This window comes from Calliphora vicina, chromosome 3 (assembly GCF_958450345.1).
Source record: "Calliphora vicina chromosome 3, idCalVici1.1, whole genome shotgun sequence".
Taxonomy (NCBI): Eukaryota; Metazoa; Arthropoda; class Insecta; order Diptera; family Calliphoridae; genus Calliphora; species Calliphora vicina.
In genome coordinates, this window is record NC_088782.1 from 27,347,871 (window position 1) to 27,487,036 (window position 139,166).

Sequence of the window (139,166 nt, forward strand, 5' to 3'; positions counted from 1 at the left end):
CAAGGTCTCTTATCAGTCATATTATCATAATGTCCTAATATATCACGACTCGGCAGCTCGGCTTAACCGACTATTACGCGTTCGGCGCAGGTCTCTGCTGGTTGGTTACGATAACACAATAAACATAGCATACAGAGTAGTATTATTTTAGAACATTTTTTGCTTGAACAACAATAAAAACCATTGCGAAATATTAGGACATTATGACAATATGACATGATAAGAGACCTTGTGAATTGACCAATTAATTTGAAAATATTGTAAACCGCAGTTTTTCTAAGAGACTTTTACGCATTCAATAAAAATGCGCAGAGTGTTTAATGGTCATCGAAATCAATGTTTCTTTGCTATTTCGTTTGCTTGGTCAGAAAATTTAGTGAAAATGATTAGATTTCCAAAAAAAATTCATTCGCTACGAAATATCATAATTATTCTGAATGCCAATCACGGTGGTTAATAAACTAACCACCAGAGTTAACTGTAATTGTAGGTTCACAAGACCTATATTTCGAAATAATGTCTTAATTCGGAAAATGATAAAAAACAAAACATTGCAGAGACTCTGACATATCATGGCAATTGTCCACCACTACATGAAAATCCATCCATTGTGAATTTGGCTAGTGTGCTATATAATTCGTTGTATATCTGCCATAATGTACAAAATATCCAAATGAAAAGGGTTTGTTTTGTATGAAAGAATACTTGGATGGATGCCTGCATATTTAGATAGATGAAAATGTATGTGTTTATTTGGGTATGTAGATAAAATGAGAGATTTTCTTGTGTTTTTTTTTCTTTTTTTTATATTTTACCAAAAAAGAAAATACTTAGCAAGTAAGAAGAGATAGTTAATAGCTAGTGTAAAGAGTATAAGCAAAAGATTTATTTCAGACAAAAAACAAAATGTTGGAAGAAAAAACCAGCAGACACATACAAAAAAAAAATAACAAATTTCTACACGCAACATACAGACAGGAGATGAAAATACCTGCAATCAACTGCAGTGATTTTAAAATTGCAGTAAAAATTAACAAACAAAACCCCCTTCTAGTCTGTCAGCTAAACATACAGCCAGCCAGCTAGCCAGCCAGCCAGCCAGCCAGCCAGCCAATGAGTCAGTCAGTCAGTTTGTCTCACCAGCGGAAACATCTAGTTAAGCCAAAAAGATTAAGAAGAGTGTAGCATACTAAACACAAAAAAAGAAATGAAAATGAAAACGCAAGCTTATTTACAAATGAAAAATTACGAGAGGGGTCTATTTAAGAGAATACACACGCAATAACACACAGTTACACAATACATATGAGTACTAGATCTGATAGTCAGGCAGCCAGACAGACAGACTGATGGACAGACGAGGGTTGTAAATATAAATATAGCTACTTGAGGGTCCTTATTATAAGACAAGTGCATGTACTAAAGGAAACTTATTATCATCAAAAATGTTTAGTATTTAAGTGTGTATGCAAGCTAGCAAGTATCATCTATGTATGTTGTTATACAGCACTGTGCGTGCTCATAAAAATATGCAACGAAAATAAAAGTAATAAATTTTAATTTATAAATACATACTAACAGAATTCGCTCACGCATATTTATGTACATAGCTATGTATGTATGTAGTATTGTAAATTAAATTAATATTTGGAATATTTGTTGGGAAATTGTAGATATTTAATAAATAATCCAGTAAGCACAAATATGTTACAAAATAATAAATACAAATATTTATTATTTTGTAACAAATTATAATGTGAAATTTACTCGCAAAATATCTAAACTATAGCCTGCCCATTATTTTATGAAATTTTTCCTTGTGGCTTGCTTAATATAAGTACATGGAAAAAATAAGTTGTCAAAATATTGTTTTAAATTTCACTATTTTAAAAGTCAAATTACTCCGATCTGAAATAAATTCTGAATATATGCTAAACAGTTTTGAACTCTCTGGGGTAATGGCATTCCGCCCTATTAGGGCAAGATCGAGCACAATTCCAAAATTTACCCATTTTTTCCAAATTTCCAAGTGCCCCTTTTAACAAAATGTGAAATTTCACTATTTTAAAAGTCAAATTACTCCGATCTGAAATAAATTCTGAATATAAGCTAAACAGTTCTGCACTCTCTTAACCAATGGATTTCCACCGTATTGGGACTAGATCGAGCACAATTCCAAAATTGACCCATTTTTTCCAAATTTCCAAGTGCCCATTTTAACAAAACTCTAAATTTCACTATTTAAAAAGTCAAATTACTCCGATCTGAAATAAATTCTGAATATATGCTAAACAGTTCTGAACTCTCTGAAGTAATGGCATTCCACCCTATTTGGGCAAGATCGAGCACAATTCCAAAATTGACCCATTTTTTCCAAATTTCCATGTGCCCCTTTTAACAAAATGTGAAATTTCACTATTTTAAAAGTCAAATTACTCCGATCTGAAATAAATTCTGAATATAAGCTAAACAGTTCTGAACTCTCTTAACCAATGGCTTTCCACCGTATTAGGACTAGATCGAGCACAATTCCAAAATTGAAAATTTCAAAATTTAAATCGCAGGTACGGAAAAACTATAAGAGATATTTTCATAATTTTTTCACATTTTTATTCCTTATTATATTCTCAATAATTCCGAATGAGATGATCAAAATTCTGAAATTTGGTTAACAAATATGGATATATTTTAAGTAAAAATAAGCTTTTATTTTAATATTTACCAAAATATGTTAATTTTGTTCCTACATTTCTTGTTCTAGTTGCCTGAGACACGTTAATGGCCTGGCGAATTTTTAATAACTTTAAAATTTTTTGACCAATTTCTGTTTTTTATGTCTCATTACAACGACAATTACGTACACATTTCTATTCTTTTATATTAAAATACAAAAGTAATTTTTTAATGGCAAAATTTTTGCAAAAACTGAAAAAAATGCATTTTTTTCCCCTTATAAATGCAACTCAAAACTTCAGAGGGCTTGCGGCACGTCCAACCGATTTACCTAAAATTTTTTCAGGATGATTTTTTTACTAATGTTCACCAAACTGGGGGGTGAGAATATCCAAAATCCAACTTTTGTTTATTAAGGGCCACCCTACTGTATATACAGCTTTCAACACTTTTCTCACAATCAATGACTTTGACCACTTGCTAAGCGGTCGCCATTAATTTTTTACAAAAACAAAACTTGCCGTTATTTGCTTTAATGTTTTCTTCAGGGACCGTAACAATTATGACATTTATAATAAAAATCACAACATAATTGTTATTTTCTGAGTTTTATTTTTTTTGTCAGAAATAATTGTTATTTTTGATTTTTATTTTTTTTTGTCAGGAATATTTGTCGGACTTTGAGTTTTATTTTTTTTGTCAGGAATATTTGTCAAACTTTGAGTTTTATTTTTTTTGTCAGGAATATTTGTCAGACTTTGATTTTTATTTTTTTTGTCAGAAATAATTGTTATTTTTTGATTTTTATTTTTTTTGTCAGATATATTTGTCAGACTTTGATTTTTATTTTTATACCCTTCACTGTGAGTGGCATGGGTATAAGTTTGTCATTCCGTTTATAATTTCTACATTTTTCATTTGCGACCCCACAAAGTATATATATTCTGGATCGTTATAGATAGCGAAGTCGATATCGCCATGTCCGTCTATTGAAATTAACTGTATGTTGAAATCAACTTTCCGTAGCCCCCAAATAACTTACAAACATGATTGATACGTCAATATATCGGGAATTCTTCCGGCTCGGTTGCCATTTAAAATCGAGAAAATCGGCCCACAAATGGCTGAGATAACGGGACAACCTCGATTTTTGGTCTATTTTTGATCTATATCTGGATAACTAAGTCATTATGACAAAAAAATTTTTTTGGAAACAAAAAAATTTTTGACAAACAAATTTTTTTGGTAAAAAAAAATTTATGACAAAAAAAATTTGTTGTTAAAAAAAATTTATGACAAAAAAAATTTGTTGGTAAAAAAAAAATTTATGAACAAAAAAATTTTTTGTTAAAAAAAAAATTCGGGTTAAAAAATATTTTTCCCGATTTTGACCCATTGTAGGTCAAAGCCTTATATACATACATCGTTGCAATGGACTTTGAAATATCTATCATTAGATATCCATAATGCCTATATTAATGACTTAGTTATCCAGATATAGATCAAAAATAGGCCAAAAATCGAGGTTGTCCCGTTATCTCAGCCATTTGTGGGCCGATTTTAAATGGCAACCGAGCCGGAAGAATTCCCGATATATTGATGTATCAATCATGTTTGTAAGTTATTTGGGGGCTACGGAAAGTTGATTTCAACATACAGCCGAATAGACGGACAGACGGACATGGCGATATCGACTTCGTTATCTATAACGATCCAGAATATATATACTTTGTGGGGTCGCAAATGAAAAATGTAGAAATTACAAACGGAATGACAAACTTATACCCATGCCACTCACAGTGAAGGGTATAAAAATAAAAATCAAAGTCTGACAAATATATCTGACAAAAAAAATAAAAATCAAAAAATAACAATTATTTCTGACAAAAAAAAATAAAAATCAAAGTCTGACAAATATTCCTGACAAAAAAAATAAAACTCAAAGTTTGACAAATATTCCTGACAAAAAAAAATAAAAATCAAAAATAACAATTATTTCTGACAAAAAAAATAAAAATCAGAAAATAACAATTATTTCTGACAAAAAAAATAAAAATCAAGAATTTAAAAAGCATGTTATTTTATGAAATTATAGTTGAAAACAATCAAAATGGTATGCTTGACTTGACTCTCCGATATTATCCTGTGATGGCTTTTTTCCTTAGAAATTTCAAGAATAATTATTATTTTCGGTCCCTGGTTTTCTTTATCAAATGCCAACAACAAAAAATGCATTCTTGAAAGTGCAAAAAATTACTTTTTGCGCTGGTCAGATTATAATTTGTAAAGCACCTTGCATTGCAATTGAATAAATTATTAAATTATTGTTGTTTTTTTTTCTTAAACAAATAAATTACTACACACATTATATCAGATAGTCTCTACAAAGAAAGATACTAAAAAAAAGGAGAAAATAAACGAGATGAATTTTATTTTCTGACAATCAAAATAAAACTCCTCAAATGAGTTTTTTTTATGACGGTTATTTTAGACGGGAAAAATAAAACTCCTTAAATGAGTTTTTTTATTGACGGCTAATTAAAACTCACTTTTTAGGAGTTTCATCAGAACATTTATGTTTACGTTAAAAAATAACTGTTAACTGTGGAGTTGAGATATTTTTTTTTTATTTTAGACGGGAAAAATAAAACTACTTAAATGAGTTTTTCTTATGACGGCTAATAAAAACTAATTTTCATGTTGAAAAATAAATGAATATCACCATAGATTCTGAAAGAGCACTTCAATACGAATCTATTGGTATATGACAGTATAGGTCTCAAATTGACTCTAACATGGAGAGTTTTTGAGTTTAAATTTTCTGGATAACCCTTATTTACGGCCCCTGGCTACTGCTAAATCAGGCCAATATATAGTTGAACCTGTGTGGTTTTTAATGAATGACATTTTCTTTATTCATTTCTATCTTTTATTTTTAATACTACACAGAGAAAACAGATTCGTGATAGCAACCGAATTTGTTGCCAATCGAATGATTCGGTTGCACACATAGAATTTCTCAGTTCTAACAACAGAAAGTCAGTTGATAAAGAAGAATTTCAGTTGAGGCAACCAAACTTTAGTTGCCCCTTCCAAAATATTGTAGCCACAACTGTAAAATTCGGTCACTAAGACAGAATCATTCGATTGGCAACAAATTCGGTTGCTATCAGGAATCTGTTTTCTCTGTGTACATAAAACACTTAAAACCGAATTGGGTGTCGGAAATATTATTATGACCAGAAAGAACAATCTCTGACATTTACTTTTTAGAGATAACTTCATTCAAATGATGGCATCGACAACGATATTTACGCACAATTCAATATCCCCAATTTTAGATCACTCTTTCCAGCATTTCTGGAGAACGTGAGATTTGTTGCTGGGCTCGGAAGGTCAATTATGCAACAAATAAAAGTCTCGCATTGCATGAAAAATATTTCTCACATGACGCTGGTTTTCTTAATACAGCTGAATGTTGTTGCAGAATCAGTCTTTCCATGATGAATTGACCAATAATACGTAAAAAAAAAGAATTCGGAGCATTACTCCATAAAGATAGTTGTCAAACTCAACAAGAGCTTGCTAAATCATTGGGAACTACTCAAGCAGCAATTTCATACCGTTTACGAGCAACTGGTTTCATTCAAAAGCAGGGAAATAGGTATCAAACGAATTAAAACCGAGACCTTTAAAGATGATTTTGCATTCCGAAATTATGCATGAACCCTAAAAAGAAAATCATCTATGCTACGAATCATTACTTGCGATGAAAAATTGATCCATTACAGTAACCCGAAGCCCGTCCAACAAGCCAAATCGACACAAAACCAAATATCCATGGCGCTGTATTTGGTGGGATCAAAAGGCTCCTATCTATTATGAGCTACTGAAATCTGGCCAGACTCTCAAAGGGAACCTGTACGGACTGCAACTGATATGTTTAAAGAGAGCATTGGCCGAAAAACGCCCGGAATATGTGACCAGATATGAAACCGTAATATTCCATCATGACAACGATTGGCCACATTTTGCAATACCCAAATTTAAATTTAGAATGATGAGGTTGGGAAGTTTTACCTCAGGCCATGCACCGTCCGAGTACTATATTTTTGGGATCGATGCAGAACGGGAATTAAAATGCTTCCAACCATAAAAATGTTAGTTTGACAGGTGACAGTTTAGGATTCGTATAAATAGAGCGTAAGTTTCGAGGCCTAAGTTCTAAAAGTTTTCGAGCAAAGCGATGAAGCTATTTATTACCTAGATTGCTTTGGCTGCATCTGTAAAATTCAGCCCCATTTATGTAAAATTGTCATGAAAAATCATGACAAACCTGTGCTTAAACCTATTCGGCAAGCCGTGGTAAGCATTTGACCGATAATATATTTCATACATAACTTTATGATTCAATAAAAATCTAAACAAAAAAACTGTTTTTTTCAATTTATGTCAAATCTAGGTGACAACCTTTATTAATTTTTTAAAGGATAAACACAATTTCCTTTTTCATTTCCTTTTCTCAAGCTCCTCAACCTTTTCTTTTGCACAAGTATCCACTGTACCTTATAAATAAGTAAATAAATGTAAATATTTATACAATAAAACAAAATCACTCAACACTTAAGAACTTGCATAAACATCATCATGACAATTTGACAATGTTTTTTTTAATTAACTCAAGCGTAGACAATCCTTTTCAAATACTCATATTTAGTACATAATTAAAAATTTCATTCATGACAGTCATTTCGAAATAAAGGAACTGAAAACAAACTCTCAAAAATATGGAAAAAGGAAAAGTTAACAGCGACTACGACTAGCTAAATGTATGAAAAGAATTTTTACAATTTACAAACAAATTATAAGATTTTTGTTTTGTTTCCATTTTTTGCTGTTTCGTTGATTTTAAGCTGTAAATATGCAGGTCAACATCAACAAAAATGGTAATAGCAGCAGCAACAACAAATAATTACACACTCACACATTGTTTACGTATAGTACATAATGTAAGTACAGCAAAAATAAAGTAAAATCCTTGTAATTTTGTCATACGAGGTAAACACGTAATTTGTTTAAGAAAAGTGTGTTTGTAAAAGTGTTAGTATTGTACATACATATATTTATACATATTTATGTGCGTCTGTGATTGTATATGTTGTAGTTGTTTTTATCCTTTTGGCGACATGAGTAAATAAACACGACGACAACAGCAACGAAATCAAATAAACAAACATTCCCCAGTACGTGTAATAAGAAAAATAGAAGGAGAACATGTAAGAGCTTTTTAGCCGGCAGTTTCGAATTTGTATATTACTTACCTTAGACATCTAGGAACAAGTCCTTGGAAATAGCCCTTCACTTGCTAGTTGACTGTATCGAGAAATAACTTGCTTAGAAGGAGTCTACAATTGTTACCTTATTGCATACCGAAAGAGCTTGTAATAATGTTGCATCGGACTTTATTATAGTGACTGTCATGATGGATCTGAATATTGATTACAAAATCTGCAATTTCATAGAAAATTTAATGGAATCTAGTCATAACTGCCATGATGGGAAGGAAATACTTGTGTACCTAAGTTGACAAGACTTTGGACAGGCTGGGGAAGTTTTATCTCCAGGACTTGACCATTAACAGCTAGCTGGGGTGAATCCCAACAAGAAAACTGTCTAAATCCTTGGTGAAATTATAAAGTAAGCGTGAATCCAAAGAAGACTGAATTCACCTTATTTTCAAAATATAAAATTGTTAACTTTGTAACTCCTTGACATAAGAGGGGAAGCTTCAAGGTCTCGGAGAGGGCTGAATTCTTGGGTGTAATCTCTGGTTGGAAACTCTCATAGAACATTAATACTCAAAATATTGTTACGAAATTGTACTTGAATTCAAATATAACGATTTTAACGGCTGATTTAAAAGTAGCATAATGCTTTCAAGTAACAGTGCTGTTAAACTGTAACATATCTGCGGGCATTGTTAAATAAAAGCTTTCAGTTGATTTCATTGTAAGTTGGCAACGCTGTATTCGAGTTCGAATAATCAGTTAAAGAACACTGTAGAAAGTACACCACAGATGGCGTATGATCTAGAATATTCGAACTTTGACATTTAAAGAGCTTTCTAGATGGTAACGCAGTGGCAGAGGTTGCAGTCGTTAGTGAGTTCATCAGAGACGCTTTTCGAAGAAACATCATCTAAGTGCCTTAAAGTGTGTTGTGTTTGTTTCAAGTAAATTCGTGTACATTATAAATTGTGTCTGTAATTCTGAGAATTTATAAACGTGTATAAAAAACATTGTGTGGCTATTTAATTCTGTTGTTGTTGTACATTTTAAAGAAATAAAGAGTTGTTACAATTTTTAAACTACTAAACGGCTTTTATTTGCAATCAAAAGTATCCGGTTTATTTAAAGGAAATAAACCAGCGTTTTGAAAAGGTTAAAACGTAACAATATAGTGACTAGGGACTATGTGTCCATATACTCGTGAAAGAGGGATTTTATAAATAATTGTGGGATGCGCTAGGTTCCAATTTGATATTCAACACATTTATTATACCAATACTAATGAAGGGTATAATTATTTGGTGGAAAGATGACTTTTGGATGAGTTTTAAAGATGATTACGAATTAGTTTACAGAAGCTGTGATCATCATCACTGTGATGTCATTGCAACTGATGGCGAGGCAACTGACTATGAACTCGGCAGTCAGACTATTGATACCAGACAGTCATTCCAGGATTCTGAAGTTGTTTTGAAGAAACAGATTTCTTCTTTACCGCACTGATATGGTTTGTAAGAATATGATGTAGAACAATCAGTAATAGTATATACTGATTGTTATACAAAGGGAGATATATGGGCGGTTACTATGTGGAACAATATGGAGTCAGATCCCCTTTTAAAGCTTAGTACTCTGTTCATATTTGCGAAAAATGATGGTTGTTTCGTGCGAAAAATTTTATATAAAACAAATAGCTGTTGGTTTTAATTTCGTGCGAAAGAAATGCTGTTATTTCACAAAAATAACAGGTACTACTTTTGCGAAATTATTTCGCAAATATTTCATTCCAAATATTTTATATGTAGTTTGACAGCATTTCGCACAAAATTTTGAACAGAGTACTTAGCTTAAGTAAATAATATATACAAGAGTGACGACGATATTGGTTCCAAGGAAAGCAGATGTTTCAAGATACTGTATTGAAGGCGGACTGGGAAAGTAGAAATGCAGGGAATAGACCTGATGGATATGGATATCGACCATATTGATTAAACGTGAATTTTATGTTCTCCCAATGACGAGGCATGTTGGTGTATCAAAAGGCTCCATCAGTACGATTAGGCGACAACATCACATTGGTAGCTGAAAGACATCATTATAGAGAGGAAACCCAAACCAATATAATACAAAGGAGATTCTGAACCTAAATTGACCAACACTCAGCTGACTAGTTAATTTAAAGCTGAATTCTCACCTGCTCGCATAGGTATATCTAACGATACGATCTCTAAAGCGTTTGAATAGGAAGATGAAACGTTGGAACATTAGCTGTACCAATTTCCTGCATTTTTTGTTAAAGTAGAGACGAACACTTTCATATGGACACTATGACAACCTTGGAATATCTTAGGAATTCAAATTGAAAATCACTGAGAAACTATATCAAGAGGACTAAGTTTTTAACCTACATAATCCTATTTCAATAGGCTTATGGATATAGAGAATAACACTTTCGTGAGAGCGCACAATATGCCAAAATGTATACCCGGATAGGTATGGGTCATTGAAGAGCGTCTCTGCTCAACCTAAGGATATTCATATCCATGATTAGGCGATGCTGCACTCTGAACCAAGAGAGACAATTTTTTCATTGTGACAATCGAATTTGTTGCCAATTGAATGATTAAGTCTTATAAACATTCTTGCTGTGGCTGGAAAATCTAATATGAAATGACAAGGTTTTGGTAGTTCCAATCGTAATTTATCTTTAACAACTAGCATTCTGTTTGTAGAACCGAATACGTTTGCTGTAAGGGTTTCGTCTACAATGTCTACTACAAAGTTTGTCAGAATGAGGAAGAAAGAGGACAAAGTGATTCACTTAATCTGCTTCTGTTAACTTTGGAAGATAACAGGTGCAATGACTAAAGAATCTAACTAAAATGTACCACGTATTAGTTTACATACTCGCAATTGAAGAATATGGAATCAACCACTTTGTTGTTACCGAATGGAATTGAGCTATTTCGAGGAGAAAGCAAAGGATGCCACAATTTACCTTGAAAAAGGGTTTTAAGAGAAAGATGATTCTCTCAAAGCATCATACATGCAGTGATATCATGTATTATTCACATCAGTAACACTAAATAATGACTTGCTCTATAGTTTGTTGTACGATTATCCAGTCATCAATCCCCAAATGGAGTAATGCTTCATTACTCCATGAAGATTGTTGTCAAACTCAACAAGAGCTTTCAATATCTTTGGGAGCTACTCAAGAAGTAATTTCAAAGCGTTCGCGAGCAGCAGGATTCATCCAAAAGCAGGGAAATTGGGTACCATACGAATTGAAGCCGATTTTGAAAGACGATTTTGCATGTCCGAAATTATGCTTGAACGCTATAAAAGAAAATCATTTTTGCACCGAATCATTACTTGCGCTAAATAATGGATCCATTACAATAACCAGAATCGTAAGAGATCGTATGTGATCGCACAACCAGCCGAACCGACATCAAAGCCAAATATCCATGGCGCTAAGGTAATTCTCTGTATTTGGTGGGAGCAAAGGAGTGCTATCTATTATGAGCTGAAGAAATCTGACCAGAACATCACAGGTATCACTTGTATCGAACGCATCTGATTCGTTTGAAGTGAGCATTGACCCTAGAATATGCTGTCAGACACAAAAACGTAATATTCAACGCTCGGCCACATGTTGCAATATCTGTTAAAAAGTATTTAGAATGAAGTGGTTGGGAATTTTGCCTCACCCGCCTTATAGTCCAGACCGTGCCAGTCCGACTAGTATTTATTTCGATATTTAGAACAGAGTATCCGATATTAGCTTGATTCGTTCTTGGCATCAAAAGATGAGCAGTTCTTTTGGCACGGAATCCATATGTTGCCAGAAAGATGGGAACATGTCATAGCTAATACTTTGAAATAGACCAGAAGAAAGAACGGAGCATTGCGGAATACCCGAATTAATCTTGAACTCATTTGTATAGTGTGACCTTTGAGAAAACTCAATAAAAATCGACAGACATTTTTACCAACACCAAAGGTAATGAGATCAGATCACTCAGTTTAACCTGCTTTAGATAGAAGTTCACTTACATACATATTTCATAATAATTCTACTTTTAGAAGAGTTTTCTCATCGACAATCAGAAATGTTAGCTGGCAGTCTTTAGGATTGCAAAGACTCACAATATAAATTATATGGTTACAAACGGAATATCGAACATATTAACCTGTTGGCTAGTAGTAAAGGGTAAAACCATCTTACGGTAATGCTGAATATGCATGAATGTACGTTAGTACAACACTAGTCTGTGTGGCATATGTAGCTTTTTTCTCTAAAAACCAAATCTTATTTCCCAATAAGAGTTTTGTTTAAAATAAAATTTCCCAAAAGTTTGCTAGTGTAGTACTTTACCCAAGTATTGTCAACACTTGGTGCTGTGTAGAAGCAAAAAAAAGAACTTTAGTTTTTGGTACAACTAGTGAAAAACGCTTTATTATAATGGTAACAAATGTCCTGTTTTGGCACTTTGGCTATAAAGAGTTTTTGTGCAAAACAGAAAAAAAAAACAAAAAAGATTAAAGATTTACATGTTTTAATAGTTTTTGTTGTGGTTATTGTAGTTCTGTGTAATATTATTCATGTGTTTTATTTTTGTGTTTTTTATTTTTCTTATTTGTTGTTTAATTTAATTAAAGGCAGAAATGTTGTTAAAGGAAACTAGAGGAAAATGTTTTTCTTCAGATTTACTTGTACTTATTGTTTGTTTGTGTAGGTTTTATTTCCACATTTTGTTTTCCTTTCTTCATTTTTGCTTTTCTAGCATCACATTGTGATGACACTTAAATTGCTTTAATGTATTTACTACATTGAAATAAAACTTTTTGAATTTGTTTAACAAAAGTTTATCATTATGAGAAAATGCTGATGTATATGGATTCGAGATTTTAGTGGGTTTTTGCTGTTTATTTGCGAATATTTATTTAGTTAAAATGAAAACGAAAACTTTTGTTAAAATATGAATTAAATGTGATGAAAACAGGTGGAATTGAGAACATGTAAAGCTTACAGTATAATACTGATACGTAAAGCCAACGTAAAGAAAAGTCTTACAGAATGGAAGACGGAAAATAGGCAGCAGTATCCCTAATGATAATGAGTGGACCAATTAATTTCATAGACATGCTTTAGCTCATCAAGGAGGGTTTCGCAACGATATAAAATAAGTTTTAGATAAAGCCTCATTTTCTCAATCTCTGGCTATTAATACCCTACACCACCATAGTGGGTAGGGTATTATGCGTTTGTGCAGATGTTTGTAACTCCCAATAATATTAGTCTAACACCCACCTTAAAGTATACCGATCGACTTAGAATCACTTTCTGAGTCGATTAAGCGATGTCCGTCCGTCCGTCTGGTTGGCTGGCTGTCCATGTAAACCTTGTGCGCAGAGTACAGGTCGCAATTTTGAAGATATTTCGTTGAAATTTGATACATATTATTTTTTCGGCCCAAGGAACTGGCTGAAATCGGTCCATTATTTCACCTAGCCCCCATACAAATGTCCTCGCGAAATTGGACTTTATCGGTCATAAATGTTTAATTTATATATGTATCTCCACAAATTCCGCTCCAAATAAGTTTTATATACACAAAATTCATGTCACCAAATTTTGTTACGATCGGTCCATAATTAGTCATAGCTCCCATATAGACCCGCTTCCGAAAATCACTTTAACGTGCATAAATCGCTTAAAAATGTTGGTAAACACACAAAATTCAACATAGTTAACTTTAATATAGACATAAATCACATGACCTAATTTCATGGTGATCGGTCCATAATTGGTCATAGCCCCCATATAAGCCCCACTTCCGAAAATCACTCAAAAATATAAATTATTTAAATTTTAAAAGAAATTTTTTTTTTGCTCTTTTACTTAGTATAGGGTATTATATGGTCGGGCTTGACCGACCATACTTTCTTACATGTTTTTATGGTGACGATATACTGACATTACGAAAAACGATAACCAAAGATTGAGAAAATGGGCGAAAACTGTTAGTTTATCGCTACGAAAACCCGGACATTGGGAAAATGTGATTTAAACTTTATAATATCCCCTCCTTGATGAGCTAAAACATGTCTATGAAATTAATTAATCCAGTCCGCCTTAAGTTTTACAAATGTTATTAAGACCTAAACCAATGAAAGTATATTCTCTCCAAAAAATTTGACTGTAGACTGAAGACGTATTATTTTATATTTAAATTGAAACTATGCTTAAAAATAACTTGTTAAATCTTTAAGAAAATTACAAATGTACGAGTATCTATGTGAATGCATAATAAAAAGCTCTACAATAAGAACCATGTTATAAAAAGTATAAATATTTTATTATTTTATTTATTTCAATGTCTACTCTAAACATTTTTGACAGATTCTTAGTTTCACACAGTATTGTATGAGCAGCACATTTACATATGTCAAATATAAGAAATGCTTTAAGACAAGTTCTGCAGCGTATTTTATTTCACAATAAATCCCAATAAACCACAAAAAAATTAAGCCAAATAAATTGCTATTGGCGACCAATATTCGAATTATAAGGAATGTACATTGTTTTGAGAAACCCTAAATTTATAAGTGAATGAAAAAAGTATTCATTCAATTATGTGCCAGGCCCAAAGATTCGGACTTTAATCGGGATCTCGTAACAGCCTCTGAATAAGGTCTTTCGAACAGAAATCAATGTTGTAAGTTCACATATAAACGCCCGGCGGATCACATTCCATAAGTATTGTAATTGTAATTTCCATTGAAATAAACATTAAGCGTCGAAAGAATCATTCAAATGCCATGGTTTTCTAAAACAATGCATCTGCTCTCCTCGTAATTTACACCATCTAAGGAGTGAGATCGAAAAAACCTTAAGACACGTTTTTCCTTAAAACTTTTAACCCAAGTATTATTTGATTTTTTTTTTGTAATCAAGTTACCTTTAAAAGTATGCCAGTTATCAAGTTTAATGTCAATTATATTCTTACTAAAATTATTAAATATTTTCAACAAAACCCAACTTGGTGCTACAAAAAGTTGGCCAAACAATCAAAGGTCTGCCGTCAAACTGATTTCAATGTTATTAAACAGTAACGGGCGAACTTGTCCTTTAATAGAAAACCTGGTTCAGGTAGAAGGAATGGTCCGCGTGATGTTTCTAAAGACAATAAATAGAAAGCATTTTCAAAAGATCTCCAAACACATCCGGTAGGAAAGCAGTCCTGTTAGCTTATTACTCGGACTATTTGTATACGAAAAGTTAAAGCCAATGCAGGTTTAAAAAGTTCCTGACAGGAACTCTACTAAAAATTTAGAGGCCAAAGACAAAGCATGGAAATTGATGTCGAATTTTATAAAAAAAAATATATGTACCTTCTGCATAATAGATGAAGAAACCTATGTTCTGGAAAATTTTTCGCAGCTTGCGGGTAAATATTTTTATGTTGATGATGTACGAGGGAATGTTGTAGAAAAATTTAGGACTCAAAAGCAGGAAATTTTCCCAAAGAGTTCTTGGTATGGCAAGCAATATGCAGTTGCGTCAAAAGACGCCAAACATTTGCTTCAAAGGGCTCTATAAATACCGAAATTTACATAAAGGAATATTTACAAAAGTGCATGCTTCCATTCATAAGACTTCTGAAGGTGTCCACTTTTTTTGGCCAGATTTGGCATCCTGTCACTATGGTAAGCAAGGTCTTGAGTGTTACAAGAACAATAATGTGGTATTTGTACCAAGAGAGGTAAATCCTCCAAACTGCCTGGAGCTAAGGCCAGTGGAGTGATATTGGGCTATTGTTAAAAGAGAATTGAAGAGCACAAAAAAGGTATCCACAAGTGTGGTACTACCTGTTCAAACAGAGTGACAGAAAGCATTATAAAAACCTTAATGGAAGGGTTTCCGGAAAAGGTTCATAAATTCATCACTTCAAAAAATCATGCTTCAAAAAAATCAAAATATTACCAAATATTTTCATGCAGAAACATAAAATAATTAACTATGGATCGCGCAATGTCCTAAAAATACACATCAGAGTGCCCAGTAGTTAAATTAAATAGTTAATGTTTTAAAATTAGAATGGTTCTTCTGAGAAAACGATGAGTTTATTAATTCTAATATCATGGGATGAATACTAGTCTTTAAAGCCTGAACCATGCGACTTGAATTTTAAAATCATCAAAAAACTTTATTAAATGAAGTCACAGTCATTTATAACATGTGATAATGACTGTGACTTAATTTAATTATAATTGGAGGATATTTCGGTAATAAAATCTCCCATAAATCGAAATTGCAATGATAACAAATATGAATGTTTTTGATACATTTAATGAATTTGTGATACTTTAAAAAACTCTTAACTTTTTTGAAGCTAAATATTTTGAAATTGTAATTTTCAATTGCTGATAGAGAAATTAAGAAGACATACAGTTAGTTTCTCGATGTTGAAAGAAATTAGTCGGCAAGTTTGATGATATTTCAATAAGAAATTTAACAAAAAAAATTTATGTCGAGACAATTTATTGCCCATTGACGCCAAAAATAATATTTTTATTAAAAATTAGGATAATGTGCATATTTTTTTCAAGTTAAATATAACAAAACATGCATTATCAATAAAATATGCAAAAATATGCTCTAACAAATCGATGCCATTTTACAGCAAAATGTGTGATTCGGATAGATAATTAGACGTGCGAGAAAAAACATGCATTTGCATATAAATCCGCCCCCTATTCATCACTATTGATTAGAACTATAAAAATAATACTTTTTGTAAATTGTAAAATCAAAACTGTAGATTTAGTGGTTTCTTTTGTATTAACATTTATGTATGTTAAGATTTTTTCGATCTCTCTCCTTATGTCCAAGTAAAAATGGAATACAATTCGCATGTATGGGGCGGTGATTAAAATAAAAATAGGAAAGTGAATAAAACATTAAGGGATATACCATATTATTAGCAAGTAAACATAAAAGTATAAATATTATTTAGAATGTAAAGCCAATACAAGAAAAATTCTGTTATTTTAAGCAAAAATTACAAAAATATCCTTTCATAAATGAATCCGTTAACCGGTTTCCGAATTCTGTTTGTGAATATTCTAAACCTATCCTAGACTATCGCACAAACTCTGCCGCATCTATTAGAGTATCCAAACCGAAACCGAAAACCGGTCAACCGGTTTTTCATCTTTATAAACTCGACCGATTTCGGTTTTCTTTAACATTTCGGTTTTTTGAAAAACCGGTTTTTAAGACGGTTAACCGGTTTAAATGAAATATATTTTCATAAGCACATTTAACCATATTTTTGAAGAACTTTGATCCCATTTTTAAAAATATTGATTAATTATATAGAAAATTGTAGCATTTGACAATATTGCTTTAAGAATTCAAAAATTTTAAAGTAGCGTATTTTTCATATTGAATAAAAATTTAGTATAAACCGGTTAACCGGTTTTTTTGAAGACAAAAACCAAAACCAGTTAATCAGTTTTTTTAAAAGATAAAAATCAAAACCGGTTTTTTCAAATAAACACCTTTTCGGTTAAACCGGAAACCGGTTTCTTAATTTTGCCGGTTTTTTTGGACACTCTAGCATCTATGCAATCATTGAAAATTTGACTTTGTTAGATCCGTGCATCGTTCCTAGCCATTGCCAAAATTTGAACGAAGTCATATTCCATACATAATGGACCTTTCAAATTAAAGTTCTGTTAATACTGCTCACATTGCTTGTTTTAATTAATTTCAACTTTGTCCCGCTCTTATTGGAAAACCATTTTAGAATAAATTCTCTGTTACTAACAATATAAGACAATTTATATTACATGGTCACAGATACTACTCCGTCTATAATATTTCCCAAAATCTATCCCTCCAGTACCAACAAAATGCCGTGCAATATTAGGATGCATCGCCGACATAAATAATCACCCTTATCGTGGTTGACGTAAACGTCTTACGCCTACGACTGTTTCGTACTAGATTAAAGATAAAATGCAAACTGTTTCTTTAATCTAGTACGAAACTGTCGTAGGCGTATGAAGTTTACGCCAACCACGATAAGGGTGAATGTTTGGTCTTTCTATTTAACATACTTTCATGAAGTAACAAATAGAAGCGGTAAATATTTTTACTGGCTTCATCTGCAGAATACTTTATTTAAATATTTAATAATAATTTAAATATTTAATAAGCTAACTGTTTTCCATTAAAATAAAAATAATCAAACCAAATATCCCTTAAAACTTGCTAAGTGGAAACAAGTATTTTTTTATAAAACCCATAATCTGCCTAAAAGAATAATGATAAATTATAAATACAACTACACTGGGCACCCAAAGTCGTTAAACATTAAATATACTTGTATGCTGGGATTTGCAATAAAATTTCCCGTCTGGCCAAACATTCAAAATTGTACGAACATTCGCTAAGGCGAATAATTCTCTCAAAATATCTTCCAGAATCAAAAATATTTTCATCGGTTTCAAAGTGTGAGAGACGGTTTGTTTGGTTCAGAATTGGCGATTTTCACACGGAAGACAAATAACGCCCAAGCCTGCCAGAAAAGTTGGAAGACCAAGAATTGAAGGCATTACTCCATGAAGATTGTTGCCAAACTTAACAAGAACAAAATCATTGGGATCTACTCAAGCACCAATTTCAAAAAGTTTTCTAGCAGGATTCATCCGAATCGGGGAAATTGGGTACCATACGAATTGAAGCCGAGACATTGAAAGACGATTTTGCATGTCCAAAATGCTGCCTGAATGCTATAAAAGAAAAACATTTTTGCACCGATTCATTACTTGCGATGAAAAATGGTGGGAGCAAAAGCGTCCTATCTGTTATGGGCTGCTGAAATCTGGGCAGACCATCACAGGGAACCTGTACCGAACACAACTGATTCGTTTGACGCGAGCATTGACCGAAAACGCCCAGAGGTATGCGACCATACATGAAACCGTAATATGCCATCATGACTATTTTCGGCGTTCCACACAGACTCTATATCTATCCATTTCCAGAACTTCTCATAAAATGTTTTCTACAAGAAACTTCCGCTAAAACTTTAATCCCATTGTCATTTTCCCTAGTAGGTATTGTCAACTGGGTTAATAGGAAATCCCATACATATGTATGGATGTTCAATATGTATGTATTTGTGTTGCACAAGTGGATGCAACAACAATAAGTGTAATGTAAAGAAAAATATCCGCATTTCTCTTGATATGCATGATAAAATCGTAAAGTGAAGAAGCCAAAATCTTTAACAAGAATAAAAAAATATAATAAAGTTTAAAAAAAGTGTCTATATGTATTGAAAAACAAGAAGGAAAGCAAGTATGAAGAGAAATATTAAAAAGTAAGTAGCGTAAAAGTTACCGATTTTCACACGCTATTACACACACAAACAAATGTATATGCACGTATGTATATGGATAAAAATGTACCTGCAGTTCATGGAACTAGTTGGAACCGTCTTCACCAAAAAACAAGATGTTTGATGTTCCTTGCTTTGGTGTCTTGAAAATCTTTTGTTGGATGAATATCTTTCAAACGATGCATAATAATTATTAGTAGTTTACGTGAAAAATCAGACACGAAATGTTGAAAAAGGTCTTCAGTTCCCTACCACCAGTAGTATTTACTTTAAAATTTGATCCTTACTAAAAGCCAATTTAGTGCTAACCAATTGACACGCTCTGCATTACTTAGGGTTAGAAATGTAACTAGTGATAACTTTAACCGTACATTCGTTAATAAAACGAATTATTACACGTATAATTTGGCAAGTACTACTTCAAAAACTACAGAGAACCACCTACACATATATTTACTTCCTACCAGTTTTACAAGTAGTCAATGTTTGTCTATTTTCGCAGTAATTTTCACTAATGTCTAAGTACTTGGCTGACTCCAATTGACCCTACATAAATTACAAAATTACCGGGACAGTCACCCAGACTGCCGGGTTATGTACAAAGAACATATATATATAGAATAGGTATGTATGTGTATGTTTGGTTTCATATCTCTAGTCTGGCTGTTGTGTATTTTATTGTACCCAAACGTGGGTCGTGCGACTATTAGTTAGGGTTAGTTTTTAAAATTTTAAAAATTTTAAAATTGTTTTAAAAACATCTATGTTTGTAGACAAATTCGGCAGCATATACCCTGTACAATAATTTTTAATTAATTTAGTTGCCATTTGCAGTTGTGGCAAAAGACATCATGTACGCTAAACACAGAAATATATAATAATACAACTCGGTAAATATTGGTCCAAATGGAAAAAGGACGATCATCTGTGATCACTTATATTTTCAACCAAAAATCGATTTTTTATATGAAAGTTAAGTAAAACATAAAAGTGGCTATAACTCGGTAAATATTGGTCCAAATGGAAAAAGGACGATCATCTGTGATCACTTATATTTTCAACCAAAAATCGATTTTTTAAATGAAAATTAAAGTGCAACATAAAAGTATCTATAACTCGGTAAATATTGGTCCAAATGGAAAAAGGACGATCATCAACAACATAAAAGTGGCTATAACTCGGTAAATATTGGTCCAAATGGAAAAAGGACGATCATCCGTGATCACAAAATTAAGTAAAACATAAAAGTGGCATAAGTCGGCAAATATTGGTCCAAATAAAAAAAGGACGATCATCTGTGATCACTTATATTTTCAACCAAAAATCGATTTTTTTTATGAAAATTAAGAAAAACATAAAAGTGGCTATAACTCGGTAAATATTGGTCCAAATGGAAATTGGACGATCATCTGTGATCACTTATATTTTCAACCAAAAATCGATTTTTTTATGAAAATTAAGAAAAACATAAAAGTGGCTATAACTCGGTAAATATTGGTCCAAATGGAAATTGGACGATCATCTGTGATCACTTATATTTTCAACCAAAAATCGATTTTTTATATGGAAATTAAGTAAAACATAAAAGTGGCTAGAACTCGGTAAATATTGGTCCAAATGGAAAAAGGACGATCATCTGTGATCACTTACATTTTCAACCAAAAATCGGTTTTCTATATGAAAATTAAATAAAACATAAAAGTGGCTATAACTCGGTAAATATTGGTCCAAATGGAAAAAGGACAAGGACGATCATCTGTGATCACTTACATTTTCAACCAAAAATCGATTTTTTAAATGAAAATTAAATAAAACATAAAAGTATCTATAACTCGGTAAATATTGGTCCAAATGGAAAAAAGACGATCATCTGTGATCACTTATATTTTCAACCAAAAATCGATTTTTTATATGAAAATTAAGTAAAACATAAAAGTGGATATAACTCGGTAAATATTGGTCCAAATGGAAAAAGGACGATCATCTGTGATCACTTACATTTTCAACCAAAAATCGATTTTTTAAATGAAAATTAAATAAAACATAAAAGTATCTATAACTCGGTAAATATTGGTCCAAATGGAAAAAAGACGATCATCTGTGATCACTTATATTTTCAACCAAAAATCGATTTTTTATATGAAAATTAAGTAAAACATAAAAGTGGATATAACTCGGTAAATATTGGTCCAAATGGAAAAAGGACGATCATCTGTGATCACTTATATTTTCAACCAAAAATCGATTTTTTATATGAAAATTAAGTGAAACATAAAAGTGGCTATAACTCGGTAAATATTGGTCCAAATGGAAAAAGGACAATCATCTGTGATCACTTATATTTTCAACCAAAAATCGATTTTTTAAATGAAAATTAAATAAAACATAAAAGTGGCTATAACTCCGTTAATATTAGTCCAAATGGAAAAAGGACGATCATCTGTGATCACTTATATTTTCAACCAAAAATCCATTTTTTATATGAAAATTAAGTGAAACATAAAAGTGGCTATAACTCGGTAAATATTGGTCCAAATGGAAAAAGGACAATCATCTGTGATCACTTATATTTTCAACCAAAAATCGATTTTTTAAATGAAAATTAAGTAAAACATAAAAGTGGCTAGAACTCGGTAAATATTGGTCCAAATGGAAAAATCTGTGATCACTTATATATTCTACCAAAAATCGATTTTTTATATGGAAATTAAGTAAAACATAAAAGTGGCTATAACTCGGTAAATATTGGTCCAAATGGAAAAAGGACGATCATCTGTGATCACTTATATTTTCAACCAAAAATCTATTTTTTATTTGATAATTAATTAAAACGTAAAAGTGGCTATAACTCGGTAAATATTGGTCCAAATGGAAAAAGGACGATCATCTGTGATCACTTATATTTTCAACCAAAAATCAATTTTTTATATGAAAATTAAGTAAAACATAAAAGTGGCTATAACTCGGTAAATATTGCTCCAAATGGAAAAAGGACGATCATCTGTGATCTCTTATATTATATGAAAATTAAGTAAAACATAAAAGTGGCTATAACTCCGTTAATATTGATCCAAATGGAAAAAGGACGATCATCTGTGATCACTTATATTTTCAACCAAAAATCGATTTTTTAAATGAAAATTAAGTAAAACATAAAAGTGGCTATAACTCGGTAAATATTGGTCCAAATGGAAAAAGGACGATCATCTGTGATCACTTATATTTTCTACCAAAAATCCATTTTTTATATGAAAATTAAATAAAACATAAAAGTGGCTATAACTCCGTTAATATTAGTCCAAATGGAAAAAGGACGATCATCTGTGATCACTTATATTTTCAACCAAAAATCCATTTTTTATATGAAAATTAAGTGAAACATAAAAGTGGCTATAACTCGGTAAATATTGGTCCAAATGGAAAAAGGACAATCATCTGTGATCACTTATATTTTCAACCAAAAATCGATTTTTTAAATGAAAGTTAAGTAAAACATAAAAGTGGCTAGAACTCGGTAAATATTGGTCCAAATGGAAAAATCTGTGATCACTTATATATTCTACCAAAAATCGATTTTTTATATGGAAATTAAGTAAAACATAAAAGTGGCTATAACTCGGTAAATATTGGTCCAAATGGAAAAAGGACGATCATCTGTGATCACTTATATTTTCAACCAAAAATCTATTTTTTATATGATAATTAATTAAAACGTAAAAGTGGCTATAACTCGGTAAATATTGGTCCAAATGGAAAAAGGACGATCATCTGTGATCACTTATATTTTCAACCAAAAATCGATTTTTTATATGAAAATTAAGTAAAACATAAAAGTGGCTATAACTTGGTAAATATTGGTCCAAATGAAAAAAAGAGGATCATCTGTGATCACTTATATTTTCTACCATAAATCCATTTTTTATATGAAAATTAAGTAAAACATTAAAGTGGCTATAACTCGGTAAATATTGGTCCAAATGGAAAAAGAACGATCATCTGTGATCACTTATATTTTCAACCAAAAATCGATTTGTTATATGAAAATTAAGTAAAACATAAAAGTGGCTATAACTCGGTAAATATTGGTCCAAATAAAAAAAGGACGATCATCTGTGATCACTTATGCTTTCTACCAAAAATCGATTTTTTAAATGAAAATTAAGTGCAACATAAAAGTGGCTATAACTCGGTAAATATTGGTCCAAATGGAAAAAGGACGATCATCTGTGATCACTTATATTTTCAACCAAAAATCGATTTTTTATATGAAAATTAAGTAAAACGTAAAAGTGGCTATTACTCGGTAAATATTGGTCCAAATGGAAAAAGGACGATCATCTGTGATCACTTATATTTTCAACCGAAAATCGATTTTTTATATGAAAATTAAGTGAAACATAAAAGTGGCTATAACTCGGTAAATATTGGTCCAAATGCAAAATGGACGATCATCTGTGATCACTTATATTTTCAACCGAAAATCGATATTTTATATGAAAATTAAGTAAAACATAAAAGTGGCTATATCTCGATAAATATTGGTCCAAATGGAAAAAGGACGATCATCTGTGATCACTTATATTTTCAACCAAAAATCGATTTTTTATATGAAAATTAAGTAAAACATAAAAGTGGCTATAACTCGGTAAATATTGGTCCAAATAAAAAAAGGACGATCATCTGTGATCACTTATATTTTCAACCAAAAATTGATTTTTTATATGAAAATTAAGTAAAACATAAAAGTGGCTATAACTCGGTAAATATTGGTCCAAATGGAAAAAGGACGATCATCTGTGATCTGTGATCACTTATATTTTCTACCAAAAATCGATTTTCTATATGAAAATTAAGTGAAACATAAAAGTGGCTATAACTCGGTAAATATTGGTCCAAATGGAAAAAGGACGATCATCTGTGATCACTTATATTTTCAACCAAAAATCGATTTTTACTTTTTTGAAAATTAAGTAAAACATAAAAGTGGCTATAACTCGGAAAATATTGGTCCAAATGGAAAAAGGACGATCATCTGTGATCACTTATATTTTCAACCAAAAATCGATTTTTTATATGAAAATTAAGTAAAACATAAAAGTGGCTATAACTCGGAAAATATTGGTCCAAATGGAAAAAGGACGATCATCTGTGATCACTTATATTTTCAACCAAAAATCGATTTTTTATATGAAAATTAAGTGCAACATAAAAGTGGCTATAACTCGGTAAATATTGGTCCAAATGGAAAAAGGACGATCATCTGTGATCACTTATATTTTCTACCAAAAATCGATTTTTTATATGAAAATTAAGTGAAATATAAAAGTGGCTATAACTCGGTAAATATTGGTCCAAATGAAAAAAGGACGATCATTTGTGATCATTTATATTTTCAACCAAAAATCGATTTTTTATATGAAAATTAAATAAAACATAAAGTGGAGATAACTCGGTAAATATTGGTTCAAATGGAAAAAGAACGATCATCTTTTATTTTTAACCAAAAATCGATTTTTTATATGAAAATTAAGTGAAACATAAAAGTGGCTATAACTCGGTAAATATTGGTCCAAATGGAAAAGGGACGATCATCTGTGATCACTTATATTTTCAACCAAAAATCGATTTTTTATATGAAAATTAAGTTAAACATAAAAGTGGCTATATCTCGGTAAATATTGGTCCAAATGGAAAAAGGACGATCATCTGTGATCTGTGATCACTTATATTTTCTACCAAAAATCGATTTTTTATATGAAAATTAAGTGAAACATAAAAGTGGCTATAACTCGGTAAATATTGGTCCAAATGGAAAAAGGACGATCATCTGTGATCACTTATATTTTCAACCAAAAATCGATTTTTACTTTTTTGAAAATTAAGTAAAACATAAAAGTGGCTATAACTCGGAAAATATTGGTCCAAATGGAAAAAGGACGATCATCTGTGATCACTTATATTTTCTACCAAAAATCGATTTTTTATATGAAAATTAAGTGAAACATAAAAGTGGCTATAACTCGGTAAATATTGGTCCAAATGGAAAAAGGACGATCATCTGTGATCACTTATATTTTCAACCAAAAATCGATTTTTTATATGAAAATTAAGTGCAACATAAAAGTGGCTATAACTCGGTAAATATTGGTCCAAATGGAAAAAGGACGATCATCTGTGATCACTTATATTTTCTACCAAAAATCGATTTTTTATATGAAAATTAAGTGAAATATAAAAGTGGCTATAACTCGGTAAATATTGGTCCAAATGAAAAAAGGACGATCATCTGTGATCATTTATATTTTCAACCAAAAATCGATTTTTTATATGAAAATTAAATAAAACATAAAGTGGAGATAACTCGGTAAATATTGGTTCAAATGGAAAAAGAACGATCATCTTTTATTTTTAACCAAAAATCGATTTTTTATATGAAAATTAAGTGAAACATAAAAGTGGCTATAACTCGGTAAATATTGGTCCAAATGGAAAAGGGACGATCATCTGTGATCACTTATATTTTCAACCAAAAATCGATTTTTTATATGAAAATTAAGTTAAACATAAAAGTGGCTATATCTCGGTAAATATTGGTCCAAATGGAAAAAGGACGATCATCTGTGATCTGTGATCACTTATATTTTCTACCAAAAATCGATTTTTTATATGAAAATTAAGTGAAACATAAAAGTGGCTATAACTCGGTAAATATTCGTCCAAATGAAAAAAGGACGATCATCTGTGATCACTTATATTTTCTACCAAAAATAAATTTTTTATATGAAAATTAAGTAAAACATAAAAGTGGCTATAACTCGGTAAATATTGGTCCAAATGCAAAATGGACGATCATCTGTGATCACTTATATTTTCAACCGAAAATCGATATTTTATATGAAAATTAAGTAAAACATAAAAGTGGCTATAACTCGGTAAATATTGGTCCAAATGGAAAAAGGACGATCATCTGTGATCACTTATATTTTCTACCAAAAATCAATTTTTTATATGAAAATTAAGTAAAACATAAAAGTGGCTATAACTCGGTAAATATTGGTCCAAATGGAAAAAGGACGATCATCTGTGATCACTTATATTTTCAACCGTAAATCGATTTTTTAAATGAAAATTAAGTAAAACATAAAAGTGGCTATAACTCGGTAAATATTGATCCAAATGGAAAAAGGGCGATCATCTGTGATCACTTATATTTTCACCCAAAAATCGATTTTGATATAAGAAAATTAAGTAAAACATAAAAGAAGCGATAACTCGGTAAATATTGGTCCAAATAATAAACGGACGATCATCTGTGATCACTTATATTTTCAACAAAAAATTGATTTTTTATATGAAAATTAAGTAAAACATAAAAGTGGCTATAACTCTGTAAATATTGGTCCAAATGGAAAAAGAACGATCATCTGTGATCACTTATATTTTCAACCAAAAATCGATTTTTTATATGAAAATTAAGTAAAACATAAAAGTGGATATAACTCGGTAAATATTGGTCCAAATGGAAAAAGGACGATCATCTGTGATCACTTATATTTTCAACCAAAAATAGATTTTTTATATGAAAATTAAGTAAAACATAAAAGTGGCTATAACTCGGTAAATATTGGTCCAAATGAAAAAAGGACGATCGTTTGTGATTACTTATATAATCAACCAAAAATTGATTTTTTATATAAAACCTTTTTATTAAAACTTTTCACCCAGCCCGAATATCTATATCCTATGAACAAATAGATATTATGTATGAACGAATTTTATATATTTTAAAAATAAGCTACTCATGGTTAAATAAACATTCAGACATACACTCTTCTATCCGTACAAAGTGTTAATGTGCATATGCCACACTCTTGCATCCACATCCACACAATACATGCAGCAACCAAAAAAAAAAAAGTATGAAGCAACAACAACAACATTGTGTGGTTGTGTACTTACTGCATACTCAACTTTTTAATGCCGCCGTAAAGAACATTGACAATAAAATACACAATATTTTTTTTGTGCCGTGTTGTATTCGAAAATGAAACCATTTTGTTTTTGTCTTCCATTTTGTAAACTTTCTGTTGTAAAATTCTGGACAGCAAATTTCTGCAGTGGATGCAACAAACTCGCACACAAAACCCTCGAAAAGGAAAACAAACCAAAAAAACGAAATATATTCATAACAAGGATACTTTGAGCAGCTGATGCTGTTCCATTTCATCTACAGATTCTTTTTTTAATTTTTTTTTTTTGAAAACATGTTCATATGCTTTATAGCCTAAAGGAGCCACTGAATGGTGGATGGAGTATGGAGAAAAATGAGCACCGAAACTTGCACTTTTCATTACAATATGTGGGAAATGAGCTCTACATACTACATGTTGTTATAAATATTATCTTTCAGCAAACGTATGATCGCTGAGAGAGGATGAATATAAACAGTATTTGTCAAAGTGTTAACTACACTTTAGCACTTTTTCCTTATTAACTTAACACAGAACAGAATTCGAACTTGTTTTTTTTCGACACTTTTTAGGGTGTTGAAAACGTCATTAAGACCCTTCAATTTAATCATTCATTTGTTAACGTTTATTCCGCACTGAACACTAGTCGTACATGTGGGGGTAGAACATACAAATTTATGTGTATGTTTTACATTGTGTAAAAAAAAAACATATTTAACCGGAAATATTAACAAGTAAAACAAAATGGTGTCAGACAAAAAATCACTTTTATCAAGTGGCTGGCTTTATTTTTTTTTTTTTGCAATATTATCATTTACGTCCTTTTGCGCCATAAACCCACCTCCTGCTGATAACCTGCAGTAAACTTTATAACAGCTTTTCTAGGGAAATTATTAAGTAATAAGGAAACTATTAATTAAAGAGATGTTGTCAGATTCAAAACGAACATTATCGATTTAAATCATGATGATTTTATTATAATTATAATTAAGTTGTTTGCATAATGATGTTATTTTTTTTTTATTAAATACATCTTTTCATTAGAATAAATCATTGAACACAACATAAATTATAACTACAGCTATTCATGGGAGTATGTATTTGGTTGCAATTAGGTTGTTTGAATGAAATTTTAATGTAAGACTACGAGAATGATTCAATGGTTCTATGATACTTGTAGTTAAGTCATCCCAATTACGAAGTTACAGAAGAAAATATGGAATTTAAAGAAACAGTTGTGTTTAAGTAATTGAAAGCTCACATTTGTTGGACTTTGGTAAGTTGTTAAAAGTATTTAATCCTTCCACATGGGATGAGGTAACCGAATAAGACCATAGAGTGGTCTCTGGTTCTAAAGTCAAATTTTTTGTTAACACCGTTTCCAAAATTTTAATACCATTCAATAGTAAACATATTGAATTTGGTGATACTTGTATCAGGATTGTTTACGGATGTGATTAGTGATATTATGTAAACTGCTTAAGGGTTGCTCGACAACTGGGCCATGAAAAGTGTTCTTGGGGTAAATCCAAGCAAAACAGACCTTGTACTTTCCACGGCAAAGACCAAGATTCCTAGCTTCAGACTTCCGCGTTTGAAAATCTGCGAAATATCCTTTTCAAATAATACAAAATCTCTTGGTATTATCCGGGACTCTAAATTATCATGGAAACTGAATACACAACATAGGGTTAAGAGAACTTAGTCTCAACATAGTTAAATGGATGTATAATGCTGTAGTACGTCCAATTCTTTCTTTTGGATCTTGGTGGACTGCAACTAGAAGAAAATATGTCGTAGACCAACTAAGGAGTGAGATCGAAACAACCTTAACTCACGTTTTTACTTAAAACTTTTAACACAAGTATTATTTGATTTTTTTTAACAAGTTACCTTTGAAAAATATGTCAGTTATTATGTTTATTATTTGTTAAAACATTTGAATTTACGTACTAAAATTATTAAACATTTACCCAACTTGTTCCTACAAAAAGTTGGGCAAACAATCAAAGGTCTGCCGTCAAACTGATTCCAATGTTAATAAACGGTATAGGAAGAACTTGTCCGTTGATAGAAAACCTGGTTCAGGTAGAAGGAATGGTCCACATGATGTTTCTTAAGCCAATAAATAGAAAACATTTTCAAAAGAGCTCCCATCACATCCGGTAGGAAAGCAGTCCGGTTAGCTCAGTAGTCGAACTTTTTAGTACGTAAAGTTAAAGCCAATGCAGGTTTAAAAACATACAAGGCTCAAAAAGTTCATGCTAAAAATTTACAGGCCAAAGACAGATCACGGAAATTGAAGTAAAATTTTATAAAAAAAAAACAAGTAAGAAAGTATGGTCGGGCTTGACCGGCCTACACTATATAATATATATAATACCCTACACTAAGTAAAAGAGCAAAAATATTTTTCTTTTAAAATTACAATAATTTATATTTTTGAGTGATTTTCGGAAGTGGGCCTTATATGGGAGCTATGACCAATTGTGGACCGATCACCATGAAATTAGGTCGTGTGATTTGTGTCTATATAAAAGTTAACTATGATGAATTCTGTGTGTATACCAACATTTTTAGCGATTTATGCACGTTAAAGTGATTTTCGGAAGCGGGTCTATATGGGAGCTATGACTAATTATAGACCAATCGTAACAAAATTTGGTGACATGAATTTTGTATATATAAAACTTATTTGGAGCGGAATTTGTGGAGATACATATATAAATTAAACATTTATGACCGATAAAGTCCAATTTGGGAAGGACATTTATATGGGGGCTAGGTGAAATAATGGACCGTTTTCAGCCAGTTTCAATAGGCTTTGTCCTTGGGCCGAAAAAATAATATTGTTACGTTTTAACCTTTTTAAAATGTTTGGTTTATTTCCTTTTAATAAACCGGATACTTTTGATTGCAAATAAAAGCCGTTTAGTAGTTTAAAAATTGTAACAACTCTTTATTTATTTAAAATGTAAAACAACAGCAGAATTAAATAGTCACTCAATGTTTATAAATTCGCAGAAATACAGACACAATTTATAATTTACACGAATTCACTTGGAAAACACAACACACTTTAAGGCACTCAGTTGATGTTTATTCGAAAAGCGTCTCTGATAAACTCACTCACGACTGCAACCTCTGCTACTATTTGTAACACTGCATTACCATCTAGAAAGCTCTATTTCTACAATGTTCTTTAACTGAATATTCGAATTCGAATATACGGTCGCAGCTAACTGCGTTGCCAACTTACGATCAATGGTCAACTGAAAGCTTTTATTCAATGTTAATAATGCCCACAGATATGTTACAGCACTGTTATTTGAAAGAATTAGGCTACTTTTAAATCAGCCGTTAAAATCGTTATATTTGAATTCAAGTACAATTTCGTAACAATATGTACCAAATTTTATCGAAATATCTTCAAAATTGCGATGCGCACAAGGTTTACATGGACAGCCGGCCAGCCAGCCAGACGGAAGGACATCGTTTAATCGACTCAGGATTCTAGGTCAATCGGTATACTTTAAGGTGGATATTAGACTAATATTTTTGGGCGTTACAAACATCTGCACAAACGCATTATACCCTCCCCACTATGGTGGTGTAGGGTATAAATATATCTGCTACATAATGGATGACGAAACGTATGTTCTAGAAAATTGTTCGCAGCTTCCGGGTCAATATTGTTATGTGGCTGATGCTTGAGGGGATGTTGTAGAAAAGTTTAGGACCCAAAAGCAGAAAATTTTCCCAAAAAGTTCTTCGTATGGCAAGCAATATGCAGTTGCGGCAAAAGAAAACAAACATTTGTTACTAACGGCTCTATAAAATACCGAAATTTTCATCAAGGAATGTTTACAAAAAAGGATGCTGCCATGCATAAGACTTCTTAATGTGTCCACTTATTTTTGGCTTGATTTGGCATCCTTTCAGTATTGTAAGGTCTTGAGTGGTACAAGAACAATAATTTGGTATTTGTACCAAGAGAGGTAAATCATCCAAACTGCCTGGAGCTAAGGCCAGTGGAGAGAAATTGGGCTCTTGTTAAAAGAGAATTGAAGAGCACCAAAAAATGTCTCCAAAAGTGCGGTAGATTTAAAACGGAAATGAACTACCTGTTCGAACAAAGTGACAGAAAGCACTATAAAAGCCTTAGTGGAAGAGTTTCCGGAAAAGGTTCATAAACTCATCACTTAGTTCTATAAAAATAATAGTTTTTGTAAGTTGTAATAATAATTTAATAAAGAAAATCAAAACTATAAGTTTAGTGGTTTCTTTTTTATTAACATTTATGTATGTTAAGATTTTTTCGATTTCATTACTTAATTCAATAGTAAACATATTGAATAGGGATAAAAGTTGTCGCTTACGCAGACGATGAGGTGATACATGTATCAGGATTGTTTCCGGATGTGGTTAGTAGGCCATGGAAAGTGATCTTGGAGTAAACCCAAGCAAAGCGAAACTTGTTTTCTTCACGACAAAGACCAAAATTTCAAGCTTCAGACTTCCTTGGAATCCCCCTTTCAAATAATGATAAATAAATATGAATTATCTGTTACCCAAGAGGCTTTTCTGATGATTCCGTGAAAATTTCATCAAAATCGGTCCAGCCATTTTTGAGTCCATACGGAACACACATACACACATCCATTTTTATGAAATATAGGGCATTAGCGGTATAATGTAAATATTTCATTTTTACACCCCCTCCGCCCACAGACCGATTATTAAAAATTTGATTGTACAGTGTTAACCACTGGGCAATTCTGAAGATTCCCTGAAAATTTCATCAAAATCGGTCCAGCCGTTGTAAAAATTTGATTTTGCCAAACCACCCGCCCACAGACAGAAAATCATTAAAATCGGTCCAGCCGTTTTTGAATTCATTCGGAACATGTATATTAGATGAAACATGTTTGTATGAGAAAATTCGAAAATCTTCTCTACGAATGGACCGAATGGACTTAATGTAGTATTTTAGGTGTCTAAAACCATATTCAGAAAATTTCCTTTACAATGATACCAGTTTAGCTAATCGGTTGGAATATCTCAGAGTCTAACGGAGTCTAACGGACATAGGTAGAAACATTTTTTGTATTTTATATATATAGAAGAAGAAGATAGATATAATATGTACCTATAAATAAATTCGTTATTAACTAAATAAAATAATTTTTTTGCGTTTAGCTGGTGTAGTATAAAAGTATAAATTCCCAAAACCAAAAATTTAATTTATGAAAATAAAATCAATGGTTTTAAAAAAGAACTTGTGTGTATTACAGTTTATCATGGAGCATTTAAATGTAACGTCTGTAGTCCTTATTATAAATACACATGTGCATATCCTCAACAACTGTAGCCATCTAGCGGCTTGTCATTGAACTCAAAATTACACTTGAGTCATTAATAAAAAACATTTCAGGTTTTTTTTATATTTTCATTTGCATCAACACATAAAAAACATAAATAATTTTTTCATCAAAAAGAATACACCCTAAAATGACTCAACATCTATCGATGAAGCTGGTTTATTTTAAATGCAATTTCATTTGATACCTGCATATTGAATTCATTTCTTACACATTGTTTACACTTACCTCTCAAAGTTCTGTTTTATGTTGTTTAACGAGACGTTTACCAACACTGTTCGCTCTTTTCGTAATGATGAGGCAAAAAACAACAAAGACGGCAAATTGTTTTAAGAATACGGCGAATTTGACTTTTGTTTACTTTTTCTTATTTATTTGCTTGTCTGGTATTTGTTTTTGCTATCTTGCTTTTGTTGTTGTTTCTTTTGGTTTATTTTTCTTTTTGTTTTAAAGGAATTTCTTTCTTTATGCTTATGAAATTTATTTTAAATAACTCACAAATTTCAAAATCAATTAATTGATGACACAAAACAATTGTTTTTTATTAACACTTTTTATTTGTAGCACTTTAATGCACTGCAGTTATTGTTGTTGGGATGTTTTGCACAAAACCGGTGTTTTTTTGTTCTTTTATTATCTTTGCACACACACTTGTTTCACGTACAACAATTTAATAATTAGCACCACCAACTCTATATTTCCAGCTTATTTTGTTGCAATCTATTTAATTCCAATTAGAATTTTCACTTATTTTTTTGTTGTATCACTTGTAGCTTACAATAGTAAACTTCTTTGTATGTTTTTTTCGGTTTAATGTAAATTATGAATAATTTATTAAAACAATTTAATGACCGCAAACAGAAAACAAAAGAAAGAATGACAAACGAAACTAAAGATGACTGCAACACTGTTGCCAACTGTTTTTCTAAAACATCGAAATGCACTTAAAAACCGCCAAGTTTTTAGTTTGTCCCAAAGTATTTAAATAATTTGAAAGATATCTGAAATTATTTATAGATTTTTGGTAATTATTCGAACTTTTTTATATATATAATTTGAAAGTAAATTTTTAATTAGGCTTAAGTTCATTTTTATTATAATTTATTTGTAATAATTCAAAGAATATCACTGAATAATAAAAATGAATTTAAGCCTAATTAAAAATTTACTTTCAAATTTACTTTCAGATATCTGAAATTCTTATTCTGAAATATAACATTTCGGGAAATATTATAAAAGCAAAATAATATCAAAATTCAGATTACTGCGTGGTGCAGAGTCCTGCGAAGTAGACCAATTTTTAATCTATATTTCAACTTTAGACACCATTTTCTCTAATCGCATAGCTGCTTTCAAAAAATTTAAATTTCTTTTCTATGCAAAGGGAATTTATAGCCTGGAAGTATAGGCCATTGTTAGCTGTGACCTTTTCCCATCTTTCTGGGAACATATTGTTACGTTTTGACCTTTTCAAAACGTTGGTTTATTTCCTTTAAATAAACCGGATACTTTTGATTGCAAATAAAAGCCGTTTAGTAGTTTGAAAATTGTAACAACTCTTTATTTATTTAAAAATGTACAACAACAGAATTAAATAGTCACTCAATGTTTTTTTTATACACGTTTTTAAATTCGCAGAAATACTTACACACTTTATAATGTACACGAGTTCACTTGAAAAACACAGCACACTTTAAGGCACTCAGTCGATGTTTATTCGAAAAGCGTCTCTGATAAACTCACTAACGACTGCAACCTCTGCCACTATTTATAACACTGCCATCTGCACTGTAGATTGCTCTTTAACTGTCAAAGCTCGTATATTCTAGAGCTTTCTAATACAGACGCCATCTGTGGTGTACTTTCTACAATGTTCTTTAACTGAATATTCGAATTCGAATATACGGTCGCAGCAAACAGCGTTGCCATACTTACGATCAATGGTCAACTGAAAGCTTTTATTCAATGTTAATAATGCCCACAGATATGTTACTGTTTGAGAGGCACTGCATTATGCAACTTTAAATCAGCCGTTAAAATCGTTATATTTGTATTCAAGTACAATTTCGTATGGATTCAAAATCAACAAAAAAAACTGAAAATTGTAGAATCTTGCCGTTTTGTAATACATTTTTCATACCGTACTTAAAATTCAGTCGTTAAAATTTTCAAATATTTGTCTTAAATAGCTGGCTGCCATGCCAAGTCAGATGCATTTTTCAAATTATTTTTTTGACTTACATAATTTAAAAATCTCCAACTTTCATATAAAAGTAGCAAGATTTGATGAAAAACCTCTAAGTTGGCAACACTACTTAATGTCGAATGTACAGAGTTGAAATAATTTGTAGTCATTCTTTCCATTGTTGTTGGGGTGATGTGGTTGGTTGGATCTTTTGAAAACGAACAACAAACAATTTTGAAAATTCAAATTATTTTTTTTTTAAAGTTCGCATAAATACCACGAACGGTTTTTTTGTTGTTAGGAATGAAAAGAAGGAAGGAAGGAGGTGGGAAGCAGCGAGCGTGACGGCGCTGCGGCAGCACAGCAGTCAGAAGACGAAGCAGGATGATGACGGCAGCGACACAAAACGACGACGGACCCACCCGGTCGGACCGTAAACAACACAAAGCTGGTCGGTGTAAAATCACCCGCCGCTGAAAAAATTTTTGGTGAATAAAAAATCTGGGTGAATTTTAGAAATTCCACCACAAATACCGTTAGGTGAAATAATAATTCAAATGTTGTCCTAAAAGTAGGCAATGTACTTTATTTTTGTTACTAATTTGAACTGTCAAAGTTGACTGACTAGTTTTGTTTTTGGGTTATTTGCATTTTTCGCCACAACAAAAACACAACTAATTGACGACAGACAGTTCAGTTACACTGAATAAAAAAAAATCATCTTCAGCATTTCGTTCTAGGTCACATTTCAGGGCACACTTAGAAAGGTGACTGCGATGAAACAGCTGATTATTTTTTTTATTCAGTTTGAATTGTCAATTCACTTGTGGTTGTTGTGGCGAAAAGTACAACAAACCCAAAAGCAAAAACAAAAACAGGCAACTTTGACAATTCACCTACTTTTTAACAAAAACAAAGTACCTGTTGTTTTTGTATTGTTGTAGTGATGCAGTGACCTTTCTAAGTGTGCCCTGGTCACATTCTATAAATTCGCATTGTGCATTAGCTTGCAATATGTTGCCCTGCATTATCTACCTTAAAATTCTTCTTGGTTCCAAAGTAAATTAATAAAGTAGCGACAGTACTACAACAAATACAACATTTACAAAAACCACAAGCAATTTTGTTTTTGGTTTAAGGTCTGAGCTGTCAAAGTTGCCTGTTGTTGTTTTTGCTTTTGGGCTTGTTGTATTTTTCGCCACAACAACCACAAGTGAATTGACAGATCAGACCAAAGTAAAAAAAATAGTCAGCTGTTCTACTGAGTCTACTTTATTAATTTACTTTGCTTGGTTCGTTACATTTTACTGCAGCGAAGTTGGTAGATAAAACGGTGTTCTTTGAAGGCGAATATATAAATTCGCCTGCGTGTGTTATTTGTTATTATAAAGAAGAGGCAAAAGCAAAAAATTAAAAAATAGTAAATAGTAAATACACAACCCAGTTGTAGTGGCAAATTGAAAAATGTTGCCATTGTTACATGAAACAAACATGCAGGAGTTTTCATGTAGCAATTCTGTACGGAAATACTTATAGTTTTCCTCCAACACTTCTCTGTAGTGAAATAACGTTATTCATAAAGTTAGAGAGCTTCAAAACATCATAAAGATGTTCTTTACCCTAGGTCTCCACGTAGCAATTTTTATACCCTACACCACCATAGTGGGGAGGGTATTATGCGTTTGTGCAGATGTTTGTAACGCCCAAAAATATTAGTCTAACACCCACCTTAAAGTATACCGATCGACTTAGAATCACTTTCTGAGTCGATTAAACGATGTCCGTCCGTCCGTCCGTCCGTCTGGTTGGCTGGCTGGCTGGCTGGCTGTCCATGTAAACCTTGTGCGCAGAGTACAGGTCGCAATTTTGAAGATATTTCGATCAAATTTGGTACATATTACTTTTTCGGCACAAGGACCAAGCCTATTGAAACTGGCTGAAATCGGTCCATTATTTCACCTAGCCCCCATACAAATGTCCCCTCGAAATTGGACTTTATCGGTCATAAATGTTTAATTTATCTATGTATCTACACAAATTTCGCTCCAAATAAGTTTTATATATACAAAATTCATGTCACCAAATTTTGTTACGATCGGTCCATAATTAGTCATAGCTCCCATATAGACCCGCTTCCGAAAATCACTTTAACGTGCATAAATCGCTTAAAAATGTTGGTATACACACAAAATTCAACATAGTTAACTTTAATATAGATATAAATCACACGACCTAATTTTATGGTGATCGGTCCATAATTGGTCATAGCTCCCATATAAGGCCCACTTCCGAAAATCACTCAAAAATAAAAATTATTAAAATTTTAAAAGAAAAATATTTTTACTCATTTACTTGGTGTAGGGTATTATATGGTCGGGCTTGACCGACCATACTTTCTTACTTGTTATTGCTAAGCTCGAGCAATAACGTCGGCAGAACAACAGCAGAGTGAATGCTGATTGCTTTGGGTGGAGAAAATACACAAATACATAATTTTCAACGCGAGAAGTTCTATGAAAAACTGTGGCTTTGAATGCGTTTTTTTCACTAATTTCTTTGTTTTTTTCTTTCTTTTGGTTCTAAAATAAATTAAATATATATGAATTAATCGAACCGAATCATAGAATTGATTTACTTCTTCAATTTAAAAAAAAAATACCGATTGATCTCCAAAGCTTATGGTGAATGTGATCAATCGGGTTCAATGTGCAAGAGATGGTTTGTGGGGTTCACACATATTTTCATGCATATTTTGAATAAATAAAACATTCAAATGATTTTTTTCGTTCAGTAAAAATTTGTTGTTTATTTCTTTGTTTGATTCTTTTCATAATTTAGGTTTTTTTGTTACTTCTTTACATTATTTATATAAAAAAAAAACATTTGTTGTACGTTATTATAAATATTTTGTATATAATTAAATTTGCTACATAAAAAAATAATTATTTCTATAAACTGGAAGACTTTGTTTTATTTAATCAAAATTTCTCTAATTAATGAATTAGTTTGTTTGTATCACATTTAAAACTATTGACGAACACAATTTTATTTTGTTACATTTAACTACATATTATTAGTTTTGGCAAATAGATAAAATAGTACATAATTAATAAATATAATTTACACAAAAAATAGTAAGTACCTATAATTTATACAATTTTGAAAATGCTGTAAGTTTACTATACAAAAAATTTTATCCAGTTTTATACACAAAATTTACTTTTTACAAGACAAAAAAAACGTACTTAAAATTTTTAAAAATGTTAAAAAAAAAGCAAAAATAATTGCTTTTTTAAAATCGAAAATGTGGCTAGAATTGAATGCAAGTTGTTTTTGTGGTTAATTTACTAATAATAATCTTCTACTATAGAAAAAAGCGCATCTTGCTTTTTGAGCAGAGCCTTAAGAAGAGGGATGATGATGTTAGTGTTTTTGTTTTTGGAAATGATTGAGAACTAAATGTAATTTATTAACTAATTGGCTAGGCTACCACGCCCATTTGGGTGTAACTTTGCCAAAATTCCATTCATCGGGATGGCCGGCATGCTCTATATCTGCCATATTACTTTGAGCCGCAGACCATCGAAAAGGTCCTATGCCAGATTGACGCATGGCTAAGGCCTTCATGTCATTTCTAACGGGCCTGCGCTCTGTAATCATTTCCAATTCAGCCAATTCGGCAGCATCGTCTATGGTTACACTGAGACGATCATCCAATATGGAGGAATTTATGGTGCCCTCTGACTGTGAGGTTTCCTCGGGCACCGATCTCACTTGCATGTGCTGAAGACGCATAAACACCGGCCCGGCAAAAGCATGATAGTCACTTACTCCCAAACGAGCATTGTAGGCAAATAGTTTGATATCAATATTACCATAGGCCACCGAAGACTCTTCACCCAATAGATCACCACGAAAACCATGAGTTCTTAGAAATTTGTCAACAGCTTCTAGGTTTGTCAGCTCCTCGTTGTCGCTGGGTGTGAGATTGACGGGATACGTGTCACTTTGTACTTTACTAGCTTCTAAAATCTCGTCAAAATAGGGTGTTCCATTAGCTAACCAGGCGGTGGTATTGTCGTTTAAAAACTGTTCGGTAACATCCTTCATGTGCAGGCGACCCGGCAATTGTTCGGCTATCCAAACTAGTCCCTTGAAACGATTCAAACGCTCTGTAATGGCGGCCTCATCATTGGGATTTAAGGCTACCGGTTGGTCAGCTAAGTTCTCATCTTCTTCCAGGGTCTTGTATAGATTATCCAAAGGTCCCAATTTATTCAAGTCCACTGTTATCCATTGCTTGGAACCGGTGAAAGGATGGCGCGACATGGCCTTAGCCCAGGTTTTACGATTTTGTGCTATACGATTGGCTGCCATGACACGGGCCGCCAAAGGCATGGCTTCATTAACATTCACCGTTTTCCACAAAGCTAAATTTTCATTTTTCATACCCACACCAGCCACAATCGATTGCACCTGTCTTCCCTTAACCACATAGAAATCATCTGTGGAGGCCAATATTCCAGGATAACCGGTAAAAGTTATATCCACCCCAGGCACAGTATTGGTTCTTTGATTTGGGCCAAAATGATAATGAAACTTGTAGCGTTTTTGAATCCTCAACATGGAGGCATAGCTCCCAGCCGTGCTGTGACCAAACAACAATTGCCAGGTAGGCGAATCGTCTGCCTGAAAGATTTTCGTCAGCATAGTAGCGCTGGGTAAATTGAAATTCTTAGCCCCTTCCGCCCCAGTTGTTTCATCCTCCTCCGTATGATTTACCCCCGCAACGACATAGTTTTCATAATAGATTCTCAGATCTTGTATATCGGCCGCCGAATTCATTAGCAGAAAGTCGGGAAATGGTATTTCCTCCTCCAGATCAGAACGTGCTCTCTTTGCTCCTTGTCTGTAGCCAGTTTCTAGACCTTCCAATTGATTGAAGTACAAACTGATTTGATGCCAATAGTGATCGTTCTCTTGTCTTAAAATTGCATTCTCCTTAATCTTGACATAGTTCTCCGTCAACAGATCACGCAGCCAAGTACAAAAGTTTTGGGCTTCTTCGTCGCGTTCGCATGATGATTGAATTGTGCTGGAAGAAGAGATATATTTGTTAGTAAAAAATGGATTTTGATATGTTTGAAGGTGTAAAACTTACTTTAACCATTGATGGTAAACCTGTTTCCAGGTTAATGATCCTTCTATAATGCCAGCACCATAGGCCTGTACCCAATCGGGAAATGTGCGTTGAGTTTCGATTTCAATTTGGGCCCAACTGGAAATGAGAAGAAACATACAGAATTTATTGGAATGTAAATTAAGTTAAATGTAGCTTCATCTTGTTTTAATTTTATTTTTTTAATTCAGCACTGGTTAAAGTTCAGTTAAATTTGTATTGAGTTTAATTCAGAAACACGATCGGATACAAATTTTATTGTTTTTCATACAAACATTAGAAAATTGTTTTCCGTTCATATTTCTGAATCTGACCCTAAATTGATTTTCTTCATATTTAACTCACCCATTCTCATAGATGGAATCCTTGTAACATATTCTAGCAGCACCTTTTGGAATGTTAAGAAGATCATTTTGTTGCTTCCAGTATTCGATTTGGAAGCCAACCTTTTTGGTCCAAAATGCCGTAGCACAATATGTACCATCATATTCTGGACGTTCAATGTAACTAATGAAGAAGGCACCAATCACCAGCAAACCAGCACCGATTAGAATGTATGTCCCAATACGGGTCTTTTGCCATGATGCGCCAACAACTTTTAAAACTGTACCCGCCGTTTTGAAGCCGCTAAAAACACAATCAACTCAAGAATTGCTTATAGCAAAGAAACACTTTAACTCTCTCTCTCTCGCTTTTGGATGAGCTGCAAGTGTTTCGTAATCAATTTAATTCGAGTATAACTCTATATATAAGGAGATTCCAATTTGTTTGTTCTTTTTTCCTTTTTCTTCTCAATTATTTCAAATAATTCAAATCAGCTCTGGCCGCATAGGAGTGTCGTTGTGCAGACAGGATTTCAATGTTTGTATGCTTAATGTCCTCGACTACAACGTACTGACCCGAACAGCTGCCGTAGTGGGTGTCTACTTTCTCTGTTAAAACGACCTTGTTGGTCATCGGAGAAGGTCTTTGTGAGGGGATTTTGATGTTTTGATGTTGCTCTTCCCTTTCGCTCTTTTTCTTTTTCTCTTTCCTTTTAATTTAAATTAGGGGATTTTATGAAGTTTCAAAATTATGTTAGATTGAGTTTTAATAAGTTACTAAGTACTTTGTTTTGGAGGGTTTAGTTTAGTAGAGTAGATTTTTGTTAAATTTTCTTTTAGTAAAAATTCCTGTAGTTGGTTGTTTTTATTATAGGAAATTAGTTAAAGGATTTCTTCGGTGTTTTCAAGGCCAAAAAATTGTTTTAGTGTAGAAAAAAGTTTTGTCTTTTATCAGGAACGGATTTATTTATTGCATAAATTTCCCTGTAAAGAAAAAATTAAAATTGGAAAATTAGTTTACAAATTTTTTCAAGATTTTTTTTTATTGTTATAATGAATTTTTGATTCTTTACTCTTCTGAATTAGATAATATTTGGTATACATATATTCCATGGCCATACAAAAATTATAGTTCTTCAGAATTTTGAAATTCGCTTTATTTTTTAATAGATTCGTGCTAAATACCTAAAGTAAACTTTAACCCCATTTTCTCAATCTCTGGCTATTTTTTATCGTGACGATATACTGACAGTTTTCATACAAAAATTATATTAGTTGGAAATATATCGTTACGAAAAGTTAGATTTTTGATACCGATAGATTTTAAAATTGTTATCTAGAAATCGATTTCTCATCAAAACAGAATATATCATAGAAAATCGTTCTTGGACAAAGGATATTTCAAAAAATAATTCTTACATTTTCCATGAGCCATATGCACGATTAAAAATATATATAAAATTCAGAATGGGCCAAAAGAACTGCTCATATTTTGAGGCCACAAACGAATCAAACCAATTTCGGATACTCTTCTGAAGTGAAGAGCGTTCTGCATCGATCGAAACAATCGTATGGTGCAAAGTCTGGTCTATAAGGCGGGTGAGGAAAAATTTCTTTCTAAATGGTTTTTAACAGCTATTGAAATATGTGTCCGAAAATGTTCATGATGGAATGTTACGGCTTCATATTTGGCCGTATATTCAGGCCGTTTTCTACAAATTATCGCTTCAAACGATCAGTTGTATTCAGTACAGGTTCCCTGTGATGGTTTGGCCAGATTTCAGCAGCTCATAATAGATAGGATCCTTTTGGTCCCACCAAATACAGAGCATTACCTTAAGCCCATGAATATTTGGCTTTGCTGCTGATTCGACTGGTTGGCGGGGCTTCACATACGATCTATTACTCTTCGAGTTATCGTAATAGATCCATTTTTTATCGCAAGTAATGATTGGGTGGACAAAATTATTATCTTTTATAGCGTTGAGTAGCATTTCAGACATACAAAATCGTCTTTCAAGATTTCTCATTTTCAATTCGTTCGCTCTTGTTGAGTTTGACAACAATCTTCATGGAGAAATGCCCCCAATTCTTGGACTTCAAAATTTTTTGGCTTGCCTGGGTGATCTTTGTCTTCCGTGTCAAAATCACCACTTCAAAACCGCACAATACATCTCTCGCACGTGTAAACCGATGGAACACAATCACCATAAGTTTTGGTTGGCAATCTTTTTTCAAATTAAAAAACTAAAGCAAAACTTCAATCATATGACGCTTTGTTGGCACAAAATTGGACATTTTCGGAGCAAAACAAAACGTTGTTTACACTATAATGTTGAATAACTAAAATAACCCTTCCATATGATATAAGTTATTAAAAACAAAAACCCCGTTCAAAAGATACGCCATCTATTGTAAATCCCTCATTTTTAAGTCATACAACCAAAATTTTTAATATATTTGTCTTTATAACAGATAATAATTATTAAAATAATATTGTAAACAATGCGAATTAATATTCTGAATTCGCCGTGGTTTAATGTAGGTCTTTTGTCAAACTTTGCTTATGTTTACATTTGTTAATAAAAATAAAGCAAGGGAGCAAGGCGAATCAATTGATTTTTATATTTCTTCTAAATTTTAATAAAAACAAAATGCCTGTTGTTTTTGCAACTTGTTAATTCGCCTTGATTGTACACAATTTAGGGATATGTATTTTAAAATATCCTTGCTTAAATGTATTATCCATTTTACTTCGGAAAAGCGTTTCGGGTGATACCCTCAGAAATATAAGTTTATAAAAATCGAACTTTTTTGATTATTCTTCGAAATAAATTTTAACTCTAACTTAAAAGTCCTAACCATAATTTTAAATCTTTAAAATCTTACCTATTTCCTTTGAAACTTTATATTACATTAACGTACACTGAGCAAAAAAAAAATATTATTTCAAAATACTTTTAAATTAGCTTTCAAAAAACAAACCTTCTTTAAAGACACTCTTGCCACCATTAAATCATAGTTATAAAATGTGAATTACTTTTTATTATTATTTCCTGATTAACAATTCATTTGATTTACTATTTTATTTACCCTAACAACCGATATGAGTCTATAAAATTTATGAGCCCCAACCCTTAGTATTATCTAAAATTTTAAAGAAATTATATACATTTGTATTGTTCAAGCTTGAGGAGTCTTGATTGTTTTATCAAACTGTCTAAAATGTTTAAATAGAAAAAAAATATATAATCTTTGTCTACAGAAAAATAAATAAATTAAAATATATATAAAAAAAATAACAAAATCCCACATATCAACAGCAAGTGCTGAATTCTTATCACTTATATGCATGAGAAAAGAACGCTAGATAATTCCTAAGAATTCTAAAAGTTACAAGAAATGTTTGTTATAAGATTCATATTTCAAATTATGTATTGTTGTTTTTATTACGAATCATAGATAGATAAATACTGTCTAGATTTTGGCATAAACTTTTTAGATTATTTGATTAATCGAAAACTAAACAATTAGCAAAGTTTAAAGGGATTAAAAAAATATATTTTATTTAGTTTTTTTTTATCTATTAACAAATATTAAAATTTATCTTTCTTCTAACATTTTTACATTCAAAACGTGTGCAAACAAAAGAATTATTTTTTTTTCAATTTTAATAAATTATCATTTTTTAATTATTTCCTGTGCTAAAAACACCAATTGAACATAAATTATTTTTTTATTATTTAAAGAAAACAAAAAACAATTACCTAAATATAAATTATTATAAAAAAAAATATGAAACAGAAAATGAAAACAAATTTCTAAGAAAAAAAACACTTAATGAAATATTTCAATTTCCAATTGTTTATTTATAATAATCTATATTTTATTGTTGCTGTTTTTTTAATATTTTTTTTTAATAAAAATCCATGGAAAATTACTCTGGAGAAAAGTAATTGATTAGGCATAAATAATAATATTTATTAGAGGAGAGCATGTGTTAAAATTTTTGAAATATTTTCCATTTTCAACAAAACTTATTAAGGCAAGAGAATTCTTTTTAAATGTTTGCGTACAGCCAGTCATTAAAATACACTTATTATAAAATACAATTGTATTTTGAAATAAATTTTAATTGTTGTTTTAATAAATTTTATTTACATACAACAATAGCGTTTGTTTTCTTTTATTTTATTTGTTTGCACATTTCTTTTTATGAAAAAACATTCATCATTTATTTATTATTGTTTAGAGCAATACATAAATTATTTGTGTTTGAAAAGTTAGTGCAGTAATTAACCCTTTAAGGGGACTCAAAGTAGGGGCACTCAATGACCCCAAACATAACTCTAGGGTTGTAAACAAGGGATATTGTGGAACAAGGTATATCCATCTATCGATGCTTCTTGAAAGTTATATTTCAACAATGAATGATCAACAGCTATGTTAATAATATTCACAGCTATGTTAAAAATGTCCACAGTTATGTTTACTGCTGTTAATCGTCCGGTAAACAACATCTCAGTCCACAATTAGAAGTCTCCAGAAATAGAAATGTTGAGAAACATTTCAAACCAGTCGTTAGAAACCGTTATACATATTTGAATTAAAATATAATTTGAGATTTGTTTGAATTTAAATGTAATTAAATATTGCTACAATTTTTTAGGTCGTTTTTACAACTACGGGTGTTTTAGAAGTGTGGTGAATGAGGTTTGGACAACTTAAGAAGGCATATTAGAAGGTCTTCCGTTGTAGGTCTGTAAGGATACCTTCCACGTAATGCCTCATAGAATGTCTACATGGGAGCCTAATTGAAGGTCTGCTAAAGCAAGCCTTTAAAGATCGTTATTAGGGAAAATATTCTTAATGAATTCAGCATAAAACCTAAGTCCCGGTCCACATTGTGAAACATTTGCTGCAAAACATTTGAGTTTGTTAATGAAAATGGGAAAGAGGAATGAAAAAGGGAACTTTGTTTAATGTACATGAAGTTTTTGTTGAGTATGTCATTCACATTTATTCGTTCGTATTCGTTCTGTACAGAAATGTCAAAAACTGAAAAGCAAAAACTTCACTGTGTGGACACGAATGCAGTTTCAAAATGTTTCACAGTGTGGACCGGGACTAAAGAATGAACTTCAAAGTATCATGTGTGGTTTAATATATAAAAAAACTACTTCACCCGAACTTCACAACATCAATTTTGTTCCTTCTTCTGGTTTCATGTAATGGTTTATAATAAAGAGAGCAAAATAAAAATAGAACATCTTCTGAGAGAAGTAAGAGTGGAATGAGTATCGGATCTTATAGAATGTGTAAACATGGCTTTGGGAAGGCCTACAAAGTAAAGCCCTAGCTATTGCTGGGATGTTTACGATGAAATTTAACTCGTATTTCATCGTCATTGGCTGTGGCGCCAATTTGCAGTTAGGCTGTAGCTATGTTTTTAAATGTTGCCAACCTTTTGTAGCATTTTGTATCTGGCAATGCCTTAAACAAATACAAATTAATATTAAACAAATGTTTTTAAGGCGAAATGGTTTATTTACAAAAATATTAATTTTGCTAATAAAAAATAAGCAAGATAATAATTTTTAAATTGAAATTAATATTAAATAATGAATTATTTATGAACTCAAATGACTTTGTGGAATTGCGGTGAAATAAAAACTTTGTAATATCTCATTGTCTGTATTCCATGCTTGCCCCCTTAAAAGGGTTAAATAATTGTTAAATCTCTATATGTTTTATATTTGATTGTTGTTTTTAGCTTTTAATTTATTTTCTTTATCTATTTTCCATACAAACATCAACGGAATAATTGTATTTTCTTTGCTCTCTTTTGTTTATAATTAAATTTAATTCGTTGCTTTTTTATTAATGTTCGATTTTTAATTTTGTTTCCGATATTTTCTGCACGGGTTTCCCAGCGGTAGTTTTAAACTTTGTCTACATTGGCATTCAAATGTAAACAGATGTTTTATTTCGGAAATCAAAGCGAATTTGCCAGACATTTACTGTAAACGAAAATGACATTAAAAACCAACAACAACTTTGAATGACAACGGTGTTTAAATGGGTTGTTAAACGAGGTAATAAAATTAGGACTGCATCCTAAAAGATTCAAAGAAATTGAGTTAAACAAATAATTAACTTGAATAAAATTTAATATATTTTCACAGCTGCAAAAGTTTATATGCGAAGAAAACTTTTTAAAAATATTGAAAAATCAAAAAAAATCCCCTTTTTCTACTTTTTCAAACTATTGACCTACTTTTGCATGGCTTCAATTCTTGATAAAAATTAAATTATTAATTAATTGTTGTTATATATAATTTAGTTATCATTGCATTTTTAACACTACTTCACAACCCCCGGAGTTTGTTTTGATCATTTCAAAAATATTTAAAACTTAAAATGAAAATCGAACACAATTTAGGAATTCCCATATTTCACTGTTGGAAATTATTTAGCACCACCAACCACTAACTACCCAGGGAGATTTTCCTCTTAAAATGGTAAACAACATTCTTTTTTTGAATTGTATTTAATTTTAAAAACAAAAAACCTTATAAAAACAAACATGATTTTTTTCCTATAGAAAATGAAATAGAAATTTTGTTTATAAAAAGTAAAAGAATTTTGTTCTTATTACAATATATGATTTAATTTTCTATAAACAAATCAATATCTGTTTTTCGATCATTTCAAAACAAATTCTATAATTCAAATTAGAGAAACAACAGATTAATGGTCATTAATTTCATATAAAAATTAAAATAATTGCGTTTTAAATGTTTCTACATGAAAAATTAATTCAAATTATTGTTATTCTTACAATTAATACTGTTGTTTTCAGTTTCCGTTGTCTCCTCGTCCCTTGAAAGAAATGTAAAATTCTATTCAAATTTGCAAATGTAAATAGACAGAAATTAATATAAACACAAATTAATTATGATAAATTCTGATGTTTATGATCCATTTGATGGGGCGAGAATTTAATTTATTATTAGAACAAGAAATTATATCGATTTATAATTTCAAGTTTAAGGCGATTACTTTTATCTTGAAATAACACGTGTAATCGGTAAAAATTAATCTAGAAACAACATCCACTATTAGGTATCTAAGCGTTCATGTGATTGAAATATTATTATTTCCAGCAAATGCTTATATGATTTAACATGTAATTTGTAAGGGAGAATATATAATATTGTTATGGTTTTACCTTTTAAAAACGGTGGTTTATTTCCTTTAAATAAACCGTATTCTTTTGATTGCAGTTTAGTCAAATGTACACAACAACTGTTTAAATATTCACACTGTGTTTTAAAACACACGTTTACAATTCACAACTTATATATATTGCACACTGTAAGGCAGTTAATTTATCGTTACTTAACGATGCTTCAAATTAGACTGACTGATTGGTGTTCTCACAGCCACCTTATATACACTGCATTGCCATGTAGATGTGTCCAGCGCCATCTATCGATGCTTCTTGAAAGTTGTATATATACAATGATCAACTCAAAGCTTCTATTTAATGCAATCTAGCAATGTTAATAATGTACACAGTTATGTTTACTGCTGTTAATCGGCCGGTAAACAACATTGTTCACAATTAGAAGTCTCCAGAAATAGAAATGTAGGGAAACATGATGTAACTTGATAACAGCCGTTAGAAACCGTTATATTTCAATACAAATACAATTTCGTAACTATATTGACTTTGTATATAGATCTTTTCGAAATGAAACGAATTTAATAATAAGGACTTTGTATAAAGATCTTTTGTGAAATTCAATTATTTTAGCGTTTTATTTGTAATTTTTTTTTTTATTTAAAGTAAGTTTAAATAGAATTTTAATCAACTTTTTATTTAAACAAAACTGTTTCAAATTAGAACTTACATTTCAATAACGGTTTTGCAGTCTAATAAAATATTGAATTATTTAATTATTTTTTATTACTTTTAACTTTATTACAATGACAAATCCAAAAGAATCATCATTATATTAATAATAAAATTTAAGTCACAATTTCATTAAAAATTAAACATATTTGGTTATACATAAATATGTATGTATATTTTTATTAAACAACTTTGAAAGCATTAGAATGGAAATTTTCCACTATTACAAATTGCAATTAATAAAAATATACTTTGTCATAAATTGTAATGAAATGTCAGTTTGTAGCGATGACGTCAAAATATAAATTATTATATCAAACCATAAAAGAAATGTCAGTTATTTGCACTGTAACCATACAATTTCTAACTACATTCAACATAATGGTCAAGTTAGAGGAATAATTAATTGAAAACGAACAACATAAACAAAATCTCCTAAATCTAGCCGATATCTTGAAAACTATATTCCTTAGTTTTCAAAAACATGACCTTTCCCTGTCTATACTTGACAAATATTTATCATAACAATTAATGAGGTTTGTTGTCAAAACAAAGTTGTCTATGCAAAATCACTAAAAATTTTTCATAACGAAGCAATGTTGACAACAATTTTGATGTTTATCATGATAAAAAAATTTCAGTTATAGACAGGGGGTAAGACAGGTACTGACAGGGAAAGACCTCGTAAAAGGATTCAAAGACAAGATACATAATTAAATAACTGGAGAGAATAGTTCTTGAACTGTTAACCGCATCCTAATGAGGCTAGTATTAGTTGCTATCGTCCCGCTGGAAATCTATTATTTCTAAAAAAACACACTGTTGTATACTATTTGCCTCAGGCCAGCCGAAAAAGTTTGAAGACCAGGAGCTACTCAAGTAGAAATCGACACCAAAGTCAAATATCCATGGCGCTATTATGACCTGCCAAAATATGACCAGACCATCACAGGGAACCTGTACCAAAAGCAACTGATACGTTTGAAGCGAGCAATGATTATTGCTTGATTTTCAGAGTTTATTCTGAATAATTTTGTCAAGTAATTAGGCCAGTAGAGTCGGAATTTAAGAATTATGATGCTAGTTCTTTCTTTATGCTCTTACTCGTTCCTAAGAGGCATATTCTAGAAACTAGAAATATTCGATATTTGGGTTGTTAAAAATGTCATAAAAGTGAGTTGCAAAATCTTATCGTGTAAACTGAACTACATATATTGAACAAGTAAGAGAGCTCTATTCGGCTGTGCCGAATCTTATATACCCTTCACCAAATTTTACTTTAAAATAAATTTTTTTAAATATTTTTAGGTAAACAAAATTAAATTTTTTTTTAATTGTTTTTCAAAATTTTTTTTTTGAAATTGTTTTTTAAAAAAAATGTTTTCCAAATTTTTTTAAAAAAATGTTTAAAAATTTTTTTTTTCGGGTTAAAAAATATTCCCGATTTTGACCCATTGTAGGTCCAACTTACTATAGCCTTATCTACATCGTTGCAATGGACTTTGAAATATCTATCATTAGATATCCATATTGTCTATATTAATGACTTAGTAATCCAGATATAGATCAAAAATAGGTCAAAAATCGAGGTTGTCCCGGTTTGCTGATTTTAAATAGCAAACTTCTCGAAAGCATGTCTGACAGAATTATTGGATCCTGAAGATATCTGGGGTCTTCAGAAAATTGATTTCAACAGACAGACGGACATGGCTTAATCGACTCCGCTATCTATAAGCATCCAGAATATATATACTTTATAGGGTCGGAAATGAAAAATGTAGAAATTAAAAACGGAATGACAAACTTTTATATACCCTTCTCACGAAGGTGAAGGGTATAAAAATTACCCAATAAGCACCATAGCCCCAAAAATTCAAGCACTTGACCATTTTGTTGGAATTTGACTTGAATGCAAATGTAATTATGTTATAAACATGAAAAATATTTGAAAAATTAAAATTTTTTCAAACACATGTGGCTTCAATTTATGTTTCCTTTTTACTGGAGAATGCTATTGAAATAAAGTGTAAAGCAACTGTAATGCAATTGCTTGACTATAATTCAAGGCTTGAATTACACTTGCTTTCCACTTGAATTCCAGTAAAAATGCTTATTGGATAATAATACTATGTCTTAGCTCTTATAAAAATCAATTGTACGATAATGATTTAATTAATAGAGTGATTAGCTTATCAAATACTAATATGTATACAGATTCCAAAACCTTAATTAACATTTTTCAAATTCATACCTTTTAGTCCCGGGTTCAGGAGTTAAATTAAATTTCACAAGTCACCCCATTGAAATACTGGAAATAAACAAATAAATTAAAGAAAATTAATTAATTTATAATAAACATATAAATAAAAAATTGTGTAATAAAAATAAATACATATATTTTTTGTTTAGTCTACTACCCAAAAAAAAATTCCAACTATATTCTCATATAAATCAAGGAAATTAATTAAATTTCATACAAATGCAATTCAATTTCCTCAAATTTCAATTTATGTCTGGTTCCCAAAACGTTTAAATTAATTAAAAATGTATTAAATCTCTAAAAATAAACGAATTGAAAAAAAACCATCTCCAATTCCCAGGGTAATAAGGCAAACAATCATATAAGAAGATACAGTTTCAATTCATTAACAAACAAATTTAAATGTTTATTTAGCAAATTTAAAAACACAACAAAACAATAATAAAAACGCGTTGCTAAAAAAAATATCAGCATAAAATAAGTTGTACTACGTCTGGCGGGTATTCGAATGGATATTCGAAACTTAAGTAATTTAGCTGCAGAACAAAGCGCACGCGCTCAGTATACATTTCAGCAAAAACACAAAAAAGTAATAATAATAACAATTTAAATGTTTATATTAAACCAAATAAAAACAACAGATTGAAGCAAAAGGCTTAAAAAATAATGGGAAACATAATACGAATATTGTATGTTATGGGTTTATCTAAAGATTCTGCAGTATGGGAGGTCTTGTGTATAAATTTGGTACAATAAAATCAGAAAAAAATAAAAAAAAAAACATAATAACAATTTCTCTTAAATAGAAAAATTAAGATTTTTTCTTTAGCCGAATGAAACGTTTTTATACCCACCATTAAAAAAGATAGGAGGTATTTGATTGATGGCAACATTTCGTTTGTAACACATCAAAATATTTGTAGCAGACCCACATTAGTATATATATTCTGGGTCCTCTAAAGATTCAAAGACGATCTAGCTATGACCACACGTATGGTCTGTCAGTTGAAAACACGTTAGAACCCAAACGAAAGAGCTAGCTTGCTGAAATTTCGGTTCATGATTTCAGCATGATTTATGCGGCAATCCTCATAAAATTTTTAACAAAATAGTTCTAATTACTCTGAAATTATACTGTAATGACATGTTTCCACGGCAGTCTGAATTACCTAATTCGCGTTTTGAATTACGATTGCGAATCAACCTGTTTACACGACAACATTCGTAATTCAGTTTGACATTTATTTATTTATTTCTTCTTCTTGTTTTTTTTTTCTTCTGTTTACATGTTTTGTTTTTTTGTTTATTTTGTTTGTTTGGTGCGAATTTTAAATTTGTAATTTGGCAATGGATAAAAAAAGGTAAGTAAAAACATAAAATTGTAGCATTATTAATTAAACAAATATAATTTAATTATTATTTTCATTATTAGAAAAAAGAAAAAGTGCAAGCAAGTGGGACCAGGGCAGCGATCGGGCTTTATTAGAGGTGTGGGCTGAAAGAATGGCAGAGCTGCGTGGCTTTAACTTTAATCAGACTTTTTATTTCTTTTAATTTATTTATTTAATACAAAAATCTTTTTCTTTATTTTGTTTTGTTTTAACATTTTTGTTTGGACAGCTGATTTTGATACATAAATAATCGATAAAAATTAGAGATGACAGTCATTCGTTCGTAATTCATAAGGTAATTCAAACTGAACTACGTACGAACAAGGTAATTCGCACTTGAAATTTTGTATGGCGAATCATGTAATTCAGTTCGTAATTGGGTTGAATGACGAATGAGAGCGTGAATGACGAATAATGCCGTCGTGTGAACATGGTATAAAGTATGGCGAAAATCGGGCAACATTTGTCCATAGTCCCCATACAAGGTCCCCCTCAGAAAACGATTTGAACATTCATAATTGTCTTATAATAATTAATATCGTAATGAAATTCGACATAAACAAGTTTTATATGAACCTAAATCTTTCTACCAACTGAGTATCGGTCCATAATTGACCCTACCCCCATATAAACCCAGCCGAATATAACACTCTTACTTGTTAATATCTAATATTTGAAATATATTTATTTAATGTCGGGACGGCGCGTACGCCATTCCCGGCTATCAAAAATTTCACGCACGAGTTATTCACATTAGGAATAATCGCGGAGGTCAACTAAGTCTTAAAGTGCAATGATCAAGCCTCACTCCGGGGGAACTGCCTTGATGATCACGGTAACCCCTACGCCAGGTAAGTATGCTGAAATCAGCTCAAACATGACTATTTGCATTAAATATTTTTTAAACTAAATGGGAATTATAAAGAATAATATATAGGGGCAAAATTAACGAAAAAATAAGGGTTCAAGGAATGATTTTGGTGTGTATAAAATTCACCCTTATTTAAGGAAAAATAAAAAAGTGTTTACTATTTTTTTTTTATTCTAGGGGCTTAAATGTTTGTGGCGAAAAAACTCAAATTTTAAAAAACAATTTAGAACTAAACATAAATCCTATTAGATTCTCTCAAAATATTGATATACTTTAGCTATTGGTCCAATTTTATGACCCATTATAATCAAAGGTTCGAATGAATTAATTCCTATTTAAATTTCCAAAGCAAATTGTATCTCTTTACCATTCCATTAATGCATCCAATATTCAAGAATTAATTTTAAGCACCAAAGTCCCAAAAATTCAAGCACTTGAACATTTTGTTGGAATTTGACTTGAAAGCAAATATTATGTTTCCTTTTTACTGAAGAAAGCTATTGATATAAAGTGTAATACAACTTTAATTCAATTGCTTGACTATAATTCAAGGCTTGAATTACACTTGCTTTCAACTTGAATTTCAGTAAAAATGCTTATTGCCCAATGTTCAAGGGCTTGAATTTATTGGGAATACATTCCTTTAAGAATTCAATTTTTGCTGAATTAATTCCTTAGTGCAGCATACAAGTTTTCTGCAATAAAATCCATTACAAAATAGCTTTACAATATGTATTGATGATCAATTTACTAAATAATATTTCTGTTGTCGCAAAAGAATCTTATTGATGTAAAATTTGTAATCCCCTTTAACTAAATGTAGGGTATTTAATATTAATTATAAACATTTTCTTGCCATAATGCTATAAATAACTCATTCATAGTTTCTGTTTAAAATATTACGACGTTTTTCTGTTTTTTGTTCTCATTAAAATACAAATATCTTTAAACTGGGTCATTTCTCCAAACATTGCGCTGACATATGTTTGACCTTTTCATGATGTCTGAGGCCAAGACAACACATGGCCTTGACTAAGTGAGTGAGTTGTAAAGAATATGTACCTACAATATTTGAATAAACAAAATTTTCATTTCAAATTTAAAGCAATAAAAAGAAAACCAAAAAGAGACATTAATTATGCATAGAGATAAATAAAATTTATGATTGATTGCTAAATATTTGTATGGCAAAATTTTGTTAATAATTATAATGAAAAAAAATCAAATTCTTTTAAAAGAATTAATAAATAAATTTAATAAATTTTTGTTGCTTATTGCAAAGGAAGTGAGGTTTTCAAAAATTATTATTATTCTATATAAAATTAACAAAGACAAAGAAACATGTGACCTGAATTTATATCAAAACCCACATGAAATTTACCTCAAGAAATTGTTTATAATACAGTAAATAAACAATTTAAAACAATAAAATCAATAATTAAATGAATTTGCAAGACATTTTCTAAGATGAAAAATCAAAATATTTAAATAAATAAATAATTTTGCTCTTTTCTATTAGACTAAACATTTTGGAATATTAGAAAATTAATATTTTCTAAATAAATTTTGATTTTTTGTTTATTTTCTTAATCTTAAATGTTTATCTGCGAAGAGTTTGTAAATATAATGGTCATGTTATCTGTCATTTTGACAACTGCTGCTGATTGAATTGGAAATGTTATTGACACTTTAAGAGAGTTCAATAGAATTGTTTCGTATGGAATATTTGACAGACAGTTGGTTTACAATAATGTTTATTGAACCATAACAAAAATATAGAGAATTAACATGATTATCAATATTTTTTATGGTATTGTTGGTCTTAGCAAGGTAATGCTGTATTGAACTCCAACTCCAGAAGGAATTTCCAGTGCTGTAGACTTGCTAATTTAAATATTTATATATAATGTAAATTATCTTTAAAAAAATATCTCTCTGGTTCCATCCAGGATCGAACTGGAGACCTTCTGCGTGTAAAGCAGACGTGATAACCGCTACACTATGGAACCACATGATTTACACATAATTAAGAGATCTCTCTAGGATTTGCTTACAAATTTAGATGTTCTAACAATTTTGAATTCAATTTTAATTTAAGTAGGTTTATAATTTTTAGATAAAAATATGCTCTAAAGAAAAAGTGGACTTTTACTAGCTTCATTCTCAACAAGAGCTTGCAAAATCATTGGGAGCTACTTAATTTCAAAACGTTTGCGAACGCAGGATTCATCCACAAACGTGGAAATTAGGTACCATACGAATTAAAGCCGAGAGACCATGAAAGACGATTTTACATGTCCGAAATGATGTTTGAACGCTAAAAAAAAAATCGTTTTTTGGACCCATTACGATAACCCGAAGAGTAACAGATAGGACGTGAAGCCCGTCCAACCAGCCGAATCGACAATAAAGCGAAATATCCATGGCGCTAAGGTAAAGCCCTATATTTGGTGGGACCAAAATCTATTATGAGCTGCTGACATCTGGCCAGATCATCACAGGGAACCTGTAACTGATTCGTTTGAAGCTAGAATTGGGCAAAAAATTACCAGAATATGCTTCCAAACATGAAACCGTAATATTCCATCATGATAACCCTGTTAAAAACTATTTAGAATGAAGCGGTTGGGAAGTTTTGCCTCACCCGCTTCATCCGACTACTATTTGTTTCGATTGATTCGTTCTTGGCCTCAAAAGATGAGCAGTTCATTTGGCTCGAAATCCATATGTTGCCAGAAAGATGGGAAAATGTCATAGCTTTCAAAATAAAAGTTAAAAATTTTAAAAAGTCCCGCATTATTAAGTCATACATCTAATTAATTTGGTACTTTTTGGGAATTCGAACCCTAATTGGGTAAAAATTATATTTACTTTGGCTATTTTTTTCATAAAATATGAATATTTTTGATTACGGGCTCCCACTATTGTATTTTTATTATCTCAATGGGGAACAAAATGTACCAAAAAGGGGATAAAAACGGAAAAATACATTTTATTAAGCCAATTTTTATTATATTTTAAACATTAGTTCATCCAATACAAATGTAGGGTGTAATTTGGAACTCATGTTCGAAGGTGTAAATTTGGCCAAATCTGGATAAACAGTTTTTGGTACTTTTTTAAAACATATTTTTTCTTGAGCACATGAAAACGGATTTGAATCGTTTGAGACATATCTGTGACACAACAAATTTCGGCAGAATTAAGTATTTTAAAATTGACGGATATTCAAGAGGGAAAAGAGAAATTGGTACTTTTTCATCTAGTGGTACTTTTGTAATATTTTAAATTATTTGACCATTTATTGACAAAAAAATATAGCTAATAAGGTTCAGAAGTAAGAACCATGAATAGGGCTTAATTGTATTAACATGGCAAAAAGGGAGACTCAATTGTATATTTAGTTCTTTCTTCTAATGGTACTTTTTGAATTCTCTATAATAATGGACCTAGAAACATTAAATTAAGCATATATGACCCTAAGTGAGTGAGTACTAAGGGGAAGACATTATTTATAAGGTGTATAAACAAATCATTATTACATAAATCAAATTAGTTTTTTTTTAAATTCTTTCACGTCTAGATAGTATCCATATATATGTGGGGTACACTAATTTATGCTATTTATATGTAGCAAATATGTGGAATATAATTTTTTTTATTAAAAAAAAGAAAAATAAATCATTGTTTTTTATTGTGTTATATATTCCGACATTCCTGAGGAATCATTTAAATGGACTTTAAACAGAATTATTTTTTTTTTGGCAAATTTCTCAAAATTAGTGATTCACTTTTAATGAACATTGATTGTACCTGTTGAATATATCGACAAAAGAAAATATACAAATTTGTTTCTTATACAAAATTATCTAAATGAAAATAAACTATAATCAAATGATTAAATTAATTATGTATTTAAAATTGTGCAGAAAAAAAAACCGAAATCAGAATCTAAAAATAAAACCTAAATAATACTAAACAAAATAAAACAATTAGTAACATATTTAGATGATTCATATCATGTCATAATGTTCTAATATTTCACAATGGTTTAAAAATACTACTCTGCGACGAACACCTAAGAGCCGGATAATCCAATCCACCGAGTCGTGAAATATTAGAACATTATGACAATATGACATGATAGAATAACTTGTGAATTTACTAATTATATTTTTAAAGTTATAACAAATAAAACATTTAATTGGATAACTGTCAAATGAGCAGGGACAGACATATGCTCGACCATGCTTGCCCTCTGTCATTCCTCTAGAGGGCTCATGGCATATTTGGCACATCGCTATAGATATTTGGCTAGATTTTTAAAAAATGTTTTTAAACAAAAGAAATCCATCACTATTGCTGATTTTCTTTTTGTTAGAATAAATTTCCCTTTTTTTAGGCAACAAAAAGTGACAATGAAATTTCAAAAAAAAAAACTGAAAAAGTTGTTTTTTTAATTAAAAAAGCTTTATCATCCTAAACATGTATGGTTTATATTATTTGCATATAATTAAACAAAAGTATTTATATGTATATAAAAATAAATAATAATCGTAATAGAATTAATATTTACGTAGGCACTTCTTTAATGGACCTCCTTTTTTTAATTTCTTTCTTTTTTTCTTTCTATTGTTCTTAATTTAAATATGTATTTACGTTTAATACTATATTATAGTATAAATTGCTATGGGTTTTCATGTACCCTAAATAAAGTAAAACATTAAAGTAGCCAAATTATTTAAAACCATAAAATATTTTAAAAATAAACAAAATTATTCAAAAATTTAATTATACCTACTACTCTGGTACTTTTGTTGTGTGTTTGGAAAATAAACAACAATGAAGAATTTTAAAACAAAATATTAAAAGAAAAAAACACCAAAAGTAGATAATAAAAGTACTATTGGGCGTCAAAGAAGTAAATTGTTTTAAATGAAAATGTCTGGCCATAAAATTAGAAAAATATACATAGAACAATGTATGTACAGAGTAAATAAATATTCATACTTAATTCAAGTTCAATACAAAAACTATTTGTGTATTTTATCGAGAGTATATTAACAAGATTTACATTACAACGTTTTTATTTTAATTATGGAGATTTACAAAAAAAGATCTTGTTTATTTTTTCAAAATTTCAGTTTAGGTGTCATGAGACAGCATATAAACACTTATTATATTTCTCTCTTTCTATCAGAACACAAAGGGATTTAATTTAAAAACCAATAATTTAGGTACCAATAATTATTATTCCTTTCTCTTTCCTTGAGGCCACCTGATGCTGGCTTTTTATATGTCAAAGTTGTATACTTTCTGGTGTTACCATATTAGACTCATATTGTTTATTGCTCAGAATATCCCTCTATTAACAATTTATGATCCGTCCTATTGGATTATGTATGTGTAGATTGTCTTATTATGGCATCTAATGACTTTTTGTATCAAAAACAAAATGGAAGATCAATTTTTTTTGTTACCTGAAGAATTTCTTGATTCGTTTTAAAGTCATATTTTGGTACTACCTGGAAAGTTATTCGAAATCCTTTCAGACATTTTGAATATTTTAAACGTAAGACTTTTTATTTTCTATTTAAAACAATTTTAAATAGAAAAAAGTTTCAGCATAAATTTGCATGATTTAATTTCAATTCATATCATTTATAAGTTCCTAAATAACATCTGTGGACTTTTGACAAAACAATTTAAGAGAAATTTTCATATTTTTTCAGGAGAGCTTAAAAACTGTTGAATTTTTCGATAATTATTTTATGACAAATGTCCTTAAAGAATTTCGAAAGCTTTGTATCAATTACAAATAAATCTACACAACTTTTAATTCTGTTAGAGTGTACATTTTACATGGGTTTTGTTTTTGTTAAAATTTGTATTACAATAACAAAACACATGTAAAATTTACACTCAAAGTACACGCTAGTACGCACATACAATTTTCTGAACATAAGCGAATTCAGTTAATTGTGAATAAATTCGAAAATAATCCATCGATGTTTATGATCGATACCTCATTTTGTTCCTATTACATGTGGCTTTGCAATACAGCAATAAATCTAAACAATTTCTGCCGTTTTCGATTTTTCATGATTTTTTTAAAACAAAAAAATTTGCTATTTTCACATAAAAAATATATTTTTTTGCTTGAATTTGTTATTATAACTCCGAAACTACTAAGCTGATTGAAACGCAATATATACATAAGTGAAAATTTGTACATAGGATGGGGAAAATGTTTTCAATATTTAATCAATCGAAAGAAGAACATTAATTACTCAATTTTATGTATATCAAACAAAAAAGTTAAATTTTGTGAAAGTAAGCGAATTCACTTAATTGTGAATAACTTCGAAAAGATTCAATCGATTTGTATGATCAATATCTCATTTTGTTGCTATTATATGAGGCTTTGCGACAAAGTAATAAACCTGAACAAGGTCTGTCGTTTTCGATTTTTTATGAGTTTTTTAAACACAAAAATTTGCTATGTTCACGTAAAAAATATATTTCTTGCTTCAATTTGGTATTATAACTCCGAAACTACTGATCCCATTAAAATGCAATATATTAACAGATTAAATGCTATGTAAACTTCAATAATATCGGTCTAACCCTTTTTGAGTTATCATAAATTATGTGGAGAAACATCTAACAAAATTCACAATTTTAGAAAAAAAAATCTATCCAAAATGTTTTACCATTTTTTTACTTAGGTAACCATGATTGTTGTCAAGACAAAGTTGTCTGAGCAAAAGCATTAACCATTTTGTCATAACGAAGAAATAATATACTAATAAATGGAGACTATACCTGATAATTTTTTTGTCTTCACAACCATTTTGACGTTTATCGTGACAAACATTTATGAGGTACATAGATATATACCCCATGTCTATACTTGACAAATATTTATCATAACTATTAATGACGTTTGTTGTCAAGACAAAGTTGTCTGAGCAATACGAAGCATTGAGCATAACGAAGAAATAATATACTAATAAATGGAGACTATACCTGATCATTTTTTGTCTTCACAACCAATTTGACGTTTATCATGATACAAATTTATCTGGTATAGGCAGGGGGATAGGCAATTTTAACGTTAACAGTTTTTTTTTAAATATTATTTGGCTTAAAATTAACACCCTGTCTATACCAGATACATTTTTATCATGATAAACGTCAAAATTGTTGTCAAGATAAGATATTATCAGGTATAGTCTCCATTTATTAGTATTATTGCTTCATTATGACTTATAATAATAAAAATGTTCACTGAAAATACTTTTTCATAAATTTGCATAAAAAAATAAACATTTTATTTGAAAATAAAACGTTTTAGCATTTCCAAAACAATATAAACTAAGAGTCTATGCGAGTAAGGAGTGAGATCGAAAAATTCTTAACACACGTTTTTCATTACATTTTTTAACCCAAGTATTATTTGAATTTTTTTTTGATCAAGTTACCTTTGAAAAACATGTCAGTTATTATGTGTAATGTCAATTATATTAATTTTTTTGTTAATCTGATTAAAATGAGTGACCAGAAAAAAGTGCGTACTGAAATTATTAAATATTTTCAACAAAACCCAACTTGGTCTTACAAAAAGTTGGCCAAGCATACAAAGGTCTGCCGTCAAACTGTTTCCAATGTTATTAAACAGTACCGGGAGAACTTGTCAGTTGATAGAAAACCTGGTTCAGGTAGAAGGAATGGTCCACATGATGTTTCTAAAGCCAAAAAAATAGAACGCATTTTCAAAAGAGCTCCCAACACATCCGGTAGGAAAGCAGCCCGGTTAGCTCAGTGCTCGGACTATTTGGTACGAAAAGTTAAAGCTAATGCAGGTTTAAAAACATACAAGGCTCAAAAAGTTCCTGACAGGAACGCTACTAAAAATTTAGAGGCCAAAAACAGAGCACGGAAATTGAAGTCAAGTTTTATAAAAAAATATTCTTGCTGCATAATGGATGACGAAACGTATGTTCTGGCAGATTTTTCGCAACTTCCAGGTCAAAAATTTTATGTTGCTGATGCTCGAGGGAATGTTGAAGAAAAGTTTAGGACCCAAAAGCAGACAAAATTTCCCAGAAAGTTCTTGGTATGGCAAGCAATATGCAGTTGCGGCAAAAGAAGCCACTCATTTGTTACAACGGGCTCTATAAATACCGAAATTTACATCAAGGAATGTTTACAAAAAAGGCTGCTTCCATTCATAAGACTTCATAATGTGTCCACTTATTTTTGGCCTGACTTGGCATCCTGTCACTATGGCAAACAAGCCCTTGAGTGGTACAAGAACAATAATGTGGTATTTGTACCAAGAGAGGCAAATCCTCCAAACTGCCCGGAGCTAAGGCCAGTGGAGAGATATTAGGCTCTTGTTAAAAGAGAATTGAAGAGTACAAAAAAGGTGTCCAAAAGTGTGGTAGATTTTAAACGGAGATGGACTACATGTTCGAGCAAAGTGACAGAAAGCACTATAAAAACGTTAATGGAAGGGTTTCCGAAAAAGGTTCAAAATTTCATCACTAGTGATTAAAACTATAAAAATAATTTTTTTTGTAAATTGTAATAATAATTTCAATCAAATAAAAAAAAAATTAAAGCTGTAAGTTTAGTGGTTTCTTTTTTATAAACATATATGTATGTTAAGAATTTTTCGATCTCACTCCTTAGTATTTGTTTTCTATCTCATTATTTAAGAATCTTTACAACAACCACGAATAATTCCAACAATTTTGACACTAATTTTATGACCCACATTTTGAATGCAAAAAAAAATTTTTTGTTAAGAAATTCACCATAAAACAAAAAATGACACAACCAAAAAAAAAACACTGCAAAACACAAAACAGAATCTGAAAAATACATTTTTTTATACAATTTCATAAAATTATTTGGTAGACAACAAAAGACAGAAAAAAACACAACGAACGTATCTACAAGTACGTAGTTCTCAGAATAAACGAATTTTACACGATTGGCAATAAAAAAATGCGGAAAAGGAGAACGCAATGAATGTAACACAACATAACTACAAGTATTTAATAATCCACGTGTTAGATTACACATGTGCTGACGTTTTATTTCGCGACAGTTTTTTGTTAAATTTGTTATTTTTTATAACAAATTATAATTAATTGATATTTAAGCAAAAAATGGTTGATGAACTTGATAAGAAAATACCAAGAAACCAAATACAACAAAAAATACACAAATTTTACCTCAACTTTAGAAATTGAAATAAACTCAACACGCACGTTTAGATGTTTAGAGAGCACGTACTGAACTGAATAAAACTTTTCAAATCCCCAGAGTTTAACATAAAATATAACAAATATAGAAACTTATTCAACAACTACAGCTGATTTCAGAATGAGTACAATTTACTTGGTGGTATTTAAAATTTAAATGAGTATAAAACGATCGATTGTTTAATAATTACTCTCTCACACTTGATGAGTTGGAATTAAACAGTTTTTTTGTAATGAAAAAAACTCTTAACAATATACGACTACCTATAGATTTTTTTTAAACATAAGTTCCAGTATTTTTTGTGATAAAGCTATAATTATTAGGTAATTGATCATTTTAACACATGTATGCGAAAATTATTACAAAAAAAAACAAATGACAACAATTTTTAATACGTATATCATTAAATGAAGGTGAACCACTCACTCACTATTAATTGAGACTGTTTTATTTCACGTTCTTACAACCAACCACCCCATGCGATCACTCTATTAATAAATTAATTGCGCGCATAAAATGACGACTAATTAAAGCGTAAAATTGTTGTAAAAATCTAACAAATCAAATGCGGAATTTAAGTGTAAACAAAGTATGTTTGTATGTATATAAAAAAATGATCGTGAAAATTACTAAAAAAAATCCTTCACCCAAAGCATTTAAAGAGAAAACTGAAACTAAACTATTTCTGTTTGTTTGTTAAATAAAATATATATTCAAAGAACATGAACCACTTGAGTTTGAGAAGAAAAAAGTTCATTACACTTTGAAGTTCAAGTGAATTTGTGCAAATTATTTTATTTTTTGGAATCTCAAGCATCTGTTTGTAGTTATTAGTAAAATGCATGGAATTACCAGAAATTTTCAAAAATTGTAATAAATTTATTTAAAATTTATAGTTTTTAATATTTCTATTTGATTCATTACCCTAGGGGGAAGGATACTAAGACAGAACTAGTTATGTAACTGGTTCTTTGGGGGTAGTGTTTTAGTTCCAACACTTTATATAAAAAGAAACTAAGAACTAGTTATGTGACTGGTTCTTTGAGGGTGCTGCTTTAGTTCCAATACTTTATTTAGCTTCTAATCCAACTTTCAATTTGGCGTTGGATTAGAATATAAATATCTCATCCAAATTAGCTTACTTGCTCTGGTTTGGATATTAAAAAATTAGATTGAAATTTATGGATATTATTTTTACTGTCAGTTTTGAATTATTTTGGTTGGATCTTTAGATTTTCATTGACCATCATGTTTTTTTTATCAGTTTTAATCAGAACTTCGAATTAGTTAATTTAATTGGAGCTTTTGTTCACTAAAACCTCAATTCAGAATTTCAAAATTGCAACAATACACTTCATAAAACCAATGCCAAAGCTAAAGAATATTTCCATATTCATACACAGTTTTTAAATAGTAATAAACAAATTTATGTGTGGAAATTTTGTTTTATAAATTAAACAATTGTTTAGGAATATGGGGGTTGTTATTTAGCTTAATTCAAAGTCTTTTTTTTGAATAGAATTAATTTATAATTGAAGTAATTCATAGTAATATTCATTCAATCTTTAAATGATTGAATATTTGTCAATTCAAATAAAATCCAAATTTAATGAAAATATGTAAGTTTTCATTGTTTAATTTGTATTTGTTTTGTTTTTAATCATTTACTAAATGAATAGAAAACTGTTTCTAAAACCTATTTGTAATAAATTTAAATTGAAGAACTATTTAATGATTCAATCAGGAATTAGCTCTTTAACCCCCTGGTTATACCTGATAAATTTGTATCATGATAATCTTCAAAATGGTTGTCTAGATAAAAAATTATCAGGTATAGTCTCCATTTATTAGTATTATTGCTTCGTTGTGATAAAACTGTTGGTGCTTTTGCTTGGACAACTTTGTCTTGACAACAAATGTCATTTATTGTTATGATGAATATTAAAAGAATAAATTATCCAAGGATCAAATTCAAAACGTTTGAACTGCTAAGGAATTAAGCCAATGAATTAAGTCGTAATGAATGCTCTAATGAAACTGTTAAGAGATCAAATTGAATTAGATTTTGAAAATTTAAATAAATGAGTAATTTTTAGACTTAATTAACATACAAATCTACTATTATGCCCACTGCGCATCATAAAATACAATGTCTGTCCATCTTCAAGTTAATTAAACTCTATTAAAATCGTGTAATTACATGCAAATATACTATCCAGCCCACTGTAAAAAGTCAAAGTCTGTCTTCAAATTAATTAAAATCTATTAAAAATCGTGTAATTAAGTACAGACAATTAAAATAAATGTCGGACTGTCTTATTTTGTCTGTCTTTAATGATTTAATTGCTACAAATAATTTCGAACAATTTCAAATTCAAAATGATAAACATAAATTTCACTCAACATGCATTTCTCTGATTCAATAAATGAGTCAAAAGCATCAATCATAAATAATGAGTTTCTATAAAATTAAAATATGAAAATCTTTAATTTATCTATTTGTATATACAGTCGAATACAGTTATAACGAACTGAAAAGGAAAGATAAATTTAATATATTTCTATAATGATACATATTACGAATTATAATATTACATTTGAACTCTTGGTCATTCCTTTATGAAAATTTACTCATCTATATCTATTAAAAATATTCGAAAATTTAGTATTACTTTTGTTCGAAAAACTACGATTTTCAGTGTTTATTAATAATATTCATTATAACCTGTATTTGACTGTACTGTTTATCATTGCAAATTATTTATATAAAATTTGACTTTTAATATTTTATTTATTTTTTTTATAATTTCCAAACATGTGTTTTCACTAGATTTTTGAAGTTCACGGCTAATTGGTTTAGTATTGAAAACAAAATATTGTGGTTTATCGATTATTCCGCAGTAGTTTTTTTTTGGAATATGTAAATATTTTCACTTTTTGGACAACTGTCAAGAAAAAAAGATTATAAAATGCACACAAAACTTGTTAAAAATATGACGTGTGTACAATTAATAAAATTTTATAGTTAAATTTTGAAAATTCCATTAAATTTTCAAATAATTAAGATTAAATAGGAACAGCAAAGATTACGAGATACACCAGCATTGTTAAAATATATTTGTAATAGTAAATTGTAAAAAAACAAGTAAGAGAGCTATATTCGGCTGTGCCGAATCTTATATACCCTTCACCAAATTATAATTCAAAATAAAAATTTCAAATATTTTTAGGTAAACAAAAAATTTTTTTTCCAGTTTTTTTTTATTTTTTAGAATAAAATTTATTTCAAATTGTTACATTAAAATTTAAAATTTTTATTTTTTTAATTTAAATTTTTTTTTAAATTTGAAATTTTTTTTTTTTGGTTTTTTAAATTTTTTTGGAAAAAAAAAATTCGGGTTAAAAAATATTTTTTCCGATTTTTACCCATTGTAGGCCCAACTTACTATGGTCTTATATACGTCGTTGCAAAGGTCTTTGAAATATCTATCATTAGATATCCAATTGTCTATATTAATGTCTTAGTAATCCAGATATAGGTCAAAAATAGGTTAAAAATCGAGGTTGTCCTGGTTTTTTCCTCATATCTCAGGCATTTGTGGACCGATTTTGCTGATTTTAAATAGGAAACTTCTCGAAAGCATGTCTGACAGAATTATTGAAGATTTGGATACCGAAGATATCTGGGGTCTTCAGAAAATTGATTTCAACAAACAGACGGACAGACATACAGACAGACGGACATGGCTTAATCGACTCCGCTATCTATAAGGATCCAGAATATATATACTTTATAGGGTCGGAAAATTATATTGTGGAAATTACAAACGAAATTACAAACTGATATATATCCTTCTCACGAAGGTGATGGGTATAATTAGAGCTTAAATGCTAAACTAAATAAAAAAATATTTGAACTTTTCACAACCCTAGCACAAGATTTGAAGGTTCATCGTCAAACTGTTTCGAAAGCCATTAAACAGTATAAGGAAGACTTGAACTTTGAATGAAAACCTGGATCAGAAACTTAAAAAAATCACGCATTTTTAAGTCATACACCTAATAAATTCATATTTAAAATTCTTTCAAAATGTCCTCCTAACTATATAATAGTTTTTAAGAAACTGTAAAAACGACAAAAATATTTTCTGACTTTTGCTTTACAAGTGGCCTGAGACACATAATGATTGGGGGCATTTTTAATATCTCGAACATTTTCCAAACAATTTTTTTTACTATTAAAAGGTTTTGGAAAGATTACGTTTCTGTTGTAACTTAATGCGAAATTTTATATTTAATATAAACTTTAACAAAATCATTATAACAACAGAAACTAGTTTTTAAAACTCTCTAGTTTGTTATACTTTCCGACTTAATGTAACTAAACCGGTATAAAGCTGATAAAACCAGAATTAGAATTTCAAAAATAGTTTAAACGTTATAATAAAAAGCTTACTTCAATATTATAAATATTAAATATACATCAATAATTATTTATTTATAAATTATTTACATTTACATAACAATAAATATGCATAACGGAAAACTTTTACTGTAATTAGCAAATTCTTTTTTTAATTAATTACAAAATAATAAAAAACCATGTACCGGTTTTTAAATATAACAACAAGTTAATGTAATTATTAAATATTAAAAAAACATAAATTTAAATAATAATTTCTTTGAAATTACAAACAAAAACCAGCTGTATTGAAATGAAAATATGTATGTAATTAAAATGTTTATATTTAAAATTGAAATTAAAATAAATGAAATTAATTTCATTATTAATACAATAATCAACATACCTTGTTTAACATAAATTACAAATATAAGCAACAAAAATATATTAATAATATATATTTAATTACTAAAATACCAGCTGTAAATAGATCACTGTATATTGCAAAACAAATTCAAAACAATACTATATAATGCTTTTGCTTTTTTTCACTAGAATTCTTTATTTATTTTTGTTAATTTTCTTTTAATTTTATTATTTTAAAAATAAATCTTTTTTCTTTTTATTATATGTGAATGTAATTTTAATACAAAATTATCTTTCTTGTTTTTCAAATGATCACTACACAAATTGAAATGTTTAGTTTTAAAATTGAAATTCGCCTTCCGTTATTTAAATATTAGAATGATTTTCGTTAGCGAACCGTGTGTTTTGATTATCTCTGCGAGACTAAATTGAATATAACGGAAATTCCTTTTTCTTTGGTTTTTTTTGTGAGAAGACCACCACAACCAGCCAAAAAAAAAATCCATCATCATAAAACGATCGATCGCATACACGACGATCGATTTTAAATTCAACGAATGCTTGTTCACACAGTTTGAAAACAATTGAGAAAAACTTTCTTTCTCGTTTTCCTACAGTGAATTCAATTTTCATTAAATTTTTCTAATAATAATGAACTTGACCATAACAATTGGTGTTTTTTTTTATCTCATTTTATGCGTGTTTGTATGTATGGATCATTAACCTTCTAATGTAATAATGGAAAATGTTAATTATTTAATAAATAAAAACAAAATTTAAGGCATTATGTATTTAAAATGCAATAAGGCGTTAAGAGTGTGTTCGTGTTTTTTGAAATAAAAGAAATTTACACAAATTCTAGTTATTAAATTTAATTTTTATACAGAAATCGACGAACATAATGCATAATGCCAATTTTAGTAAAATCTTCAGTATTTATTATCTGTGGATTAAGTAATAATATTTTGAATTTGTTTTATTAAAACTGAGCAGTAGAAAATAATTCCATATTGATCCTTAAAGTTCAAATCGCAAGTGCTGTCAGATTATATTCAACCAATTCTTAAACCCCAAAAAAATTCTTTAATTTGTTTAACCAAATTTTATAAGTTTTAATTAGGACTTTGGAAATGGCCACAGATTACAATGGACAAATATTTATATTAAAGCGTTTCTTTTGAAACATTTATTGAATATAAATTTATTCCATTGTTAGCTATGACCTTTTCCCATCTTTCTGGCAATATATGGATTCCCCGCTAAAAGAACTGCTCATATTTTGAGGCCACGGACGACTCAAGCAAATTTCGCTTACTCTGTTCTGAAGTGAAGTGTATCCCAGAGAGAGTGTTCTGCATCGAACGAAACAAATGGTTGTCGTATGGGGCACGGTCTGGACTATAAGGCGTGAGGCAAAACTTCTCAAAAATTCTTTCTTTTAACAGGTATTGCAAATGTAGCAGATTGTTGTCTTGGTGGAATATTACGGTTTCATGTCTGGCCGCATATTCTGGACGTTTTCCAATCAATCCTCAATTCAACCGAATCAGTTGTGTTCGTTACAGGTTCCCTGTGATGGTCTGGGTAGATTTTAGCAGCTCAAAATAGGTAGGACCCTTTTGCTCCTACGAAATACCAATAATTACCTCAGTGCCATGGATATTTGGCTTTGGTCGGGTTTCACATACGATCTCTTACGCTTCGGGTTATCGTGATCTATTCATCGCAAGTAATGATTCCGTGCAAACATGATTTCAGCTTCATTTCCCTGATTTTGAATGAATCCTGCTGGTCGTCTGTAGCTCCCAATGTTTTGCAAGCTCTTGTTGAGATTTACAACAATATTCATGGAGTAATGCCTCCAATTCTTGGTCTTCAAACTTGTTTGACTGAACCGCAGAACCATCTCTCGAACGTTGAAACCGTATGAAACACATTCACCATAAGGTTCGGTAAACAATCGGTGTGCTTTACGGCACTTTTTCTCAAATTAAAAAAGGAAAGCAAAACTTCCCGCATATGACACTTTGTTGGAACAAAATTCGACATTTTCGAAGCAAAAATAAACTTTGTTGTTTACACTATAATGTTCAATAACTAAGTGAGAATAAATGACAGATATGTACCCTTCAAAATTACGTCAATGAAGCCTAGACACCTTGAAAGAGTTTGCATGTCCGAAAAGATGTTTGAACGCTATAAAAGAAAATCATTTTGCACTTTGGCCAACCAGACGAATCGACACCAAAACCAAATATCCATGCTCTAATTACGATTTTTAAATTTGCAATGGCGATTTTTTTTTTATCGGGATATTAACAATTTTTGGCCAAATTCATGTGGCAGCCCAATTTGTTTTTTTATTTACTAAATAAATATTATAAATTTAATTAAAAAAATCTTAATTTTATCTTGTTACCAAGGTTCGTTATCAAAACGAGATTTAATCGATTTTGTTTTCTATTTTTACTTAGACGATAAAAAAAGTAGTCAAACGCAACGTTATCGAACTACATATTTAAAATTTTAACAATAAATTAGAACGCATTTGGATCCATTGTTAATTTAAGGTTTAATAAATAGATATTTAAAATTTGTAGTGAAATTATTTCTAAAAAAAATCTCTAAAGAAAGCATAAACACTAAACATAATTCTAAAAAATAGTCATTAGGTTTAATATGATTTTAAACATTACTTTAAAATTGAGCTGTTTCTGTGAATATTTTAATTTCAATTTAATGTACTACGTTACTTTTAAAGTTTATAAACAATAAAAAGCATTTATTTGTTTATTTATTTATAAGTTTGTATTAATTCATAGTGATATTTGTTGTTATTACAGTTGTTGTTATTGTTTTTGCAAATGATCATACATATGCATGGATCTGTATGATCACTACAAGTGATTTCTTATTCATGTCTGTGAATAATAAAAAAAATGTATGAACAAGTAGTATTTCTTTGAGTATATTTGTTTGTCCGTCTGTACAACTACTATTTACTGTCTGTTCAAGTACATGATCAGATTTTGTATTTGTTTACATACGCGTGGCATTATAAATAAAAACCAATAACAAAAACTACTTACTATACATACATCTGTATGTACTGTAAAAATGCCATCAAATTGTTTGGTTTGGTTAGTTGGCATTGGGTTTGGTATTTTTTTATTTATTCGCTTATAAAACAAAATAAAGTTTTTATGAAAATTTGCAAAAAAAAAAAACAACAAATTCTTAAATAACAATTAAATACTCGTAATGCATAGGTAGACATTATGTAAATAAATTCTATTTTAATGTATGTGGCATAAAAAAGGGTTTATTTTTATTAAGTTTGCAAAATAGTAAAAAATGTTACCATATTTCCGGGTACAACTTCATTGAATCTCTCTATCTCTATCTCTCTCTCTATGTTGTTATTGTTATAAAAACTGCAGAGAGGTAACCATATTGTTTGTTTATGCATTCGTAAAGTCATTGCGCTGCCAACTGCGTTCAATTAAGTTGGCCATATTTCAAGAAATATTCATACAATGTTTAAATTAAAATGTACTGTTACAAATAGTATATAGAAATTATAATTTTGTATTTGCATAAAAATTAATATTCGTTGTATAGTTTGAAAATTATTAAAAGGTGTAAAATTTTTTAATTAAATCTGATTTTTTTAAAATACATACAGTGAGTAGTGAACTTGTATTCAGAACTATATTTCATAAACACGACTCCTTACTAAATATTTATCGTTGGCTTAGAGTGCAAAAGTGCTAAGTCCCTTTTCACAAAAATAAACGTTGAAAAAAAAATTCCTCTAATCTGTTCCGGTGAATGTGTTCCATCGGTTTCAACTTGCGAGAGATGGTTTGTGCGGTTCAGAAGTGGTGATTTTGACACGGAATACAAATATCACCCAGTCCAACCAAAAAAAGTTTGAAGACCATGACTTGGAGGCATTATTCCATGAAGATTGTAGTCAAACTTAACAAGAGCTTGCAAAATCATTAGAAACTACTCAAGCAGCAATTTTAAAACGTTTGCGAGCATCAGGATTCATCTAAAAAGCAGGGATTGGGTTCGATACAAATTGAAGTTGAGAGACCTTGAAATTCGATTTTGTATGTCTGAAATACAGCTTGAACGTTTTAAAAGAAAATCAGTTTTACACCGAATCATTACTTGAGAGGAAAAATGGTTCCATTACGATAAACCGAAGCCTAAGAGATCGTATGTGAAGCTCGGGCTACCAGCCGAATCGACACCAAAGCCATATAAACAAAGTAACTCTCTGTATTTGATGGGAGCAAAAGGGTCCTATCTATTATGAGCTGCTGAAATATGACCAGACCATCACAGAGAACCTGTATCGAACACAACTGATTCGGTTGAAGCGAGCATTGGTCGTAAAACGCACAGAATATGCGGTCAGACATGAAACAGTTATATTCCATCATGCCACACATTGCAATATCTGTTAAAAACTATTTAGAATGAAGTGGTTCGGAAGTTTTGCCTCACCTTTATAGCTTTATAGCCGATACCTTGCCCCGTCCGACTAATATTTGATTCGATCGAAGCAGAACGCTCTCTCTGGGATATGCTATGAAATTGCACAATTTGAATTTAACTCTAGAATTCGAATATACTAGTTTAGTCCATTAAGATCAGTCATGAAGCTACCGGAAGGAAGATAATGCTGTGTATAAATAGTGGCAGCGGTTGCATTCTTGTACATTATAAAGTGTGTGTATTTCTGTGAATTATAAAATTGTGTTTGTATAAAATAAATAAGGAGTTGTTACAATTTTTAAAGGAAATAATCCACAGTTATTAAAAGGTAAAAACTTAACAATATTTTTAAATTTTCTAATTTTAAATTACCATAACTTTAAGAGGTGAAAGATCTAAGATTTCGGATTCACAGGTTTTTTTCCTATTGCTTACCGATATGTGTCATTTTTTTTTTCATTTCGAAACTCAAAAGCAATACAAGTCATCTGAATTCAGTTGCAATGATTCTCAAAAATGTTTGACTTTTCAGACAATTTTATTCAATTATTTTTAGTGACGAACTTCTTATACATATGTTTCACATACATATATTCCTGAATATATAGCTTTTAACAGTGAGTTAAATCAGTTCACAATTAGATGAGAAAATTATTAATCCAAATGTTTGTTCTCGACAATAAATTAAAAAATTATAATATTTGAGATTCGGAACAGCCGAATATAGAACAATTATTTGGTTTATCATTCCCCGATTCCTGGAGTTACTCGTTTCTACTCAGGTTTTCAATAATTTTCACTACGGATAATAAGATCGTATAATGTTTATATACCGAGAACGTACTGTAAACTTTAGGCGCTAACATTGACATACTGACATATGAAATCTAGGCCATCAAAATTCTAAACTATTACCGCAAACACACAAGACAAATGCAACTATTAACATTTGTTTGTTAGTCTTTATTTTTAGCGTAATTAACTTGATCAAATTTGTTTATTTACTTAGTATTATTTATATTATTGTTGCCAATAATTTCGAGAGCAGGCGTTAAATTGACATGTGATGTTTAGATTATTAGAAACTATTAAAGGAAGACAAAAATTGACGTTTAATTAGAAGTATAAAAAAATTATGCACAAAACCAAATAAAGGAATAATTATTAAATGTACTAGTATTTAATAAATATTTATATAAAATTTGTATAAAACTTTTCTGGTGAATTTCTCTAAAATTATTAGTATCAAAATATTTCTCATATCTTAGAATTTTTATGAACTTTTTTCTTTGAATTTGTTCATTAATGTGGCCTACATTTGTTTTTATTTTATTTATTTTTTGTGTTTTATGTAAACAATTAACAATTTAAAAGTCAGTATTCTCAATTGCCTTCATGTTGGGAAAACTGGGTCGTTTATTAGTGTGAAAATGTCAAGGAAGTAAAATGGGAGCTGTTCAAGTGGTTGGCAAAAATATGACGTTAATTAAGATTCATATTAAATCTGTTAAGAATCATTTAAATTTCACTTAAAAATGTAATGTATTACAAAATAACTTTCGCCTCCCTTTTTATTATAGGGTATCAATTAAACCATCTCTGCTGATCGCAAACAAAATTTCCAAGAAATATAATTGGCTGCATATTCTTGTATGTCTGGAAATGAAATAGTTTTTTTTTTCTACAAAATAAATTCCATGCAAACAGACAAAAAGTTCCTTCTATGCATTCTCAAAGAATTTGTTTTAAGTTCATTAAACTACACGACAACATAATAATGATCATTGATCGTAATGTCTGGAAGAAGGACAACAAACCCAAGGATTTTGACCTTCTTCTTTTAATCATTTTTTTTATTGAACAGATAATTTCACAATGTTGGTTAACACAGTTTATTAGTTTCAGTTTTGTTTGCTTTTAAAACATTGGACGAACAACATTTAGTCACAGATCAATGCTCTTTTTTTATATGATGTTCTTCAGCTGCTTTATTCTGTCTACAAACCACTGACAACAGACAGTGTTCGATTTTAATTTAAAGAAAACATTCTTGTTTCTAGATTTTTTTAGTTTTAGCCTGGGAATTTATTGTCTTATGCTGCTTACCTTACTTGTTGATTTAACAGAAGCCAGACAATTTGGTTTGTCTGTTCCTTTTGTTTTATAAATTTAGTTTTTGCCTTTTCATTTTGTCTTTTTATGCTTTTGGCGGAGCATCACTTGTTGCACGTCTGTTTAGTTTGAAATGTTTAAGAAAAATACTTCATCTTATTTCAGTTATTTAGACTATAAGAGAAGTTTTTTTTTGGCGAAAAATATTAATAATTTAAAGCCAGGTAAATAAGAATTGTTATATTTTTATCTGCTAGTTAAATAGCTAGCTAGTACTGGTAGACGTCATGTATGTACGTCAAAACATTTGTTTAAATGTCATTTAAAAATGAAAAGTTTGTTATTTTGATTTTTCACTGACGTATTTTAATATTTAAATAAAGTTCAATTTGGAATTAAGATAAAAGTTATAAACTTTCTTTCCTCAATAGAAAACATGCAAACTAAATGTTAATTGTAATTTAGGCGTTAGGCAACCAACCACAATATTTTATTAAGGAGTTTTACATATTTCAAGTATTTCTTGTGCTGAGATTGAGAAACATCCGTAATGGACAGTTGATTCTTCAAAGACTTCTGACAAACAAATGATGGACTATGGGTACTAAATATGAAGTCAGGGGGATTCAACTTTGTTCTCAAAAAAGACAGTTTAATTTCAAATTATATGTTAACTGTAATTAATTAAGGCTTTTGGCAACCAACGATAATAGATTAATTACTTATTCTTAGATTGTTATTTATTTCAAAACATTCTTCTGAGATTGAGAAACACCATCAATTATATATTGTTAATCATCAAACTCTTCATCTTTACAATTGTTTCCCCAAAGTTTACTGACAAACAAATGTTGGGATACCATTGTGGATTGGAGCCTAACTGGACGCCTCGAAGATCTCGATTATGCCGACGACATATGTCTCCTAGCCCACATATTCAACGATATGGCAGCCAAAATAGGGGAAATACAGATCACGACAAGTGACGCTGGTTTACATATTTAACATAGGAAAGACCATGGTCTAGCGTTTAAATACCAGCAACTCCAAAAAGTTCCAAATAGTTGTCCAATCGTTTATATATCTGTATCATATCAGCATCAGGCAGCTCCCGAGAAGTATTACAAATCGTATCAAAAAAGCAAACCAAATATTTGGGGCACTGCAAAAAGTATGGAAATCACCTCAAATTGATATGAGGACCTCTTTTCATCTAACGTGTATTCCGCCCTGTTGTACGGCTGTGAATCCTGGAACAACACAGCTAGCGAATTGCAATACATGCTTAAGATATTTTGGAGGAATGTTATCTCAAACAGAGACCTGTGGAAAAGAGCAGGTGAAACACCAATACGTATCCAGATCATCAATCGTAAATGGAGTTGGATTGGCCATGTTCGCAATTGAATGGAACCCCCAAGGCAGTAGAAGAAGAGGCAGGCCCGCTAACACCAGGAGGAGACAAATCAAGACTGAAACAATTTGAACTGGAAAGTCCTGGGCCGAAGTGAAGCCGATAGCACGGAATAGATCACAATAAAAAAAATTTGTTTTGGCCCTTTGTTCCACCTTGGAATCATAGAAATGAATATATATTGCGGGTTTCAAAAAAAACTTTCGCAAATAAAGCTCATAATCTGGTAATGAGACCCCACCAAGAATACTCACTCTAATTGACTCTATTAGTCCTTGGTTTAATTCAGCAATTACTCAGAGCGTATTGGTGGTAGCTATGACCACAATGTACAGTTAACAATCTTGGAACACTGTTTTGTAATTCATAAATACGTAGAGGAATACATATTTTTAAAAAGGAAGGTTTTTTTCGGGCAATCAGAATTATAGTTTTCAGAATGGAAATCATCTTACGCCATACAACGAATTTCCTTAAAATGATCTAAAATAATTGTTTGAGCTAGAGAGACTCAATAACACTGCAGTAAATAAACTCCAAATCGATAACATTGGAGATGACAAAGAAGGATTCACACTCTTCAAGAAACTATCGATCTCCCTGTTGGCAACGCAATCAGATATGTCAACTCATTTTATTTTGCCATTTCATTTATGCCATGTTTCCACGGCAGTCTGAATTACTTAATTCGCGTTTTGAATTACGATTGCGAATCAACCTGTTTACACGACACATTCGTAATTCAATTTGACATTTATTTATTTCTTCTTTTTGTTTTTTTTCTTCTGTTTACATGTTTTGTTTTTTTTGTTTATTTTGTTTGTTTGGTGCGAATTTTAAATTTGGCAATGGATTAAAAAGGTAAGTAAAAACATAAAATTGTAGCATTATTAATTAAACAAATATAATTTAATTATTATTTTCATTATTAGAAAAAAGAAAAAGTGCAAGCAAGTGGGACCAGGGCAGCGAGCGGGCTTTATTAGAGGTGTGGGCTGAAAGAATGGCAGAGCTGCTACTTCTACAAATGAATTTAACTTTAATCAGACTTTTTATTTCTTTTAATTTATTTATTTAATACAAAAATCTTTTTCTTTATTTTGTTTTGTTTTGACATTTTTGTTTGGACAGCTGATTTTGATACATAAATAATCGATAAAAATTAGAGATGACAGTCATTCGTTCGTAATTCATAAGGTAATTCAAACTGAACTACGTACGAACAAGGTAATTCGCACTTGAAATTTTGTATGGCGAATCATGTAATTCAGTTCGTAATTGGGGTTGAATGACGAATGAGAGCATGAATGACGAATAATGCCGTCGTGTGAACATGGTATTAGAACTGTAACACAATGAGTTTATCATATATGACGATAAGGCGTTAAGCTAAGTCTGGCTATCCGACAACACAAGAATCCTTGCAACCTTAATATTATCCTCAAACATTCTCTAAATATCAATAGATGTTTCTATTTGAATGGCCTTCTTAAAATTGGAAACAAAAATAACCGCTCCAGTTTCATACTTTATCAGACACTTTAAGAGGACCTAAAATGTCCGGCGCAATCCAAAAACCGTCATTCTCAAATAGTTTAAGAATGAGAAATGTTTTTAACAACGAAACATTTTGCTTGTCTGATGGAATCAAACCCGCAACCTTAGATTGATAGACCAGCACACTATCTCCTAATCTATCGGGGCACCCCAAGAGGCATGAGCCCTACCAAGTCGACGTCTTTCACCGCTATTAGTCCCATCCCTTATCACCCAAGGTAAATATAGGACAGATTATTAGTTATGATAAACAAAATGGGCGATCGAATTCATAAAACCAGCCAAGCATGGTGGCTTCACAACCAATAGTCATAACTGGTTTATCCGCACTCTGTGGCCGAGTTAATCCAATTCAAATCTCATGAAAATCTTACTAAAAATATTCACGAAATAATTGAATTTCTGTTCAGAGATAGATTTTCCAAATTACTGTAAAAAAAACCCCAAAAAGTTATGACAAAACTCGTGTAAACCAGATGTATTTACACGCGTAATAACAAATGTACTGGGAAAAAATTCCCATCTTAGTGATAATGTTGTGACAACTACTGATAAGAATTTCACAGAATAGACAAGTTTCTTATCATTTGACATTTCTTTGTAAGAAGCTGTCTACAAAATGTCATTATTTGAGGTGGAAATTTGAAGCGCAAACAGTTTGGCGTGTGGAAAAGTTTATTTTATGTATAAAGATAATATATAAAGTTAAATTTAATAAGTTAAGGCATATCTTAGGGGCTTCATATAGTTCGGAAATAATTTAATCTAATAGGATGGAGTATTAACAGATATGTGATGGAAATCGATCAGTTTCAAAACGATCAGAAAGAGTGTGATTAAGTTTATTCGATTTCAAATGTGATTTTTAAACTAGTAGGTTATTATTTCCTTCCAAACAGCCTAGACGACAAATATCAAGTAGTTTAACATAATTTGATCCTTACTATTTCTATTACTACCTAGATGACTTGGTTTTATTTAATTTGAGAATTTATTAAGCACTTTTTCAGATCCAATGCACTAAAAGACATCACTATTCTTAACGAATAATGAATATAAGATGTTTACAAATGATCTTGAGCAACTAACGAGTGCAGAGTAAACCTGCAGCAGGGCAGACATTGCTTTACAGTCTGCCAAGTGTCTAAATGTGTTCTATAAATTAAATTCTGAGACCCTATAATTACATTTTAATTAAACTTTAATTACACAACCCTCGTAACTCATTATGCAAATTTTGCAAACAGATAAAGTTGTTGATATTTACTTTTATGCCACAGTAAAAAAATTTCTTATCATACCTCAAACGCCAGTCAAAATTGTATACATTTTATCTTTTAACCTGTTTTACACAATTTCATAAATTTTCTCGCCAAGTATTTGGAGTTTAAGGTTGAAAATTGTTCCACTATTTTGTAGATATTAAACGTTATCAGCCTGTCATCAATTCTGCTAACCATTTTCACTTCCACCCACTTTACCTGTTATTTGTATTTGGGTTCAAAATACTAAGAAGAACTTTATCAGTTGGTAGTTCCCAACTTTCAAAATAAAAGGAAATGACGGTAGGTATGTATTAGGTTTGTCATTTCAATAAAAATTATGCGAATAATCGAGGAAACAAAATAATATTTATTCGAATGAATAAAATTTTCAGTTTAACAAAATAATTGTCGATTAATCGAAGACTCGAATAAATTTATTTTCAAACTAAAATTCATATGAGGATCAGTTAAAACTATATATGGAATTGAAATTCTTAGTTCGTTCGAATAATCAAGAAAATTTAAAAAATTATTCGATTATTTGAGTAATAAAAAATGTTAAACTTTTATTCGATCAAAATTAAACTCGAATAATTGACAAACCTAGTAAAAAAAAATAACCTTGAAATAAATAATTTTACTTTTACTCTAGAACTACTGAATGGTATTTGTTCCATTCTTTTATCTATATTTACCGTACTCACCCAAAGTATTTCGATATCAATTCGCAACCTCAATAACTTTTAATTGTTAAACATATTTGTATACTTAATCAGCAGCTTCTTTTGGAATTAAAATTTATAAAGAAAAAGTTTTTTTTTTTTTTGAAACTGGCACAATTTTAATCTGTATGTAAGGTTATTTTGCATATTAATTTTGTTCTTAATTAACAACTAAAAATGAATCATTGTACTAAAACTTTTAATCACATTTAATATTTGAAAAAAAGACACTCCTTTCAATTAGCTATAGCTAACAAGCCCCCGGAAATTAAGTACATACTTAGTGTACTGAAATAAATACTTCATACTTGACGTTCGAATTTATGTTAAAGCTTTATGTGCGTCATGTAGTTTAAAAATAGCAACGCATCTAATTTCAAATGACAATATATATATATATACCCATTTATTTCCCCACCAGAGTGAAAAGTAACAGATTAAAATAATCCGCCAAAGATATTTTCTCATCAATTTTAACCCATTAAATATGGAGAGGAGTGAATATTTTAAAAAAAGAAAAAATGATGAATAAACACATGCTTTAACTTTTAGCTGGAACTTACTATACCGGGCCTTCGGGTTTTACTAGTATTCTGAATCGCGACAATCGTACATATAGCGACTGAATGAATATCCTTAAGATGATCTAAAAGTAATTGTTGTGCTTGAAAACCTCAATTATGAAACAAATACTTCGATACATCGGAATAAACTAAAATAAACATGAGTGTTAAGGATATATTTACTACACCATTTCCAATTGTATTTCAGAAGTTTCTAATTGTATTTCAGAAATTTCCAATTGAATTTCAGAAATTTCTAATTATATTTCAGAAAATTCCATTTATATTTCAAAAATTTCCATTTATATTTCAGAAATTTCCAATTATATTTCAGAAATTTCTAATTATATTTCAGAATTTTCTAATTATATTTCAGAATATTCCAATTATATTTCAGAACTTTCTAATTGTATTTCAGAATTTTCTAATTGTATTTCAGAATTTTCCAATTGTATTTCAGAAGTTTCCATTTGTATTTCAGAATTTTTAATTTATATTTAAAATGTTTCTAATTGTATTTCAGAATTTTCCAATTGTATTTCAGAATTTTCTATTCGTATTTCAGAAATATCCATTGGTATTGCTATTACACCATTTCCAATTGTATTTCACAAGTTTCAAATTGTATTTCAGAAATTTCCAATTGAATTTCAGAAATTTCCAATTCAATTTCAGAAATTTCCATTTATATTTCAGAAATTTCCATTTATATTTCAGAAATTTCCATTTATATTTCAGAAATTTCTAATTATATTTCAGAATTTTCTAATTATATTTCAGAATATTCCAATTATATTTCAGAACTTTCTAATTGTATTTCAGAATTTTCCAATTGTATTTCAGAATTTTCCAATTGTATTTCAGAAATTTCCATTTGTATTTCAGAATTTTTATTTTATACTTAAAAAGTTTCCAATTGTATTTCAGAATTTTCCAATTGTATTTCAGAATTTTCTATTTGTATTTCAGAAATATCCATTGGTATTGCTATTAGAATTTTCTGAAATACAAATCGAATTGTTATTTTCAAATTTTTTTTTTGGTGAAAAAAAATTCGGGTTAAAAAATATTTTTTCCGATTTTGACCCATTGTAGGTCCAACTTACTATGGTCTTATATACGTCGTTGCAAAGGTCTTTGAAATATCCATCATTAGATATCCATATTGTCTATATTAATGACTTAGTAATCCAGATATATGTCAAATATCGAGGTTGTCCTGGTTTTTTCCTCATATCTCAGCCATTTGTGGACCGATTTTGCTGATTTATTGAAGATTTGGATCCCGAAGATATCTGGGGTCTTCAGAAAATTGATTTCAACAGACAGACGGACATGGCTTAATCGACTCAGCTATCTATAAGGATCCAGAATATATATACATACTTTATAGGGCCGGAAAATTATATTGTGGAAATTACAAACGGAATGACAAACTTATATATACCCTTCTCACGAAGGTAAAGGGTATAACAAAAATCTGGCACAATCGCTCAATTCCAGAACCTATGTGAAGGAGACAATTGAATTTTTAATTGTTTTAATGCATCGTCGTTGTGAAGCAGTAATAAAAAACAGGAGATATCCAACAAAATACTGAGTCACTAAAAGAGCCAGACAATTTTTGTAAAAACGAAACCCAAGTTTCCATTGTTTTTTCCGTGGGCAACTCACTTGGATCCATGCGTATCACGAAAGAAGTAAACATAAGGTCTCATTCGATACTCGTTGTTTCCATACTGAACCGACCAAATTCTCTGTTGAAGGAATGGCAGTGATTCAGATTCATTCTCGATAACTCTTCTTAACACAAATACCATACTTTTTAGTTTGTTTTCTATTTTCACCTAAAAAAATTCAAATAGTTAAATATTTGGAAAAGTTTCCATTGTTTTTGTCAACCACTGTAAGTAATGGGCCTTTCATTAAGCGCTTCTTATTTTTAAATTTAAATAAAAAACAGTATTCGTTTGAAAGTCCTATCGATGCCATTATGTATGGAAAAATTTTTGCCGCGGCTTCGCTGGGTGAAGGACATCCGAAATGTAAAATTTTCAATAGCTCTGGCTCATAAATCAGACTGAATTTAACCGAGCATGTGTTATGTTGGCTTTGAGGGACACTGTGGACCTGCGACTTAAGAAAACCACAGAATAAAAAGTCTAACGGCTCAAATCGCACGAACTCAGTAGCCTGCTCATATCAACTCCACGTGAGATGACCATGCCTTCAAATCGCTCGTGCAGAATGACCAATGTGACATGAGCTGTGTGACACGTGGCGCTGTCCTGTTGTCGTTGATGTCCATATCATTCAATTTAGACCAAACGAAGTCGAAAATCATCGACCTAGCCGTTGACGGTGATGGCCTGGACAACAAAATATGGAATTCACACCAAACAGTGACATTTCCGTGATGAATTGGACGTTCTTGGATCTCATGTGGATTGGTATCGTTCCAATTACCACAATTTTATTAGTTGATGTACCCAACCATCCAGAAATGGGCCTCACTGGAATGTCACCCGAACACAACACCCATTTTGATAAAACAATTTTATTATTTGCAAGTGGTGATTTGGCAAAACAAACTGAATAAATGGTCGCTATCAACTTTCAAAGTTCGGAAGTCCCTATTGGAAGACACTTTAGAAAATTGTAACGGACGACAAACTAAGAATAAAGCATGTGCACATTTAAAACTCTTAGGGTGGGTTATCCGTCGGACAATTCCAATATTACACATCGAATTTTTGAAGTTGATGGAATATGCGTCGGACATAGCTAACTTAATACCTATTGGCATCTTATCATTCATATTTTATTCCAAAGCCCGTGAAATTTTGAAAACAGGAATGCAAAGTTATTCGAAAATTGATAATAATAAGTGCTGGTTCACACACGTCCAGCTTACTTGAACAAGTCTTGAGTTTATAGAAGAGAGAGAGCAGAGGATATTGGTAAGATTTTCCTACTTTTCTTCCTCTCTCTTCTATTAACTCAAAACTTGCTCAAGTAATCTTGACGTGTATGAACCAGCAGTAACGACCAAAAATCCCACAAAAAAAACCCAATCCCCATTGAGGTACCCCCCGTACTTAAAGTGTTAACAGAAACTACTCGAAGTTTAATAAAAAGTCAACACACTTCTCGTTTGCAAAAGCCACCAACATCATCATCAAGCAAATCAAATAAGAGATATACAAAATAATCTTCTTCTATATATATAAAAGAGTAATGTTACTGACGTTGACTGACTGACTGATTCATCATCGCACAGTCCAAACGACTGAAGCTAGAATCATGAAATTTTAACTGTGGGTTCCTCCCTCCCCAAAACGATCCGATAAGAAGGGATTTTTGGAAATTCCAACGGGGGTAAAAAAGGGTAAATTCGGTAACCTTTTATCTTAAAAACTAATAAAGATACAAAAAAACTTAAAATTGCATGTTACTTCATTTAAAAAAAAAAGCTGACAGGTATTTCGTACTTTTCCGAAATTCGAATCGTTTAGGGGAGAAAACGGGTAAAAACTGTATTTTGGTACTTTTTTGGCACCCTATGTATCTTTTAAACCAATAAACATATAAACAAATTTTAAATCGCATTCTTTACTTATTAAAAAATACAAAATATAAGTATGGTACTTTTTGGAAATTCGAACCCTTAAGGGATAAAAATTATGTTTATTTTTGGTACTTTTTCATAAAATATGTTGTTCTATAATTTGACATAGACATACGAATATTTTATTATGAATAACATTTTACCACCGCAATGGGGATAAAAAAGGTACCAAAAAGGGGATAAAATCGGGAAAAATACATTTTATTTGAAATTATTAAGCCAATTTTGATCATTTTTTTAACATTGGTTCCTGGATTCAAACAAAAATTAACTAACAGGGTGTTATTTGGAACTGGAGTGCCAAGGTGTATATTGGGCCAAATCCGGGTAAACAGTTTGGTACTTTTTTTAAAACATATTTTTTCTTGGGCACATTAACACAGATTTTAATATTATGAGACATATCTGTAGCATAAACAATTTTGGCAAAATGGAGTATTTTTAAATTTCAAGCTTTAGGGGTGTTCGAGGAAGAAAAGGGAAATTGGTACTTTTCTCCTAATGGTACTTTTTTAATATTTTAATTATTACACTTATAGACATTAAAGTTAGCTGATATGCATCTTAGTGAAGTTAGTGTTAGGAATAGGGGATAATATTTAGGTACCAAAATGTGTGAACTGAACTATAGGTACTTTTTTTGTTCTTCTAATGGTACTTTTTTGAAATTTCTATAACAATGAACTTAGAAACATGAAATTAAGCATATATGGTCCTAAGTGAGTGAGAAATCTAGGGGGAGACTTTATGGTACTTTTTCTTTATTCGATTGGTACTTCTTTTAATTTCTTCACCAATGAACCCAAAGCCATGAAATTAAGCTTATATGGACCCGAGTGAGTGGGAAACCACAAGTGGGGGATTTTTGGTACTTTTTATATATTCTAATGGTACTTTTTTAATTTTTTGTAATAATGGACATATAAATATGAAATTAGGCGTATATGGTCCCAAGTGAGTGAAAATTCAAGGGAATACTTCGTGGTACTTTTTCTATATTCTCATGGGTACTTTTTTGAATTTCCTATAATAATGGACCTAGAGTTTCCAAAAAATCGAAGAATTTCAAAACCGCGGTTTCGGTTTTGTGATAATTTATTAAATATTATGTATTATAGAAACAAAATTAGTTGATAATATAGGAAATTATATACAAATCTAAAATTCAAACTTGACGGGTTATGGTTTAGTGAATGCGAATTTAAAAGTGATAATCAATGGTACTATTTCCTTATTGCAATGGTACTTTTTGAATATTTTATAATAATAAACCTAAAAATTTTAAATTAGGAACACATTTTGCATTTTCTATAATAATGGACCCAGAAATATGAAATTAGACATTTTCAATTAGATTCACAAAGTGAGACTTGATAGTACTATTTCTTTCTTCTAATTGGGGTGGCGAAGAGCACCGGGTCAGCTAGTGTACGTATAAATTTAAAATTACTTATAAAAAAATAAACACAAAAAGAAATAAAACATAAAACTTACCAAAAATTCCAATATCTCGTGACTGACTCACAGCAATTAAATGAAATGGAGAGAATTTTATTTACGAAATACTTGTTGGATTAAAACAAATTCAGCCAATATTGTTTGTTGGGGACGTAGAACGAAATCATATAAAAATGTAAATTGCATTTAAGAAATTAAATGAAAATTTCAAATTTAACACGAACTCTGTTCATAGAAATTTATCACACTCACGCTCGTGTTAATAAAAACCCAAAGGGCTACATTGGAAACTATAAAAATAGTGTAAAACCGGGTACTAGACGTTACTGCCACCCAATAAAAGATCTCGCTACTCTGTGGCCCCTTTAAAAGGAAAATCCACTAAATTAACAAAAAGGTTGTTGTTGTTTGCGGTTTGTTTTGTTTACGCTCTTGCTTGCGTTTCGCCTCTCTTTCTGGCTTTGTTTTTTTTTTCTTGTGAAGAGTTGTTACCAACTGCTTTTTATTGAATTTATATTTAGATTTGTTGACTTTTTTATTTGTTTTATTTCTTAAATAAAATGTATTTATTCAATTTTAATTGTTAAACACTTTTTTTATTATGTTGCAACGCAGAGCACACACTTTTCGTTTATTATTTGTTAGATTTTTGTTTTATTTGTTTTAATTGTTTTGTACAAAAATATAATTTATCTCTTCCGCCAATTGCGTGTAGATATTTCAAATACTTTTACTATAATTTTCTATAGATTCACTTTTGTGAAACAAAATTTCATTTTATTTTTTATTTATACTCTTTCACACAATATATTGCACAAAATAACGAAATAATAAAATTATTTTTGTTAAAAAACACAATGAGATACACAAGTGACGGTGAAAAAAACACACGTTGTTTGATCAGCAGTGACAAAATATCAACTGTTTTGCCATATGATCGGTTCATCATCATACGTGTAGAGTTGAGATATTTTCATTGTTAATTTGTGTGAGTTTACAGTTTCACTCAATTAAATAAAGCGCTCAATTAATTTAAGAGTATTTTTTACTTTGTGCTAGACTCTCTGGTATTATTTCAATTTGTTTAGTGGTGTTTTAACTTTATATTTATATTAGAAAACATTTTGTTGTTTTTTATTTAATTTTTTAATACATACATAATTTGAAAATTGTTAGAATATCATTTCACATTTTTTCTTAATCACAGAGTGTTCATTAAATCATTGATCAAACATGCGGTTCCATAGTGTAGCGGTTATCACGTCTGCTTTACACGCAGAAGGTCTCCAGTTCGATCCTGGATGGAACCAGTGGCATTGTTTTTTATAGAATTATATTTTAGAAACATTTTATTTGTCTACAATCAGAATTTCAAACTAATTAATTTAAAAATGTCTGCTATTAATTCCATAAATATTTATTCTATGCAAAGTGTTATGAACATTTGAAATTTTTACATAAAAAGATATAAAAAAATTACAAATTTAATTTTTTTTTTTATATAAATTTTTAAATTTTATATATAAAAACCTAATTTGTAACACATTCATTTGTAGACGAATCGTTCCTTCAGAAATTCGACAAATTTATAAAAACAGGCTGGTAAGCCCATTGATAAATACACATAGATCGGAAACTCGCCTGTCAAAGACCTAACTCAGTTATCAAAAACCTAAGTGGGGAGATGTTAAAAGATCTGCAATCGTCTCTAGAAGGAAATACTACGAAAATCTAGGAAGGGAAGCAGATGATGCTGCCGGAGCAAACAACATGCGACATCTTTGCCAGATTATAAGTCGTCTATCCAAACAAAATTTTAACCACAACAATGCAGTAACCGATTGCAACGGACAACTACTTACTACTGTAGAACAACAAACTAAAAGGTGGAAAGAGCATTTTGAGAATATTACCAACGAAGTGAAAAAATCAAACATGAACCAAACCGATATTTTAACGGAAACCATAATCATTAATCCACCCAGTTTGCATGAGATCCTGATTACCTCACTGAAGAGAAACAAATCACCAGGTGAAGACGGCATATCAGCTCAAATTTTTCAAATTGACCCTATAGCTTCAGCTGAAATTATTCAGCCATTCATCACAGAGCGAAAGATTCCCAAATGAGTGGTTAAAAGGTACAATCGTTAAACGTCCTAAAGAAGGAGATCTAAGTGATTGTAACAATTGAAGGGGTCGCTTAAAACCTGTTAAGCAAGGTTTACGTGATGAACAAGCTGGCTTCCTGGCCCCATCAAAATTGCGTCGTCCAGGCCAATACGCTGCCCATCATAATCGATCAGTCCGTCAAATTGCGTTCTCCTCTCTATCTGGTATTCATATATTTATGGCCATAACAAAGATGTACCCATGATCCAAGTCCGGCATAATTGAAATAATAGTGAAGCATTCACCACAAAGGCTGGTGTGAATCAACCTTTACTATTTGCGTTTAACTTGGACAATATAACTATTTAGAGGATCTCAATTTCGCGGACCACATATGTCTACTCTGCTACAAACACGGTGATATGCAAAGCAAATTGAATGATCTTACAGTTCTCTCCAAAGCTGTAGGACTAGATGTGAACATAAGGAAAACCAAGGCAATGTGCATTAATAATAACAATGTCGATCCTTTTATAATAAACAACCAGGAAATTAAGTTTGTGGACACCTTTTGATATCTTGGATGTATGATGACTATATCCGTTGGCATAGATGAAGATGACCGTTCCGAAGTAGGCAAAGCGAAGCAACTATCTCTCCACACCAAGTTGCATATCTTCAATGCATGCATTGGCTGATTACAAATACAACCATGCGGAAAGTACAAACGCTAACCAACAAATTCCTTAGAATTATTGCAAGAAAAACCCTCGAAAGTATATCCAGAGTTGCACTGGACTGGAACTCGCAAGGCAGCAAAAGAAGAGGCCAGCCAGCGAACACTTGGCGAAGAACAAATGCAAATAACGGAATTCAATAGAATCGAAATGATAGTATGACCTACTTACAAAAAGAAAATTTATTTTATTATAATAAATGCATCACAACCTTTTTCGTTTTCGAAATCAATTTCACATGTCTGATAGTTTGGTTTTGAATGTTTCAAGGGAATCTGTTATTTTTTAAATTCCCTTCATATATTTAACAACCAACATTGACCGAGCATCCAATATGTGGTTCCATAGTGTAGCGGTTATCACGTCTGCTTTACACGCAGAAGGTCTCCAGTTCGATCCTGGATGGAACCAAGTGGCAAACTTTTTTTTATTTTTTTAAACTATTTTTTATGTTCTTCATTTAATTATGTATTTATAAATAAAACATAATTTATGTTAACAAAAAGGGTATCGGCTTTCGTTAAAATAACTTTTCACTCAATTTACAGAAACGTATAGTACATCTTGTTCCCATAGAACGAGTGTGTTCTCATTTTACTTCATGTTTGCCATGAGTTTTTGTTATGAGTAGTAGGTAATAAATTCATAATAAAAAATTCTTATCAGAAATGGAAAAAAGTACCTAAATAATATAATAAACGTATAAACATTTTCACTAGGGATGTAAACTGTTTGATTGTAAAAAAAATCCATTAGATAGATTTCCATTGTAATTTTATATGAAAGTGTGTTTTTGTTTTGGTCTCATGTGTTTGTTATTGCGTCTAAAGGTACAGTTAATGCCAAAATTTGCTTTTAGATTAAATAGACAGACGACTCTACAGTCATCATAAATTACAATGCGGTAGCAAAAATAATAAATAAAACTATCTTGAATTAATCATTGTTTAACAACAATTTAATCGTAAACTGCATTATTATCATTAGCAAGCAGTTGGCGATGAATCACAATTTTGGGTTTACTTTTAGCTATTTTCAACTCATCTTGTGAAACATTTGTAAATATTATTGGCGCTTGTTTAACACAAATATTGTTGTTTACTTGTTTTTTTTTCAAGCACTTCTTAATTAACAATAAACTGTGAATATATAATTTCACAAATCAAGAAGAAATTTAAATACATATGAAGGTATGTATCTATTAGATATGTATTCTTTCAGTTAGAAGCGCAACTAAATTAAAAACTAACAAGTTTGTTATTCTAAAACGAATCTATATTTTTTTAATTAAACAAATCTAACTATGAAGTGGCAACACTGATTCTGATTTCCTCCTCTACTAATTTTCTACGGTTTGTTTTCTGCTTCATTTTAATTCACCACTGGGGTGAATTTCTTTCATATACGTTTTTTGCCACCAGTTTGTCAGTTGGTTCCATAGTGTAGCGGTTATCACGTCTGCTTTACACGCAGAAGGTCTCCAGTTCGATCCTGGATGGAACCAAGGGAATTTTTTTTTAAGTTTCATTCATTATTTCAATATCGGAAAATATTTCTTATTTGGTTTTTAATAAAAATATTTATCATATTTTTCGTTAATTTTAAAAAAAATTCAATTATAATAAAAAGTGTATTAAATATACAACAGGCTTTTTTTCTAATTTCAATAAATATATACGAGTATCTGTCAGTACTGGACAGCGTTGCCGCTTTGGTCCAATTGGACCAAAATTGGTAGTTTTAAGTTAACAAATTGACTTTTGGTAGTTTGGTTGGTTTGTTCCGCTTTTTGTCGCATTTTGGTAGGTTTTTTGAATATGTATTTTTAAGAACAAATTAACAAAAAACATAATAAAAAAACTATGTTAATCCAAAATAATAAAATTATTTATAAAATATGAAGACAGAATTATCTTAAATTTTTAGTTTAGTCAAGTAAATGTGCAGTGTTCAGTTCATAAAATGCCAAAGGCCTTGCAATACTAAAACTTTTAACGTATTATTCATTTAATTTACACATTTTAAATATTTCAAAATTATTGTATATTGTTAAAAGAAGTAATAAATAGTGAGCTAAAACATTTTTCTTTTATAATTTCAATAATTTATTTTCCTGAGTGATTTTCAGAAGTGGGCAGCTATGACCAATTATGTACCGATCGCCATGAAACTTATTTGTGTTGAATTTTGTGGGGATACCAACACTTTTAGGAGTTTTATGCTCCTTAAAATAAGTTTTAGAAATGGGCCTTATATGGGGCTTACGGTCAATTATAAAACGTTTCACACACAATTTTTAGATGTGACATATTTATGATTGTAGTGTAATTAAATAATATTCATCCTCAGGATAATGCTATAGCAGCAATAATATAATTTTAATTTAACTATTAATTTCGAAAGGAATCCAAATAGCATTTCACAAATATTTAAAATTTGGTAGTTTCTAATCTGAAATTTGGTAGGAAAAATATTTTATGAGTGGCAACGCTGGTACTGGAGTAAAAATATTTGGTAATTTTTATACGTAGATATTGATTTGAAATTAATGTCAAGTTGTATTTTAGGTAAATTTATCTGCTGTGTAATTTACACCGTAGATATCTGTTGAAATTACGGGTATATGTTAAGAAACAAGCAGTGTTGCCACTTCATGTGTAATTACACATATTGTGTGTAATTTTAACTTGGATGTGTAGCCCATGTGTAATTGAGTGAATGTGTAATTCATGTGTAATTTTAAATTCCAAAAATATATTGTCAATGTATGTCTTTTATCTATATTTTGGATTTTAATTGATTGAATGAATTATGGATTGTTAAGATTTCAAAACCGACTGAAATAAATATGTACATTTATATGAGGGAAAGTAGCTATATCCTCTATTTTAGTTGATAAATACAAATCCAGTATCTCTAAATGTATTCATATTTATTATATTGTACTCGCTTGTTACTCACTATAATGGAATTATATGTACTAGGAAATCCCGGTGGCCGAAATTCGAAAACAATAAGTTTTATTAATATTGGTGGACAATAACATACTTAAAAGTGTACCACAAAAAAACGTTTGGTCTATTTATATATAAGATGAAGATATGAATCAAGTTTGAACTAAATTAACATTAAGGTTTGCAGAAAAATACGATAAGTAATTTGGAGATTGCTATATTTGGTTTTTCAGATGGATATTTCGGCGTTTGTGATAGTTTTGTTTGCGTAATATTGGTAACAGAAACTAAATTTTAGTTTATATACATATAAGACTTTTAACATGAAAAAAATATAAAACAACAAATACTATTCAATAACTGTACATTTTTTATAAGTTATTACAAATTGTTATTGGAAAAACGTTAATTTTCGTTATCTTGGAAATTAACGTTTTTCCAATAACAATTTGTAATAACAAAAATCGAAAATTTGTATTTTTATAATTTTAAATTGTTTATAGAATAAGGGTAACGGCATTTACAGATAACGGTATAAACTATTATATCGGTAACGGTAATTGCAGTTATTTCGGGGTAACGTTAGCCAATCTTAAGAAAAAAAACAAGAACGTAGGAATTTGAGTGAGAAAAATTTATTTACAAATTGTTTCCAGTTATTTTTTATACCCGCAAGAACCGTTTTAAGTTTATGCTATTGTCTGTGTGGTTTCTGGTTTGTGTTTTAAATAATAAACAATAAAATTGACTTACTTTTTGGAAGCTTTATTTCAAATTTATAACTACAAATTTTAAAAATATAAACGTTACAACATTTTATGGTAAAGTATTTACTGGGAAGGAAAATGATCAGAGCTATAATTTTTAAACAAATAGTAAAAAATATTTATCTTTGAAACTGAAAACAAAACTGATTTCAAAGCACTTAATATAAATTAGAAATAAATTAAAATGGACATTGATTAATAATTGTTAAAGGCGTATTTGGGATTGACATATTTGACTGATCTCAAGAATTCATTAAATTAGAAAAGTTCACTAAAAAATCCAATTCCTGGATAAATTAAAATCACCGCAAGTGAAAATTGTCCATTGACAATAAAGTGATCGTATTTGGTCCAAACATCCCAGAGTTCACTGTGACAAACCTTTTATATTCATGACAATTTTAGACAATTTCTCCTATTGAAATCACGAAAATTTATTTACATGTGTAAGTTTTTCTCGTATGTGTAATTTTGGCATGAGGCATGTGTAGTTTATAATTGTCTTGGTGGCAACACTGGAAACAAGTCAGATTGCTATATAAATAAATCCTTTGCAAGTTTCAAAACGATAGTCTAGCGAACGGATATTCAGAATCGTATAAAAATTATATATTTTAAAAATTAAATGTAGTTATTTTACAACTAATTTTCCTTTACGAAAAACACGAGTTTTTTCCTTTTAAATCAAAAATATTATTGAAATTTATTATTTAATGTCGGGACGGCGCGAACGCCATTCCCGGCTACCAAAAATTACACGCACGAGTTATTCGCATTAGGAATAATCGCGGAGGTCAACTCAGCCGTAGTGCAATGGCCAAGCCTCACTCCGGGGGAACCGCCTTCATGATCACGGTAACCCCTACGCCAGGTAAGTATGCTTTTCTCCGCTCAAACTCAACCTCTTATACAAACACTTCACTAAACTAATTGAGAATTGTAGGGAATAAATGTGTTTTTTCGTACAAACAAACCAAAAAAAACCAACCACACAGATCAAAATAAACAGATGGTTGGTTGCCAGCAATAAGAGAAATACAAATCAAAGCGGCGTTATTGTTACTACCAAATGTGTAATGTGTTTTTGTTAACAAAAGTTTATTCCACATATACAATTTGAAATACATATGTATTTAGTTTTCATTTAATATGTGGATAGAATTAAGTAATTTTAAAATTAAGATGCGTATTGTTTTTAATGTAAACTTTAGAAGTTTTATTGTCTCGAATATAAATTAAAGAGAATTTTATAAATCCCTGGTGTAGTGTTATATTGTTGAAGTGGTAATACTATAAAATGGTGGTGTTTTTTGTTTAGTTTTTTAATACAAACAGTGCTGCCATTTTTGATTTTTTTTAGAACTGTCTTTTAGTAAAACGGTGTCTAGTCATCTCAGATATTTATCAGAGCAGGTAATAAATCGGCATCAAAATTGTAATAAATGAGGGAGATACACATATGTTATAACTTATACAACAAGGCGAATTTATACAAGGTGCTATCAGTTCTACAAATACAACAATTGGTCTTAACAAATGTCAAAAAACAAAAATGAAAAAATAAACAAATATGTATTAAAACTTAATGTAGTGTAGATAATTGTATAGTGAGAGCTTTACTTATTTATGTAAAAAATAAATAGTTTGTTAATACGATTAGAATATGTAGATATTTAAATATAAAAACAAGCTTTGACAACTGTTAAAACCAAAAAGCGAAAAAAAAATTATCAGCTGTTTGACTGACTCCACCTTGTATACATTCGCCTTGTTATACAATAAGCAGCAATATCAATTCAATCACGCATAATCTGCGAAATAGGAATAAGGTCCTCAAAGCACTAGTCGGCAGTAATTCATGTATGGACAAAGAAACCTTACAAAACGATTGGTCTTCGTTGAGTAATACTGAGTGGAGAAATATTCAAAGCTGTCAAAACGCAGCCTTAAGGACCGTCACAGGCTGCCTTCAAATTACCTCCAGCACAACATCATGTTGACGCAACAGTTCCTTCTGGGATGTCACCGGAGTAGTCATCCAAACTTCAACATCACACTGTAGGAGTATCCCCAGAGGCATGTAAGACAGAACCTACGGAAATACGAGGAGAACATACAGAGGTATGTACAGAATCCATTTGATCGCTCGTATATGACAGCTTTCAACGAAATTCACAGAGACGCCATCAATTCCGCGGTAGCAGGATACCGTATGAATGTCGTACTTGTAGATCGCCCACCACCGATAGCAGACGCCGAGAAGATTCTGCCGCGTAAAACAAGAGTTGTTCTGGCACAACTTAGATCAAGATGGAGCAACAGACTTAATATGCCTTTTGGTACCGCATAGACCGAGCCGTCCTCAACTTAAACCCAGCATGTGGTCAGGGTCCTCATGACACCCTCCACATATTTAACTGTTTAGCCAACCCTACTTCACTACGTCCTATGAATTTATACTCATACTGTTGAAGTAGCATAATTTCTTGGACTTGAACAACATGCAGAACCACCAGAACACCCAGATTGATTATTGTAAAATTGTTTATGCTATTACAATAACAACAATAGTCTCCTTTGAAATATTTTGAAAACATTTTGCACGATCAAAAAATATTTCCGTGGCAACACTAATAACAAATTCAATAAAGTTGATACGATCGTACATTTATTTAATACTATTTTTAATGTATGTACAAAAGTACCGTAGCCTTTCAGCGATTTAATTTATTTGATGCTCTGGTACGAAACCATTTAAAAGTTTCCGATCGAATTCGAGTTCGTCAGAAAGTGACATTCGTCAAAATTTTGTAAAAGCTTTATTTTTTAAGCACAAATAATAAAAATAAATAAATTCTTAATTAAATAAATCAAAAATATTTAGACCCGTAAGTCTCTTGCGCAATTTTAAAAACAGTATTTAAATAGAGAAATTTTTTAAGATATCGGAAAAAGTACCATTATTTACCCAATGTTACAACTTTCAATCGATTTCCGGCACGTGTTCTAGTTATCCGTTTTCACTTAAATTTAGCAGTAATCATCCAAAGCAAATCTATTTTTAAGGGCATGTCTACTGTGCATAGCTGGGTCTATGTCAAATATGTATATGATATTCGAGAAAACATTAATTCTTAAAATAGTTTTACAAATAAAATTACTTTTATCAGAATGTTCAAACAAAATATGTACATATTATTGTGATTTGTTGTGATTATAGGAATAACCCTGTATCAGCTGCTCACTGACAGCACCTAGAAGATTATAAAATGTCAGTTTTTAAAGTATTTTTAGATTTTCTCCTATTTATCTCAATTTAGCATTTATTTTGTATACCAACAATTTAATATTTGTTAAAATTGTATTTCTTGTTTAATTATTTAACTTTTGTTGCTATTGATTACAGTTCTTTAGCAACTTGAAAATTTGAATACAGCAGTGCTGTTTTGAAATTGATGGCTAGTTATTTTTGTGGTGTTTTATTTTTTAATTAAAATTCATGTATTAAAAAATGGAGTTAAAAATAATAGAATTTGTGCGAGAAAATCCAGTATTGTGGGACAAACAGCATAGTGATTACAAAAATATCAAACTAAAGGACAAGAAATGGAGTCAAATATCTGCAATTTTAGGAATAACTGGTAAGAAGTCCGTTATTTTAATATGTACCTATATATAACCTTAAATTTTATTCAGATCGTGCTGCAAAAAAACGTTGGAAAACAATTAGAGACCGTTACCATAGAATTTCGAAACAAGAAGATAATTTTTTCGGAAATAACCAAAACAATATTACCAAATACAAGTACGCAGATAAGCTAGAATTCCTAAGAGGCAATACATCTCAGATTATAAAGTAAGTAACTCAAACTAAAAGTGATTGTGATTCTCATAAAAATTATATTTCTTTCTTCAGCTCTATAAATATCATTCATACAAATTCAAATAATAATTGCAACGACTTGATAACTGAACATGATGAAAATTGTTTGAAATATATTGATGCAATTGACGAAAACAACTACAACGAAACAACAATGGAGTCATTAGAAAATGACTACCAAGATGATCCTACTACCCACATAGAGCCTGAAGAAGAGTGTAATGATTCACACCAGCAAAATGTGGTGATAGAATCAAGACAAGCGATAAATTTTAATAATTCTCCAGCACATCTCTTTATGCTGAGTTTGGCCCTTCAAATAGACAAGGCGAATTTAAGCACTGAATCACTTTTGGATCTTCAAATTAAAATGTTTAATCTAGTAAAGGAAGAAATAAAACTGCAGAAATTAAAATAACTGATTTTTTTGGTATATTCCAGTATTATCTAGACAAAAAAATTATATTGAAATTTTGTGTACGAGAATAATAATGTCCAGTAAAACCTGAATATCTGTTTAGTAATGAATATATTTTTTATTTAAAAAAATTTAGTAAAAATATAGTCGATAAGACGATGTTAATATATTTTATAGATACAAGTCATTTAAAATAACTTATCGCTTTAACAAGCTCCAAACTAACAGAAATGTTTTACAGATCTAAAGACATTTATCGCGATTTTTGTTCCATGGGTCATTCCAAGAAACTTTGCCGAAGAAACCATTGCTATATTTATTCTTTCAAATGGGTATTCTGAAATTTTGACTAAATATTTATTATCTCTAGATCCCACATGGTCCCACAATGGCTTTTAACTATGGAAAATTAGTTAAAAGCATTCATACATAAAATTTGAACTTTGAACCTCGATAAAAGAAAAACCAAAGCGAATTTAAAATTGTTTAGCAACTTCAAATTGTGTATGACCATAAAGAACATGTGAACCAAGTTGTAACAAATTTGGAACAGGTGCAATGCAAAAATTTACAACAAATTTTAAATATTTTTGCTTTTATCTGAGGTGCCGTACATAAACTATCAGGCCAATTATGAATAAAAATTTCCTGGGAGTTTTTTCCCTTTTCTTAGTTTTAACATTGAATAGAAAAAATGGGAAAAGGGAAGAACTCCCGCGACATTTTTATTCTTAATTTGCATGATCAAGATACCCTTTAACTAAAATACAAAACTTTTTGTTCCTTCTGCATTTTTTTATATAAATTTTAAAATTTTTATTATATCAGTATTATGTATATAGAATGTATTAAAGAACCACATACATGCGTACATTTCAATATAGTATATTTAATATTAATAATTGAGATTGTGATAAAAATGATAAACAAAAAACTAAAAAATATTGCACTTAATTTAATAGATTATAAAAAAAAATTAATAAAAAAGCAGCTGCTAAATTACTTAAACATAAACTTAAATTTGAAACTTATGTGGAAAATAGTACATGAAAGCAATAATAAGTTAAAAATAGTGCTAAAATAAACCAGCATTGAGTACGTAAAAGTGATGCAAAGAATCCCGACGACAATTGAGTTGAATCGAAATATGCTCTCCTCTCCTTGGGTGGGTAAAAGATATCACCTCAATATCGCCGGGCGGTAGTTGGTCGGGGAACACCTGATGTACGGGGGCGAGCAGTAGCAATCGATGATTTAGCTCTAACGGGCTGGGTAACCGATTCGGAATTGTAACTGAGATAGACATGCGAAAGATCAATGAAATCAATTGAGTCTTTGGCCGAGGCCTTTGAATCCGTAATATGTTTGCGCATATTGTTGCCAGTGTAGGCTACACATTTCAGTTGCCATTCACCAATGTCTTCGTTCCAATGAGTGTATTGATTGATCATCGATTGGTATTCCTTGGGTATGTAGGAGTTTAAGACCAATTCACATAGGGCCAATTCTCGCGATAGTGAGCGTATGTTTTCGTATATAGCCTCCTTTTCACGTTGGTGTTCTTGCTGCTGATCGGCCAGTTCGGACTTGACACCCATTAACATTTGCATAACACGATGTATCTTCTTCGTAATGCCCGTATTGGCTTCTTGCAGTGACGAATAGCGCTCTTCAATATCAATACGCTCGGTTTCCTTCTGTTGTAGAGTTTCTTTTAGAGTCTGTTCGGCCTTTTCTCGTTCTTCTAGCTCGCGTAGTGACTGCTCTAAGAGTTTCTCCTGGCATTGGGCTTTCTCTAGGAGATTTTCTCCTCCCACTAGGATTTTACCCTCCAATGACATAAGCTTATTGCGTAATTGTTCTTGTTCGGTTTTGGTCTTTGAAATTTCCAGCTGATGTTCGTGTTTACGTTTTTCCAAAGCTTCTTTTTTGGCGTATTTTTGCTCTCGTTGTTTTTGTTTTTCCATTGCTTTTTCGGTTAATTGGTTTTGAGCTTCGGCCAGCACTTCTACTTCAATTTCATCATCGTCGTCTTCTTCCTCGGCTTCCTCTTCCTCTTCGATTTGTGGCTCTTCATCGTAACCTTCTTCCAGCTGCTTTCGCAAACGTTCAATTTCTTCTTGGAAGTGCCGCAGAAGAGCATCTTTGGGTTCTTCATTAATGTGCATGCGATTTTGTATGTTTTTGGTGCGGCTGGCGTAACGCAAAGTGGAAATTGTCTCCATGTAGTTGGTGTCCGCCGGTGAAATGGTGGCACACATGACGGTCTTTGAATTGCCACCCAAAGAATCTTGCAAAAGACGTGTCAACTTTGAATTTCTATAGGGTATATGAGAACTTTTACCATCCACCAAGGCACTAATAACGTTTCCCAATACTGACAGTGATAGATTAATCTTAGTGGCCTCCTTTAAACGCTGACCAGTGGCCTGAGTTTTGCTTTGTCTTTCCGAACCAGCCAAATCTACCAACTGTAATTTACCCATACGCACATGCTGCTGACCACCTTCGGCCAATTCACTGCGTTCTACTGTTATGGAAAATATTGCATGAGATCTTGAAGACTCAGAATTCATTTTGGTGGCACCTACTACACGATTCTTATTTCCCAATTTCATTATATTTTCCAAATCATCGGCATTGTGCACCACATAACCACTCAAGTCCTTTACAAAGACTCCAATATCGGGCCGTTCTTTTACTTCCAAACTCTTGGTAACATCTTTACCCAACAAATCTCTGACCTCTTCATTATAAATTTCCATATAACTCACTCTTACCAAAAATTTTTGATTTTCTTTAGCCTTGGCAATGTGACCAAAAATATGTGCAAAGGCGTTGGGTATTATGCCCTTCGTTTGAGGTGACTCGGGGTTGCCCGACATAGTATATGTTTTACCAGTTCCTGTTTGTCCATATGCCAGTATAGTGCCATTGTAGCCCTCCAACACTTTTTCAACTATGGGCCTTGCAGTGTCGACATACAAATCCAACTGACTGCTCTCAAAATCGAAAACATTATCGAAATAATAGTTTTTGGGTGGCTCATTGGCAGTGGCATTGGGCTTTACCACTGTTATGGCTCTTTTTAATTTGTCAATTTTAATGACACTCAATGCACCTGCATGCAGTTCATTTTTATCCATGGGTCTTGCCCGCACAACTACACGCACATTTTCGACTTCAGCTTCTGGTTCCTGATTCGTTTGTTCGTTGGTCATTTTTAATTGTTTCTATATTTATTAATTGAGATTTTTAAAGTATTTTCTTTAATTTAAAGAGAAAATTTGGTTGCTTAGATAATTTCCCAAAATAATTATTGATTTTTTTTGGCTTACAGCTGACGCATTTTCTTTTCGTATTTTCCTTTTTTGTTGTTTTTTATTAGCATGTTCTCTTTCTATTATTTTCTATACATGATTTCATAACCAAAACAAACCTGAATAAAGACCAGAGTTGTTCTAAATGTTAGGAAAATGTAAGTGGTAATTTAAGTAATACACTATTTTTTATCATTCAAGCATTTTAAATAATTTTTTCAATTTTTGAAATTTTTGATTTTTGAAATATAATTAACAAAAATGTACATTTTCATATTCGAATTTTATACATAAACATATGAAGTTCTGAAAAAAGTTCTACTAAAGTCGAAAAGGTCGATTTAAATAAAAGAGACATTTTGTAAATCACGTCACAAAGTGATATTTATATGGAAAGCAAAAACAAAATTTGAAAAATTTGTTTTTGTTTTCTTTACAAATTCTGAACAGAACGAACGCACCAAAATTCAAGCGTTGATTTGCCTTTCATAATTTGAAAATTTTGTATATAAAACAAAAACAAATTTTAAAAATTTTTGAAATTTTGTTTTTGATTTCCATATAAATATCACTTTGGTGACGTGATTTACAAAATTAGGGCCTAAAAGACACGCGGTTGGTGCAAACGTCGTAGAACAGGAACCGTTATACGAAGCCTTACATCACACACGTGCCAGAGTGAGACGCAAAATTGTCGAAGGGAAAAAAACGAAAACGGGCCTGATTGCACTTAAAAAATAATTACAATGACGCGCGAGTTGTTAATCAACCCAGACCTACTTTGTGACAGGCTACGTAACTCGGTAAGGTTTTTTTTTGCCAAAAAATCAAATTTTTGACTGAATTACGGTTATTTGGTTTCACTTATGCTGAATTGACACCATAACCCCCAATTTCTCAATATCTGGTTATCGTTTTTCGTAATTAAACCTCCAATTAACATTTTTTTTTGTATGAGAACTGTCAGTTTATCGTCACGATAAAAAATAACCAGAGATTGAGAAAATGGAGGTAACTATTGAATGAGACTTCGGAAATTTTCATATGTATATAATCGAAAGGTTATTTTAGAGGCAACGGTACCTTCGCGATAACGGCAGCAAACCTTGCTTCCTGCTTATGAAACTCTTGAAAATTTCCTACAGGGCGTTTTACACTACATGTGTTTAATTAGTACCATTTTTTACAATTGTGTGTTTTGGTTAAGTGCAGTGCGGAGAGGAGGTAATTTCTAATAATATTTAAGCAAAAATATAAAATTTTTATAACAAATTTCTTTAAAAACTAAAGAAAATTTATATCAATTATTACAATAAAAAGGAAGTACACGAAAACTTCATCAAATTATACTATTTGTACAAATATTTTTTTCGTAAAAACAAAAACAACGCCACGTTTTTTGTGATTGTAAAATATTCCATTAAAAACACTTGATGCTATACGGACAAGTACAAATTGGAGTTTTATTAAAGTTAAAGCATTTGCTAAAGCATACATCAACGTTAAGAAACAGACATTATTGGAAGAACATGGATTGTGATTTGTTAAAACCACCGGGCGAAGTAAGAGGTATGACGGTGTTGACGGTTGAAAAATTTAATAAAACCATACAAGTTCCACGTTTGTGGGTGCCAGAAGAAAAATCACAACGTGTGCTGCCGCTAGTGAAAAAATTGCTATTGAAAATGGAAAAATTGAAACCGGTGAAGCCATTGAAATTCAACGAACAAGAGGGTAGAGAAATTTTATTACACCCTCAGCCGGTAAAGAGCTGGCATGATTTGCCCACTAATGACTTGGAAAAACATGAAATTAAAGAGCATAATTTCGGTTTAACAGATGTAAATTTAAGCTACCACAACTGGAGAGCAGATGAGATTATCAAATCTGTGTTGCCTGTGGATGAAGAGGGCTTAACTTCTTATTCTAGAATTGGTCATATTGTGCATCTTAATCTAAGGGATCATTTAATGGCCTACAAAGATCTTATAGGCCAAGTGTTGTTAGATAAAGTGGCCGGTTGTAAAACTGTGGTTAATAAAGCCGCCTCTATAGACAATACCTACCGCAACTTCCAATTGGATTTATTGTGTGGCGAAGCCCAATATCAAGTGGAAACTAAAGAAAATAGTGTATTTTTTGAATTTGATTTCTCGAAAGTGTATTGGAATCCCCGTTTATCTACCGAACATGAAAGAATTGTACAATTACTTAAAACCGACGATGTTTTATATGATGTTTTTGCTGGCGTCGGACCATTTGCAGTGCCAGCTGCCAAGAAACGTTGTCACGTACTGGCCAATGACTTAAATCCCGAAAGCTACAAATGGTTGCAACACAATATGAAACGTAACAAATGTTTGAGTCAAGCTCAGGTGTTTAACAAGGACGGCCGGGATTTTATACTTAGAGAAATTCGAGAAGATCTGCTTAAGAGATGGCAACAGCCTCTAAATAATAGCAATTATAAAATTCACATTACCATGAATCTGCCAGCCATGGCTGTAGAATTTCTTTCAGCATTTAGAGGTATATTTGAAAACGACACTTCTATAGATTTTAGCCAGGAGAATTTCAATTTTCCTTTGGTACATGTTTACTCGTTTGCCAAGGGCTCAAATACCAAAGAATTGGTATTGAAACTGGTGGAAGATAATTTAAAAATGTCATTAAAGGACAATTTAGAAGGAGTGCACTTTGTGCGCAATGTGGCACCTAACAAGGACATGTACCGGGTATCGTTTTATCTTACAGAAGAGATTTTAAAGCAAACAATTGTTGCGACTGAAGAAAACACTGATAAAGATGCGATCAAACGTAAAGCTGAAGTAGACGATGATGTGTTGGAAAACTCAAAATGTAAAATTAAATTTTCTTAGTTTTTAAAGCTGTTGAAACTGTAATTTGTTTTATTGATATTTTAATTAAATAAATGTTTATTTTTTACTTTAAATATTACAATTTTGTGTAGAAAATTAAATAAATGTCTATTTGAAGATTCGAAAATTCCTAATTACTGGAAATTTATTTAATTATTAAGATTAAAAATGTTCTGAGATGAGGTCCAAATAAATATTATTAATGGAAAATGGCCATGAGTGGTAAGGGGATATATATATTAAATTTGTTATTTCCACATTTTTCGTTTTCGATCCTATAAAGTGTATATCAGGGCACACTTAGAAAGGTGACTGCATCACTACAACAATACAAAAACAACAGGTACTTCGTTTTCCTGTTGTCTGTTGAAATCTACTTTTGGAAGCCCGCAAATAACTTACATACATGATTTATACATCAATATACATATCTGCTATAGTTTTATTTTGGTTGCTATTAAAATTCGGAAAAATCGGCCCACAAATAGCTGAGATATATGCCAAAAACCACGACTTCTTCGATTTTTAATTTCTTTTTTATCTATAGCTGGATTAAAATAAATAATATGGATAAATAATGATAGACATTTCAAAGACAATTTTAACGAAAAATAAGTTTGAACCCAAAATTTATTTAGCAAACAATAAAGAAAAACTATTTTGATTAAATTTGGATAAGATTTGAATTAACAAAACTTTAACCCTCTAACCGGCAAGGCTGCCTTTAGGTGGAGTATGTTTCTCCCGTTATAACGGTAAATATGTGTAAAGAGACAAACAATTTACTTATTGTGATAAATATGAACGTGCACTTGTCTTTTGTTTTTTTTTATTCGAACGTATTTTTTTTTTATTCAAACAATAACCTGGTATATTTTTTTACCTCAAAATAAATAGTTAGAGGGTTAACTATTCAAAGGACGAATGCATTTTACTATGAATTAATTCAATAATGAATGAATTATATTCAAATTAAGCCTTTGAATGAAGCTAAAATTTAATTAATTCAAAACTCTGGCATTAACTCTCGCTTAGTTTGTAATTTTTTTGATTTCAATATATTCATAATAAGCAATGCAATACATTCAAAAACATGTACTTAAATTTTATTCCACTTTATTACAGTTTCAACTATATACAATAATGGGTCGTAGGTCTAAACAAAAAACTAGCGGTGGTAATAAACCAGGAGCTAATTCTACAATTGCTATCAACAAATCTAAAAAAAATAAAAATCTGTTTAAAGTAGCCGATTCTAAGCAGAAAAAGAAACCCAAAGAAGTCCAGGGAAAACTTAAAAAGGTAATTTATATTTAAACCTAAAGCAAAAGTTCTTAACTATTAAATATATCTTTATATTATTATTGCAGCTTAAAGAGGCAGTCACCAAAAAACAGGAAAAAGTCGATGCCAATCTACGTGATTTACACAAGGATTTAGTTGTTAAGAAACCTCAAGCCTCTACATCGAAACCTTTAAAGCCCACCAAAAAGCCTGCTCCTAATACTAAAAACCTTTCGGATAAGTTAGGAAATTTCAAATTCTGAACACAAGAAAACAGTTTTTGCAATATTTTAACAGTTTTCTTTTTTCTTCTTCAAGTAGTTATAGTTTGAGTTCTATTTTAATTGTAGATTTAGAAGAATTTTAATTATGTTAACAATTAAAAATATGTAAACATTACATATGTAATAAACGTTATATTAAAAACCTATAATAATGAAAAATAATTTAAAAGAACATAGATTTGTGATGTGATTTATAGCAAATTTAAATTGCTTAAATTATATTTAAATTTTTTGATATTAATATTTCGAATTAATATTAAGATAGGAAACTCTCCCGTCAAAGACCTAACCAGGGCACACTTAGAAAGGTGACTGCATCACTACAACAATACAAAAACAACAGGTACTTTGTTTTTGTTAAAAAGTAGGTGAACTGTCAAAGTTGCCTGTTGTTGTTTTTGCTTTTGGGTTTGTTGCATTTTTCGCCACAACAACCACAAGTGAATTGACAATTCAAACTGAATAAAAAAACTAATCAGCTGTTTCATCGCAGTCACCTTTCTAAGTGTGCCCTGGACCTAACTTACTCAGTTGTCAAAAACATAAGTGATACGAATGCATTAGAAAAGAAATAAAAACAACACTAGGTGTGATTTTTTTGAGTAATTATTTTGATTTAGTCGATCAGATACAGAATCTCTACATAAAACCTCGCCGTAGCTATCAATTATCTCTTATAGCTTAGGAGATATTCGAATTTGAAAATTTAATTTTCAACATTTTTACCCACCCTACACTAGTTTTTTGGTGACCGCTGTTCCAAATATTCTCCGATTTAATCCATTTTTCTTTTATAGGATTAACAATAGATATATATATCAAATAAAGAAAGAAATGGACTCATGACTGAGTCCAAAGTTACATGCATTTGAATATAAAAAAATTAAAAAAGGCGATTTTTCGCAATTTTTTTTTGGGAAAAAAGTACTTTTATTCTTTTTAAGTTATCTAAAAATTTTCTAAGAGGATGTATAATGAATTTGTACTTTTTGAAAAGCTAACTTTACGCCAAATATTTTAAATGAAAAAACATTTATAATTTTTGATACCGACGGGATCAGGTCCATTCAAAAAATGCCTATTTTTTATGTAAAATTCAACTTTAGGGCAAAAATTCTCAAATCGCATACTCGATATCAAAATATAGTAACCTATTTTAGATGGCCCAATAAGTTCTTAATTATTTTGTAAAGGGTTCCGATAACCCCGCCCCTATTATGGATATTATAGCCAAAAAACTAAAAAATCCCATTTTTGGGATTTTTCAAGATTTTTTTGGGAATTGCGGGATACTTGATTACAAATTTCAAAATTTGTTTTTATTTTTCAATTTTAAATAGAAAAATCTACATAACTGTGAAATTTCATTAAAAAATATTCATAAATAAAAATTTTATTTAAATTTGAAAAATTTGTATCTATTCAAAATTCAATAAAAAGCATTTTTTGTCATATTTTTCAAAAAAGTATTCCATGAATTTTTTAATTCTCAAAAGTTATATACATTTTTGAAAAGTAGACAAAATCCTCTATCCATTGATATATAACATGTCTACCTTATGTTTTTTACGTGTCAAATAAATTAGGGAAAACTTAACAACTCGCTGAGAATTTACCTGTCACTGTTATTTACATTCATTAAAATGTTATTATGTAGGCAACATGCTTTTTTATGAATTCTATGTTAGGTAAATTATCTGCGAGTTGTTAAGTTTTCCCTAATTTATTTGACACGTAAAAAACATAAGGTAGACATGTTATATATTCACGATATTCACCCTTATCGTGGTTGGCATAAACGTCTTACGGCTACGACTGTTTCGTACTAGATTAAAGATAAAATGCAAACTGTTTCTTAATCTAGTACGAAACTGTCGTAGGTGTATGATGTTTACGCCAACCACGATAAGGGTGAATTTTTTTTTTCTTCAAATGTCTTGGATATGATTTCTACCAACCTGTGAGTTTGTTCTATGGTGTTATGTTTTGCTCGAAATCCGAATTGATGAGTTGGAATATAATCAAAATGATTCACTATTAACTTGTGCATTAACAGTTTTTCGAATAGCTTTGATATATTTGACAATAGGCTAATGGGTCTATATGATTCTACTTTACTGTGATCTTTTCCCGGCTTAGGTATCATTTTAACTAAATAAACCTTCCATTCTAGTGGATAATATTCAAGGCGTATTATAGCATTAAAAATAAATAGGATTATTCTTAAGGCAATTTGGGGTAGCTCGAGGAGCATCTTGTTACTAATTTTTATCAATACCAGGTGATTTTTTAGAGTTTAAATCAACAATAGCCTTGTCAATCTCTGAAATCTTAAAACGAAGTGGTTCAGCTGCAGTAATATGGGGTAAAGTAGGTGGTAACTCTATTATGTCGTTTGACTCGTTTGGGGAAAATACATTCTTTAGATGACTAACAAACAGGTTTCCTTTTTCAGTATCGTTTCTCGCCCAGCCTCCACTAGAATTACGTAGAGGAGGTCTGTTGGGTTATTTGAGTGGCGCACAGTGGTATGAGAATAAAAAAGAGGGAAATAAATCTGTAACTTCTAAACCCTTACGCCGATTTGAATGAAATTTTACATGCACAAAGAGGAAATGTAGTCGAGTTTAAGTTTTGAATTTGGACCTCATGAGCCCACCAGGAGCGGGACCAGTGGTTCCAAAGTAGGACACCTCGGGTATGTTCTATTTTTAAAATGATTCTATTTCTTCGTTTGTGTTACGATTTAAAAAAAATTGCACATTTAGAATTTCCTCGTCGAGCACTACATAAAACCTCCTCGTAGCTATCAATTATCTCTTATAGCTTAGGAGATATTCGCATTTGAAAATTTAATTTTCAACACTTTTACCCACCCTACTCCAGTTTTTTGGTGACCGCGGTTCCAAATTTGACTACACTACCTCTTTGCGCATGTGAAATATCATTCAAATCGGCATAAGGGTTTAGAAGTTACAGATTTATTTCCATCTTTTTTTATTCTCATACCACTGTGTGGCGTGATCAAAAATCAATTTAACGAACCTAAAATCAATTTAACGAGCATAAATATCTTAAAAATATTGGAATCCAAAAAAAATTCAACATAAATTAGTTTCATATACAGCCCAATTATGAATAAAAAATTCCGCGGGAGTTTGTTCCCATTAAATTTGAATAGGCAAAATGAGAAAAGGGAAAAAACTCCCGGGGAATGTTTATTCATAATTGGGCTGATAGACAAATCACTCGACCTAATTTGATGACGATCGGTCCATAATTGGTCATTGCTATCATATAAGGTCCACATCCGAAAATCACCTTTAGGAGTGGGGACCATATAATAACCATACTCATTGTAGAGTATTATATTTAAAATTGGACTCATTTTTATACCCTTCACCTTCGTGAGAAGGGTATATATAAGTTTGTCATTCCGTTTGTAATATCCACAATATAATTTCCGACCCTATAAAGTATACATATATATTCTGGATCCTTTTAGATAGCGGGGTCGATTAAGCCACGTCTGTCTATCCGTCTGTCTGTTGAAATCAATTTTCTGAAGACCCCAGATATCTTCGGGATCCAAATCTTCAATAACTCTGTCAGTCATGCTTTCGAGAAGTTTCCTACTTAAAATCAACAAAATCGATCCGCAAATGGCTGAGATATGATATAAAAACCAGGACAACCTCGATTTTTGACCTATATCTGGATTACTAAGTCATTAATATAGGCAATATGGATATCTGATGATAGATATTTCAAAGACCTTTGCAACGACGTGTATAAGACCATAGGTATAAAAGACCAAGGGTTTAAAAATACATTTTGTTTATCTAAAAATATCTAAAATTTGTAATCAAAATTTTCTCAATTCTCAAAATCTATTATTTAAAACTCGAATCTTTGCTATGCCTATGTGAAATTTCATGTCAATCGAGTCAGCTTGTAGAAATGGCAGATTGATTTCCAAATTATTTTGATTTTTTATAATGCACAGTGGGATTATAAGAAATTCCCATGATTAAAAATTACTGGAGGGTATAATAAATTCGTCCACAATCTTATCTGATTCGCACTAATACTGTTGTGACTTGAGTTTTAACAGTTTTTCTTAACAGTTATAAATTCACATGATCAATGTGTGAATAAATAGGAAAACAAACGCATCGCGGTTGTATTTTCACTACCCGTGTTGATATTATTTTTTATCTCATCAAGATTTTGTTAAACATTCTCGCAGAAGGAGTTGACACTATCGTAAATATGCTAGTCTGCGACAAATTTATATTAATCTCACAACACAACTGTTTCATTTAATGGACTCAAGATAAAATTATCTGGTACAGATGAATCATATGAAATGCTTAAGGCAATATCACTCGTAAATAGCTTTATTTACAAATATAATGAATGATCTATAACTGCAAGATTTATAATAACAAATTTGCAAAATTTATTTAAGAAAAGAGACAAAAGTGATTTTTGAAGGTTATGAGAGAGATAGAGGGAAATATTAAACAGATTTCTGCATTTAATTGAAAACTAATTTAGATAAGATTTTTATGGGTAGACTGAGATGAGAGTATATAAAAACCTAGATATTTAGTAGAACTATAAACATTCTTTAAAACGAAAGTAAAACGAACGATTTAAACTTACTTAGTAACGGAGTCAGCAATATGAAATACATCACTATCCTGGGATTAATTGGCATTTGTGCCTTGGGTAGTAGTGTGGCCATGGTACCACCACACAATAATCCTATTGTTATACCCACACCACCGCCACTACCGACATTGGCTCAGGATTTAGATGAAATTGTGCGCATGATACCCATGCTGCCCATACGACAGTTGGCGACACGTTACCTGCTCAACGATGAACAATTCCAGGCTTTTGTACGCATTATCAACTCCAACGATGCCTACATAACACAAATGCGTTTCCGTTCTCAACCAGAGGTGATGCGTTTCATTACCTGGACACGTACGCAAATTCTGCTGTCCGGTGGCGAGCTGCAATTGGAAGAATCTGAAGAGTTTTTGAGCATTATCAATCGTACTCCCTTCTGGTCTAATACCGTTTTCGGTTGGCAAGGTTTTGTCAATGAGTTCCTTCTCTACTATCCTGAGGATATGATACGTACCCATGTACAAATGAAAGTTGCTCAAAATGGCATTTTGGCACAGTTTGTTCAACGTTTGAAAACCTTGAAATCAGTTTATGATCGTGTCACAGCCTTGCCCGAAGCTCAACGTGTAATTGCTGCTTTGTCAGCTAATGGCATCGATACAATTGCCTTGGATACATTCATTCGCAATCAATTTGGTTGGCAACATCCTCCAACTGTAGCTCCAACCAGTACCACAGCTGCTCCAGTAGTTAGCTCTACTACAGCAGCTGCTGCTGCTGATGTTTCTTCGACCACTGCTGCTCCCGTGTCTTCGACAGCTGCTCCAGTTGTTTAAGTTGAAATAAGTATGTGACATATTGACTTTTAATTGACTTCAATGTGAAAAACTTTTAATAAAATGCACTAAAAAATTATTAACAGGAGTTTTTGTGAATAGGCTGTATGGAAATTTATTTGAATAATTTCAAATAAATTTCTTACATATTAAGAGTTTCTTAATATGTAAGATCTATAGGACGTGAATAGTGTTTTTTGGGTCAGTCCATTTTGTATCGAAATTAAGAATTTGTTTTACATGCCCGAAGTATTTCTAATTTTTGGGGAAATTTATTTTGTAACAAATTTTAATAAAGTTAGATCTCTAGTGAGTATTCAGAAAGAGATATTGTCCGAGTATGTTCAGTAAGTAGCTGTTGTATCGTAAGTCATTATTGTAGAGGACTACTGTAGGATGGACACTGGTACATATTCATATAAACGCACACTACTTTTTTTTAACAAAATTTTAAAAATTAAACAAGAACATATTTAGGGCGCTACAAATTTATTTATTAAATTAGTTAAGACTTCACTTAAAATATTGTTTACAAAAAAATTCATTTGTACTTTATTTATTTTGTTTTACTTAATTTTCGAGATTAACAGCCATTTTTGAGGTTATTTTCCTATAAACGCACTTTAATTTATGGGCCACTGTAGCATTATTAATAATGTGTGGATGATCCTTTGTTATGGATTGTTTCAAAAATACGGCCTGGCATTGATTACACTAATTTTTTAAGCAGATCGGGATCAATTTCCTCCCAGACTTGTTTAATTTTTAGTTTCAGCTCTGTCACTTTCATTCTGGGCATTATTTGCATAAACTTTACGGGCCATGTATCCCCACAAGTTCTCCATTGGGTTTAAGTCCGGACTACAAGCCGGCCAGTCCAACAGAGGAAGGCTATGTTCATTAAACCAAGATTTCGATTGCTTAGAAACATGGATTGCAGCATTATCTTGTTGGAATATGCAATCTTCATCCATGTGCAATATTTTTTAAGGACGGAGTTTTAAAGTGGCATATTTTTGAATCTAATTGAGATATTGACTTTTTTTGTAAGACCAAAAATTAACTTATCTGAACAAAAAAATATAGCTCGGAAAAAATATGGATCAAATTGTTCCTAATATTTGCAATCCTATTAAAATTTTGATATAAATTTTAGTTTTAGAAACTCAATGAATATGTAATATGTAATAAAATCTTTATTTATTAACGAAACTCAATGAAATTTTCAGCGTTTTTTAAGTTTCTCATTCTAAATAACAAGGTGTAAAAAACTTGTCAAAATGTCAAAGGGAATCCCGCAATTCCTAAAAATTGGAGCGAAAATCCCAAAAATGGTATTTATTACAATTTTGTCTATAGGGTCCACATTTCCTTCGGGGCTGGGAAAATACTTTAGGGATAAATAGGGAACACATCAGGGTTTCCAAAACTGCTTTCCGTTTTCTGATCCCAGCTTTGGGATTTTAGAACATGTGGCCCAAAGTTGAAATTTTGATAAAAAATAGGTAAATTTCCAAAGGGCGTAGGGCCGACATGTTCGAAAAATAGGACATGTTTTTTATACCAAAATGTTCTCCGTAAAGAAACTTTATAGAAAAACATAAAATTGTTATATGTTCTTAAAGACAGTTGTTTTTTAATAAAAAAAGAGTTATGTCACCTTTTTGTCCAAAAAACAGCAAAAATATAAATTGAAAATCTGTTATTTTTGGATTCGTAATTGATATTGCTCTGAAATCTTTGGTAATTTAGTTGTCTAACTAACAAAAAAAAATTCGGTCCATTCGGTCCAAAAGTGCGCCCTATATTTTAAAAAAAGCGGACCAAGGTATGGCAAAATTTTAAAATTTCAATTTTGAAATGCCTATAACTAGGAAATTATAAGAGATAAATAGCACACGCATGTTTTTTCAAGATCTAGCCGAGCGCTTTCCAAAAATATAAAATTCTTTGAAATCGGTTGGGAAATCAAAAAAATTGCACGTGTTTAAATGGGGGCGCTATGAACCCCCATAGCGCCGCCACTGTGCATTGGTTTACATTTCGGCTTTTTCCATTTTATGTTTTCATCGTTTCGTAAAATGTGTGCAATGTGTTTGGAAGTCACTGGAAGATTCAATTTATTCTTTATTTGTTGTGGAATCCAATTTGTTGCGGTTGCTTCTTGTTTTATTAGATTATGTTGTCTTCTTGTTAGTTTTGTATTTCCCATTGTAGGTTTGCGAACACCATAATTTTGAACTTTCTTCAAGAAATTTCGCACCACACTTTCCGAACCATCGATTTTACGTCCAATTTCTCTATTGGAACATCCTTGGTCGTGAACAAATTTAATTTGGATCTTTTCTTGATCGGACAAAAAAGTTCCCTTGGGCATCTTTAAAAGTGATGAAATTTATTGATTCAAATAGAAAAAGTTGCAATAAATTGAGATGTTAGTGCGTTTATAGGAATATGCACCAGTGTAGTTTTGTCCTTTAAATTTCACTGTGTATAAAAATAGTAACAGCAAGTTGCAGTTAGTCAGTTCATCGTAGCCGCTGCACAGTGGTATGAGAATAAAAAAAAGAGGGAAATAAATCTGTAACTTCTAAACCCTCACTCCGATTTGAAATTTCACAAGCGCAAAGAGGAAGTGTAGTCGAGTTTAAGTTTTGAATTTGGACCTAATGAGCCCACCAGGAGCGGGACCAGGGGTTCCCAAAGTTTGACACCTCGGGTATGTTCAATTTTTAAAATGATCCTATTTCTTCGTTTGTGTTCCGATTTAAAAAAATTACACATATAGAAACTCCTCATCGAGCAGCTATCAATTCGCATTTGAAAATTTAATTTTCAAAATTTTTTCCCACCCTACTCCAGTTTTTTTGTGACCGCGGTTCCAAATATTCCCCGATTTTATCCATTTTTCTTATATAGGATTAACAATAGATCTATATATCAAATAAAGAAAGAAGTGTTTAAAAATCATGACTGAGTCCAAAGTTACATGCATTTGAATTTAAATAAAATAAAAAAGGCGATTTTTCGAAATTTTTTTGGGAAAAAAGTACTTTTATTCTTTTTAAGTTATCTAAAAAATTTGTAAGAGGATGTATAATGAATTTGTACTTTTTGAAAAGCTAACTTTACGCCAAATATTTTAAATGAATTTATATTTTATAATTTTTGATACCGACGGGATCAGGTCCATTAAAAAAATGCCTATTTTTTACGTAAAGTTCAAATTTAGGGCAAAAGTTCACAAATCGCATACTCGATATCATAATATAGTAACCTATTTTAGATGGCCCAATAAGTTCTTAATTATTTTGTAAAGGGTTCCGAGAACCCCGCCCCTGGTATGGATATTATAGCCAAAAAACGAAAAAATACCAATTTTGGGATTTTTCAAGATTTTTTTGGGAATTGCGGGATACTTGATAACAATTTTTTTAAAATTTGTTTTCATTTTTCCATTTTAAATAGAAAAAGCTACACAACTGTGAAATTTCATTAAAAAATATTCATAAATAAAAATTTTATTTCAATTTGAAAAATTCGTATCTATGCAAAATTCAATAAAAAGCATTTTTTGTCATATTTTTCAAAAAACTATTCCATGAATTTTTTTATTGTCAAAAGTTATATACATTTTTGAAAAGTAGTAGAAAATTCTCTATCCATTGATATATAACATGTCTACCTTATGTTTTTTACGTGTCAAATAAATTAGGGAAAACTTAACAACTCGCTGAGAATTTACCTATCACTGTTATTTACATTCATAAACATGTTATTATGTAGGCAACATGCTTTTTTATGAATTTCTACGTTGATGTTAATTCTAACAGCGCGCTGTTTACTGCATTACCATTGCATTAAAAGAGAGTGAATATTTAAATTGTTGTGTAAATTTAAATAAATAAAGAGTTCTTACAATTTTAAACTACTAAATTGATTTTAATTACAATCAAAAGTAAGGCCCGATCATGCGGCCCCACAGAAGATGATAAGCATTTACGTCACAATCTATTATAAAGTCTTTGTTGGTCTGTTTAGAGTATCTGGTCAATAGTCTCGTAATCTCAGCAGGATGATTAGTTTCGTCAATATGGGCGAAATATGGTGAATTCAACTTCAGTTTATTCCCTTCATTTATTATTCAAAGGTCAGAGGAGTTTGATCTGTATTAGTGAAAAGTTTCAAAAGAAAACACATTAATTTTTGTTTGTTCATCTCTAATCAGATTCATAATCCGTCCTTAAATTAAATTCATATCCAAATAATTTACATTACCTCGTATATTATATGATGAACTAATAGCCAACGAAGATATATACTGAATTCAGAGAATACTTTCGCGAATTACTAGTAGTGATAGTGAAGCCATCGCCCATCATTATGTATTGGACGGGTTGGCCTGTCAGCACAATAATTGATTGACAGATATCAGGACTTACCTATTTCATGATTTGTAGACATTTTAATTACTTAAATTTAAAATAACTGTGCTACCATTCTATTAAATTGCACCTGAATCTTGTTCATTCTATGTTTAAGTTCGACACTCAATAAATAATAATTTATTATAAATTCTTAATTAAATTTTCAAAATCAAATTAAATTGTATCTCTTAGCCATTCCTTAGTACTTCAAAAGTATTGAATTAGTTCCTTTGAGAATTATTTCTTTATAAAATTAATTCCTTATTGAATCATTCAAGTTTTTTTTTTATATCATATCCATTACCAAATAGTTTTGAAAATCGATTGAATGATTACATTTTTCTTCAATTCAAATCAATTACAAAAAGTCTTTAGACAATTTTTTTTCAATTCATTTTGTAAATGATTTGGATTTGATTAGATTTGAATTAACAAACATTTAACCATTGAAAGGTTGAGTACATTTTATTATGAATTAAGTCAACAATGAATGAATTCTATTACAATAAAGAAAATAATTTGTTTGGTCGGGAATGGCTTTATGGAATGAATTGCTGACATTTATAATTCTTAATTAAGATTTTAGTGAATTAAGCTAAAATGTAATTAATTAATTCGAAGTTCTGACAGATATTTACATTATAGACTTCCGAATTCTATTGCATCTCCATTAATTCTCGTTGTTAGAAAAAATAACTTTTAAAATTTGTAAAATAATATTTATTTGAAAAATATGTATGTATTTCCATTACGTTTAAACGTATACGACATGATTTTGTTTTAATATAAAGGTCCTAATCATTAAATTTAAATTAGGTATCGGAGATAGTTCCTTTGTTTTTTTTTTGGGGGGGGTTTGAAAGACATGCACAAACAAATAAGTACTTAAAATTACAGACAAGAATAACAGAAATGTGGGGCAGCGAAATATAAATAGTACATTGTAAATGTACGCATATTTCAATTCCAAATTCAAATGAATTATATAAATAATAAAATAATAAAATTAAATCCAAAATAATTAAAAACATCAGCATTAAAAATAAACTTAAACTTAAGATTAAATTGAAAATGATTTGTATTCAATGAAACGCATATTTGTTTTGTATGTACGAGTATAAAAAGTACGTCTACGAACAACTATTGTTTTTTACGTCTCAACCAACTGGGTATACAACTGTCGATAACTTCGCGCAACTGGCGATAAATCATTAGGGCCAATATGGGCAACACCAACCAGGCATCTTTGAATAGATACACATAGCAGGCCACCACAAAAAGAACCAAATCGGTGGAGTATGATAAAGCAGAGCGCACTTTTTCATGGGCTTCCTCATCAGTGAGGGGAGTGGGAGTACGGGACAGCAATAGTTCCTGAGAAGAGGAGGTTTCTTCGTTGGATGTAGAATGGGTATTTGGCGGAGGTGGTAATTGTTTTCTTCCCAGGGGTCCAGGAGATTTAGATTCTATGGTACGCCGTGTTCGAGAAAGAGCTCTAGGCACTGGAGTGCCTGGCACTGAACCTATACTCGAGGGTGGTCTGCTTTGGGAAGTGTCTCGGGAGCGTGTACTTGAGGGAACTCTTCTCTTAATGATACGTTTAACTTTAACTAAACGTGGACGCCCTCGCGAATCTGGTCGCTCTTCTACAGTCTCACTTACCACTGTAGTGGTGGTGATGATCTCGTCATCCGCAGAGTTTGTTGCTTGTTCAGCCGTCTGTATAGTCGCCGTAGTCTCCATTTTAGAATCATTTGGTAAATGATTAGGGCGCTCTGGTTCCGGATTTGCTTCAGAATCAGGTTCGAGCTCTTCTGATTCTGATTCTTTGCTGGGTTTCTCTTTTTTGACCGCTAAATCGCTGGCAGTTTCTCGCACATGCATAAGTTGGCCTCTCTCGGATATCGAAAGTCTAGGTTTATTGCTCACGGGCGGTATTAAACCATTATCCGGACTATGTGAGCGACGTGAAGTTACATTGTCACTGACTTCGTCATCATAATTTTTGTTAACTTTGCCCGTTATTTTCTTAAGTTCTTCCTGATCCATATAAATAGGCGTGTGGTATTTTCGTGTTGTGCTCACTTGTTGTACCAATTCACTGTAGTGATCCACAGCTGCATGAGCCTCTTCCAACATCAAACGTTCGGCTTCTTTGCGTTTTCTCTGCTCTTCTTCCTCTTTGACTTTACGCTTGGCTAAAGCCTCCGCCGCCAGCAGGGCAGCATTTGATTTTTCTTGCGGATTTGATATTAGTTCATTTTCTTCGGTATTCTTTTCGGTGGCAGAACGTTTATCACGTTTAAAGAATGATTTAATACCTTTAGCTATATCCAATTTTTCGCTTGACGTATTTTCCTGTTTGAGGGCTGTGTTATTGATGTTGGTATTGTCTTGGTTGGTTTGCAAAACATTTTCATTAGAGGGTCTTTTGAGTATAGGCTTTGGTACAAAATCTGGACTTGGCAATGGCACTGGGCGAGTAAGCACCAATGCTGCTTCGTCTGGAGTTGGAGCACGATATGGAGTGAACACACCTGCGGACATATTGCGAGGATGATAGGTTTCCAATTCTCGGGGACTTGGTGAACGAGTTCTGGCCATCAGTTCCATCTTAAACTTTTCAATTGAGTCATTATCCGATGAAGCGGTACTCTCTGTGTAATCGGAGCCCAACTCAAAACTCTCCTCTCTGTAGGGAGCACTCTTGGTGTGGAAGTCATCGCTGAAATCTTCACTTTCTTGACTCTCCTGGCGTTTGCGTGCCAAAGGTCTAAATTGTGTTATATTCTCTTTGGAACTCCATTTACGTATGGCCTTTAGATCTTGAGATATATCTGCTGATTGTCTTCTCAATTCACTGCGTCTTTCGAAGGACAAACGTTCTGCTTCAGTCATGGAACCCAAACGCTTGCGTATAGTGGCCGGTGGCATATTGCTCGGTGTAGATATTTTGTCTTGTGATATTTTTAGCTTGCGAGCTTTTTCCGCTTCCTCCAGTTCTACGGCCTCATAAAAACGAGCCATTGCTCTTTCGTACAGTAATTCCGTGGAGCTAACGGAACGTCTCATGGGGAAGGTATGCAGGGTGGAGTATTCCAATAAAGCTAAATCAGGAGCAGAAATGGAGATAGGGGGAGGTTGTATGGCATCCTCTAGATCCAATTCGAAGGAATCTTGCTCTGAAAGAAAGTGAATTAGATGTGATTCGAATTTAGTAGACAGACAAAGGGGCATAATAAAGTAAAAACAATTGAATTTAATTTAAGATTTTATCATTTAGTTGCCTAGAGATTATTCATTACCATCTAGACAATTTTTAAATTAAATTCGTTTGTGAAAACTTAATTATTCAAAGAGTATGAGGTTAACATGAGTGGAGTATTAAACTAAAATTTCACAGGGATATAGCGAGAGTGCGGGTGATTTTTGGAAGAACTTACTGTCTTTATCCTTAACTTTGCTATTCTTGTCAAATACAACGAGCATGAATTCGTTGCTGGTGTGAACATCATCATGCCTGTCTGTATGGGACATTTTGTTTGCTGAATTCTTCGATGCCATCATGGGAGAACTTACTGAAGTACCTGCTGAAGGCAATGATTCTGTTGTGAGTGGAGATATGGTATTTGGCGGAGCACTAATTTCAATGGTGGGATTGTTGTTTTGTCTACCATTGCCTATACCATTACCAGTAAGATTATTGTTACCAATTAGGTTTTTATTCGACTCCCCAGTCATGCCCAAAGAACTGGTGGCTATAGCAACAGCCAGACCTGGTACATTACGAGCTGGGCTAAGAGCATGATTAGAAAAGCGTCTGACTTGTTGGTTGACTCCCAATTCCACTGGTTCGGTACTGCGCTGCAAGGCTGCTGTGCTTCGTATTGCCTCAGGTGTGGTGGGCAACGAGTTTTTACGCTGCTGTTGGGGCTCTTCCATTTCCGAACTCAGACTACGTTTGCGAGGACTTGTAAAATCGAAAATAGTTGAATTTTCCGCAACTGGTGGGGTTATCTGCTTAAGTGGCAATGGCGAGGGAGATTTTTCTTTTGTCTTCAAAATACTTTGCATAAGCATGGGTTTCTTAGGTGACTCGGCGGTAGGAGAACGTTGAGGAGATTTTGTTTCGGTGTTCTTGGGTTTATTGATATGTAAATTTAGTTTATTGGGACTACCCGTGGGTTTGTCTTCCTTGTTAAATGGTGAAGGACTTTTACGTACATCAAACTTAAGCATGGGATCCGGTGTGCCATAGGACATTTCCCGGTGTAAATCTTCACTATCTAATACTTGTGGCCTAATTTTACGCTCCATTTTTGGTGAAAATTTAGCCAACGTTTCAGTGGCTGCATCAGCTACTGCTCTGGGCGGGGACAATGTCTTTCTGCGTGGCGGCACTGGCTTGTTTTCCTCATCATCCAATTTGTTTTCTGATTTGGGTTTGGTTATACCCCGCTTGGGATCAGGTATGAAAAGTACATCCGACTCTTCACTAGGCTCACTTAGACCATAAGGATTTTCGGCCTTAACGCGAAATTTATATTCAGAACCTTCAATAAGATCATGAAGCGTTGTGCTGAGGGAACGTGTTGTAGCCGCCTTTAGCCAAACATTCCAGCCAATACGAAAATATTCCACTATATAGTTTCCGATCTTGCAACCGCCATCATCTATGGGAGCTGTCCAAGACAAAGTGGCCGATTTGCCGAAGGACATATTTAGTCTTACCTTGCCGGGAGGATTTGGTCTTGCTGTTACTGTTACCAAAAATGAGGTTATATCTTCGCCCAGTTTATTGGAAGCCTTTATGCTGTACTCCCCTCTATCGTCTCGCTGGACATTATCAATTTTCAACAAGGAATTCTTTTCAGAATTGATTATCTCGAATCGACCGCCATTGTTTATTACTTCACCCTCATGCAACCAGGTGACCTGAGGAGGAGGTTGACCCGCAATGCCCACCTTAAGGCGTAAAGCTTCCTCGGCCTCTACTATCAGACCATCCTCATAGGTACGTGGAAGCCTTATCTTGGGTGGTGCTTGCACAAACAGCCGGGATTTGGTTACCACATGACCGGCTCGATTTGTCGCCGTGCACTTGATTTCGCCCTCATCGGTCAAAGCCACCTGATGTATAATCAAGACACTAGCGTCGGTATCGTTTACAATTTTCGTTCGTCTACTACTAAATATTTCGTAGCCATCCTTGAACCAATTGATTTCGGGCGGTGGTTGACCTAAGAATTTCACCCGAAACTCTATGCGTTCATCTTCGACGGCATGTAAATCCTGTAGTTCGTCTAAAAAGCGTGGCACACTTATGGCGTTGCGTTGCAATGTGACCGTCAGTATATCGGACAATTCACTCGGCTCCGAACGACCAACAATATTTTCGGCAAACACACGGAATTGATAACGCCAACCGGGCTCTAAACCGCTTATGGATACATCGCAACGGGTCACTGGTATGGCCGTGGCCCGTACCCAGTGTGGCGAGCCCATGCGACGATGTTCGACCACATAGCCGGTGATGGGAGAACCTCCATCAAGTCTTGGACGTTCCCATCGTAAGTTAACGACATCCGGTTGCAGATCGGAAACTGGAATTAGTAGTGGACGTCCGGGTGGCGAAGGACGTTCTGTAAAGTAGATGAAATTGTAATAAGTATTAGATATTGGGTGGTTACGTATTAATTAAGTACTGTGAAATTTGTGTGCGAAAAATTTCAAATTAATTATCGAGTATAAACTTTGCCTTTTTTCGGAATTGTATGTAAGGTGTTCGAAGATAGAGTCATAATTAGCAACAAATTAAAGGGCAAGTGCATAAAAATGTTTTGATTGTACAACGATTCCGTAATAAATAAATGGGAAAATAAATATTTAATAACTATTGGGTGTATGACTTAAAAATGCTAGATTTTTATAAATGTTTAGCTTTTGTTTTGAAACATATAAATTTATTCAAAGTATTGACCATTGTTAGCTATGACCTTTTTCCAACTTCTGGAAACATATGGATTCCGAGCCAAAAGAACTGCTCATCTTTTGTGGTCAAGAACGAATCAACCCAATTTCGGATACTCTGTTCTGAAGTGTATCTCAGAGAGAGCGTTCTGCATCGATCGAAACTAATAGTAGTCGGACGGGACAGGGTCTGGACTATAAAGCGGGTGAGGTAAAACTTCCCAACCACTTCTTTCTAAATATTTTTTAACAGATGGTCTGGCCAGATTTCAACAGCTCTTAATAGACAGGATCCTTTTGGTCCAACAAATACAGAAAATTACCTAAGCGCCATGGATATTTGGCTTTGGTATCGATTCGACTGGTTGGCCGGACTGCACGTGCGATCTCTTACGCTTCGGGTTATCTTAATGAATCCATTTTTCATCGTAGGTAACGATTCGGTGCAAAAATGATTTTCTTTTATAGCGTCCAAGCAGCATTTAGGACATGCAAATACGTCTTTTAAGGTCTCTCAGCTTCAATTCGTATGGTAACCAATCACTCAGCTTTTTAATGCATCCTCGAATGCTCGAAAACGTTTTGAAATTGCTGCTTGAGTAGCCCCCGATGATTTTGGAAGCACTTGTTGAATTTGTGAACAATCTTCATGAAGTAATGCCAAAATTCTTGGTCTTCAAACTTTTATGGCTGGCCCGGGTCATCTTTGTTTTCCGCATCAAAATCACCACTTCTGAACCGAACAAACCATCTCTCGAACATTGAAACCGATGGAACACATTCACCATTACCATTGGTGAGCAATTGGTGTGCTTCAATGTCACTTTTTTTTTAAATTAAAGAAGTAAAGCAAAACTTCCCGCATATGACGCGGGACATTTTTGAAGCAAAAAAAGGATTTGTTCCTTACACTATAATCTTCAACAACTAAGTGAGAATAAATGACAGATATCATCTACCTTTCAAAATAACATATAAGTTATTAAAAAAACGCTTTCAAAAGATACGCCATATATTACAAATCCCCCATTTTTAAGTCATACACAAAATATTTTTTTGGCAAACACTAAAACAAAATTTTCAACATTGCAATTTCCTACCAAGTGTCATCTAATCCTAACCATACCTAACCAAATGTCATACTAAACCAAACTGCACTCCTCTAAATTGGAAAGCAAGTAAAAAAACATCCTAATACATATTTGTGAAATATACAAAAATATGTACATACATATATTTTAAAAACTTATTTAGTTCAAACAAGTACATAATGAATCATCTTTGAAATAACATTAACTTTAAAACCAAATTTTTTTTTTGTTATTAATATTTATTAAGTACTAAGTGACAATGAGCAAAGACAATAGTAAACAAATGCGAATTTTTTGGCAGATGATATTAGAAAATCAAAATAAAAACAAACCAACAAAAAATAATGACAATTGCGAAAAGATTTCAAAATTGAATGAATGACTCTCTCACACATAAATATAAATCGCTCTCTTAATTCGAATTTCGAAGAGATTTTGGTATACTCTTTTACTCTACTTTTTCTCTTGAGTTTTCTATATAAAACGATTTCCTTTTATTTTTAAGCTCTCAAGTCAAAATTTTCAATATAAAAAACAAAAACACAAAAATTATACATAAATACGTCCGACATATTTTGTACAAATAAATTTGTATTCGAAACGTATACAGCACACACCGAATTGTATAAAAAATTAAATTTAAATAATAAAATAGAAAAATAAAAAAAAAAAACGCAAAGTCAACCACTTGAGTATGAAAATGTGTCTAAAAATAACCACAATTCTAGCGCTCCCACTAACATTTTTAGCTTTTCATGTCGAATATATTGAAATGAATGAATTTTTTCTTTTCCTTAATTTTCACACATAAATTGAGGAATAGTTTCACAGTAATTTCTTGTAACGGAACCAAATAAAATTAAATAAAAATGTCTATCATTTCCCGTTTTTCACCTGCTGATTTCCAATGGACATTTTTCTTAGGTCGGCCACTTTGGTTGTGTTGTAATTTGCCTTGTTGATTGCCCATAAAAATTCTATATATGTATTTACTATACTATTTTCAAATTCTATATATATATGAATATATTATATGTATATAAAAAATTTAATTTATTTGGAAATGCACTTTTCTTTTTTTTTAACACTTTTTCTTAATTGGAATTTTTTAATTTTTGTTAAAACTTTGTAAAGGGTTCCTGGCAAGAACCCTTCATTTTTGTTACAAAATATTTGTATAAGATTTTAGCAAAAATTCCTCTTTGAATTGAATTTTTTTCTTTCTTTATTTGAAATATATTTGAAATTATTTATACGGCCACAGCGTTAAATAATCCCGTACAGCAAACAGCAAACACCAAGCAACGCAACACACTTTTCAAAATAATTTAAAACATTTTCGATTTCTCCTTCATCTCTATCTATGTATCTAGTCTGTCTGGGCAGATTTTCTTTAGTTGTATGAGTGGAGGAAAAGAAAATTGCATGAAGAATTTTCATAAAAAAGAGAAAATTCTAATGTTTGCTAATGTTTTGGCGCAGAGCAAGAGCTAAAATTGAGTAGTCGGAAAACAGTTCGTTAAAATATAAAGAAGAAGAACACAAATTAGATAGATGGATAAAATGCGTTCAAAACATAAGGAAAAGTTTTTGAAAATTGCTCGTTTTGTTTCGAAAAGATTAATGAGTTATATACACATATAATTATATGACTGTATATTGAGGGAAGGTATTCCTATGAAAATATATACATACTATGTACATGTTTAGTTTGTGTTTGAGTATTTTTTAAATCACTCACTTATGGTACTTTACAAAATTGAGTGAATTTTCAAAATTGTAAAGATCTGTTGATTGATAATTTTGTTTTTCTTTCAATGAAATTTAAAATTTTACTTGTGCGTCATTTGATCAAGTATTTAGTTGTACATATGTTTTAGATTTCGGAGCAATATCAATTATGGATCCAAAAATAAGCGATTTTCAATTTAAAAATTAAACAAGTAAGAGAGCTATATTAGGCTGTGCCGAATCTTTAGTATTTTCTATAGAAAATCTTTAGTATTTTCTATAGAAAATCTTTAGTATTTTCTATAGAAAATCTTTAGTATTTTCTATAGAAAATCTTTAGTATTTTCTATAGAAAATCTTTAGTATTTTCTATAGAAAATCTTTAGTATTTTCTATAGAAAATCTTTAGTATTTTCTATAGAAAATCTTTAGTATTTTCTATAGAAAATCTTTAGTATTTTCTATAGAAAATCTTTAGTATTTTCTATAGAAAATCTTTAGTATTTTCTATAGAAAATCTTTAGTATTTTCTATAGAAAATCTTTAGTATTTTCTATAGAAAATCTTTAGTATTTTCTATAGAAAATCTTTAGTATTTTCTATAGAAAATCTTTAGTATTTTCTATAGAAAATCTTTAGTATTTTCTATAGAAAATCTTTAGTATTTTCTATAGAAAATCTTTAGTATTTTCTATAGAAAATCTTTAGTATTTTCTATAGAAAATCTTTAGTATTTTCTATAGAAAATCTTTAGTATTTTCTATAGAAAATCTTTAGTATTTTCTATAGAAAATCTTTAGTATTTTCTATAGAAAATCTTTAGTATTTTCTATAGAAAATCTTTAGTATTTTCTATAGAAAATCTTTAGTATTTTCTATAGAAAATCTTTAGTATTTTCTATAGAAAATCTTTAGTATTTTCTATAGAAAATCTTTAGTATTTTCTATAGAAAATCTTTAGTATTTTCTATAGAAAATCTTTAGTATTTTCTATAGAAAATCTTTAGTATTTTCTATAGAAAATCTTTAGTATTTTCTATAGAAAATCTTTAGTATTTTCTATAGAAAATCTTTAGTATTTTCTATAGAAAATCTTTAGTATTTTCTATAGAAAATCTTTAGTATTTTCTATAGAAAATCTTTAGTATTTTCTATAGAAAATCTTTAGTATTTTCTATAGAAAATCTTTAGTATTTTCTATAGAAAATCTTTAGTATTTTCTATAGAAAATCTTTAGTATTTTCTATAGAAAATCTTTAGTATTTTCTATAGAAAATCTTTAGTATTTTCTATAGAAAATCTTTAGTATTTTCTATAGAAAATCTTTAGTATTTTCTATAGAAAATCTTTAGTATTTTCTATAGAAAATCTTTTGTATTTTCTATAGAAAATCTTTTGTATTTTCTATAGAAAATCTTTTGTATTTTCTATAGAAAATCTTTTGTATTTTCTATAGAAAATCTTTTGTATTTTCTATAGAAAATCTTTTGTATTTTCTATAGAAAATCTTTTGTATTTTCTATAGAAAATCTTTTGTATTTTCTATAGAAAATCTTTTGTATTTTCTATAGAAAATCTTTTGTATTTTCTATAGAAAATCTTTTGTATTTTCTATAGAAAATCTTTTGTATTTTCTATAGAAAATCTTTTGTATTTTCTATAGAAAATCTTTTGTATTTTCTATAGAAAATCTTTTGTATTTTCTATAGAAAATCTTTTGTATTTTCTATAGAAAATCTTTTGTATTTTCTATAGAAAATCTTTAGTATTTTCTATAGAAAATCTTTAGTATTTTCTATAGAAAATCTTTAGTATTTTCTATAGAAAATCTTTAGTATTTTCTATAGAAAATCTTTAGTATTTTCTATAGAAAATCTTTAGTATTTTCTATAGAAAATCTTTAGTATTTTCTATAGAAAATCTTTAGTATTTTCTATAGAAAATCTTTAGTATTTTCTATAGAAAATCTTTAGTATTTTCTATAGAAAATCTTTAGTATTTTCTATAGAAAATCTTTAGTATTTTCTATAGAAAATCTTTAGTATTTTCTATAGAAAATCTTTAGTATTTTCTATAGAAAATCTTTAGTATTTTCTATAGAAAATCTTTAGTATTTTCTATAGAAAATCTTTAGTATTTTCTATAGAAAATCTTTAGTATTTTCTATAGAAAATCTTTAGTATTTTCTATAGAAAATCTTTAGTATTTTCTATAGAAAATCTTTAGTATTTTCTATAGAAAATCTTTAGTATTTTCTATAGAAGATATTGTGTACAAGAGTATTTGGAAGTTATTGTGTATAAAAGTATAGAAAATCTTTAGTATAACAGTACTTTCTATAGAAAAACTTATGTAAAATCGTATTTTCTATATAAAATCAAAATATAATATACAGTATATTCCAAATGGTTGTTATTGATAATAAAAATATCTAGTTTTATTTGGCATTCCTTTAGTAATTTCTACATTTTTCATTTGCAACGTCTTAAAATAAACAAATTCTGGGTCCTGATACATATAAACGTTCACAATTCTATGCTAAATTTTGGAGTGTTCGAACTGCTTCTAATATCTGTTAATTAAAATCCGATTGCACAGTGGGGCATAATCAACATTTTTTGGAAATAAATCTGGCATTTCTAAATGGCTCATCCGATCGGGATAAAATTTGACATGGGAGTAGCCCAGGAGTATTCAAATTGTCCAGGGGCGGCGCTATGGGGGCTCAAAGCAGGCTACCTTCGACATGTAAAATTTTTAAACACGTGCAATTTTTTGTTTCCTATCCGATTTCAAATATTTTTATATTTTTGGAAAGCGCTCGGCTATGTCTTGAAAAAACATGCTTGCGTGTGCTATTTATCTCTTATAATTTCCGAGTTATAGGCATTTCAAAATTTAAATTTTAAAATTTTGCCATACCTTGGTCCGCTTTTTTTAAAATATAGGTCGAATTTTTGGACCTAATGGTCTCGATTTTGTTTGTTAGACAGCTAAATTATTTAAGAGCAATATCAATTCTGGATCCAAAAATAAAAGATTTTCAATTTAAGTATTCAAAAAATATCCGATCTTTGAAAAAAAAAAAAATTGCACGTGTTTAAAAATTTTACATGTCGAAGGTAGCCTACTTTGAGCCCACATAGCGCCGCCCCTGGATCATTTGAAGGGCTCATTTATAAGTTAAACTCGAATACTCCTTGGCTACTCCCATGTCAAATTATCTCGATCGGATGAGCCATTTAGAAATGCCAGATTTATTTCCAAAAAATTTTTGATTCTGCTCCACTGTGGATTGGTAGAACAAAATTTAAAAACCCAGAAATCACGTCTTAATTAGCCAAATTTATTCATTAATATATAGCTTATTCTTAATATACATATTTGTATTAATCTATGTATCCATGGTGATATTACAACGCCACAATAGTGTGGCTACTTCTTAAAGATATTTCCACTACAGTATTGTAAATACAAAAATATAACTCCAGGCAGAAAATACAAATTCTACGAATATGATAATTAGGTATTATCATTCCGATCTTGCGTTGAAAGACCTTCGCCAATTTAACCTTTTTCTGCCTGGTTAAATTTTCACATTTACCCACATTGATTTTTATTATTTACTTGCGAATTTCGAAAACATGTGTAATTAATTTTTCACCAATTTTTGTTTGTCACATTTAATTTTATTGCTAATGAATTTAATTATATTTGGATTTTACACCATTTTAATTTTCTTGTCCTTTTTCTTTTGTTATAAATTTCTTAAACATACATACGTAGATAAGTGCATACATATGTTTTGATTCTATTACAAAAGAAATATAAATCGATAACGATCAAATGCCGTAACTAGGACAATCGAAAGGTATCGACTTACTTCGATCACGAAAGCTATGATTAGACCTTTGATTTTTTTAAGAAAATATTTTCAGATTTTCTTGGTATTTTTTTATTAAAATGAAAAATACAGTTTTTTATTGAGAGTTGTTTAAATAATTTAAACACCTTATACACCTACTCAAGTATAAAAATTTACACATTATAAGATGTGAATTAATTGCTCAATTTATTGTAAAGTAGACCACCCAGAATTAATCAAACCATAAAATACAGTATCTATTATTTGTCTTGTTAAGTTCTGTAATAAATACTAGAATTTGTATTGTACTTAGTTACAAAAATATCAATCTTATTTTGTTGGTAACTCTGACTGACTCTTTCAAATAGTGTTACAAAATACGTAAATTTTAAAATTGGTTTTAATAGAATTTTTATTAAACCCTTCTTAATACTATGTTGTTGTTTGTCACATATTACAATACTTGTTTTGTTTCAAAATCAAACTACTTAATACCCAAGCTTTTGAAGCATCTGGTTTCCTTAAAATAAAGCGGTTCTTTAAAGTATTTGTTTTGTGTTAAATCAAAATTAATTCTTAAATTAGAAACTACGCCTAAAGGCTGATAAAAGTGTTGTGATGGTGTTTGAAGGGGGGGAGGAGTGTAAAAATGAGCTAAATCAAAGAAACTTTAATTAATTTACATATAAATTTACTAGAAACTAAATAAAATAAATGATAAAGAAAAGAAACTTGATTTTATTGGGGTTTGAACTGATGGCTTGTTTGTTGTTTGGCTGTTACTGCTTTTGCTTGTTAACTGGCTGAATGGTTGGCTGGGAGTTTGTGGCCAAATGTCTGGCAGTCGACTGTTTGACTGTTGTTTGTTTGTTTGACTTACTTGCGTGTCTTGTAAAATCTTGTAAAGATTTCTACGCAAACAAAACATTTTCTTTATTTTTTGTTTGTTTTTGGGTCACCACTGCTGCAACCAGCTCTAAATATGAATGAAAGATGAGATTTTATATTTTTTTTAGGTTGGTCTTTTGTGGCTCACAGTTGGTAGCAGAGAGGAAAAAGAACAAGTGTTTTTTTCGTTTCATTTCCCCTCCCTAATGTGAATTCTTCTTTTCCATATTATGTATTAAAAGTGTGAATTAATTTTCTTCCCATCAAAATTATGAATAATTTTTAAATTTATATGGAATAATTAAGAAAAACTATAGGTATTACAATATTTTTAATTTTTAGGCTAGGCTGAATAAATTTTAATATTTATGCACACCTGAACAGTGGGTTAAATTTCTTTAAACGATAAAGCTCTTCTCCCAAATTCACTTCCGAAAATCCCTTTAGGGATTGTCCACAACATTTGGATTTCACATTTCAATGAAACGGAAATCACTCTTCGTTGCAAACTACCAAACCTTGCATATCATCACTGATCACGGAAGACAAATATCGCCCACAAAAGTGAATTGGAGGCATTGCTCAATGAAGATTGTTGTAGAACTCACCAAGAGCTTGCAAAATCATTGGGAGCTTGTCATGAAACAATTTCAAAACGTTTACGACCAGCAGGATTTATCCAAAAGCAGTGAAATTGAGTACCATACGAATTGAAATTGAGAGACCTTGAAAGACGATTTTGCATGTCCGAAATGATGCTTGATCGCTATAAAAGAAAATCATTTTGGCACCGAATCATTACTTGCGATGAAAAATTGATCCATTACGATATCCGAACCTTAAGAGATCGTATATGAAGCCCAGCCAACCGAATGCTCTGTAGTTGGTGGTACCAAATACTATGAGCTGCTGAAATCTTGCCAGATCATAACAGGGAACCTGTACCGAACGCAACTGATTCGAAGCAGCAGAATATGTGGCCAGACATAAAACCGTAATATTCCATCGTTGTCATAGGTAACCTATAAATATTTCTGGCAGCATATAGATTCCGTTCCAAAAAAAACTGCTAATCTTTTGAGGACAAGAACGAATCAAGCCAATTTCGAATGTTCTGAAGTCAAGCGTATCCCAGAGAGAGAGCATTATGCGTTATGGCCAATACTTTGAACAAATTTATAATGTACAAATGTTTCAAAATAAAAGCTAAAAATTTGAAAAAAAAAATTCCGCATTTTTAAATCATACTGTTTTTTGTTCAATATTCCAGGTGTTATATTTCTTGACTGGGAAGTGTCAAATCTTTAAATCGGAAATAACAACTCCGAAAATAACTATCTTCTGTGTACTTCTTAATTTGAAAACTTAGAAGGATACTTATTATTATGGGATTTAAGACTTTCACTTTCTTACTTGTTATAACCTTCACCTTCGTGAGAAGGGTATATATAAGTTTGTCATTCCGTTTCCACAATATAATTTTCCGACCCTATAAAGTATATATATTCCGTATCCTTATATAAGCCATGTCCTTCTGTCTGTTGGTATAAACTTTCCGAAGCTCCCAAATAACTTACATACACGATATCTCCAGAATTCTTCCGGCACGGTTGCTACATAAAATCGAGAAAATCGGTCCATAAATGGCTGAGATATAAAGAAAAAACCTGGATAACCTCGATGACCTATTATATCTGGATTACTAAGTCATTAATATAGACAATATGGATATCTAATGATAGATATTTCAAAGACCTTTGCAACGACGGATATAAGACCATAGTAAGTTGGATTACAATGGGTCAAAAAATGTTTTAACCCGAAAAAAAATTGAAAAATAAATTTTGAATTTAAAAAAACAATTTTTTTTCCAAAAAATTAAAAAAAACAACTTTGGAAAAAAAATAATTTTGTTTACCTAAAAATATTTAAAATTTTTATTTTGAAGTATAATTTGTTGAAGGGTATATAAGATTCGGCACAGCCGAATATAGCACTCTTACTTATTTTTCATTCATTTTAAAAATGTTAGTTGACTTAACCACTATTTATTCTATATTCTAGGCATAATATTGTTACGTTTTTACCTTTTAAAAACGGTGGTTTATTTTCTTTAAAACCCGGATTCTTTTATAAGCTACCGGTAGATTAAACATTTTTAACAACTCTTTATTTATTAAAATCTACACAACAGTTTAAATACTCTTAGTCACTCTCTTTTAATACATACACTTATATTACAGACTTTAAAAAACATACTGGTAATACAATTGATGTTAACATAATAGCGCCTACGATACACTCACTCACAACTCGCTATTATTAATTATATACACAGTGCCATCTTCTAGAAGTCTCATGAATACTCCAAAGGAAAAACTCGAATGTTCTATTTTCCACAATGATCACCTAGCGCTTGTAAGCTGCTTCACAGTTAATGTTATCCACATTGTTTATAACTAGAAGTTTCTGTTCTGTTGGTAATGTTTATAAACATGATAATGTTGCAAGCAGACGTTACAGACCGTTAAATTCAAATTTATAATGTAATTTAGTAACAATATGAAAAATCTGTAAATATTTTATGAATACAAATTATTGCTGGGTTATTATATTTTTCTATTTCTATAAAAATAAAGTTATTACAGTTTACTACTTACTACAGCCACTGACTATTATAATAAATACATGACATATTTACAATAAAGAATCATATCTTCTTCCCTACAAGCTCACACTCTACTATCGATCGTTGTTATCTTATTTTGTGTATTAAATAAAGGTACAAACAACTCAACTACAATGTTGCACATGCGCTAACTAACGATTACATTCATTCCATCATGTACTTTTTTTAATAAATTTTTTACAACATTTTAATGTATTTCCTACACAAAATAAACTGGTCTGGTCTGCGGTTTTCCTTAAGCATGAACTGATTTTTATTTAAAGGAGAAGAAATAGCTATATGTATATTGTATTTTATTCAATCTATAAAAGGACTTAAACGTAAGTACACGCGTTCAGTTGATAAAATTATTTTTTTGCAGTTCGTACAAAATTACAAAGCGGGGATGGAAAACATAGATTATGAAATTTTAAGGAGTCTCAAAGTTAGCTGTACTCTTAGGCCGAGTTTTTGACTTTAAGATTGGAGATTAAACTAAGTTTAAACTACGATTCCAGAGATATTTACTGATTCTTAAAAATGCGGAATTTACAATAGATACCTTTTGAATGCGGTTTTTGTTTTTAATAACTTCTATGTAATTTTGAAGGGTACAAATTTGTCATTTGTTATTTTTGCTTCGAAAATGTCGAATTTTGTGCCAACAAAGCGTCATATGCGGGAAATTTTGCTTCACATCTTAATTCGGCATCTTATAACCCTTCACCAAATTATTCTTCAAAATAAAAATTTTAAATAATCTTAGGTAAACAAAATTTATTTTTTTTTTCCAAAGATATTTTTTTAATTTTTTGGAAAAAAAAAAATTTGGAATTGTTTTTTTTTTAAATTTTTATATTTAAATTTTTTTTTTTTATTTTTCGATTTTTTGTTGTTTTTTTTTTTCAATTTTTTTTTTAATATTTAGCGAAAAAAACTTTTGGTGAAAAAAAATTGGAGTCTCAGCCATTTGTGGACAGATTTTCTCGACTTTAAATAGCAACCGAGCCGGAAGTATTCCGCAGATATTGATGTATGAATCGTGTATGTAAGTTATTTGGGGGCTGCGGAAAGTTGATTTCAACAGACAGACAGGCAGAAGGACAGACACACAGACGGACATGGCTTAATCGACTCCACTATCTATAAGGATCCAGAATATATATACTTTATAGGGTCGAACTTATATATACCCTTCTCACGAAGGTGAAGAAGTTAACCGATTGCTAACCAAAGTTTGTGGTGCATGTGTTCCATCGGTTCAACGAGCGAGAGATGGTTTGTGCGGCTCAGAAGTGATGATTTTAACACGGAAGAGAAAGATCGCTCAGGCAAGCCAACAAAGTTTTAAAACCAAGAATTGGAGGCATTACATAGATCGCCCAGACAAGACAACAAAGTTTTAAAACCAAGAATTGGAGTCATTACTCCATGAATATTGTTGTCATACTCAACAAGAGGTTGCAAAATCATTGGGAGCTACTCAAGCAGCAATTTCAAAACGTTTGCGAGCAGCAGGATACATCAAAAAAACGGGGAAATTGGATACCATACTGTATGTTGTTTAGTTTTCCCTAATTTATTTGACACGTAAAAAACATAAGGTAGACATGTTATATATCAATGAATAGAGGATTTTGTCTACTTTTCAAAAATGTATATAACTTTTGACAATTAAAAAATTCATGGAATACTTTTTTGAAAAATATGACAAAAAATGATTTTTATTGAATTTTGCATTGATACAATTTTTTCAAATTGAAATAAAATTTTTATTTATAAATAGTTTTTAATGAAATTTCACAGTTATGTAGATTTTTCTATTTAAAATGGAAAAATAAAAACAAATTTTGAAATTTGTAATCAAGTATCCCGCAATTCCCAAAAAAATCTTGAAAAATCCCAAAAATTGGTTTTTTGGCTATAATATCCATAATAGGGGCGGGGTTATCGGAACCCTTTACAAAATAATTAAGAACTTATTGGGCCATCTAAAATAGGTTACTATATTTTGATATCGAGTATGCGATTTGAGAATTTTTGCCCTAAAGTTGAATTTTACATAAAAAATAGGCATTTTTTGAATGGACGTAAAGTTAGCTTTTCAAAAAGTACAAATTCATTATACATCCTCTTAGAAAATTTTTAGATAACTTAAAAAGAATAAAAGTACTTTTTCCCAAAAAAATTGCGAAAAATCGCCTATTTTATTTTTTTTATATTCAAATGCTTGTAACATGACTCAGTCATGATTTTTAAACACTTTTTTCTTTATTTGATATATAGATCTATTGTTAATCCTATAAAAGAAAAATGGATAAAATCGGAGAATATTTGGAACCGCGGTCACCAAAAAAACTGGAGTATGGTGGGTAAAAATGTTGAAAATTAAATTTTCAAATGCGAATATCTCCTAAGCTGTAAGAGATAATTGAGGTTTTATGTAGTGCTCGACGAGGAGATTCTGTATGTGTAATTTTTTTTAAATCGGAACACAAACGAAGAAATAGGATAATTTTAAAAATTGAACATACCCGAGGTGTCCTACTTTGGGAACCCCTGGTCCCGCTCCTGGTGTGGTCATGAGGTCCAAATTCAAAACTTAAACTCGACTACACTTCCTCTTTACGCATGTGAAATTTCATTCAAATCGGCGTAAGGGTTTAGGTTACAGATTTATTTCCCTCTTTTTTGATTCTCATATCGACTCAGAAAGTGATTCTAAGTCGATCGGTATACTTTAAGGTGGGTGTTAGACTAATATTTTTGGGCGTTACAAACATCTGCACAAACGCATAATACCCTCCCCACTATGGTGGTGTAGGGTATAAATAGGTATACCACATTACCCGAATTTACTCTAGTACCCTCTTTTGTCTAAGCATATTACTTTCGCCACTAATATTTTATTACTGGAGGGAATATCTTTAACTTTTGGTTATTTACGGTCAGCCCTATTAGATCCGCAGATCGAATTTTGTAAATTTTTTTTAATATTTTTTTTCTTTGGCCACAATTCAAAGTAACATCAGTTGATAAAAATAAATCAATTGACCGCCAGATTGGATCCGTAAGTTTGAGCACAAAAACAGTTTATATTTGTTACATATACCGGGTATTCTGATTAAGTACAATTCTAAGATGTCAGAGATTTTTTATTAGGTTTTTCTTATTTTTACTCTAAATTAACTGAGGAGATTTGAGGAGTTTTTTAAGAAAAAAAGAAATTTTTAGTGACAATATTATGACGATACAAGAAGATTCTTGAAACGATATAAGGATAAGATAATCATAACTAAAGCAGACAAGGGAAACAAGACAGTTTTAATGTACAAAAAGGACTACTACGAGAGAATGGATGAGTTATTGAAAGATAGAAACACATACAAACGAATTTTGATAGACCCGACACAAAAATTACAGAGGGCAAACAACAATCTTATTATGGACCTATATAAGAAAGAATATATAAGTATTTATGATAAGAGAGTATTAACATCAAACGCAGCAACGGCCCCCAGGCTTTATGGACTTCCTAAAATCCATAAACTTAACAATCCACTTCGTCCAATATCATCATCGGTAGGAGTACCCTGTTACGAATTATCGAAACATATTGGGAAGATATTGAAGAATATTATACAGGAAAAATATAATATAAGGAACTCCCTGGAATTAAAGATGAAACTGGATACACTTACATTGGACGAAGATGAGATCCTTATATCTTTGGACGTGGTATCGTTATTTACAAACATACCTATACACCTAGCTATAAGCAATATTATGGCAAAATGGAGTTCACTACAGAATCACACCAAAATACCAAGAACACAATTTCTGAAGATACTTCAATTCTGCTTGAATGACAATAATTATTTTGTACATGACGACAAATTATACCACCAGACATATGGTATGCCAATGGGAAACCCTTTATCACCGACAGTTGCTGATATAATATTGGACTGCCTACTGGATCAAACATTAGCGGAGCTACAGGAGAAAAATATTAAAATAAAACTCATCACAAAATATGTCGATGATTTATTTGCTATAATAAAATATGAGGATGAGGACATGATACTAAAGACATTTAACTCATATCACAACAAGTTGAAATTTACGCTGGAGAGAGAAACGGACAACTCTATACCATACCTTGATATGAGAATACATAGGAATAACCAGAGGATAATAACAGATTGGTATATGAAACCAATTGCATCTGGACGATTATTGAATTTCCACTCAACACAACCCATGAGACAAAAGATGAATACAGCGATGAATCTAATTAACAAAGTTATGAAGATGAGTGACCGACAATTTGAAATAGGAAATATGGCGAAAATTAAGATTATACTGAAGAAAAATGACTTTCCAAATGATCTAGTGGATAAACTGATAATTAAGGTCAAAAATGGGAGTAATGATAATTCTTCACGGGAAAATGACAAAGAGGACACATCTGGCAACGCCAAATATTACAGTATACCTTTTATCCCAAGACTAACTGAGAACAACAAATTGAGAGAGATGATAAAAGACCAACAAATAATATTTGCACATAAACCAAACAGAACAATACACAGCTTATTTACACAAACAAAGACGAAGATTGAGTGCAGAGAACAAGGTGATGTAGTGTATCAAATTGAATGTGATGGCGGAGACAGTGAGGTGTGTGGGAAAGTGTACATTGGCACAACAAAGAGAAATTTAGGCGTGAGAATAGATGAACATAAGGCGGACATAAAGAGAGAAAAACAATCAACTGCACTATCACAACACTGCATTGAAAACGGACACAAACCAAACTTTGAAAGAGTGAAGATTTTAGATAAGGAAAAAAGGGAAAATAAGAGATATACGTTGGAGAGCTTGAGAATACAGCAAAAATCAGAAAGTGCAATAAATACAAAAGAGGATAAAGATAATACAAATGCAATCTACACCATTGCAATATTTTAGTAATAACAACAACTGTGATCGAATAAGACAAATTTACTGTGATATTTTATTTATTTTTGCATACATTTATTTTAATATTTTTAAGTTTTGTGTTGTGTTGTCCACTTATACAAAAAACTGTGATATATTTTATAAATGATGTAAACTTGACAAAAAAGATTATATGTAAGTAAATTTGTTGAATATGTAGATTATAATTATTGTTGTTATTGACCAGAATTTTCCTTTTGTATATTTATAATGTTACCAGATTAAAATAAAATTCAATCCCTGAAGAAGTTGGAAATAATACCAACGAAACGTCGGATTATATTGAAAATGATATAAATAATCTTTTATTTACATCAAATCACTGACCTTGAAAGCCTGTATATAGGAAACTATATAACTATCTATGAAAATTAAAGAAAAGGTCGATTAACAATTATACATTAAATATTAACTCTGAAGCGAATTTCTACGTATTGAAATATTAAACATTCAAAATTAACAAAATCGACTCTTCAATGTTGTCTAATATGATCCATCATCCATAAATAAAACAATTTCGCCAAATTCTTATACAAAATGTTGAACTATTTTTTTTTTCCACCAATTCTAGCATATAACTGCAACTTGTTTGATGTACAACTGCAACTTCAAACAGCAACATTTTCTAGGTTGAGTTTTTTTTTTAAACTTGAATTTATTTGAACATAAATTTAGTCTTCTCTTGGGCTTACGAATAAATGGTTGTTAAAACGGTTTGTGGTGAATAACAGTGAAAAAGCGGGAATAAAATTACAAAAGTGAAATACGATTCCTGTCAGCAAATTAAGCTGATTAAACAGAAAAATTAAACAACCACAAAAAGTGTGTATTATACAAATTTACCAAAGAAAACCTAAAGTAAATTATAAAAAAAACTAAGAAAATTCCAAGTGCTGGCAATAAATAATTTAAACAAAAAAATAAAACAAATTTGTTTTAAAAATTATAACGAAAAAAGAGCTATAGAAATAGAGAAACCTACAAGAAAACAAGTGTAGGTTGTTTGTCAAAAAAAAAAAAAAAATTGCTAATAAAAAAGTACTGGCTATAGATTTTAAAGCCTTAAAAAATAAAGATAAAAATTCATCATACAACTGAAAACAAAACTTTAATGTTTTTTTTTTGTAACTCCAAAAACAGCAAAATTTCAAACAGGTTTAAGCCACATTTAAACTTAATTGATATTAAAGTTCAAATGACACAAAATAAAAATAAAACAAATAAAAATTTACAGAAACACAAACCAAAAATGTTTAATTTATAAAATATCATAATTATAAGCATAAATAAATTATAAATTATAATAAAATACCAATAAAGTATAAGAAAAAGTTAATTTGAGACTTAAATCTTTGCCAATAAAATAAATTAAAAACCGATTGTTTTAAGTTGAACGTGATTTTTCATTTTTTGTTACAAAAGATTTGGTGATTTAAATTGAAAATTTAATTCATAAAACTAAAAAAAACGCATTTTATACGGATTTATTTTCATAAAAGATTTTAAGATTTAAATGTCATATTTAAACACGTCTTTCCATACAATATATTTTTTAACTTAAACTTTAAAAATACTTAAGTTTTTTAAATGTTTGTGGTGGCATTCATAACGTATTGCATACTTAAGTCTAAAATAACTGTCAGTTTGTATTGAAGTGTTTATGTTGAGTTGTCCCAGCTGTCAATATATTCAAAACTTAATGGAAGGTTTCTTTTTTCGTAAAACTAGGAAGTAAATAATGGAATTAAGTAAATTGTAAATTGTGTAGAAACAAAACTATATTCAAATGTTATTCAAATATGTAATTGTAAATTATAGGAGATAAACTTTAAGTGAAGTTTGAAGTGAAATTCAAATATGTTATTTAATGTTTGGTATTTGACAAACAAAAATTTTATGGTTTTCGATCATTTGTTTAGCTATTTTTAGATTTTTGTATTTAAAATATTGTGATTTGCCGCTTTTTAATGACAAGACTGAATTAAAAACATGTCTGAGTGCTATTTTTGTAAAAAAAATACTTTTAAAGCAAACCATATGACCCCGATTTTATGTGAAGGCCAACCTGAAAAAACTTAATGTCTTGGCCATACAATACCTTTATCTAGCTAGATATTTACTTATATTCTTTAAAGATTTTTGAGATTTTTTTTAGAAAAATCGTTTAAAAAAATGTTTTCTTGAAATTGTCCCATTGTAGATTCAATTCTGCAAATTGTGTTAAATTTCGTTGGAAAATAGGGTTCATTTGAAACATATACATATGTATTTGGCTATATAAGGGGTGTTTTTTTAGAGGGATAGAACTTTTTTTTTAAAATAAAACAACAAATTTAATGGTATAACCAAATATTTGGATTTATGGCATATGGCCGCCGCGACTTCGCCTATGAACGCCATCCTGTCGATCCAATTTAGCATAACTTTTTCGAGCATTTCCTCCCGGTCTTATTTCGTCAATAGTGCGTCGAATGTTGGCTCCTAAATGATGAATCGTTGCTGGTTTAACAGCATAGATTAGAGATTTGACGTACCCCACAAAAGAAGTCCAAATGTGTCAACTCACACGAACGGGGTTGCCAATTCACAGCTCCATTTTTTTTAGATAATTCGGTCACCAAACGTTTGCATGTTGCTACGACTTGTTGGAACCATTTCTCCTCCAATCATTTGCCTGTAGCGTTCGCCATTCACGGTTATCTTGGTACAAGATAACGTCGATGACGCCTTCAGCATGTAAACCGCACCAAACAGTGATTTTTTTGGAATGTAATGGACTCTCAAGAGTCAAATGAGGATTGTGCTCTCTCCAAAAAATTTAGTTTTTTTACATGGTAGAACCAACCAGGTACAATTATTAGGGAGAGTTTTCAATATTTACCCCTACAACGTCAAATAACGCATTTACTCTCATCACTTTTTATTTTGTTTTCGCAATGTTTTGCACGTTATATTAAAACTAACACATATTTATTTGGAAAAAATTTAATTTGAATTGAATATTTCACGAAAAAAAGTAAATACACAAAAATTTGTTTAATTAATTTATTTTTGTCTTAGACATTTCGTTTTGTTTTTTTCTAATTTTCTTTTGTTTGACGTTATAGGGAATGTATAATTGAGAACGTACTTTTTAATAATTGTACCTTGCTTGTTCTGCTATGGTTTTTTTACATACTCGTTAGGCAAGAAATGAGCTTCAATGCTGAAGATTATTTGACTTGACGAAGGGCTCTATAAATTTGGCGAACAGAGCGCGAATTTTGGAAATAAATTTTCACAATTTGTAAACGTGGTTCTGGTGTAAGTCTTTGCATGGTTATTTGCCAAAGTCTACTGAAAAAAAATATTCATTAGCATGACAGCTGGTTTTAAATTATTACTCTTTGCTATCTTTTGTATTTAGAATGTTTTAAAAGCAACTCGGCATATAGATGATTTAAAACATTTTAAACATAGTCCCACTTCGCGTCTAGATATGGTTGAGTCCTTTAAAGCTTCTTTAACGCTCGGCATAACGAATGATATCAATTGAGGCCTTTTCATTGAACTGAAAAAATCGTTATATCGAAAAATTTGTATTTTTTATAAAATTTTAGAACGATTTCAGATTTAATGCATAGAGAAATATACAAAGCATAGAGAAACATAGAGCGTAAACTAGAAAAAAAAACTCAAACAAAAAAAATTACTCAAAATAATCACACATACGAGTGTTGTTTTTGTTTTCACATAGCTTTTTCTATTAATACATTCTCACCACTTAGGTTTCTGGCAACTGAGTTAGGTCTTTGACAGGAGAGTTTCTGCTCTATGATACTCTTTGTAAACTAGACAAAACTCAAATAAGAAAATTTACTCAAAATAATCAATTGACAACTGAGTTAGGTTTTATTTAAAATAGTTTTTCATCTATCTGTCAATGAATATAATATTCCAACTTTTTGCATATTATGAACCCCGATTTGTGTCGCTTCGATCTGCGTCGTTTCGGCCATGCTGGACTATATAATACCCTACAATATAATTTATTTTCGTGAATGATTTTCGGAAGAGGGCATTATATGGGAGCTATGACTAATAATGGACCGATCGCCATGAAATTAGGTCGTGTGATCTACGTCTATATGAATGTTATTTCTATTGAATTTTATGTTTGTACCAACATTTTTAAGAGATTTATGCTCGTTAAAGTGTTTTTCAGAAGGGGGTCTTATATGGGAGCTATGAGTAATAATGGACCGATCGCCATGAAATTAAGTCGTGTAGTTTATGTCTATATGAATGTTATTTCTGTTGAATTTTATGTTTATACCAACATTTTTAAGAGATTTATGCTCGTTAAAGTGTTTTGCGGAAGGGGGTCTTATATGAGAGCTATGACTAATAATGGACCGATCATCATAAAATTAGGTGACATTAATTCAGTTTATATAAAACTTATTTGGATCAAAATGTGTGTAGATACATATATAAATTAACAATTTACGAACGATAAAGTATAATTTCGGGAGAACATTTGTATGGGTGCTAGGTGAAATAGTGGACCGATTTCAGTAATTTTCAATAGACTTCGTTCTTGGGCCGAAAAAAATGTATGTGCCAAATTTTATCGCAATATCTTCAAAATTGCGACTTGTACTTTGCGCCAGTCATATGAACAAGTAAAATAAAAATAGAACAAAAATTTGGGAGTAATTTCATTCAAATGAAAAAAGTGTTCAACAAACAGGTCAAAATAGGTCAACAAGTATATATAGGCTTAAAGAGGACACTTTGGACTTTCTCCTGGTAGTAAAATTTGTTTAACCCCTTTTGACCCTAAGCACTTTTATTCCACTGAAATTCAAATTTGGCTTAAATATAGTACCTGAGAAAAAAATTAATAACACATCAGGTATAAACGGTACAGTGACAAATCATATCAGCTCTTAAAGACTATTATCCTACCAACATAACAAAAGAAAAATCATCCAATTATCTATAACAGTTTGCGAGTAATGATAATTTACTTCTGATCAAATTTACAAAAATCACATTTTTATAAAATGACATAAAATATTTGAATTTAACAGCATGCCACGCACACAATTGACAATATTTTTATCTAATTTTTTGGCTACCTTAGTTTCAATGTGTTTACTATTGAATTTCATTAAAATTTTTGAAATCGGAGTTAACAAAAAGTTGGACTTTTGGCCGATGAAATTGAGATACATGCATCGTTAGTAATTCGATTTGCGTCGTTAATATGAAATTGTTTGTTTACGAATCTC

General features: G+C 30.9%; 7 protein-coding genes, 1 long non-coding RNA gene and 6 other non-coding genes across 16 annotated transcripts; 7 read left to right on the top strand and 7 right to left on the bottom strand.

Moving 5' to 3' along the window:
* Nucleotides 1-37,694: 37,694 nt before the first annotated feature.
* Nucleotides 37,695-41,053, bottom strand: lama (lamina ancestor). Its single transcript, XM_065505715.1, has 4 exons — nt 40,996-41,053; nt 40,442-40,739; nt 40,079-40,195; nt 37,695-40,012 (listed from the first exon to the last, which is right to left on the bottom strand). Exons 1-4 carry the CDS (start codon nt 41,051-41,053, stop codon nt 38,404-38,406), a joined length of 2,082 nt encoding a protein of 693 aa, XP_065361787.1. The 3' UTR covers nt 37,695-38,403.
* Nucleotides 41,054-41,111: 58 nt separating this feature from the next.
* On the bottom strand, nt 41,112-85,026 carry LOC135956050 (uncharacterized). Of its 2 annotated transcripts, none has more exons than XR_010576334.1 (3): nt 84,168-85,026; nt 50,589-50,645; nt 41,112-41,403 (listed from the first exon to the last, which is right to left on the bottom strand). It is a non-coding gene; the product is annotated as an uncharacterized LOC135956050 (long non-coding RNA). The 2 variants fall into 2 exon arrangements; XR_010576333.1 differs by lacking the exon at nt 84,168-85,026 and adding an exon at nt 62,105-62,203.
* LOC135956122 (U1 spliceosomal RNA) lies at nt 52,682-52,847 on the bottom strand. The gene has a single exon (XR_010576361.1). It is a non-coding gene; the product is annotated as a U1 spliceosomal RNA (small nuclear RNA).
* Nucleotides 54,796-54,868, bottom strand: TRNAV-UAC (transfer RNA valine (anticodon UAC)). Its single transcript has one exon. It is a non-coding gene; the product is annotated as a tRNA-Val (tRNA).
* A 342-nt stretch (nt 85,027-85,368) lies between the features above and the next one.
* Nucleotides 85,369-85,441, top strand: TRNAV-UAC (transfer RNA valine (anticodon UAC)). Its single transcript has one exon. It is a non-coding gene; the product is annotated as a tRNA-Val (tRNA).
* A 1,877-nt stretch (nt 85,442-87,318) lies between these two features.
* Nucleotides 87,319-87,391, top strand: TRNAV-UAC (transfer RNA valine (anticodon UAC)). Its single transcript has one exon. It is a non-coding gene; the product is annotated as a tRNA-Val (tRNA).
* A 1,020-nt stretch (nt 87,392-88,411) lies between these two features.
* TRNAV-UAC (transfer RNA valine (anticodon UAC)) lies at nt 88,412-88,484 on the top strand. Its single transcript has one exon. It is a non-coding gene; the product is annotated as a tRNA-Val (tRNA).
* Nucleotides 88,485-91,416: 2,932 nt separating this feature from the next.
* Nucleotides 91,417-91,580, bottom strand: LOC135956098 (U1 spliceosomal RNA). The gene has a single exon (XR_010576339.1). It is a non-coding gene; the product is annotated as a U1 spliceosomal RNA (small nuclear RNA).
* A 2,517-nt stretch (nt 91,581-94,097) lies between these two features.
* Nucleotides 94,098-95,077, top strand: LOC135954975 (uncharacterized). Its single transcript, XM_065505236.1, has 3 exons — nt 94,098-94,342; nt 94,398-94,557; nt 94,618-95,077. The coding sequence occupies exons 1-3, from the start codon at nt 94,213-94,215 to the stop codon at nt 95,000-95,002; spliced, it is 675 nt and encodes a 224-aa protein (XP_065361308.1). The 5' UTR covers nt 94,098-94,212; the 3' UTR covers nt 95,003-95,077.
* A 699-nt stretch (nt 95,078-95,776) lies between these two features.
* On the bottom strand, nt 95,777-98,355 carry Klp64D (kinesin-like protein 64D). Its single transcript, XM_065503847.1, has one exon. The coding sequence runs from the start codon at nt 98,221-98,223 to the stop codon at nt 96,187-96,189; it is 2,037 nt and encodes a 678-aa protein (XP_065359919.1). The 5' UTR covers nt 98,224-98,355; the 3' UTR covers nt 95,777-96,186.
* A 1,147-nt stretch (nt 98,356-99,502) lies between these two features.
* On the top strand, nt 99,503-102,792 carry LOC135954848 (tRNA (guanine(37)-N1)-methyltransferase). 2 transcript variants are annotated; one of them, XM_065505088.1, is made up of 3 exons: nt 99,503-99,546; nt 102,327-102,503; nt 102,572-102,792. In XM_065505088.1, exons 2-3 carry the CDS (start codon nt 102,345-102,347, stop codon nt 102,746-102,748), a joined length of 336 nt encoding a protein of 111 aa, XP_065361160.1. In that variant the 5' UTR covers nt 99,503-99,546; nt 102,327-102,344; the 3' UTR covers nt 102,749-102,792. The 2 variants fall into 2 exon arrangements, with proteins under 2 accessions (XP_065361160.1, XP_065361161.1); XM_065505089.1 differs by lacking the exon at nt 99,503-99,546 and adding an exon at nt 99,792-99,891.
* LOC135955363 (tRNA (guanine(37)-N1)-methyltransferase) lies at nt 99,852-101,335 on the top strand. The gene has a single exon (XM_065505716.1). It carries the CDS (start codon nt 99,852-99,854, stop codon nt 101,199-101,201), a length of 1,350 nt encoding a protein of 449 aa, XP_065361788.1. The 3' UTR covers nt 101,202-101,335.
* Nucleotides 102,793-107,373: 4,581 nt separating the features above from the next.
* LOC135953621 (uncharacterized) lies at nt 107,374-108,325 on the top strand. Its single transcript, XM_065503579.1, has one exon. The coding sequence runs from the start codon at nt 107,458-107,460 to the stop codon at nt 108,244-108,246; it is 789 nt and encodes a 262-aa protein (XP_065359651.1). The 5' UTR covers nt 107,374-107,457; the 3' UTR covers nt 108,247-108,325.
* Nucleotides 108,326-113,370: 5,045 nt separating this feature from the next.
* MnM (myomesin and myosin binding protein) lies at nt 113,371-121,037 on the bottom strand. Its single transcript, XM_065505213.1, has 3 exons — nt 120,629-121,037; nt 116,117-118,315; nt 113,371-115,855 (listed from the first exon to the last, which is right to left on the bottom strand). The coding sequence occupies exons 1-3, from the start codon at nt 120,702-120,704 to the stop codon at nt 113,814-113,816; spliced, it is 4,317 nt and encodes a 1,438-aa protein (XP_065361285.1). The 5' UTR covers nt 120,705-121,037; the 3' UTR covers nt 113,371-113,813.
* Nucleotides 121,038-139,166: the final 18,129 nt, after the last annotated feature.

Coding starts and splice junctions, on each gene's coding strand:
- LOC135953621 (XM_065503579.1), top strand. CDS start 107,458: ATGAAATACATCACTATCCTGGGATTAATTGGCATTTGTGCCTTGGGT.
- LOC135954975 (XM_065505236.1), top strand. CDS start 94,213: ATGGAGTTAAAAATAATAGAATTTGTGCGAGAAAATCCAGTATTGTGG. Junction 94,343..94,397: donor TGCAATTTTAGGAATAACTG/GTAAGAAGTCCG, acceptor AATTTTATTCAG/ATCGTGCTGCAAAAAAACGT. Junction 94,558..94,617: donor AATACATCTCAGATTATAAA/GTAAGTAACTCA, acceptor TTCTTTCTTCAG/CTCTATAAATATCATTCATA.
- Klp64D (XM_065503847.1), bottom strand. CDS start 98,223: ATGACCAACGAACAAACGAATCAGGAACCAGAAGCTGAAGTCGAAAAT.
- lama (XM_065505715.1), bottom strand. CDS start 41,053: ATGACCAACAAGGTCGTTTTAACAGAGAAAGTAGACACCCACTACGGC. Junction 40,740..40,995: donor CCACTACGGCAGCTGTTCGG/GTCAGTACGTTG, acceptor GCAATTCTTGAG/TTGATTGTGTTTTTAGCGGC. Junction 40,196..40,441: donor GATTCCATCTATGAGAATGG/GTGAGTTAAATA, acceptor TCTCATTTCCAG/TTGGGCCCAAATTGAAATCG.
- LOC135955363 (XM_065505716.1), top strand. CDS start 99,852: ATGGATTGTGATTTGTTAAAACCACCGGGCGAAGTAAGAGGTATGACG.
- LOC135954848 (XM_065505088.1), top strand. CDS start 102,345: ATGGGTCGTAGGTCTAAACAAAAAACTAGCGGTGGTAATAAACCAGGA. Junction 102,504..102,571: donor TCCAGGGAAAACTTAAAAAG/GTAATTTATATT, acceptor TTATTATTGCAG/CTTAAAGAGGCAGTCACCAA.
- MnM (XM_065505213.1), bottom strand. CDS start 120,704: ATGGGCAATCAACAAGGCAAATTACAACACAACCAAAGTGGCCGACCT. Junction 118,316..120,628: donor TGTCCATTGGAAATCAGCAG/GTGAAAAACGGG, acceptor TCTACTTTACAG/AACGTCCTTCGCCACCCGGA. Junction 115,856..116,116: donor CAAAGTTAAGGATAAAGACA/GTAAGTTCTTCC, acceptor ACTTTCTTTCAG/AGCAAGATTCCTTCGAATTG.